Source organism: Cucumis melo, chromosome 1, assembly GCF_025177605.1.
Source record: "Cucumis melo cultivar AY chromosome 1, USDA_Cmelo_AY_1.0, whole genome shotgun sequence".
Taxonomy (NCBI): Eukaryota; Viridiplantae; Streptophyta; class Magnoliopsida; order Cucurbitales; family Cucurbitaceae; genus Cucumis; species Cucumis melo.
This window is the reverse complement of record NC_066857.1, coordinates 35058002-35163546: the sequence shown is the minus strand read 5'-3', so window position 1 is coordinate 35163546 and position 105545 is coordinate 35058002. Positions and strand designations below refer to the sequence as shown.

The 105545-nt window shown below is 32.2% G+C and overlaps 15 protein-coding genes and 1 non-coding gene across 28 annotated transcripts in view; 9 read left to right on the top strand and 7 right to left on the bottom strand.

The window, feature by feature from the left end:
- Positions 1-431: 431 nt before the first annotated feature.
- Positions 432-3560, top strand: LOC103499831 (probable receptor-like protein kinase At1g80640). Its single transcript, XM_008462947.3, has 10 exons — positions 432-818; positions 1318-1488; positions 1595-1845; positions 1938-2070; positions 2183-2246; positions 2336-2432; positions 2526-2625; positions 2750-2868; positions 2956-3045; positions 3127-3560. The coding sequence occupies exons 1-10, from the start codon at positions 638-640 to the stop codon at positions 3286-3288; spliced, it is 1368 nt and encodes a 455-aa protein (XP_008461169.2). The 5' UTR covers positions 432-637; the 3' UTR covers positions 3289-3560.
- A 140-nt stretch (positions 3561-3700) lies between these two features.
- Positions 3701-3772, bottom strand: TRNAQ-UUG (transfer RNA glutamine (anticodon UUG)). The gene has a single exon. It is a non-coding gene; the product is annotated as a tRNA-Gln (tRNA).
- Positions 3773-9980: 6208 nt separating this feature from the next.
- LOC103499832 (ethylene-responsive transcription factor ERF003-like) lies at positions 9981-11336 on the bottom strand. Its single transcript, XM_008462948.3, has 2 exons — positions 11054-11336; positions 9981-10761 (listed from the first exon to the last, which is right to left on the bottom strand). The coding sequence occupies exons 1-2, from the start codon at positions 11134-11136 to the stop codon at positions 10248-10250; spliced, it is 597 nt and encodes a 198-aa protein (XP_008461170.2). The 5' UTR covers positions 11137-11336; the 3' UTR covers positions 9981-10247.
- Positions 11337-22521: 11185 nt separating this feature from the next.
- Positions 22522-25307, bottom strand: LOC103499833 (deSI-like protein At4g17486). 3 transcript variants are annotated; one of them, XR_539923.3, is made up of 4 exons: positions 24880-25212; positions 23980-24267; positions 23022-23435; positions 22522-22782 (listed from the first exon to the last, which is right to left on the bottom strand). XR_539923.3 is itself a non-coding variant. In XM_051088624.1 (4 exons), the coding sequence occupies exons 1-4, from the start codon at positions 25016-25018 to the stop codon at positions 23406-23408; spliced, it is 348 nt and encodes a 115-aa protein (XP_050944581.1). In that variant the 5' UTR covers positions 25019-25220; the 3' UTR covers positions 22820-23405. The 3 variants fall into 3 exon arrangements, 2 of the variants coding, with proteins under 2 accessions (XP_050944581.1, XP_008461171.2); XM_051088624.1 differs by lacking the exon at positions 22522-22782 and having other exon boundaries at positions 22820-23435; positions 23980-24021; positions 24131-24267; positions 24880-25220; XM_008462949.3 differs by lacking the exon at positions 22522-22782 and having other exon boundaries at positions 22820-23435; positions 24880-25307.
- A 1525-nt stretch (positions 25308-26832) lies between these two features.
- LOC103499834 (uncharacterized protein At2g39795, mitochondrial) lies at positions 26833-29055 on the top strand. Its single transcript, XM_008462950.3, has 3 exons — positions 26833-27175; positions 28200-28528; positions 28717-29055. The coding sequence occupies exons 1-3, from the start codon at positions 26915-26917 to the stop codon at positions 28877-28879; spliced, it is 753 nt and encodes a 250-aa protein (XP_008461172.2). The 5' UTR covers positions 26833-26914; the 3' UTR covers positions 28880-29055.
- A 1183-nt stretch (positions 29056-30238) lies between these two features.
- LOC103500023 (zinc finger protein 1) lies at positions 30239-30940 on the bottom strand. The gene has a single exon (XM_008463206.2). It carries the CDS (start codon positions 30938-30940, stop codon positions 30239-30241), a length of 702 nt encoding a protein of 233 aa, XP_008461428.2.
- A 1643-nt stretch (positions 30941-32583) lies between these two features.
- On the top strand, positions 32584-34683 carry LOC103499835 (40S ribosomal protein S12). 2 transcript variants are annotated; one of them, XM_008462952.3, is made up of 5 exons: positions 32584-32734; positions 33043-33098; positions 33621-33909; positions 34203-34268; positions 34370-34683. In XM_008462952.3, the coding sequence occupies exons 2-5, from the start codon at positions 33091-33093 to the stop codon at positions 34427-34429; spliced, it is 423 nt and encodes a 140-aa protein (XP_008461174.1). In that variant the 5' UTR covers positions 32584-32734; positions 33043-33090; the 3' UTR covers positions 34430-34683. The 2 variants fall into 2 exon arrangements, with proteins under 2 accessions (XP_008461174.1, XP_050944573.1); XM_051088616.1 differs by lacking the exon at positions 32584-32734 and adding an exon at positions 32793-32939.
- Positions 34684-35587: 904 nt separating this feature from the next.
- On the top strand, positions 35588-46678 carry LOC103499836 (sister chromatid cohesion protein PDS5 homolog D-like). 8 transcript variants are annotated; one of them, XM_051088606.1, is made up of 15 exons: positions 35602-36225; positions 36661-36712; positions 37054-37257; positions 37346-37527; positions 40270-40396; positions 40518-40697; positions 41558-41608; positions 41710-43263; positions 43423-43521; positions 43878-43951; positions 45055-45106; positions 45489-45575; positions 45675-45718; positions 46035-46106; positions 46189-46678. In XM_051088606.1, exons 3-15 carry the CDS (start codon positions 37102-37104, stop codon positions 46418-46420), a joined length of 2910 nt encoding a protein of 969 aa, XP_050944563.1. In that variant the 5' UTR covers positions 35602-36225; positions 36661-36712; positions 37054-37101; the 3' UTR covers positions 46421-46678. The 8 variants fall into 8 exon arrangements, 4 of the variants coding, with proteins under 4 accessions (XP_050944558.1, XP_050944563.1, XP_050944556.1 ...); XM_051088601.1 differs by lacking the exon at positions 36661-36712 and having other exon boundaries at positions 35592-36225; positions 46030-46106; XM_051088599.1 differs by lacking the exon at positions 36661-36712 and having other exon boundaries at positions 35603-36225.
- Positions 46679-51786: 5108 nt separating this feature from the next.
- On the top strand, positions 51787-56761 carry LOC103499837 (cinnamoyl-CoA reductase 1-like). The gene is made up of 5 exons (XM_008462956.3): positions 51787-52036; positions 52172-52326; positions 53873-54058; positions 54175-54527; positions 56439-56761. The coding sequence occupies exons 1-5, from the start codon at positions 51904-51906 to the stop codon at positions 56626-56628; spliced, it is 1017 nt and encodes a 338-aa protein (XP_008461178.1). The 5' UTR covers positions 51787-51903; the 3' UTR covers positions 56629-56761.
- Positions 56762-58384: 1623 nt separating this feature from the next.
- LOC103499838 (uncharacterized) lies at positions 58385-62188 on the bottom strand. Its single transcript, XM_008462957.2, has 5 exons — positions 61258-62188; positions 59979-60036; positions 59793-59876; positions 59545-59686; positions 58385-58972 (listed from the first exon to the last, which is right to left on the bottom strand). Exons 1-5 carry the CDS (start codon positions 61742-61744, stop codon positions 58631-58633), a joined length of 1113 nt encoding a protein of 370 aa, XP_008461179.1. The 5' UTR covers positions 61745-62188; the 3' UTR covers positions 58385-58630.
- Positions 62189-75080: 12892 nt separating this feature from the next.
- Positions 75081-78497, top strand: LOC103499839 (photosynthetic NDH subunit of subcomplex B 1, chloroplastic). Its single transcript, XM_008462958.3, has 6 exons — positions 75081-75779; positions 76637-76827; positions 77321-77578; positions 77725-77830; positions 78005-78090; positions 78209-78497. Exons 1-6 carry the CDS (start codon positions 75192-75194, stop codon positions 78378-78380), a joined length of 1401 nt encoding a protein of 466 aa, XP_008461180.1. The 5' UTR covers positions 75081-75191; the 3' UTR covers positions 78381-78497.
- Positions 78498-79456: 959 nt separating this feature from the next.
- LOC103499841 (protein LPA3) lies at positions 79457-85013 on the top strand. Its single transcript, XM_008462959.3, has 12 exons — positions 79457-79950; positions 80680-80710; positions 81169-81261; positions 81353-81415; positions 82407-82518; positions 83018-83103; positions 83503-83561; positions 83642-83744; positions 83836-83896; positions 84078-84160; positions 84243-84323; positions 84567-85013. The coding sequence occupies exons 1-12, from the start codon at positions 79616-79618 to the stop codon at positions 84624-84626; spliced, it is 1167 nt and encodes a 388-aa protein (XP_008461181.1). The 5' UTR covers positions 79457-79615; the 3' UTR covers positions 84627-85013.
- Positions 85014-91715: 6702 nt separating this feature from the next.
- On the top strand, positions 91716-94454 carry LOC103499842 (putative receptor-like protein kinase At1g80870). Its single transcript, XM_008462960.3, has one exon. It carries the CDS (start codon positions 92146-92148, stop codon positions 94306-94308), a length of 2163 nt encoding a protein of 720 aa, XP_008461182.1. The 5' UTR covers positions 91716-92145; the 3' UTR covers positions 94309-94454.
- A 2139-nt stretch (positions 94455-96593) lies between these two features.
- Positions 96594-99737, bottom strand: LOC103499843 (pentatricopeptide repeat-containing protein At1g80880, mitochondrial). Of its 2 annotated transcripts, XR_539928.3 has the most exons (4): positions 99020-99737; positions 97592-98670; positions 97151-97220; positions 96594-96976 (listed from the first exon to the last, which is right to left on the bottom strand). XR_539928.3 is itself a non-coding variant. In XM_008462961.3 (3 exons), exons 1-2 carry the CDS (start codon positions 99586-99588, stop codon positions 97596-97598), a joined length of 1644 nt encoding a protein of 547 aa, XP_008461183.2. In that variant the 5' UTR covers positions 99589-99737; the 3' UTR covers positions 96594-96976; positions 97592-97595. The 2 variants fall into 2 exon arrangements, 1 of the variants encoding a protein (XP_008461183.2); XM_008462961.3 differs by lacking the exon at positions 97151-97220.
- Positions 99738-99842: 105 nt separating this feature from the next.
- On the top strand, positions 99843-101475 carry LOC103499845 (uncharacterized). Its single transcript, XM_008462963.3, has 2 exons — positions 99843-100152; positions 101194-101475. Exons 1-2 carry the CDS (start codon positions 99993-99995, stop codon positions 101283-101285), a joined length of 252 nt encoding a protein of 83 aa, XP_008461185.1. The 5' UTR covers positions 99843-99992; the 3' UTR covers positions 101286-101475.
- A 2231-nt stretch (positions 101476-103706) lies between these two features.
- LOC103499846 (probable protein phosphatase 2C 60) overlaps positions 103707-105545 on the bottom strand; it is a 5671-nt gene continuing 3832 nt past the window's right edge. For both annotated transcript variants that reach the window (XM_008462964.3, XM_051088576.1), the window contains 5 exons: positions 105378-105501; positions 105210-105286; positions 105002-105054; positions 104210-104264; positions 103707-104042 (listed from right to left, as the gene is read on the bottom strand). In XM_008462964.3, coding sequence (XP_008461186.1) covers positions 103818-104042; positions 104210-104264; positions 105002-105054; positions 105210-105286; positions 105378-105501 — 534 coding nt within the window. In that variant the 3' untranslated portion in view covers positions 103707-103817. The remainder of the gene's footprint in view (positions 104043-104209; positions 104265-105001; positions 105055-105209; positions 105287-105377; positions 105502-105545) is intronic.

Sequence of the window (105545 nt, the reverse complement as noted above, 5' to 3'; positions counted from 1 at the left end):
GAAAAAGGAAGAAAGAACAAAGCAATTTAAACCATTTTATTGAAAATTTCAAAATCATGGGGTGCCCTCAATCAGCAGTAAAAAGAAAATATTTTCTTCAAAATACAGGCAGATTACAAAATTTATTTGTAATTGATAAAAGAGGATTTGTATGGTTTATATTAGCTCTTGGAGATTAGTTTATTATTAGAGAAAAAATAATGAGTAAAACATGTTATAGAAATGTTAAAAGAGTTAGAAATTTTGAGATTTTAAATAACGTAAATACATATATGTTCGAGACATTCCAATAATTTGATTAATAATATGGAAAACATGGATAAAGTTGTCTTTTTTATTGTTTTTTTTTTTTTTTTTTGCCCAATTTTGAATGATTAATAATAATAATAATAATAATAAAAAGGCACTGTCAAAGCTTCGTCCACTCTCCACAACCCCACATATTTAGCAGGTCTCTTCCTTCATGTTCATTTCAAAAATTTTACCCTTTTCCAACAACTGGTTGAAACTTTTGAACCTAAAAATACAAAACCAAAAAAGAAAAAAAAAAAAAAAAAAGAAGGTGTTTTCTTGGTTTGGCTGAAGCAGTGATTTTGTCTGTTGTGTGAGGCAGAGTGAAGTAGAGAAGAGGGTTCAAATGGGAGAGAAATTAGGAGTTTGTGCTATGAATCTTCTTCCCATGTGGGTTTTCTATTCTTTGTTCTCAATAATTGATGCCAGACAACACCTTCCTGGTTTCTCAATTTCTTCCACTGTTTTTGCTTCTCACTCACAACCCATCTCTCTCATTGTAGCCAAAATGGAAGCTCAATCCCCAGGTTTTGTGTTCTCTTCTCTTCTCTCCTCTTTTTTTTTTTCCTCTGTTGCATGTTTCTTTGATTTCATGAATTTCCTCATCTGGGTTTTGTGGGGATTTGACTTTTGCTTTGTGTTCTGTTTGGAATTTTAAATTTGAAATGGCTACTAACTAGAAGAATGTTTATCTCTTTATGTGGGGTTGGGTGTAGGGTGTGAAAATTACTGTTGTTATTTATATGGCATGAGATGAGATGAGATGTTCATGTCTATGAGTTTTCCATTTCAAAATGGGTACTAGAAGAAAAGGTCAAAAATTTCTGGGACAGTTTATGTATCTATCTAGACAAGAGACATGTAGGCTATATTGTGAAGAGGTTTTTAACACCTTTTATTTCTTGCTGGTCCCTAATGTCTTTAAAATACTGGATTTTAATGTCCAATTGTTTTCCCCATTTTGGTGTTTTGTGTTCGTTGTAGCTATATAAATGTGTTGTTCAAGCTCGTTTTGTTATCATACAGGAGTTGCTGAGGTTAAAGTAGTTCACCATCAAGATTTGAACAAGAGAATTCTTATTGCATTGATTATTTCTTCCACTCTTCTTGGAGCTATACTGCTGTTCCTTTTGTGTTTTTGGATATATCGTCGAAAAACGTCGAGCAATGATGATGCAAAGTGTCAAAAGAATTTGGGTACTTTCCTTTCCCATTAGTTTGATTATGCTCTTTTCTTGCTTTATAATCAGCAGGAATTTAAACCAACTTATAATCTTGTTTTCTCTTTGTTGATGATTCGAAGAGGCTTCGAAAGGGACGGCACTAAATCCCATAATATCTAGATTTAACTCTTTGAGGTTGGCTAACTTTAAAGGTTCGGTTTCCACTATCGACTATAAATTGTTGGAAGCAGCCACTGATAATTTCAGCAAAAGCAATGTTTTGGGTGAAGGCGGTTCGGGGCACGTTTACAAAGCTTGCTTCAATGATAAATTGCTGGCAGCTGTGAAGAGAATAGACAATGGAGGACTGGACGCTGAAAGAGAATTCGAGGTAATTAATTGATCAAACGTTGATTACTTGCTTGCTTTTCGTGTTTGTGTTTGTGAATTTCTTCTTGAAGAGCTTAGTTTATAATTTGGCAGAATGAGGTGAACTGGTTGTGTAAAATACGACATCAAAATGTGATCAAACTCTTGGGGCACTGCATTCATGGCGAGACACGGTTTCTCGTTTATGAGATGATGCAGAATGGATCTTTGGAGTCTCAACTGCACGGTATGATTTTCCTTTCTTTTGTGGTGTAAATGAAAATGCGAAGTGTCAAGGGCTGAACATTTTGAAGTCAAATTGACTTAACATTCCAAAAATTTATTGTTTCATCTCTTAGGACCGTCTCACGGATCAGCTTTAACTTGGCATATTCGGATGAAGATTGCTGTTGATGTTGCGAGGTAAATCCATCATTCACATAGATTGCTCTTGCTCTGTATTTTCTCTGTATCAACATTCAACGTAGAATCCCCACTGCTTACATTATTAGAGGCTTGGAATATCTTCATGAGCATCGAAATCCTCCTGTTGTCCATCGGGATTTGAAATCGTCGAATATTCTTCTAGATTCCGACTTTAATGCCAAGGTATATTCTTCACACAACCGGCTTAATTGCCCATTTTAGTTTGTAGCTAAAACTTTGAGAAGGTTTCTCATTCAATCACTTTCCTTGATCCAGCTCTCTGACTTTGGCCTTACTGTCAACTTGGGAGCTCAAAATAAGAACATAAAGCTCTCGGGGACTTTAGGTTACGTCGCCCCAGAATACCTTTTAGACGGTATGCAAGATCCTCTGAAGTTTTGACGTTGCCACCATAATATCTTGAAAGTTTGTTATTCGTTTTGACTTTTGAGTTCCAATTTTCTGATACAAAAACTATTTTCATGGCCATTATTTTCCAGGTAAACTAACAGATAAAAGTGATGTCTATGCATTCGGAGTTGTCCTTTTGGAGCTTTTGACTGGGAAAATGCCTGTCGAGAAGATGGGACCTACTCAATCTCAATCTCTAGTTTCATGGGTAGCTTATATTTTTCTTTCTCCGTCAGTTTTTTCCGTTGCATCAATTGCTATCAGCTTCTTGAACTTTCTCATCCAACCAATGTAGGCAATCCCACAGCTCAGTGATAGATCAAAGCTACCGAAAATTGTCGATCCCGTGATAAGGGACACAATGGATTTGAAGCACCTATACCAAGTTTGTTCATTCCTTTTACTCTTGTTCAATCTGTTGATACTTTTTTCACCCCATTCTTAGCTTCTACTAAAACTCAAACAGGTGGCTGCTGTAGCTGTTTTATGTGTACAATCAGAACCAAGCTATCGACCATTAGTTACCGATGTTTTACATTCCCTCATCCCTCTCGTACCTGTAGAGCTCGGAGGATCTCTAAGAATTACAGAACCTCTGCATCCAAAAGTGCCTCCATCGACCCACTAAATGATTGGAGGAAACTGAATTCATTTGCTTAGTTCAATCACGTAATACACAGGTCGAACGGAAAAGCTTCCATTTCGTGTCGTCGAGATGCAGATTTTGGTGTTACAAGACAGTTCTTTTGTTTTTTTCCCATCTTTTTTGCCATTTGTTTTACTCTGATTAATCTTGATCAGATGGTGTCTTTTGGAGATTTACAAATGAAAAATATGTAATTGAGAGGAGGCAGTTTTCTTGCAATCTTAGCAGCTGTAAGTTAAGAAAAAGAGGGGGGGGGGGGGGGGGGGGAAATGGTATTTTTGAAGTTTGATTATGAGCTTCAACTATTTCTCAAGTTCATATGAAATGAAGTTATTGTTCACACATTGCCAAGTAGAAAAGAACAGAAAATAATAACAACCTTTTTTTAAAAAAAAGGTCCTACCGGGAGTCGAACCCAGGTCGCTGGATTCAAAGTCCAGAGTGCTAACCACTACACCATAGAACCCTCTTTATTTTTAAGAAAGTGAAATTATCGATGACACAATAGCACCAACATTAATACGAAATGACTCAATCATAGAAATTGAGTGAACTTGTATCACAAAGTACGACTCCTCTAATGCCTAAAATGCATTATCGCGTACAACTCTAATGTTTATAATCAATAGTTAGCCTAATGTTAATTTTTATTATAAAAAAAATTTCGATCGAAATGAATAACGCATTAGGGCTTTCATAACGAACAAAATTTTGATATTTGTATGTGATGTTAGGAAAATGTCAGTTTTCACTTATTTTTCAGGATTTAGTCACTTTTTAGGCTATTTTTCAAATGTACTTTACAGTAATTTTTTAGTGTCATATTTGTAAAATGTACTTTATATAGTAATTTCGTAATGATCGCAAAGGGGAATCCCGTCGTGGGCTTAAGTTAATGGGCCTTTTACTACTCGGTTCGGTCCAAATACAAAACTCAAACCCTTTCGGTCCAAAATTTTTATTTTAAACATATAATTCAAAATTTATATTTCGTTAAACAAAATTTTTAAAGAAAAATTATTATAAAAGAAAAAATTGTTGAAAATATTTGTAGTTGATTTTTTTTTTAATAGAAAACAAACATAAAATTTAAATTCATAATAGATCAATTAAAGTTATTTTCAATATTCAAAGACCTATTAGTGAAATTGAAAATTTAAAGGCTTTTAAGTGACTAAATTTGTAATTTCTTAAACAAACTTATGTTTGATGCATTTGTATTATTATTTGAATTTTTATAATATGGAGTTGCTAAACAATTGGGCTCAAACTTTGATATATAAAAATATTAAGAAAGGTATAAACTTGTGAAGCACAATAATATAGGAAAAGCTTCAATTGTGACTAATTTTCTATTCTTTTCACAAACAAAAGCAATCTATTTAGGAATAAATCAAGGGGTAGGATAAGGTAGGGGCAAGTTTAGGTTTTTATACTAATTTTATTTAATATGTGTTTTCATTTCTCCACCTCTAAAAATATTATATATATGTATACACAGATGTGTGGGTCTTTTTTAAAATATGACAAAGAACAAAATATTTACACTATATAGAACAATTTCAAAAATGGAAAAAACCAACAAGCTCATAATAGAGAATACAAAAAATGCACCGTCGACCATGTCGTCAACAATGCGCGTAATAAATTTGGTACATGATCGTTTAGATTTGACTATTGTTTGGTACGTTTAGATTTGGTTATCCAAACCTAAACGGTTTATTTTTTCAATTTTATCATTTAATTTGGTTCAACTATTTTTTTAATTTGGTTACACGATCATTTTTATTTAATTACACGATTATTTAAATTTAGTTACACAATCCTTTAAATTTGGTCATTTAGATTTGGGGGCCCAAATCTAAACGATTTTTTTCTTCAAAATTTGGTATAAGATTGTTTACATGATCGTTTTTTTTTTTTTCAAGATTCTCTGGTATACGATTGTTTAGATTTGGCTAAACGATTTTTTTTTTTTTTAAATCTTTTGTATATGATTGTTTAGATTTGTTTACGCAATCGTTTATTTTTTACACGATCATTTAGATTTGGTTATTCCAATCTAAATGATTTTTTTAAAGATTATTTGTACACAATATTTTGGATTTGGTTACCCTAATCTAAACGATGTAACAAAATAGGAGGAAAAGAAGCAAAAAAAAGAAAGACGACGAAAAGAAATTTCGCAATGAAAAAAAAAAGAAGAAAAAAGACGATAGAAAGACTCCAGATTTAGTTACCCAAATCTAAACGACGTAAATAAAAGAAGAGGAAAAAAAGAAAGACGATGTAAAGAAATCGCAACGAAAAAAAGAAAAAAAGAAAGATGATAGAAAGAAATCACAATGAAATGTGAAAAAAGACGGAAGAGAAAACTTGAAATATTTAAAAAGTAGTTTGTTATATTTATAAAAAAATTATATATATATATATATATATATAATATATATATATATATATGTATATATTTAACATTTATTTGGTTTTTATGATTTAATTACTCGTTTTATATATATATAAAATAACTAAATCTAGTCTCTTGCAAAGAACCCTTTCTTTTATTTTCATCTTTATTTTATACTTTTAAAATGTACTGTTAATCTTGTTTGTTTGCATCATACATGTTTTGATTTGTTTCAACTTACTCTTAGAAAGTGATTACCTCTTAATCTGTGTGTGTCAAGTTCTAACAAACATTTTATAAACAACAAATTTAAAATTGTTAGAGGTTGAGGATATGACTTGAACTTAGTTTTGCCTAGAAATTATATGATAGAAAAAAAATATGAAGGAGATAAAAATACATATTTAAAAAATAATTAATGTTAGAGCAGGAAACTTATCTGCGTTTGTCGTTCATAACAAACCTTTTATGGATTGTTTAAACCTTTTTTTTTTTTTGAGTCGACCTCATTGATGTAGTGTTGGGTTGACTACATTTCGATGATTAATTTAATATAGAGACGACTATAGTTCAACTAAGTATAGAGAATAAAGTTAATTAGAATTATCCTTGGGGTTTATTTACCTCTTCTCTCTTTGAGGTTTATCGAATGGTAGCTATTTATAATATTTTTTCTTTGACGCTCGTTTGTGGTTATGTGTAGATTACAACCATTAAACTTTGCATAGTGTCCAAACCAAAGTTGGATTAGGTTATTTTTCTAATTTGTATTTTTCCTTTGACTTAGGTTAGTCGACACGAAAAACTTGAGAGGTACGGTTTTTATTTTATTTTATTACATACGCATGTTTCTATATGTTGTACTCTCATTGTCTTTCTTGAGTTTGGCCTTCCCATAAGTTTTAAACCTTACATGGGACAACCCTCAACGTACTAAAGATAAAAAGGAAATATACGTACACAAAATTGAATTTATAGAGAAAGAAATGAAGGATGAAGTTAGATATCATATAGATATATTGGATGAGAGAGAGAGATTTGGATAATTGTGTTTTATGGAGAACATGTGGAACAGAAAGAGGAAGAAGGGTTAAAGCCATGTGGTTGTGATGGCTATGTATATTTGGATAACATGGGAGCCCATGTGATGGTATGGCTAAGCACCTTAGAACCAACAAAACTCAACTTAAAACATACTTCTTTCTCCATCACACCCTTTTTCTTTTTCTTTTCTTTAAGTTCATTATTCATTATAATATTCATCTTTACATATTTTGAGATTGACACATAACTACACCAAATTAAAGAAAGAAAGAAAGAAAGAAATATATATATATTTATCAATTTAAAATAATATTTTTTTAAAAAAATAAAAATACTAATATTTTTTCTCCATGATTTAGTTTACTAGGTTATCTTTATTTAGTAAATTAATAAGTTGAATTATATTCTTAAGCCAAATTTAAAAATAAAAGCAAAAATTTTAAATCATTTGTTTTACTTTTTTTAGATATATTAAATAATAAAATAAAACGTAGAAATCGAATAGACCTAATTTTAAAAAACGTAAAAATAAAAAGAATAAATAATTTTTTTAATATCTTTTGGTAGTAGTATATATATATATATATATATATATATATATATATATATATATATATATATATTATAGAAGAACATATTTAAAAATGTTTTGTAGAAAAATAAACATATTGATATAATTATAGAGCAAAGAAGTAGATAAGACAAAATATTTTCAAATTGGCTCCTTTCTCCAAACAGTATGAAAAAGCCTCTTGCTTTTAGATTCATGAATATATTTGAAAAACATTTGGACCCTATTCGATAACAATGGATCATTTTATATATGTGTTTATATATATATAATATAAAATAAAATCTTAGCTAATTTACATTTTAAAAAACTAATATATAAAAACTATGAAAAGAAATATCAATAGAACCAATCGATATGTATACATATGTATATATATATATATATATATATATGTAATATTTTAGAAGTGCTTATCCAAATATTTGATTGAAGATTCCAAATCTAAAACAAACATATTGAAGCCCCCAACAAAATGTCCCAAAATTAAGCTGCTAATTCTTTGATTGAGAATTAATAAAACTATATATTAAAAAAAGACAAAATTAATTCCCTTTTATTATAATTAAGCTGATCACTAAAATTACAATATGATTGTAAACCATCATTACTCCAACTAAATGAGACATCTCCCTCTCTAAAGCTCCATGATTGATTGAGCATATTAAGTAACATGGGCATGCATGCATGCAACAATCCCAATATATACAAATTGAAAGTTAATAATTGAATGAAATTAAAATTAGGGAATAATTAATGAATCTTAGCTTAGGTAGAGAGAGTAATGATTATGTTAAGAGAGAAAGAGAAAGAGAACAATATATATATAGTAATGGGTGTGTGTTGCATAATATTATAATTAATTAAAGTAAATGATAACTATAACATAATCTAAACATATTCATGAGAACAAATATACATTGAAGACAAAAATCACATGTGTTTTTGTTTGTTTGTTTGTTTTTTTTTTTTTTCTTTTTCAAAAGGTTTTATTAAGGAAAAAAAAAACATGTGGGTCCTAAGTTGTTGGAACTTGTTACTCAAGCGTGGGTGACATAACCCTATATGTGCACTCCCCCAATAAAAGCCTCTTTTTTTGTGTTCACTTCAAAAATCAAATTGTTTTGGATATAAAAGAGGTTTAGGTTAAATTTTTGATTCAATATTGGGTTTATATGGCAACTTAGAATCTGGAATTTGAAAGCAAATGTTCAGATGATGAGAGAAATGAGACACTCTTACGTTGTACGAACAAAGATATGTAAAGAGGAAGCTGAAAAAAAGTTAAAACGTTCAAGACCCACTCAAAGAATTACATACATTTTGTCCACGTGGTACTCAGTTACATTCACGATAGATAATCTCTAGTCATACGTTGGACTATATTCATGAAGCTTCACCTATTGAAAAGAAGGATTAAATTTCTCCCGACCATATAGACTAAATCTATAGGTTAAAAAACTTTATTTTGTTATATGCTTTGCTTCCCTCAACCAATCAATTATCTTCTTTTTCATGATTCAATTCCCTTTCATTGATCATTACACAATCTTCTTCAACGATTGTGGTCATGCATCATCGTGCTTTTTGCTTTAAATTTTCTCCAAAAGATTTCATGATTCACGATCTTTTATTTCTAACCAAGACCGAAATTATTTTCACACCCCTAACATTGTAAAAGGCTTGGTTTTGATCAAACTAGTAGAAGTTTAAGAATGACGTTGGTTTGGTGATTCTTAGGTCAAAATGTGAAGCTTTTTTTTTTTTTTTTTCTCTCTTTAGTTGTTTGTTTGAAAGAGAAAGGATAAGCATGGTGGGGGAGAGAGTCAAAAAGTTGGGAATTAAGCTGCTCTCAAAGAACAAGCAAAGCTGTAAAGTTGATTATAAGAAGTGGAAAAAGCAAGAAGGGGAGAGAGAAAAAGAAAACAGACCAAAATATATATGAATATATATATATATATATGTGAGAGAATGTCTTGAAGAGAGAGGTAATGAACATTCAAAAGAAAGGGCTTCATGTTTCCCTATTTACAAATCCCCATGTGTTCATATTTGGCTGCACTCCAATTCCCATTTCTTGGATTCCCCCATTCTAATTAATATTGTCACCCCTTCAATCAAAAGTAATAAAAGGAGGGAAATACCTTCGCAAAACACTAACTTTATCCGATTCGATACAAAAATTTAATTCGGGTGGTAAAATTAAATTTAATATAATATAATCTTATAGAAATATAAAAATATAGAATAATAATAAAGAGTTTGAATCAGTTTGAATAAACCTTCTATATATATATATATATATATAAGCTAAAGGATTTAGATTTGGTGAGAAGATCTCTCTCAACTTGGATTGCCATTCAAAAAACAGACAACAGAACCAAGTTTTCTTTTCATCATGCTTCTTTTATTTATCTCTCCCTCTTTTTGTTTTGTCTTTGTTTTTGTTTTTTTGTCTCTTTCTCTTTTCTTTAATGAAGTATATATATATATTATGTAATATTTTTGTGTATATTTTTTCCCTTTTTCTTTTTCCTTTCTCATGATCCAATGCAGCCACTATCTCAATCAATATGTTTCCCCTAATTTTTTCCCTTTTTGTCTTTTCACTTATAAATTACCAAACTTTAAAATAACCCATTGAAGCTGACATCATATTAAAATTACACATTTCATATGATCCCATATTCATATATATATATATATATATATATATATATATATATATATATTAATTACTACAAAAAGTTTATATAATGTGACAATTAAATATGCATCATATTTCGAGAATATATAATGGGCCGGGGTCTTTTTTAAATTCACTCAATTTCCATAAGATTCTAACCATCTCATATATGTATTGGTAAAATCTAGAGGAAATTTGGAACTGCCCAACATAGAAGAAAAAAACAATGTAGTAATTTATGTAATAATTTCGAATGATCCGAGGTCTAGCAGCTCTTGTATCATTTGTTCTATATGATCATCTTCAAGAGGTTCAAGCTGGCACTGTTGATGATGAATGTTGTTGTTGTTATTATTATTATTATTGTTATTCATCTCCAATTGACCTTTGTCGGAATAGACCCACGTTTCATCTGATGTCCACCGGCTAGTGGTGGCTCCGGTAATGCTCGGTGGAGGTGATCCACCGTATGCAAGGTAGCTCGGCTCGAATCCAGGGTGTTGTTTGTGGACGTGTTGTTTTGCGATTTGGAGTGAAGCTAAATGACATTTATGTAATTTCTCTATCAATGCGGCAGAGAGAAGCTTGGAGGAGGAGGAGGAGGAAAATGACGACGACGACTGTTGGTCGTTCGGATTGTATGGGAAGTTGGTTCGCGCTTTTGGACCGCACATCAACCGTGCTGCCTCGTCATAAGCTCGAGCTGCATCCTCTGCTGTCTCAAACGTTCCTAACCATATTCTCGTCTTCCTGAAAATTCATAAATTATTCACATTAAGTCAATTGATAATCTAAGATGATACCAAACCTAAGCGTTTCGGTTGCTAACATTTTTAACAAGAGCAGAAATGAAAGGAAGTAGGGAACACATGCGTGTAGAATTACGTTTGAATTGGATAGCAAGCAGTTCTAAAGTTTATATTTTTAAAGTAGAAAAAGTATACATTTTTACCATACTTTCTCTATGAAAATTTCAAGCTCGATCTCTACTCGTATAAAACAATATGAGATTAATGAAGAGGAAAAAGAAGAGAATTATTACAATAGAGGGTGGCGAATTTCGGAGACCCAAGAGCCCCAATGTCGTTGGCGAACGCCACGATAGCGTTGTTGTGGTCGAGCCATGGATATATTTCAGTTGTCGTCGGAGAAGAAGAAGAAACTGCAATGGGGGAAGAGGGGGAGATCTGTATATATATGGGTTTTGGTTGAAGAAGAAGAAGAAGAAGAAGAAGAAGAAGAAGAAGCTGCAATGGAGAAGAGGGGGAGATGTGTATATGAATGAGTTTTGGTTGGTGTGATGTGATGAGAGTGGGAAAAATGGAGAAAGTGAGTGATAGGATGAAAGGGAGGGTGAGGAGAAGTATATATAGACAACTTTTCTTTTTTCTCTTTCTCTTTATTTATTTATTTTTTCCCAATTTGGAACCTTTTGTCTCTCAATTTTATTTAAAAATGGGTCCCTCTTATTTTTCCCTCTTCCTTCTTTCCTTTGTTCTTTTTTTTTTTCTTCTTCCATCCTTTTAACCTTTTCATAGGGATGTGATTGAGAAAAATAGTATATATATATATATATATATATATATATATATATATATATGAAGGGCCATGAAAAAAAAATAACAACCTCACTCATAAAAAAAAAATACAATTAACCTAGCGACTTCTTCGTAAGAATGATAGAGAAAATAGACTGTGAAAAAACATCTTTTCAAATCAAAGAAAAAAGAGCAAAGAACAACTAAATAAAAAAATGATGGGAAAATATTATCTAAAAAACTGTCTTCCCAAATTAAAATGTAGCAAAATGTCAAAACAACGATATTAACGGTTTGAATTTCTCAGACACAATTATAATCAAATTTCGATTAGTTAAATTTTTAAAAACTTTTAATATATGCACGAAACCTTCTAAGTAATTAAAAAAAGTTATAAAGTTACAAAAGTTTGCTAAAAAGTTAAGGACGAAATTAACATCTTATAACTCAACTTACACATTTTACAATTAGATTAATTGAAAATACATGTATCGTAAAATATCAAAAGGGATCGATTCACGTAGCTAATTATCATATGACAAAGAGTTTGAAATTCGAGAAATCAATTAGAACATGAAGAATCTATATGAAAACCTTAATTTGTTGTGCGTAGGAATATGGGCAAAGAACTCGACCATGCAAGATGTTTGATATCCAACAGAAACTAACAAAAGGAAACATCATTTTCTCCTAATAAGGAACCCTTTGGTCCCATTGGTTGAACAAATATATATTTCCATGCAATTAATAACATCTTATACATACACACACCCTAATAATGACATTAAATATATGACATAAACTTTGCCATATTGTAACTATCAACTCGGCCTTGTAACTATTAACTATAAATGCATGTAGTAGTAGTCCCCACACCGAATAGTAAACATGTCATGTTCTAACGTTTTGCTTTTGCCACCCCTTTAAGTATCAATAGGTCAATTCGAGTAGATGACTCAGTGGCGATAAAATACACCAATTATATTATTGGAAAGGTCAAAGACTTGATTTTTTATCTTTGTGTTTACTAAACTAAAAGGTAAGAAAAATGAGCATCGAAAGTTTTTTTAATGTCTATGTATAGGGAGGGTTACAACAAAAAATGAACCGATCGATCAAGATATTGGTTGACCTTTCACAAGTTTTTTAAAAATAATACGTGATTGGGGACAAAAAACTTGTATTGATATGTAAATGAGATAATCTTTTAACTTTAAGAAAAAAAATCCTAGACAAGTTAATTAGATGACACTGCCAAATCTATAATCGAGAGCTTGACAAGCTATATTCTTATAAGTCAACAACAACCGCCGGTAAATCAAGTTAAATCTACGACGATAATTCATTCTATTTGACAAATTAAACCATTGAAGAACAAAATGAACAAAACAGAACTACTTTTTTTTTTTTTTAGAGAGATGGATGTTAAATGGGAAATGAAAGAAGGAGAATTAGAGGACATTGGTAACATGGCTCACATCATCTCCATTCTTAAAGGTAGGAAACCTCTCCATATGACATTTCACTATGTCAACCCACATCCCCTCTTTCCATACATTACTTTAATTATTTCAATAATTCCCATTTTCCCACTTCTCTCTCTTTCTCTCTAGTCTTTGGTTGCAATTTTTGACTCATTTATGTACTCTTTTGTATGTCTTGTGTTCTTCCAAATGACCCAAAACACATGTCATTTTTTCATACTTTATGTCTTTCTCAACATTTTAAACCGATCCACTCTTCATAAACTCACACCTTTCAAACCCTTTCCTCTTTCTTTTCCTGTAGTTCCGCCGTTAACATGTCTAAAATAAAGATATTGAAGTTATGTTCGAGTTGACATGTTACTTTACTTTCTCTTTTTTATCCTCGTCGTATTAGAAAGTTCATAATTTTACCTACTTTAGTTTTCTAGCTAATATCACAATTTTGTAAGATAGTCTACCTTTGGATTGTTTTATTAATTAACCAATTCCAACAATATTATCTCTTCTCCTTTTACTATTTCATGGTGAGAGGGACAAAACAAAAAGAGAAAGATATGAGGTTTTTTCTTTGCTTTTGGCCAAATTAAAATAGGGGCCGATTTACGTTGTTTCTTTGTGGCCAAGGGGTTATTGGTGAAGCCATTTTCATGATTACATTTTATTAATTTTGAAACTTGGATATATAATTTGGATTTTTGTCTTATGGGTCCAATTTTTGTATGATTTATATTTAGTTGGTCCCTTGGTAATTTTTAAATTTTACCTTGTGGAAGGAGATATTAATTAATTCATTCATTCATTCATTCACTCTTATTCAACAACAATTATATTAGATAAAAAAAGTCTAATTAGACCAAAAATTGATTGATTATGGCATAGTTAAAAAGTATAAACTTGGTTCATATATTTTTGAAGTCAAAGTTCCAAATTGCTAATGTTACTATATATGTATATTTTGATATCAAATATCAATAAGAATAACAATTCATTTGTCACAATTTTTTTCCCCGGAATAATTGTGTTAATTATTAATGATTTACAACTAATAAAACAAAAATTAAAGAAATTAGATTGGGTGGAATTTTGGAGTTATTAAAACCTAATCTCAAATCAAGTCTTTAATTAAATTGTCACCAAATTAATTAAAATTAAACTCAAACTTTAAAAACTAGTCAAAATTTTGATCTTACTAAAAACGTTTTCTAAAAACAACTTTTGAAATATTTGTTTTCCAAAATAAATAAATTATCTTTTTCTTATTTGAAAAATTCAAAATTTTCAACAAATTTGAACTAAAACGTGTTTTTTCAAATACGATAGAAAAGATTGATTTTTTTTTTTTTTAAATAATTTTCAAATCACGAAACCAAACACACACCTTGGCTTACTAAATCTAATATCCTTTATGAACCAAAAAAGGAGTAAATAGAAAGTTAAAAAAATGGTAGGACCAAATTTGTAAACTAAGGCATTGGAAACTATTACTAGAAAGTTAGAAAACGTGTTGGTGGAGCATAGCATAGGATATTAGACAAAATGGAAATGGGAAGCAATGTGAAATCTTTTCCTTTTATTATTATGATGTTATTTATTCTTGACAAAGGCACATGCATCTCATTGTTAACCATTTAATGTAGCACAACAACCAAATATAGGTCCACCCATGGGACGAACGTCGCATCACAATACGTCAACAATGTATACTACGATAGTAATTTCATTCTCAATTCTCAATTGTTGAGACGTTAATAATTTAATCAATTTTAAATACTTTTTAGTAATTTTAATAAAAGTATAAATTTAGTCGTTGGTAACAATTTAGTCCTTAATACTTTAACCCATGTTGTAAAAAATATTACTCAGATTTTATTAGAATGGCTAAGTTGATATGTTATAAGCATTGACAATTAATTTGTTGTGATTTTTTATTTTATTTTATTTAAGAATTGAATGGTTACATATTTGAAGATAAAATAAAATGTTTCCTTTTATGTTTCCTATCTTTAATTTTTGCTTTTTCACATGTTACGAATTCATCGTTTATTTTTAATATAATACGAGTGGTACTCCTAATGTTGAATGTTTTTGTTGATGATATTGAAATAATATTCTGTTTAGAAAAAATAGAAATAAGTTTGTTTACGAAAAGGTGAATGTTATGAATAATTATAATAAATTTTCAGGCAAAAAAAGGTGGTATATATGTGTTTTTAAAATTTCTAATAGAAAATATTAAGAAATAAATAAGTAATCGAAGTTAAAATTTAAAATCGATTCCTGACGAAAGAAAGGAGGGAAGCAAAAGGCAATGGAGAACCCAGTTTGAGAATAGAAAGAAAAACAAAACTACTAAACGATAAAATTCGTTATAATCGATTTTTCTATAAAATGAAAATTTTCAATTAAACAATTAGAAATACATAAACTAAAATTGAGAAAAGAAAAAAGTGGTGAACAAAACAGAGTGAAAAGTCAATTTCCATCATTCACCATTACCTTTCGTGGATCTCTGCTTTTGTTATACATTCACCATTAATTATATCGACAAAATAATTATTATAATAGTATTCAAAAGTATATTAATTCCATGAAAATCAACTAAACTTAAAAGTTAAACTAATACTAATACACAGATATAATGTTTTAGAATATACTTTTTTTACGATATTTGGAGTAGGGTATTCGAACTAGGAACCTTATAATAATCAATATATACATTCAAATCCCAGTTGAGTTAAGTTTTTATTTTTTAATTAATTTCAAATGAAAATTTAACGAAGGTTAATTAAGATCGGTGTAAGAAAAAAACTCGTACATCAAAGATGGAAGGATTTGAATCACAAATTTCCTAATCTTAATATCTTGTAGGCAGATATATTTGATAAGTTTAATTTAGAGGTAAAAATCTATTTTTTTTTTAATTATTTGAGTTTTCTAAGTATATTATCTTATCCAAGACAATATTTAACGAAAAAAAGTGTATAACAACTAAAATTGAGCTAAACTCAACTTGATTATATATATATATATATATAAAGTTCATGTAACCTACAATCTCTTGAAAGGACACTTAAAGTGTACTTAATATAAAAGAATAATAATAATAAAGTGGAAGGGTTTGGTATGGTCTCAGCATGCTTGTAATTTGAAGAATTAATTATAGTATCAATCAACATCATCCCTATGTCTTTTATTTTATACAATATGGTTTTAAATTGACACATTGTTCAATGTTTAAGATTTAGTTCACACTCAATAGGAGAATTATTCTTAATATCATTTACTAATTACTAATTCCATTATCTATTTGTCATTGCCTTATAATTTATTTAGTAAATTGTCGTTTTTTTTAATGTGACCTAATTTGACTTACATACAAGTGGTGAAATTAATAATATGAAAATATTTTTTTTTCTGAAAATTATTTAATAAATTTCAATAAAAATTAACTTCAAAAAACTAAAAATAAGATTTACTAAAAGTACCAGGATTAGAATGATATTTTTTACTAAAAAATATCGAAAATCGTAAAAGTTTGATTGATTTCTTGGATCAACCACTGCAAAAAAACTAAAAAGAAGTTATCCAATAAAACCATATGAATTTGGAAATTAGGAAACAATGCCTAAAAAGACTTAAAAGTTTGAATAGGATAAGATTAGCAATATCCATATTCTTAGAAGAATATTGCAAAAGAAGAAGAGGGAAAAATATATTCTAATGATTTGATTGACAATTTAAAAATAATAATAGCACGCATTTTAAATTTTCAAAAGTTCAAAGAAAGCAAACACTTTTATATATATATATATATATAATTCTAAAGTTCTTTTCTTTACATATACTCAAACACGTAAGAAAGAAAGAAAGAAGGGAAAAACATAGTTTTCAATTATTATTATTATTTTAAGAAAAATGGGGATTTAGTATTAAATAAAGATTTTAATTGTTTTTAAATTATTCTTTTTGCATGCAGAGCTATGAGTGATAAATGGTAGATTACGTGGGGCCATTCTTAGATCTTAATCATCTTTTGACTTCCAATTCCCTAACCTTTTTTCTTTTTTAAGACTCATAACCTTGACCGTTGCTTTTTATGTACCTATTCTCATTAGCCGCTTGGGCCCAAGCCTGTTTCCTTCTTGGGCTGAGTGGGCTTTCTTAATATCACTTTGCTTTCTAATTTTATTTTATGTAATTTCAATAAATCTTAAATTTATCTTAAATTTGCTTAATTTTTTTTTTCTGTCACAATTTTTATAGAAATTAGCTTCTAAGGGATTAAATATAAATTTTATGAGGAAAAAAAGGTACAAGGACTAAAATTAGATAATTTAAAAAACTAAAAGTTGTCTCTTATCCTTAAAAAAAAAAATCTTCTTTTCAATAATTAAATGGCTCCATTTAACTTTTATTAAGCTTTTTTTTTTTAATTTAGAAAATTTGTGTTGATTAGTAGACTTGTTCATGTTTTGTATTTCCTTTTTGTAAAAAAACAAAAAAGGAAATTAAATTAAAGTTTAGTCAAACATTGAAAGCTAAAAAAGTTGGTCTTATTTGATGATTGTTTTATTTTTAAATTTTTTATAATCAATTACATATACTATTAAGTCTACAATGGCCACCTATTCTATGGATAACCTAAAAAAAAGGGCTACTTCAATTTCAAAATTGTACATAAATAGCAAAATCAATAATTGGAAAACAAAAGTGATAGTAACTTTTGACAGGGTTCAGGTAGAATTTGATTTTGTATTTCCCTCTAAAATTATGTGTATGTGAAAATTTTGTTAATTATTATTCAATATTCTTTTTTTAAAAGAAATAATGATTTGGTGATAATATAAATTGAAAAAAGGTGATGAAAAGCAAATTCTTCCCCAATTAATGGACCCAGAGGATCAAAGAGGATACTTTTTCAATACTAATAATATAGTTTTGACATTACGAACGAAAATAACAAATTTTAGTATACGATAAAGATTTTTGGGATTATAAACAATAAAGAAAGGAAGAAGGATCTTCCAAAAAAAAAACAAAAGATTCCTTATCTCCCCCTATATCTATAATAATTCAACGTTTTCTTAGTTTTTAAATTCGGGACAATTCGGGACAAAAATACCTTTTAGACCACTAAATTTGAACGCTAGTTTTAATTTAGTTCTTGAATTTCAAAACGTTACATTTTACCTAAATTTTGAGTTTAATTATTTGTTTGTTTCAATGAGGTATTCAATACTAATTTAAAATAACTGAGTCTATGTATGACGTGATTTTTTAAATTAATTTTAGTAATAATTACATTAAAAGAAATTGTGAAAACATTAATATTTCTATTATTCTAAGTTAATTAATAGGCATGGTTTTCGATGACTAAAATTGAGTATTAGGTGAAAAAACAAAATCAAGAGAGGAAACATTAAAGCCCTAGAGATTGAATCAAAACAAAATTTAAAATTCAAGGGTAAAAATTTAAATTGTTGTGTTTTAAGACTTAAATAGAAATAAAACTAAGTTTTGGGAAACTTTAAGTAGGAAGGTGTAAAGGATAAAACAGGCTGATTCAGAAGGAAAAGGGCAGAAGTATATGGCAACAAGGAGATGGTGTAAAAGAGGTGTAGATTGCCCAATTATTTGGAAGTTTTAGTGAAATGAGAAACTTTCACGACCCACGAGGGAAAAGCCTTTCCTTTATGCATGCCTAATGTATATAGTTCCAAGACCAAAAGGAAGATATAGAAGACTTAAAAGCAAGAAAACAGCTTGATTTTTTCTTCTTACTTGGCAATTGGTATTGTTGATTCAAGGCTTGACCTTAGTGTGTATGCGCCACACAACAGACTCCGACACTGGACCCTTCAATGATGGAACAAAGAAAAACATCAAATCTGCAAGAATGCCCCAAGAAAAATTAGTGTTCAGATTTGATAGCAATGTTTTGCAGTCTTTGTCCTATAAAGTATAAGCACCATCAGATCAAGCAGTTCCAAGTGGTGGAGATCCGTCAAAGAAAGAACAATAAAATAAGATTTCATACCACTTTTCTGAAATGTAGGGAGATCATAAAAGTAATGTAGTTAACAATATCAAATCAAAGATTGGGGGCTCCTGGCCAACTTGAAATAAATTATACAGCAAAATCCAAACATAACCCCCCCCATCATCCATAATTTTGCTTCATTTATAATCTTCCAAAGGTCGGAATTCAGTCTAGAAATCCTGGTTAGCATAGCTATTTATTGACAAAGCATGGCTATTGCCTATTAGTTCTTGTGTCCAATTACTTGAAGCAAATAAAATGAACAAATTGGAATAATATAAAAAAAAGAAGAATGTTGAAAAGCAAAAAAAGAATAACAAGACATGAAACTATCAGGATTAGGAACAATAATAATGCATCAATAACAACAAAACTCAATGAGCTGGAAAGGCAGCCACACATCTAGTCTGATGATACTCAAAAGGAAGTTCTTATCTTGTTTGTAATTGATAAGAATAATAATTAGATCAACAGGCGTGGCTGAATGTGGGGGATAGTGTGCAGGGAAGTTGATAAAGATGATCAGAATCCGTCCAATTATGGCTTAAATAATTCATAATATCACAACTGTAACTTGAAATTAAAAGCAAATCACTATTATATGATCTCTTCCTCAGCCATGGGGACAGGGAAAGAAATGAAATAGTGTAGTGGCAACGAGGTTGGGCCACATATGATATGAGGAGGAAAAATTTTCAGTGCCTATTGAAACAAGAGAAAAGAGATTTTGGCACTCCATATCCTAACAAGTCTGAGAGTGTGTTTGGATACTCCAAAATTTTACAACTTATAATATTGTCTGCTTTGTGATAAATCACCCGTGCATTCAAAAGCTTCAGTTGATGATCTACTTTAAATTTTATTTATATCAATACTCTTTCCCTCCTCAACAAGTAGGAGTCGATATTGGTTCGGAAGGAAATTGTACTTTGCCGGTTCAAACACCAGACCTACTCCGCTTCTGCTGCCATATTACCAATCAATATTTAAAGTTTTTATGTCAATACTTCAAACTTTGAACTTAAGCTTGCATGGTGTAGTTTTGATTTCTACTTAAAAGACCGAATCAATCATGATATTCTTGTTATAAATTCACGATAGTTTCATTTTTAGCTGATGAGGACTACCAACGAAAGCAGCCACAAAATACGATCAAGAAAGAATTGACGATCTAAACCAATGATCATCATCCATGCAGCTTCTCAAAACTAGTATAAATTAACGATAATTGGATAACAAAATAGCCACGAAATTACAACATTCGGAAACACGAATCTACATTCGCATAGCATGGATTAAAGAAGAACAGAGAGAAAAATGAGTAGCAAAGAAAGGGAGAGAAGGTACCAGTGCAATGGGAAAAGGGATTGGAGAACAATGTAGCTATGGAGTGAAAGCAACAGCAGAATTCGAAAGAGGAGGAAGCAAAAAAGCTTGGCCGCTACTGTTTTCTATTCTTCTCCATCCAAATGAACGGTTGTTCGGCCAAACCGGGCCATTGGAACGTGGGCTTTTCCGAGGCCCACATAGACCACATGGGCCCAGTTTTAATCCAATCCGATTATTATTAGGTTATTCCAACGCAATTTTTAGAATAATTATTAAGTATGGAGCCATATTTTAAAAATATTGCAAATATAGCAAAATCTATCAGTGATACACTTCTATGGTTGATAGACTCTTATGGTTTATCAGTGATAGACCAACATTTGCTACATGGTCTATCGGTGATAGACTTCTATCATGGATAGATTTTGACAGATTTTGCTATATTTGCAATTTTTTTAAAATGTTGCTATATACTTAATTATTTTGAATATAATTACTACATTTGCAACTATCCCTTATTATTATTTTCAAGAGAAAATGGTATATTTTCTTAAATTGATTAAAGAATCATCTTAAAAAATATTGATAAAGTTGATTGGAGAATGACAATAACAATCATTTGTATGTAATAAATAAGATAGATTATGTGGATATGTTTATGAAATATATAAAATTCTTAAATTGCGAAAATATCTCGACGTGGTTGTATTTGTTTTTTGAAGTATTTAATTTTTAAAATAATTTATTTTAAGCTAAATTGAGCTGTTTGGCATTCGTTTTAAATAATCTTTGAAAAACAACCAAATTTTAAAATAAATGTTTGTTTTATATTTAATGAGAAATCCTTCCAAATATCTCATTTTCTTTTTCTATTTTTTCTATTTATTTTTACTATCTACTTTTCATCTAGTTGTTCTTTTTTTTCTTTCTATTTTTAAATACTTTGAATATTTTTTTCAACTTACATGAACGCACATTTAAATATAGAGATTAGCAAATGTTCCTCCCTCAGTCAAATCTATTTCACCTTAATATCTGTGAAAGAAATCACGAGGACGTCAATGAAGAACGTGATCATTCCGTTAGTAAAATAAAAATAAATGAATAACGTAATCGAATTGCACATATTTTTGTCTAGTTCATATTATATTGTCTTGAAAAAATTATTTATCTTATTTATATTTTGTTGATGGAAGTCAATTTTTTTTAATAGTTATGTATTTACATTTCACCATATTTGTACCATTAAAATTGAATTCCTCAACAAAAAAAAAAAAATAAAAGTAACTAAAAAAATAATATTTTCAAGATAACGTACAATCAATTTTAAAATATATTTATGAAAAAAAGATTCAAATTGTGTGTATTTTTTTAAGAAATTAGTTCATAAATATAAACAAAACCAAATATAAATTTGCATATAAACATTTATAAGGAGGTCAAACTAAATACGTGAGTATTTAGATTCTAAATTCATTTTACAATAAAAAAATTTTCAAAAATATATTCTTAAACAAATATTTTTTTCATAGATAATTTAAACCTACCCTTAGTTTTTCTCTAAAATAGGAATGATTTCAAAATCAAAATTTAAATTTAAAAACTAAAAAAATTAAATTGAAAAAACTGGTTTTGGTTTTTTGAAATTGGTTAATGATTAAAATTCTTACCTACGAAATATAAAAACCAAACTAGTCTTCTTTTTTAACTATTGGATAATGGATGGAAGTGTAGTTTAATTAGGCTTATAATATATTGCTTAATAGTTTTATAAAGCACCGAGTCCCTTGTCCAAGCTCTAAATGACCAAAGTAGTTATGTTAGTTTCTTTTTTGACCCCAATGTCTTGAGTAGTGCGTTAATATGTAAACTTTCTAACTCTATTAGTGACCCTAAATCCATAATATCATATTTTTCCTAATAATAAATGTTTTCTTCCTCTATCAAGGGATATGATCACATAAATACCTATATCGATTTTATATTATTTATGTTTTTCTATTCATGGTTGTGACTTATTAATAAACTTATAAATTAATAACATAATTTTTATCATTTTTTTATTTTCAAACGATGGTGTGCGAGAATCAAACAATTAATTTTATCTTACTCACTAAAAAATGTCAAAATATTGTTAGGATGAATTTAGACACGACGAAGAATGTTTAGAGTTTAAATTGACAGGATTATTGTAATGAAATTTTAAATGGTACTACCACCTATATAAATAGATATTTGAACTAAAATAAATAAATAAAAGAGAGAGAGAGAGAGAAAAAAATCAACTTCACACTCACATGTGTTGCTTTGTCTCCCCCACTGATTGTAACTTGTCCAATCATCTTAAGTTTGGTAAACTCCATGATTTCTTCATTCACTTTGACAAGAAGATTTGTGATTACTTAAATTTCAAGTAACAAAAGAGAAGTTACACTTTTATTTAAATTATGAGAATATGAAATGAATTGTGATTTTAAACTTTCACAATAATATTGATTTAACTTTTACAACTTGGAATTGTTTCTTGGGAGCATTCATTCAAAGGTGATGAATGCAAAAAGAAAAAGAAGTAGAAATAATACATGAAAAACAATTAAAAGGGAATTGAAAGCTTACAGATCAATGGCTTCTGATTGGAAATTGATCTTTAAGAAGAAGATAACAGAGGAAGATATGAAAATTGTGATTGTTTCAGCTTCTTTGAGCAGTACTTCCAATGGAAATGATTAAAAAATTCCAAGGAGCTGAGATTCTAATCATGTCTTTCCCTTCATGAAGACGATGACGAAGAATGAGAAAATAATGGAGACGATGGAGGAGGAGCTCGTCTTGTCTGACTTCTCCCTGGGCGAAAGGTAAAGCAAGGAGAAGAAGATGCAGATGAGGAGGAATTAGAACTCGGAATTTTTGTTGATTCACTTGTTAATTCCTTCTTTGTTTCCATGGTTACAACCTTGTCTTCAATTCTTTGGTGGTGTCGGATTCTGGTTGAATTTAAGGTCACCGGTAGAACACAATTGCAAAGAAAACCTGAAAAGGGGAAAAAATCAGCCATTGATCCAAAAATGGGGTGGTACAAAACGAGCAGGCAGTAAAATCAATTCAACGAAACTGCCATAATGTAGCTACCATTGGATGTTGATTCGAAAATTCATATACCTTGATAGTCACAAACATACAAAATGGGGTGGCATGAAACAAGCAACCAGTAAAAACTATTCGATGAGGTTGTGATAATAGGATGTTGATTCGAAAATTTGTATACTCGGATAGTCACTAGATACGAATTCAAAGTACTTTTCAGTTTCTCTTTCATAGAATGGAAAAGAACTTTTTAGATTCTCAGCAAGAAGATGATGAATATGATCTTGCTACTAAAGAATTCCAGATTTACAAGCAAGGAAAGAAACGAACTCCAAAGCTGAATTTGGGATGTGCTCGTATTCATCAGAAACTTATGTTAACGTCTTAAATGAACTTGAAATCAGCACAAATGCACAAAACGAAAAGGAATCTGATATATTAAACAAAGAAGCCACAAATGGATAAAAGAAAGAGGTAGTTTCTTACTTACCAATTCTAGCAAGGCGATTAACCCAATTTGGGATGGAATTCCCTGTGAGTTTAATACAAGCATCATTGCAAAAATGGTTGCAATTTTTAGTGATTAAATTATAAGCATTTCCCTTGTAGATTTGAGCAAGTTCCTCCATTAAAGCTCTCACCTCTGTTGGTTTCATATCTGTTTTGCCTACCAAAATTGTCTTCCTAAATCTAAAACCATCGCATTGCTTCGGCACTCCTTCAAAAATCCCCGTTGTTGAGTACTCGTGAGCTCCGAATGCGTATTCCACACCATGAACTACAATCGAAATCAATAGCTAAAATGTCAAATCGTGTTCGGCAAATTCAAATGAAGGATATGCCAGATTGAGAAATAAAAACTCCGCCGGCACCGACTACGAAATCAACATACTATAAAGAAAATGAGCTGAAAATAGCAGCGAAATCAGAAACGAGTGTTTGGCTGTCGGAAAATTTACTCATCTACCAAACCGGAAAAATGCTCGAAGTTCGATAGCTAATCGGTAGTATAAGTAACAGAAAAAAAATGTGCTCAATCGAGATAAAAACAGGCCATAGAACGAGCTGATAGTGAATCAGTGATAGTTCATGAAGAGGCGTTTAGCGAATCTGAACAATTTTTCTCACAGGCCATGCATCTCTCGATTCACAGTACACAAAATTAACTCACTGAAACCTTCTTCATTTCCAAACACAAACCAAAACAAGTAAAAAATATATTCATATTTCACAAATCGCATCGCATCAACGAATTAACAAGAACACAAAAGGAGAAAAAAAAAACGCAAAAAGCTGCATTAGTGCTTCAGCCAAGAGAAAAAAACAGAAAAACTCACGAAACGCCTTCAGAAACAAAGATCAAACGGAAGCAATTACAACCATTACTAACCTTGAACACCGGAATGGAAAACGCCGAGGCCAAGCCAATAAGCATAGCCATTGATCGCAGTTAGATCATACACATTCAGGTACACCGGCACGGATCCTCCGGTAGTTTTCCCGATTGGTTTCTTAAGCAAAAACACCATTTCTATCTCAATTCATGACCAAGAACTCACAAAAAATTGGAGCAGGGAAAGCGCAGAGTGAAGTAATGGAGATGAGAAAATTTTGAAATTCAAAATCTGTGGAGAAGAATTGAAACTCTTGTTTCTTAGTTTGCAATTCTAACGGGCGTCACCGGCGGCGACTCGTTGTTGGAACACCGTAGATATGATATGGACCGTGGATGAGTCTAGTTTGGTGAGGAAATATGATCAGCCTTGGTTTTGGGCTAAATTACATAAATGCCACTGAAGGATTTCTTAGCTGTCTCCCTTAATTTTCTCGTCTTAGCTTAAGTGTGTATATATATATATATATAGTATAGTTTTATTACTAACATGAATTTCATTTCTATATTTACATGAATTGATTAAATGCTTCTTTTTTGTTTGTTTCAATTAAAAATTTGGTCATGTAGTTTAAGAAAATGTAAAATCTAGTCCTTATTGATAATAGAATATTAAAAATCGGTCTCTATAGTTCGGTAAACTTTTCAAATTAGTTCCAACGGTAAAAAATGTTGAATGTTTTTATCTAATCTTACGGATTAAAGTCGATTTTTTTTTCTAATCATATTAGTTATGTTTGTAATTTAGCCTCTTTTTTTAGAACAATATGTAGGTGGGTATCTAATTTTGTCCTTCAAGAGAGTATGAGACATACAATAAAGTGGTGAATTTTTTAAATCGATTGATCTAGAGGTTAAGTTAGTGGACAAAGGTAAGGTGAAATTTTAAATTTAAAATGTAAAAGAAGACACGATGAGTGAAAATTAATTTAAAAGGTTTATGAAACAATATTGTAAGGGATTGGACACAATACATCTTGGATTGTACTGCTCTAATACTAATACAGTCTCAAAATGTTGATTGACTCAAAAAGTTAAAATTAGTGGATTAAGATAAATTTAACTATGCGTCATCTAACAAAATTGTGAAATATGGAAAATATATAAATAAAAGAACAACAAAATTAAAACAATGCAAAGACATAAATAATATCCAAACCTAGCTTTTTAATGTTTTATGACAGTAGAATAGAAACGTGTTATTGTTACATATCAATCCTAAATTATAAGACGTATTGTAACTCTTATACATTAAAAGTCTGTCGTTTAAAAATATGTTAAGTTTTTATAAGCTGTTTTTTTTACAACTTAAAAAAAATGTCGGTTATAAATCAAAATTATTATAAATATAATTAATTGATCAAAATTTACCTATTCAACCTAAATATAGGTAAATCAATCACGTCCTCTACTAATAGGTCAGATATTTAAAATCTTCTTATTTCATTTACTGTTTTTCAGTATAAGAAAAAACATCTGATCTTCCACCTCAAAACGGAAGATTATGCTAGGTAATTATATCGTTATTTTTTTTTTGAGTACATCGGAAACAAAGAGATTATAACCCAATCGATCTTGTATAGCAAACTATCATTTAATAAAGCCAATAAATATTAAATATTAAAAGATGTGACATTATTTTGTTTTAAATAATAAATATCTACGTCATTCTATATAATTAAATTGAAGGATATTTAACATTTAGGAAATATTTAATTGGATATGTCCCCCATCGACTTTCATATGTTATTTCCATTTTGTTCACTCAAAGTGTTTTTGTAAATAAATAATTAAATCGTAGTCTCTCTCTATTTTAAATTTCATTCATACCCTTCATTTCTTTTAAATTTCAAATTTGGTGGGGCTAGTTTTGACAATAAAACAAAATAAAAGGGCCTTTAAGAAAATCTCCATTTTCTTATTCTTATTTATTTATTTTAAATTTAGACTCGGAGCGTGCGGAGGTGCTTAAACCCTAAACCCCAACGAGCCATTTCCTCTTCGTCTTCCCCAATACGAATTCACCGTAGCAATGGCAAGATTGATTCGACCATTGAGAGAATGCCTTCAGTTTTCTTCTTATTTTTCTTCTTCCTTTCCTTCTCACAAATCACTAATTACTCAATTACACCTTCAAAATCCCATCGTATTCCCACATGAAAACCACTACGTTTTCCGCAAGACAGTACGCCATTACATTGCCGACATGCGTAGATCCGCTTTCGAAGGCAACATTCTCAGACTTCTCCGTAATGAAATTCGATATGAACTTGATCGCTCTCCTCCCAGTCAGGTTTGTTACCCTGTTCTTCTATCTGCCGCGGAGAGGAATATGAATTTTATGAAGCTGTTTACAAAGTTCATTTTAATGTCTGTTGGAGTTTCGTAGTTCTTTAATGTTTGTAATGTGCATTTTTTTTTTATTTGCTTGGATGAGTTTCTTGAGATTTATAATTGCATGTATAGATGGGTTTTGCCCTCGGTCTTTCGTCTTACAACATGCGGACATTTTCACGAACGATTATAAAATTGAGCATCACTGCGTTTTTGTGGGTTGTTCTAACGAGGTTTTCGAGGAGAATGGCTCTGCGCTATCATCATGCTTTACTAGAATTTTTAACATTTCTGGGAATGGAGGTGATTATTGAACAGAACTTGTGGTCTTGTACTTTTATTTGGTTTTGTGGTCGTGAGATTAATATACTTTCACAAGTAACCGTGCAAGTGAATAATGGGCATTTGGGATTACATATTCAAATATCTTTTGTTTTGATGCTTCTTTCAAATTTTAAATCACAACTAAATTTACCATAAACCATCAACTTAAGCTTTTTGGATAATTAGTGATGTAACATGGTTTTGAAGCAAGATGTCTTCTCCTATATTCAAACCTTACCATGTTATTTCTTTATCAGCTAATATTAATCTCCAGTTATTAGGTTTCTACATATTTCAAACCTACAAGTGAGAACTTGAGGAGTGTTGATACAATATAATTTATCACTACCCATCAATTTAAGCTTTTGGATCAACAATCAAACCCCAAAAGCTTTAATTCTAAAATCAGGACAAATTTAATCCTATATCAATACTTTGACACTTTCTCTCGATTGTGAGTTGAAAATTTTCTCCAAGTCCAACAAATATTTATTGATATTAATTTGAGAAAGAAATGATATTACGGGGTTTGCAATAGCATGTTATAACTGTCGAATGGAAAGACTAAGTCGATAGGTTACATTAAATTTAATACATTTTTTTTAAAAAAAATCTCCTAGTTGTGTACTTATAATTAAGAGAGCTCTTCTTGTTTTCAGCCTGTTACAAAATTTGGGGCATTTACTGTTGATGAAAGACCAGGCGAGCAGTGGATCAGATTGGAAAGAGAGTATGGGGATAAAGAGAAAATAAAGATTGAAGCGACCATGTTTGATCAATCTATTCCAGCTTCAAAATCAGGAGGCAGTAGTTCTAGTGAAGATGTGCTTCTTCACATTACCGCTATTGTTCATATAACTAAAGTAGGTGGCAGCGACGTTTTGAGGATTATGTGCTCAGCTTGGCCAGATAGTCTAGAGATTGACAGGCTTTTCTTACGTCGAGGTGAAATTATGCCAGCTCAACCCTATGCAGGTCCCGAATTCAAGTATGGTTTCCAAGGCCCTTCATTATTTTTCCGTCTTCTGATTTTGAGTATGATGAACAGTATTAACAAATTATTACACTTGCATATGATGTCGGTGACATATCATTTTTATTTTAATATTATCTTCTTGCTTCAATTATTAAATCTCAATTCCATCCAGTTTTCTGAGACCATTATATTGTATACAGGGAATTGGATGATGACTTGCAAAACTCACTCTACGAATATCTTGAAGCTAGAGAGGTGGACGATCAACTAGCTGTTTTCTTGCACGAGTATATGAAGAACAAGGATAAAACCGAGTTCATTAGATGGATGGAAACCGTAAAAGCATTCATTGAAATGAAATGAAAATATTGATTATGCAATATTTTCAGCTGAGAATAGTTGTCTGCTGTTGGGGTTATTGGATATCTATTTTTGATATGTGAAATTGACCCTAATGTATTGAACTATCCAGTATACGAAGTAGCATTGTACACAAAATTAAGGAGAATTGAAGTTGGTGTATCTTAAATTGCTTGGCACTTATTGGTTTCCTCGTCATTCCAACTAGCAGCTTGGGGATATATCGCTTAAATGATGATGTGTGAGTCGTGACATCTCATTCCAGTTAGGAGAAGCACTCAAATCCCTTTACTAATTAAAATCATATCTTCATGCAGAAACCACCACCACTTTAGTCTATCACCTACTCATAAATTTGATGGCCTTTATGAATGGACAACCCAACTGATGAGGTAAAAGTTCGTGCCTTCTCAAGTCATTTTCAAGATATTGTGACATTTCCCTGCTTTATTTTGGAAGGCCATGTAATATGAAACTTTAATGATAATGATTGTCCTTTATTACATTTCATTACATTCTCCGAGAATACGGTATTTGCTGACCAATAAAATACCAAGTTATTATTATCGACTGGATCTATACTTTTCTTGTGGATTGATCGACTGAAAACCATCCAAGGTTTGAAATCAAGAAAATGACTTGTCAACAATCTTATAAAGAAAATGATTGATTATTGTGTGTGGGACAATTGGGGATCTTGTGCCATATGAACTTTTTTTATTTCAATAGAGACGAACTGTTTCTTCACCTATTGGTGGGTCTTCATTTTTCATTCAAACACCGTCCCTTTCATGCGCACAAGTGTGTGCAATTGTCTATGTCTAACGTGGAGCAAGAATGAAGTCCATTGACCATTGCTATCATCTTGGCTTACACGTCTACTAATTAAATAGAAAATCTTTTCAAACAAATCCTAAATCTCATTCTTTTAATGATTGTTTGTATTTGTGCTATTGCATTTGATTTAGGTTTGCTGTAATGCAATTGGCCATTCGAAATTTTGGAAATATGTTGGGTTCTTAGTGATCGAAAGAGCGTTATTGAAGTTTTATCCCCATCATGATAACATCCAATATGTAAATAGTAGGTACAGAGACAGTGATGTAGCTTGGTTTCTTTTATTTTGGTACTTAAAATTCATAATGTTCGCTTTAGACTTATGGCAACTATCGACGGTAATTGTTTAACTAATACTTATTGTATTGCTTAAATGGATTTCTCAAATACTACAGGAAAGAGGGATCACTACAGGCCACATATTTTCTAAAAGGACGAAAGCAGGATTTTACACATGTGGTAATCCAAGGAAAATGAAGAAAAGGAGGGGTCAGCAGGCATGGGAGGAAAAGTTGGTTCTTAGAATTACAGCTTCAAAGACAAGTCTAAACAATCTAGCTTGTGCAATTCATTACAAGTACGCTTTGAATCCAATAATGAGTCATTCAACGTCCAACCAGCGCAACTTGTTGCTCCACTAGTTGAAGGCGGTACCGGTGAGGTCCTCGACAGATAATTCTTCTTTGAGGGCCATTGGCCAGCTGCCAGTTGCTCGTAAAGAGACTGCCTGTTCTTAGCCTCAAGCTGAAAAGGATGAAAGGAACCAAAAACAGGTGAATAGGAAAAAGGCTTGTGAATCATTGAACGTGCTTGAATTCCAAGTGATTTCGAGTATTTGCACCCAGTTGAATTGGTAACCATTTTACTGCTTGTTTTAGCCATTTTTCTCTCTCGACTGTGAGCATTTTGGTGGCCACCAAGCGACTGTGAACTAACGAACTTCCGCGGGCAATAATTGCACGAGAAAACTCGAGGCCTAGCGGCTGCTTCTACACCTTCATAAGAACTGCCATTTGGTAAATTATCGGCATCAAAAAAATCAATAAGGTTCGGTTCTTCTTCTTCTTGCGTCAAACCCCCACCCAAATTCGTGTTTGAGAGCCTAAAATCGAGGGAAACAAGTTCAGGGCTTGTGTCTTTTGAATCATTTGGATCTTGCAGCCATGTAAGTTCTTCTGCTAATGAGTTGATGCGGGTAGTTTCTGGACTCGTGGAGGTTTGTGGCATTTGTTAGTATATTTACCTCCTTAGGTGATAATATTTGGCAATTGACACACAAGTATATATAGAGGAAGAGTTTTTAGTTACAGTGTTGAACTGTAGTAATTATAATGTTATGATATGACTTAGAAACTTATTGAAAAGGATTTCAATAATATTTCATGATTACATCCTTTAAGATCTCAGTCTATAGTGTCGGTTCCTTTCATTGTGCTGTTTTTATTCAGGCTTCTTTTTTACAATAACATCGTGTAATAATTCGAATTTGACACTACAACCATGGCAAAATGGTATGGTGACCCATTTTGAAGGCTCAAAATAAAAAATGCTGCACGTTTTTAGAACATGATGTTTTTGACCTCTTACTTACATCATTTTTATACTAAACTATCCATATTTTCTTTCTTCTCTCTTCCTCTATCGTCAACATGTGCATTGTTCTTTGACTACCGTCAAGATTCATTCACCTCCCTCCCATCTTCCTCCTCCATCTTCTATGGACTGTGAGGTGGTGTCTAGATGTGGCGATATTGCAAAACGAGATGAATGTCGGAGAATGAAACAAAGGTGAACGAGGTGGTGGAGAAAAAAAAGGACAGATGAGAGTGTGAGAAAGCGAAGAGAGAGGATAGTGAAACATTTAAAGAATGTGTCAAAGGAGAACGAGATTGACCATTTTTGCTTTACTGTGTGTGAGTTCTGTTTTGGTAATTTCATCCAGTATTGACGTTAACAAATGTTAAAAAAACCTCATTTCGTTTCGTTAGCTTGGGTCATCCGTACGAAACTCCATAAAACAATGGAAAGAACTTCCAACTATCTTTAGTGGTTTTAGAGATCATAAAAAAACAATGATATGTTGGTACGAAGAACAAATTAGTACTTCATTGTATTTGTTTGGTAACAATATTTCAATTATTAACATTGTAATTTAACCAAGATGAAGTGGAACGTGATATTTCTTTCTTCTAGAATCATCAACAAACTAACCATCAGTACATATTGAGAAGCGAATGTTACAAACACTTAAACTAAACAAGTTTTACGCTAACATGAGAATGACTCAAGTTGGCATGTACTTCTCTCCATTAATGTTAGAGTTTCAAAGCTTTGTACCATATATTTATCGTACTTAAGGGTATTGAAGGAACTATTGAAAATTTATTTTCAAGTCCACACACACAGAAGAATGTTACGAACTTACCTGTCTTTTGATAGGCTCAAAGCTGTAGAGTAGTGTCCATTTAATTATATAGCAGGTAAATTTTCAATTTCATGTTTAATGTTCATATTGTGCCATTTTATTGAAAGTTACCTACCATATAGATTTTGAGTATATTTAGGTGTTAAGTAGCACATATTGAAATAAATGCATTTAATGAATATGTCATGATTGTGCTTATAAGAAGAAAAAAATACATATTTATTTACTTCAAAATTTTGAAAATTAACTTATAATTGTCTAAATCTATATAATAAATTGAACCTCCAAATTTATGGTGGCTCTAAATAAAATTAGAATATTTATTTTTTTCTATCCATTTTTATTTGGTTTGTAGTGGCTTCAATTTCCCATTTTAATTTAATTTTGATTGCTTTTGAAGATTCTTTATTTTCTATCTGTTTAAAAAAATCTTAAAATTTTATAGGGCTTAACTCGTGGCCCATAACCCTTCTATATCTAATGGGCCCAAATAAGCAAGCCCATTTATACGATACCAAAAGCTTTCATAAACCCCTAATCTTTTCCACAAACTCCCTCCTCTCAGTTCTGTCGCCGCCGCCATCTCTCAATCTCTGGTAAGCTTCTCTATCTCTCTCTAAATCCCCGGCCAAAATTTCCTGTTCTCTTCCAGCATGTCCATTGTTATCCCCTTCTATTTGCTCAGAAATACGCAGATCGTCTCCCTTCATCCTGCCCTTCCTCAGATTTCCATATGGCAGCTGTTTATTGTGATCTCATACTTGTTTGATTATCATATTCGAAAATCCGAACCGATTAGTGGTTTACTCTATATGTCTTTGTTCTTGATTCAAACTGGTTGTTACAGGTTTCATTATATTTCTTTTATCTAATTATTTAGTTTTTTTTTTTTTTTGTCTTACAGATTTTCGTGCAATAGGAAGGAGGTAGAACTTCTAAATCAAGAAGAAAAATGTCAGCGTGAGTGGTTTATTATAATTGCTAGCTTCCACGTTAATTCCCATTTTTGTGTTGCATCTGAGCGCGATTTTTCCTGAATATCTTATAAATAAATGATGACTTGTTTTGTTTAGAAGTAGAATCTGTTGCTTGCAATCGACTTTTAAGAGTGTTTGGTATTCTTCTGTATGAATAAGAATAGAGTTGGAAATTTGATTTCTGAAGGCGACGAGACAATCAAACTTGATGTCTGTCTTGAGATGTAAATTATATGTTTTGGTCACTGGTTAAATAAAATGTAGAGTTTTAAAGTTCAGTATGTGGTTTATACGTCTGTAATAGTTCTTTGTATGGGACTGAGGGTTGCTGGGGAGTCGAGATTGCTATATTACACGTTCAATAGTGAACTATTATTGAAGTTGAGGCATTTCTTTTTGGTAATGTCATGATATTGAGTCGATGACTATGCAATTGTCTTCCATTGTTGACAGAACCTTAAAGGGGTATTGTATTTCTTTTCTAATTTGGTTTTTTTTTTTGCAGTGATGAAGTTGCTGTTGTGGCTGAGGCTCCTGCCCCAGCTCTAGGTGAGCCGATGGACATCGAGACTGCCCTGCAGATTGTTCTTAGAAAATCATTGGCTCATGGTGGACTTGTTCGAGGTCTTCATGAAAGTGCTAAAGCTATTGAGAAACATGCTGCACAGCTCTGTGTCTTGGGAGAAGACTGCAACCAGCCAGATTATGTTAAACTTGTCAAAGCTCTCTGCGCAGAGCACAATTGTAACTTGATGACAGTCCCAAGTGCAAAAACTCTTGGCGAGTGGTCTGGTGTAAGTGTTCAATCTTATTTAGAGTCAGTTTTTAACATTCATTCTGCAGTAAAATTGTTTCCCAATTGCTCTTTTTCATTATTTAGCTACATGTAAAACATGTTCTGGATTATATTAGGATATAAACAAAACTTATATTTTCAAATGCAGTGGATTTGTTTGATCCTCTTATAAATTGACCTGCTAACACTACCATGATGTATTAGTGTCTGCATTCTACACCATCAGCATCTACATATTTTAATGGGTTCAGGAGAATTCATTTTTTTCCTTCCATATTTGGTCTAATGCAGCTATGCAAGATTGATTCCGAAGGAAAGGCAAGGAAAGTTGTTGGTTGCTCTTGTGTCGTAGTTAAGGTACATATATATGTCCATTCACTTTCGTAGCAAATATTCTGTTCCTCCTCTTTTCATACAACCTCTTTACTTATGTTTTGAATGTGTTTGTTTATCCACAGGACTTTGGGGAAGACCACGAGGCGCTTCACATCGTGCAGAAGCATGTGAGTTCAAGTTGATTACCAAAATGGTGTCTGTTGAGATTACAGTTGTTGGTCTCATTTAGAAAGTTTTTGATCGTTAGTTATGTCTAGATTTGGTGCACTGTTGTTGCTTAAACACTTTTACCTTCACCCTATAATGTGTTTTTCTTTATCGATTGATTGGAAAGACTAGTTTTTATCATCATCTGAGTCCATTGACGTGGAGCTCATTATCATTCCGGCCAACAGAACAATTTATCTATCAAGAGTCTTCTTGCCCATGAGAAAAATGTGGAATTGATACTTATCATCTTCTTTTTTTTTTCCTGATTCCATATCTAGATTTTATTGGTGCATTTTTAAATATATTAAAATAAATTAAAATATTTTCAGTAAAACCTTTTTTCTATCAATGATAAACAATATTGTTGATGGAAGTATATTAGCGTTGATGGAAGTATGTATTAGCGTATGTTTATTATTGATAGGATTTGAAATTTTGTTATATTTTATAAATAGTTTTTCAAATCTGTTATTTTTGATAATTCTCGTTTTGTGTACTCTCTTCCATGTCTAATTTTAGTTCAAAATGAAAATTATACCCTCATTAGGAGGTCATTAGGACTAATTATTATTTGAAAACCGATAGTTTTAAGGGTGATATTTTAGAAGCTTTTGAGAAGTATTTTGAAATGAGAAAAGATTATTTTTAAAGAACTTAGAATAAAATAATTTTGAAGAAATTTATTTTCATTTAAACTTTTTTGTTTGAAAATTGTTGAAGTACACATTGATGGATATTGAGTTGCGATCAAAGTTGGTTTTTTATTTTGTGATTGAGAAATCTTTTTAAGTGGCTTTTCAATCTAATAAGTTATGAAGAGCCGAAAAAGTAAATTGCTATGTTTTTTTACATTAAAGCTGCTTTATATGCTCGTGGATGTTGAAAAAAATTGTTTATGAATTTTATGAATTAAACAATAAAATTTATTTATTTTTTTCATTTCCGATAATAATGGTTTTCTATCAATGTAACCTAATAGAAACAAATAATTGCTTAGTTTGATTTTGGCAATATTGGAAGAGACTAGATAAGAAGACAAACAAATTAGGACATTTTAATTAAACTAATAAATGAAACCAGTGGATGTTATAGCCCTGAGGTTTTCAAGAAAAATGTAAAATCGAACTCATTTCAGTCCGGCAAGAAACATGAACAGTCGATTCAAAACAAATATTTTAAAGAACATGTCTCGAATCTAGAAGCGATTTCAGCATTTGATGCTAAAAAACACGACAAACAAACATTTAAACTGTATAGACATAAAATTAGAACGAAAGTTGTCTCTTTTTCTGAAGATTTTAGTTGTAATTTGAACATGGCCACACTCTAATTCAACTATGGCTTAGTAATCTGCGCCAAAAGAAAACAAAGCCAAAAGGGCGCCAAGGGGAAAGCGAACGAGCAAGAAACGAGGGAAAAAAAGAACTTTTTTTTTTCTTTTTTCTTTTTCAAGGACCAGAAATGGCAAAAACCCACCCACAGTATCGGATTTGAAGCACAAAGAATGAACTAAAATTGATTCAAAGGGCGAAATCCGAAATTTCCCATTTCACTATTTTGCATGCCCAACATCCTTTGAAGAAGGACACATTGCTCTGTGTTTTTTTTTTGGTAAATGACTCTATTTCCTTGCTTGAATTGAGATTTTCCTTCTGGGTTTTTGGATATGAACTTGTCTGAGAAAGAACTCGAGGAGCAACTTAAGGAGATTGGGAGCGAGCTTCTAAAACCCCCTTCTTCCATTGATGCGCTTCTCAAAGCTCTTGATGTAAGAATGCGTTTTCCTCTTTCTTTTACTCTGTACTACTCTTTATATTTCTTGTTGTGCATAATTTCTTTCTGGGGTTTGGTTAATTTGTTAGAATTTTGTGTAGTTTATGGTTTTCCTTCATGATACGAACTGTTTTCTCATATCTATTGCTGGCTTGGTAGGGATTAGGGGTACAAGAGATTACGTTATGTTTTTTTCTTTCATTTGTGCCCATATCAATGCTATGATTTGGACATCTTTTGCAATTTATTTAGGGTTGGACAAGAAGGCATAGGAAATACACGAGTTGGACCTTGTAGAATATCAAAATGAGATAGATATTTAGGACGATAGAAATGTTCCTATTGGGGGAAATCTTGCAAGATATTTATCCCCCTTAGACATTTGTGATATGTGCGGTTTTCCTTCTTATAATGTTTATTTATGACATAGAATGCTGGTCGTTGTGCCTCCAACCATTCTTTGAAGTTTTTGCAGATGAAGGGTAAGTCTAATATACATTTTTGGATGGTGGAAGTTTCCTTTAGCCAACCACAATCGTTGTCCAAAGTTTTCATTGTATTTGGATATGTAGTTGATTTGGTTCTGGTGAACTTAAAATTGTTGTTAGAGAAACCATTTTATTAGCGTTCTTCATTGTTCATAATTATACGTTTGAAGAACCACTCCCCCCCCCCCCCCCCCCCCCCCCTCTTTGTGGAGAACTTTATTTCTTTAAGTATTTCTGTTTCTCTTTGGAGTCATGAGTCTAATAATGTAAATCCTGTCCTATATACTACTCTTTCGTGGTTGTCACAAAAATCCTCTTTTGCAAATTTCATTCAGAAAGCTGAGTGTCTGTTAACTAATGTGGAGCAATCGCCAACGAGATCTATGCGAGACACACTGCTGCCCTTAATGAAGGCATTAATTTCTGATAAGCTTTTGAAGCATTCAGAAGAGGATGTGAAGATAACAGCAACATCCTGCATTACTGAGATTACAAGAATAACAGCACCAGATGCCCCATATGATGATGAGAAAATGAAGGTATGTGTTAAGGTGCTCAAAACTTGAAAGTTATGTTCCAGCGAATTTTTATTAGTTATTCATTATTTTTTTACTTTTACTGGTGCAGGTGATTTTTCAGTTGACTTTGGAAGCATTTAGAAAGTTGTCAAATGTGTCTGGTCGTTGTTATACGAAGGCTTTATCCATTCTTGATGCTGTTGCAAAAGTCCGTTTGTGCTTGGTGATGCTGGATCTGGAGTGTGATAATTTGATTCTTGAAATGTTCCAGAGCTTCCTAAAACTCATTAGGTAACGGTCATCAAAATGGTTGATGTTTAGAATATTATATCACAGTTATCCAAACTTATTCTCTAATTAGTTTCCTGGTAGTTTATAAAACTCTCTTTTCTTGCTCTGTTAACTTTTTGGGAATTTATTACCGGTCAAAACTTTTACTCTCAAGCAAATCTGTCTTAAAAGCTTTCAAAATTGCTTACTCTTTCTTGCTATTATCATTATTTTTTAGGTAAGAACCAACCTTTCATGGAACAAAATATAAATTGGATATCCATGCACGAAAGTATAAAAGAGACCCAAAAACTACTGACTGGAACTCCAATCCAAGTATTAAAAATCTAAGATTATAGTAGTAACTTTCTGAAGCCTGTAGGGAAGCAGTAAACTTCACCACCTCCCAAATCTTATTACCCGTTCTTTCCACCTCTTTAAAAATCTCATTTTTTCTTGAGCCAAACTCCCTACAAACTAAAAAGAAAAATAGTGTGCCACCAAAAGTTACCCTCCTCTTGAAAAGGTGAGCTAGGAGCACGTCCTCAATAATAGCATAACCATCTCAATTTTGAGTTAAGCAAAAATCGAATGTCTCCAACCAAGAACCCCGAAGGAATTGGAAAGACTAGTAGCTTCTCGACAAATGACGCAAATCCTCAATCTAACGACAGCAAAGAATGAACCACTGCAAAAACATTACAAGGAAAGTGTGTCTTTGAACCAAAGTGTTAAGTATCCCATATTCTCATGTAAAACCTACCGTACTAAAAATTGTAACCTTCAAGATGGTGGAGAAAGTGGAGGTGGTTGGGGGGAGGAGGGGATAGACGACAAGTGAAAGGCGGAACAACTTGATAAACCTCTAGAAGAATTGAGAATCCAATTCCTAGAATCCCTTCTCCTTCAAAACACCTAGTGGTTTGAAAAAAGGAATCAAATTGACAACATCTAACACCTCTCTATCAGAAATTTGGCGCTTGAAGCCTAATGATGGAGAGAAGGAATTAGAGATCGGTAATATAGAAGCTACCAAGTGAAACTTCATACATTAACAAAGGAATAAGCAAAGGAACAATTGCTGAAGTGGTTTATCTCTCACCTAGCAATTCTCTGCCCAATTGGCGGTCGTTCCCTCCTCAACGGAACATCTAATATATGAAGTAAAAGATTGGAAGCCAAAGGCGGTCACTTTCAAGAGGTTTTGATTTTTGCCCTTTGGTAACACCATCTGCTCCCACTCAAAAGGGTGTGAGCAATACCAACTCACAATCCATTCGGCTCCATGAAGAATTGCCACAACCATTTAGCCAACAAAGCCTCATTTTGTAATCTTTAAGCTACCAGTCCCCGGGTCTCCCAACTCCATTGGCTTAACTGCTACCTCCCACTTAACCTAATGGGACCTCCTTCCCAGTTCCTCATCAACCCCGTCCCATAAAAAATTTATGCCTCTTTCTAATACAGTTGCACGCAAAAATTGGAATTCTGATGAGGGTTGGGAAATAACTAGGAATCTCACTCAACACTCTTTGTTAAGAGTAATCATTCCCCTTTAGAGAATAAGGACCTTTTACAAGTAGACAATTGTTTTTGGACCTTATCCACAACTAGATTCCAAAACACTTGGCTCCTTGGGGTAATTCGTGATGGAAGCCTGAGATAAGAGGAAGGAAGCTGACACACCTCACAACCTACCAAATAAAACATTAAAGGCCAAATAAAGAACTTCTGCTACTATTAATCTTAAGCCTAGGTTTTACTTCATGAAAAAATAAATAAAAATACCATTAAGTTTCACAGAGGAACTTAACTATTATGAAATCATTAGGCCCTCAACAAATTCCTCCTCCAATCTGCCAATCACTCTGATCCTTTCCATGTTCTCAACTTTCCTTCTCTTGATATCTCCAAAAACCGTAAGAATTGAAAAGTGCCTTTAAGGGCTCATAGTTTCCTCAAAAAGCGGAAACTCTCCCACTCCCCATCAATTCCTGCACCCCACCAGAAGGAAACGGATGCCTTACAGTCAGGGTGGGACAACCATATATTCTTGAACCTAAATGGATTTGTACCCAAGAAATTCTTCTAGAGTTCAGATGAAGAGGTCAATGGTTGGATGTAAATCGGGCCCAAGGCTTGTCGAGGACTGGGAGACGACTCTACCCATCCTATAGGCTGCAAGAATCTGTGTAACTGACGATTTACAACCCATTCTCTCTCGTTCAACTGAACAAACTCTTTCATTTTCTTGTTTGCAATAAGGGATTTCTCTTGCCCTCTATACTTATGATTTGAGATCTTGCCAGCTCTTCTATACAAAACACTGCAAACCAAAGCTATGGGACAGTTTTGAAATGTGTCTAAAACTGAGCTTATGGTGTACTATTTGGGAAGAACTTTTTATGAATATAGACATTACTGACCTCACAAGCATGGGTTGTGTATGGTTGAAGATATTGTAGACTCGACATTTATATTTGTTAAATAATTGCTAGTTCTTAAATTGATGGAATTTGGAAAGTTGGCATTAAATTTTCATTGATGTGTTAACTGAAGATACTTCTTAGGAACTTGATTATCAAAGTTGACGGTATTTTGAGATTAGCAAAGGATTTTCTACAAATATATGAATGTATTGGTGCAGTGATTAAGAGAGGAGTATCATTTTGATTTGTTGCTCTGATCTTCATGCGATAGTTCTGATCTTTTTAAGTTTTATTTTCTTTTTCTAATCTTGATTTATTTTCTCCAAATTCTAAGGTCCAACCATCCAACTGCTGTTTTTTCAGCCATGGAAGCGATTATGACTAATGTGTTAGATGAAAGTGAAGACATCTCGTTAGATCTTCTCCGGCTTATTTTAGCTAGTGTCAGAAAGGAAAATCAGGTACTACTACTTCTACTACTACCACTACTACTGCTTTTAATATCTTGATCTCCCTTATTCTTTATTCCCAACCTTAATTCTTTTTATATTATTACCAATTGATTGATTCCCATTATTATAGGAAGCAGCTTCTATTTCATGGAAACTGGCAGAAAGGGTTATGTCCAACTGTGCTACTAAGGTCCAGCCCTATCTTATGGGTGCAGTTCACTCTCTTGGTGCTTCTTTGGATGACTATGCTCCCATAGTTATGTCTATATGCCGAAATGGAACTGATAACATTGATGCTGGGAATCATTTGGTGAGTTGTGCTGACTAATCCAGAAAGTTGTTTTTTGATTTCGTATGGATCCAAGTTGGTGCTATTTTGAACTGTCATATTCAGATTAATTACATCACTTGTTTTAGAAGCAGACTCTCATTTAACCAAATGAGAATCACCACCCTGAGCTCATCTCTTCTCACTAGAAGTCCGGTCGTGATAGATTTCTTAACCTATTCTTATTCATTTCTTAACCTTGATGAAATATTAAGATTTATCAAAATCTCTGTCAATTGATTCAAGACTGCAATGATAATGATCTAAACATTCTGAAAATGGACTAAAGAAGGCTTTTGGCAGTGACTATCATGACTTCATCTTCGTTTATTTTCATTTGGTAATTAAAAAGGAAACATTGAAATGGTTGTTTAATGAGTAACAATTTTCATCATGGATGCATCGAGTATGCTGCAGTACATCAAACAGCGCCTCCCTCACGTTTCTTTTTAAGAATTTACTTCACTAGGTCTCATAAGTAACCCGATGTCTTAACCTAAGTATATTTGTAAAGCTGAACTTCATTCTTCTTCAGTCTTTGTATTATTTTCCCTTTTCACGTTTTGTTCCCTCTTTATCTGGCTTAGTTAATAACACATCAAACCTCCCTTTTCATTTATTTAAACATGGTATTTTAATACTTTGAGCATCAGTCTCTTTTCATTTCATCAAGAAAAGTTATGTTTTCCTTAAAAAAAAAAGGTATTTTAATAATATGAACTTTGGGTCTCCACACTTCTTTGTGTTTTGGTTTTGAGATGAATTAAAGAAGGCTTGGTAATGAAAGTGGAAAAGTGCATCTTTAGCCATTAATTGGGTTAGCCATTGATTGGATGGTCCAGGAAAATGAAAAGAGCGAAGAGAAGGGAACAAATTCAAATGAGCCAATGCTGGTATGTGCCTGTCCATATGTAATACAAAGTACCCCCCCCCCACTCCATTCGTGGCTTCTGCAGTGAAATATTACAAACTGCTATATATTCTTGCTAAATAGGTGACACTGACGCGTACGCCAGATGCAAGCATTGAAGAAAATCCTCGAACTGATGCTGCTGCTGCTTCAGAATCATTGATATCAAGTGGTACAGTTGCAGCGGGGAATGACGACATACTGAAGGCATCTAAAAATTCACAGAAATGTAGTGAACAGTCAAATATTGCAGAAACCATGATACCTGACAATGTAGAATCTATGAAGGCTGAGGACACATTAGACTCTGTACCAAAGAAACGAGGGAGGAAACCCAACTCCTTAATGAATCCAGATGAAGGCTATGAACATTATTGGATTGGAAAAGGACGGGAAAGGTCCAGACTGTCCAATCACAAAAAATCTAATGACCAAAAAACTAAATTTTCTCCTGTAAGCCTAAGAATAGAAAAGGTTTCTTTGCCAACAAAGGTAGAAAAGGTTTTGTCTGGACATGCTGCAGAGAAACAGATACAATCTGAAGCTGAAGTGGTAAAGGAGAACATGACAAAGATGGAAGAAAATACTCAAGTGAGGTCAAAGAAACCTAAAGTTGGTAAGTCAAGCAAGGATAAAACAATTGCAGTTTCTCCTGTAAGTCCAAGAGTGGAATCATTGCCAACAGAGGAAGAAAAGAAGTCTCCTGGACATGCTGAAGAGAAACATATACAATCTGAAGATGAAGTAGTAAACGAGAATATGAAAAAGATGGAAGAAAAATCTTGGGTGAGGTCAAGGAAATCTAAAGTTGGTAACTCTAGGAAGGATGAAGGCACTAAATTTTCTTCAGTAAGCTCAAAAGTAAAAAAGGCTTCTTTGTCAACAGAGGTACGAAAGGAGTCTTCTGCACATACTGAAGAGAAACGCATACAGGTTGAAGATGAAGTGGTAAATGAGAATATGGAGAAGATAGTAAAGAAAGCTCAGGCAAGGTCAAGGAAATCTACTGTTGGTAAGTCTAGCAAGCTTAAAGCAACTAAATTTTCTTCTGTAAGCCCCAGAGTTCAAAAGGATCCTTCGACAACAGAGGTAGAAAAGGTGTTTTCTGCACATACTGAAGAGAAACCCTTGCAATCGGAAGATGAAGTGGTAAATGAAAATATGGAGAAGATGGTAGAAGAAGCTCAGGCAAGTTCGAGGAAATCTACAGTTGGTAAGTCTAGGAAGGATAAAGTAACTAAATTTTCTTCTATAAGCCCAAAAGTGCAAAGGGATACTTTGACAACAGAGGTAGAAAAAGAGTCTTCTGCACATGCTGAAGAGAAACCTTTACAGTCGGAAGACGAAGTGGTAAATGAGCACATGAAAATGATGGAAGAAAAAACTCAGTCAAGGTCAAAGAAATCTAAAGCTGGTAAGTGTAAGGAGGATAAAGCAATCCATGATCCTAGATGTGTTATTTCAGAGGAGAAAGTCTCTGTTCCCTCTGATTACAAAGAAAAACGGTCAGTGCATTTGGTTATGAAGTTGAGAGTGAAGAGCACCAATGGGGATGGGTCAGTAGTCCAAAAAGATGTTATAGTGAAATCCATTGATACCAATATGGATAAGAATATTCATAAACCATCAACCTGTGAGGTACGACCAAATGTTCTTCCCTACTTTTTCATCATTAAACCAGATGTTGAACTCGAAGTATATATTTACTAGAAACTCTCCATCACTTTCTGTTTCACCACCTAATGGTGTCTCTCCGCATCCTTTCCACCACCTGGTGTCTCTCCACATTCTTATTAGGTAAAGGATTCCAGATCTGCCAAGTTAGATGGTGATGATAGCGTGGAAGAAACTCCACAGGCAGAAGCTACAAGGAGGCATGCCATTGTGGAAAAAGAAGTAAGACTTTTATAATCTGTCTCTGTCTCTGTCTCGTAAATTGACCTGGCTTCCATATCTATTACACTGACATGCTTTGAGGGTACTTCCATGACTACTCTGCTTATTTTCATATGACATCATCACTGAGGTACATGTGAGATTTTGATTGAAGTATCAGTCTTGGAAATTTAATTCATATGCTGTTATTTGGGCTCTGCCATTATATCACATATATTAGTGGATTATACTTTGTAGTATGTTAACTTTAAATGCATACAAAGGAAGTCCTGATTCCTCACTCGGATACATATTCTTTTTTTGTAATACATATTTTTTTGGTTACTGCTAACTTCTTCTGTTTAAGCTCGTTTCAGGTAATGGACATATCAAGTGCTGGAGAGGAACTGGTTGGTAGGAGAATAAAGGTTTGGTGGCCCCTGGACAGGATGTGAGTACTTTATGAACTTGCTGATTGGACATTTTATACATCAGTAACGCTTTATTTATTTATCCATTTCTATCAATTTTGTATATGACTTGCTCTGTTAAAGTAACCAAACTAAACCCTTGAGGTTTTATTACCAACTTAGAAATGGAATGTTTAGGAATAATTACTTGCTTGCTGAGCTGAATGGACACCGAGGACAGGACACCATACTTGTGCTTTACGTGGCAAATTAACAGCATTCCTTAAGATGTCTTGCAATTTCCCATGTTTACAGGAAAATGGTATTATGGTGTCTTTTTCAGTGCTTTATACAGGTGAGAGTCGCCCATGATGGAACACGGTCTAAGACAGTTGACATACTGGAGAAATATAGCAATCAATTAATATCTTCTTCCTCATCTTTCTTTGTGACTAAATTGGCGGCTCTGATATACTTTAGTGGATATAGGAATTGTCGAAACACTCTAACAATGCCTTTAAGCATTATCTTGTCCTTAAGACTTTCCATCAAACAAAAATGTAGCCACTTGGACTACCATTGATCATGGCCTAAAATATCATATAACCAGTGAAGGTGGCATAGCCACATGACATGATCTACTTGTTGAATAGTTCCATTACGTAACTTTAAATTGATGATAAGTAGCAGAAGAACGTTTTTTTTAGCATATACCATAGAGTTTACAATAAACGTAAAATAAAAGAAGAGCACCTGCCTTCTTCTCTGTTTTCCTTTTCCCTCTCCCGTACCAACCTTACAGTGTCTTCTATCACTCTAAAGTAGATTTCTATCAATATGCGAATCCCCAAATTGTTAATAAGTAAAGAAAAGCAAAAAAGGGAATGGACTTTGATAGATGGTTAATGGGAGGGGACGAATGTAAGAGAGAGGCCAGAGAGATAGGAAGAAAGGCTCTCTAAATGTCTGGGTGTTTTCTGTAGCGTTTCTAGTTCTTATGTTCTACAGGAATATCACAAGGATTAGTAGGGCAGAGGCCTTGCACATTAGATGCTACACAATTAAGTTTCTATATAAAAGAAACCTGATCAATTTGAACTTAAAGACTTCCTTTTTTTTCCTTTTATTTTTTTTGGTTTTCCAGGTTTTATGAAGGCGTTGTTCGTAGTTTTGACCCTGTCAAGAAAAAGCACCAGGCAAGATGACCCTATCCTACCCAAAAACCATTTGTTTATTTTCTGAGTGTATGGTTTTGCCAAATTTGTAACCAGTTCATATTATGAACAGCTTCACTTCACATATGACCACGCCTTTGGTTCAGTAACCAGTCATTCCTTCTCTTCTCATAGCCTCAATCCCTTGACCATACTGCTTTCTGCCCCTCCTTTGTTCTTGTAATGATGTCAACTTGGACAAAATCATTCCTTGCTGATGCAGCAATCATTGGATGATACTCAGATGAACTGAACCATCCATTCTGACATATCCTCAATAAAGGCTACCTTCCTTTTCTCTTACATTATTTTTTCTTTTTGTAGTTTCTGATATTTTCCCCCCTTTTCTCTTTTATTTGTCAAGGTGTCATATGATGATGGCGATGAAGAAATATTAAACCTCAAAAAGCAACGATATGAGCTAATTGGTGCTGATCCTCTGCTAGTTGGGGTAGATATCTCCCTTAAACTATTTTAGCATGTTTCTTTGAGTTGTTTCTTGCTATTTTATATTTGATTTCTCCTACTTGTTTTTGTTATGCTGATATAGGGTGAGGAGAAGGATGTCCCAGAAACAGAAGCTTCGTTGGATATGTAAGCTTCTTTCTTACATAACCATAATTTGCTATAAGATAATTCGTTTTTGAGCCTGAAAATTAACTACTTAAGACACCTTCCCGGTTCAATGAGTTGAAACTCCTGGAATCTTTTTTCTACTTTTCTTAACGATTCTGATTAAGTACTGTTCTTGCACATATGGGTTTCTGGTTATTAATTATCTTCCTATCTAAACCACTAATATTATTCATGCACTACATTAAAACAATTCCTTTCCATGCTTACCTATATTTTCTTTTTCCTTCTCTTTTTTTATTGTTGTGACATTAGACTTTGTTTTAATCTAGAGTAGACTGCGAAAGAGGAAAAGGAAAAACATGTCAGAATCAGACAAGGAGGAAAAGACCGATTCTTCAACCAGAAGGTTGCTTGTCAATCGTCTACTTTTTTTCATTTCACATTCTTATTTGGCCTCCACATTCTATCAAATTTTCATGGAATTACAGGATTAGAGCTTCAACCAAGGGGAAATCTGACATTAAATCTGCAAAGTCAAGTGAGAAAGCTGCCGATAGTTCCATGTCCAGGAAGCCTGCTGTCTCCGATGAATCAATGGACGATGCAGGGAGTGTCGATAATAGTACAAAAGGAAATGATAAAAAGCTCATAGACTTGATAAAAAACAGTAGACTAAGGATTAACTTAAAGTCCAAGCAGAATGTAGCAGGCAGGGAATAACACCCCGAGAGACCAAGCAGTACCTCTTGCCACCAAGAAATTAGCGGTTTTAGAGGTACGCAGTTCTCGTACCGTTGTTTTGTCAGTTAGGGAAGACCATAGGCCAGCTTAGTTCCTTTTCTTTTGTGTCTTTGGAAGTAGAGAAGAAAAAGTCTTTCATCTAACCAGTCTTGTAAACAGTAGAGCCATCATATATAAACCTCCCATGTGTAAATCAGTTGCTGAATGATAACAAAAGCAGACAGTTGTTATGTCAAAGCTGCTCTTCCTAACATGTGCACATAATTTATGTTATAACACTAAATCCATTTGACATAGATCAGTCACTCGAACACGATCGGTAGTCTAAAGCCGTTGGAAGCCTACCTTTCTACTCGAGTAATTATTTTCTTTTTCCAAGAAACCAAACTTTCATCGAAAAAAACATCGATAACTGTCATTATCTGTGTTTGGTGAGGTTTTGACTTTCATTACGATGTTGTGTTTGTCAAGACTTTTGAGCATATAGATGTAAGGAAAGATTCAATCTTATTAAATTCATTTACCTAAACATGAACTTTCAACCTAATATCATTTATGATACCCAAAGTAAGCATGGAATTCAAATTTGATAACAAAATTTGGTTTAAATTGCATAATTTTTTGTTTCTCTCGAGGAACAAAACATAAGTTGTTGGCTTACGTTGTTTTGTGGAGCATGTTGAAGTAATATATATACTTCACCAATCCCTTCACTTAAACATTCTCTTTCAAAAGGTTTGATCTTGGGATTTCATTATCAGTTAGGACTGTGAATAGTTTATTCGGGTCGGTTAACGGTCAAAATCAGCGACAACCCGACCTACTGAAAACATTTATATTCAATGGCACCAAACTTTGTTAATTTTATTGGCAAAACTAACCAAATTGTACCAAAGAAAAAACTTAGCAATTTGGTTCATTCAGCTCGATTTAGTTCTTTTTTCTTTTTATCAACCTTGTTTGGAACAAAGTTAATATTAATTTTAAATATTTTTCATCACTTCGAAATTTAAGAAAAAAAACCAAATGTTCTTTCGATCTTCCTTTATTTGTTAAAATAAAACCAACCAAAATTTTAACGATAGATCACCATAAATTAGATACAAATTTAGTCTATTGTTGATAGTTTGATATTTTATTTTATTTGTAGATTTTCATTTTTCATTTAATACAATTTTCTTATTTTTAATTAATCATTATTAATATTTATATTACTATTAACCTTTTAATGTAAGTCAACTAAGAGTTTAATTTAATCAATATTGTTTAAAGTCAAAAGGTTCCATATTTTAAATATCTCCCTTGTACTAAAAAACCTGTTTAATTAGCGAAACTATGGAATTTTCACTTTTCATTTAGGCTATTATGTGTTCAAGTTGTCAACAAACACGACATTAGTCATAGGTATCTATATTTTGTACGTGTAAAAACATGTCTATTATCTCATATATTTACTCCTAGATACATTTATTATGCGTATTCATCAAACAAATTGTATATGATTTATACTGAACGTTAGTATTAAGATGATTATAATTCAACTAACGTAAAATATGTATCATATATTAATATCAATTTTAAAAATGAAACATATAACTTTTAAAGAGGGAATAAACTATAATTTTCAAAAAAATGTAAATTAAGAATAAAGATTCTGTATGGATAATATTTTTGTGAATTACATTTACTTATAATAAGATTTACTATCGGATAATCATTGGAATGTTTTGAATATATTATTTAGTACTTCAAATAATTCAGTACGTGAATCTCGTTATATATATCATCATCTTTACGTTGTTTACGTTTTTTAGTCTAGGGCGTTTAAATTCTTTGACTTTATAGACGACTCTATCATGTACTATAAATTAGTATTTCTAATAAAATAGTTCTTTCTTTACTCTATGGATGTAGCTAACACACGGTTAATAAACCACATAAATCTTTGTATTGTCCTTGAAGAAGTTATGTTTAAGATATCTTTTTACTGCTGACAACACGAGCACACCTCATATGACATCAAATTTATTTTATTGGTCTCGAAGTCTCCTTTCAAATATTGCAATACATATTTTTCACCACCAACTTATTAACTATGAAATTTCAAAACCTATATGTAACAAACATTCATTCATTTTTACTTCGTTGATGCATTTATTTCATTACATAGCAATCGATCTTTCTTATTTAAAAAAATAATGGAATTAAACAATAATGAGTAATTGAGTTCGTTGATATCAAATCAAAAACGTAATAATTCGTTTTTCTTATGCTTTGATAAGTTCATTTTCATCTCTAACAGTGAGCGATTGGTATATAACTGATAGTACATATTTTATGTTAGTTGAATTGAAATCATTTTAATTTTAACAATTCGTTATAGGACGAATATTTTGTTTGATGTATTCATACATAATACATATGTATCTAAGAGTATGTATACAAAATATAAATATATATATATATATATATATATATATATATATATATATATATATATATGAATTAATATCATATTTGTTGACAACATGAACATAAATCGTAGTTTAACTAATCTATTTATATTTTAAAATAATAATAGTAAAAAGAATTCGAATAGTTTCGTCTCTAACTAATTAATCTTCAAATCTTCCTATCAGTAATATTTATTTTTATTGAATTTGAATTATATATTGATATTATTAATGATTAATTAAAAATAAGAAAATTTGTTTTGAATAACAAAACTATTAAAAATATTTACAAATACACTAAGATATCACGGTCTTGCATCTATTAATGATATAGATAGACACAACTGGTAGTTTATCACGATCTATCGTTGATAGATAATAACATTTTACTATATAAATAAATATTTTGGTTCGTTTTGCTCTATTTACAAATAATACTGAAAATCAATTGCAATTTTGAATGAATACCGGCATGCCTTTGAAATGCTAATTATGTTTTGAACTCCTTTTAAATGAAAAAAACTATCTCCACAACCAACACGATCCTTTCAACATACTAATTTATTCTCATTCACAAATTTTTTTTGAGGACGTTCAGAGAAAACCGCCCAACATACAAAATGTTATAAATTAAACACATTTAACTATTGAGTTTCTATGATTGAACCACTAATAAAGCAATAAAAAATGAACCAAAATACTTATCTATATACAGTAAAATGTTAAATAAAGTAAAATAAACCAAAATATCTATCAGTGCATTGATCAATATCGATAAAAATTTACCAGTTCCTATCTACGTCGATAGAATCTGAAATTTTGCTCTATTTTATAAATACTTTTAACAATTTCACAATTTACAATAATTTTCCTATTTAGCTTTCCTCACTCGCACATACTTTTTAAGAAAATACCCGGAAGATTCTCAAACATCAAAATTGTTTTAAATTAAACACATTTAACTATAGAGTTTCTATGATCAAACCACAAAAAACGAAGATACACACACCTTAGTATAGCTAACAACTTTCAATTCTCGAAAACGTTTCTTAATTATGCATTTATACCGTCAAATTTTCTACCATCGATTTACCGATTTCACTCATACAACCCTAAAAACAACCCTATTTTTAATTTTCATTGGTCCTCCCACCTTCCAACATAGATTTACCAAACTTTTCTAACAAATGGCTTCTTGGCCAATTAGGGTCCATTAAATAAAAAAAAAAAAATCAACTCTTATTATTATTATCATTATGTATAATTTTCTTCTCAACCACACCATGAATTTCTCTTTTTCTCTCTTCCTCCTCATCCACCAACTCCATCTTATCAATGTGCTTCACTTTATTGTGGCCCTAACTCAAAGCATTTCCCATCACAACATAAAAACATCCCTTTTTTTTTTTTCCTATCTAATTTCTTTATTCCAAATTTCATTTCCTTAATTGATTTTTCACTCTATCACTCCTAACAAAACTTCATTTTATTTTCTTATAACTCTATTCCAATACTTGCTAATAACTTACCCATCAACTTTATAACTTTAATTAGGTACCGAAAAGTTAGCGATATTTTTCCTAAATTTCAATTTTATGTTAAATAAATTTTAATTTAACAATAATTAGCATGCATTTATTCTTTCGTTGGGACGAAATATTCATTATAATCCTTAATTCTAAAATTCCTAGTACTAAAAATATTCCATTTTGTATTTAAATTTTAAAATCATATGACCCTAAATATATTAAAGTTTTTAGTTCTTTCATAAATAAATAATTAAACATTTTTTTATGAAAAATTGTTTTTAAAAAAATAGAATGTTTGAAAAAAACATTTACATTTAGTAGAAAAATAAGTGTAAACCTTTTTTTTTTTTTTTTTAGTGATTTTGCTTCATAGAGTGTAAGTAATTGGTTAAAATTTTTTATTTTTTTTATGTAAATTTGATTATTTTATTAATATATTTAGTGGTCAAATTAAAAAATTAACGAATTAAAATCCACTTGTTCTATGTGTGACATCTCAAGTGGTGTATCCACATGTTTAAATATCTTTATGAAAATAATAATCATAATTACAATTTATTAGCATATTAAAACAATAAAATCAACATGCTTATATATATATATATATGTTTATAAAAATAAAGATCGCAATTCATTACACATTAAAACAATTACATCAAATAAAATCAACATATTTTCTTTTTGACACGACCCAAAGAATTTCTAATACACAAAAAGCTAATCTAAGAATTTTGCAAAAATAAATATATCTTAATTGATATCAAATTATTACTAAAGGTTAATTCTCTATCTCTGGCATCATCAATGAAACAGACAAATGAAATTTAAGATTAAAAAATTGTCAAAAATAAAACATTTGACAAATATTATCAATCATTATTTTAGTAATTTTATTTTATAAAGTGTAAATAGTTTATTAATTTCTTATTTAGAAAAAGAAAACTACTTTAACATACCCAAAAGAAAATTATCAAAACCAAAACCGTTAATTTTCTTAAAAGTAAGAGTAAAAAATGATAAAACTGACAATTATTTACAAAATCAAATGTAATAGATTTTTTTATTATTCATAAATATAATAAATGTGACCGTATATTAATAAATAGAGATTCATAGATACTATCGATATAGTTTACGAGAGTGTTTCGTGATGGACAAATAATGTTTTATTTTATTTATAAATATTTTGATTTAATTTTACTATATTTGAAAATAGTCGAAGGATGACGTGGAGGTAGTGATTTTACGAAACTATTTTTCCCTATAAAAGAAGAATAAGAAATGAAAATTAGAATTACCGGTGTTAGGTGAGCGGTTAAATTGCATCAAACATTTTTCCTTTTTTGTTATAAAATGGGACCAAAGAGTTCAAACTTCAACATTCTTCTTCCTTCCTTTTCAACTTTTTCCTTATTTTCTCTCTGTTCCACCGAACCTTTTCCACTTACTTACACGCATTCTCTCCAATCCAATAACCATCATGCCGGTTGACACTTCTTCATCTCACCCCTCCACCGTATGCGTCACCGGCGCCGGTGGCTTCATTGCCTCTTGGATCGTCAAACTCCTCCTCCAGAAAGGCTATTTCGTAAGAGGAACTCTCAGAAATCCAGGTTAGAGATTTTCTTTTTATTACTTAATTAACCTAATTCGTTATGTATTATTTCCAGTGTGAAATTAATGTCGGAAATTCCTCTCGGTTTTGAGCAGGATTATTAATTACTAGGAGTTTCCTTTTGTTGTTACAGAGGATCCGAAGAACAGGCATTTGAGAGAACTCGAAGGTGCGGGGGAGCGGTTGAGTTTGTATAAAGCGGATCTTCTTGATTTCGAAAGCCTTAAAGCGGCGATCGACGGCTGCGATGGCGTTTTCCATACGGCATCGCCTGTGACTGACGATCCGGTTAGTCATTTGCTCTCCGCCATTTTTCTCGTTCGATTTTATTTTTGGTTTTGCCGGGAAAATTAGAATGTTGGATATAGAAAATGGCAATCCTATCAAAAAGAAGATATATTGCTTTATTTAGTGCATGCGTGGTTTCATTATCATTTGTTGGCCTCGGCCCCACCGCACACCAAATACATCATAATACCCATGACATGACGTGTCTTTTTCCCATTCTCCTCCTGTGTGTTTTGTTTATCATCAAAAAATTTAATTCTACAAATTTCCCCTTTAGCCCACAACTTTAGTATGTTTGTGTGATCACTGCTGCTTAGTACTTCAAATTAATATGTATATGTATCTAAATCGACTTTCAAATATTCACTCTTATTTGTATAACTTTCAATTTATAAAAAAAATTAAATTTTATTTTTATCTATTGACTTTAATAAAGAATTCTACTATCTTCCTTTGGAAAAAATATGTTAACTATGGTAAAAATACCATACATAGAAAATAAATTTAATTTTAAAAATTTATATTTGTTTCCAAAATTTGACTTAAAATTAAGGTGGATGAAAAAAAAAAACACCATTTCAAATTCTTATTTATTATAATTATTATTGGTCTTCAAATATTAACTTTAATTTTTAAAAATATTTTTAAATGGTATATGCTGTGAAGAATTCATAAAATGGTATATACAATGAAAATAGTCGTAAACTTATAATGTATTTGGATTATCTTTTAAAATGTTTAAATTTGGAAAAAGAAAAGAATCATTTTATAAAAGTTCGAGGCGTTTTTCAAGATATTTTTTTAAAAATGAGATTGAAAAATAATATATTTTAAAAAAAAACTTATAACCAAAATTTTAAGAAAATTATGTACATAAATACTTTTAAAAAAATATAACAAAATATGAAAGTCATTTAAAATAATGTTTTTAGAAAAAGGAAAATTTTTCTAAATATAACAAAATATCAAACTATTTATTTATAGCCCGTATAATAAAATTTGAGGTATTGCCGGCGTTGTCGACGGAAACATTCTTGTTATATTAGACGGTGAATCTTTGTGCTGTTTTTGAAATTATTCTTATAAATATTTTACCTCTTTTTTTATATTTTTAAAAAGAATCTTACAAAAAAATTGTTTTCCATAAATAATCTATTAATTTTAGAAAAGGAAAGATTATCAAGTTAAACTTTTTATTTAATATATATGGTATAGTTGAGACGACAATAGAAATGCGAAAAGTTATGGAAGAAGTTAGATCGCATCATCATCAAGCTTACTAATCAAGTCATCTAATTAAACGTTTACTGAAAAAGACAGTTGACTTCATCCCATGAATTACGTTTGTTGGTACACTTCTCTTATCTCATAAAAATTAAAATTTCCATTTTAATTACATAAAATAAAAAAAAAAAAAAAAAAAGAAGAACTTTTTTACATGCATTTGTTTTGTCAATGATTGTTAGATGATTTCCCTCTTTGCGCCATCCTTTGGGTTTGGGAGAGTGACAAGAATGGCGGTTGTGGTTTTCTTTAACTTTTACAGGAGCAAATGGTGGAACCAGCGGTCAACGGCACAAAGAACGTCATAATCGCGGCGGCCGAAGCCAATGTCCATCGCGTGGTGTTCACTTCCTCTATCGGTGCTGTCTACATGGACCCTAACCGTGGTCCAGACGACATCGTAGACGAGTCCTGTTGGAGCGATCTCGAGTTCTGCAAGAACACAAAGGTACAATCTCCTTCAATTTCCTAATAATTAATTATGACTAACTAAAGTGTTCTTAAACACTAATTTCTGATTATTTATGAACTGAGATTTTGCGATTGAATTTGGGGGATTTGCAGAATTGGTATTGTTATGGCAAAGCTGTGGCGGAGCAGGCGGCATGGGAGGTTGCGAAGGAGAAGGGGGTGGATTTGGTGGTGGTGAATCCAGTGCTGGTGCTAGGGCCATTGTTGCAATCCACCATTAACGCGAGCATAATTCATATACTGAAATACTTGACTGGATCGGCCAAGACTTACGCCAATTCCGTTCAGGCATATGTGCATGTGAAGGATGTGGCTCTAGCTCATATCCTTGTGTACGAGACTCCCTCCGCCGCCGGCCGGTACCTGTGCGCCGAGAGTGTGCTTCATAGAGGGGAGGTTGTTGAGATTCTGGCCAAATTGTTCCCGGAATATCCTATTCCTACCAAGTAAGAATTAACCTGAAAGTAAAATCTATACGTTTGATTTGATCCATGAAGAATCTATTTAATTTTATAGGAGTTTTGAAGATGTAACCACCACTCAAAAAGGAAATGGTATGATAGTAAAATGGATAAACTATTTACACCTTATTAAATATAACATCTATGCCACATGATATAGGTATGTCAAAAATTAATCTATTGTTAGAATGTTGTGCAAGTGATGACTTATGGCGAATATATAAGTTGGTGATAATTGACATGTCTTATTTAAAAGAAAATGAATTAAAATAGTATCATTTAGATAAAGATTTGAGGACCCAAATTTAGAAGTGCAACATTGATACGAACTGTAGTCATGCAATGACCTATTATTTCTGCTACCTAGCATCATAACTTTCAAAAAATTCTCTTCTCTTAGATAAAAGAGAAGGTGCGATATAAAAATTGAACTTTCTACCTATCCATTGAGAGTGTTAAGAGTGGATGAATTATGCTCATCCCTATAGGAATAACTAACCCTAAGTTTACTATATGAATATTTGAGTTTTGAATTTATTTGATTCATATAAAATTTAAGAAGAATGCTACACATCTCTAAACGTTCTTTTCTTATATCTACTAAGTTAGAAACTTTTAAAAGTTAATAAAATAAAAAAAAAAATAATATTTTGAAAAGACGTTTGTTTGCTATCTAAAATTTGACTATGCTTCTTTAAAAATAATTTCTCTCTTTTAGAAAATGTAATTTGTCACAGCAAGGAATTCTTACCAAACAATTTATCTATTAAAAAATCAAATTAGAAACTAAATAGTCGATGAACATACTGGGAACTTTTATCTATCGAGACAAAAGTAGGCTGTACTAAAATTGAAGAAACATGGTTCAATAAGGAAAAGTAGAAGAAAAGAACTTTGAATTATGCCTTTGGAATTTTCTAGGGGTTAAGTGAGGTGGTAGTAGGTATACCAACTCTGAATATTTGATCAATGATATAAGCAGCTAACTTTAATTTCTTAAAGAAATTGATGGATCACAAATGGCTCTTTTAACTAACCAATCAAGAATATTGAAATATAATTGTGGTGCTGAAAGGTTCTCACCAACCCCTCCCCTTGTGATCCTTATCACTTATTGTTGGACTGACCGATCCCATTACTACTTTTCCCTCTCTGTTTTCAAAGTCTTTGAGTTAAAGTCTATAGTCTGTTTTGTTATAATTAGTTTATTTCATACGTCTACACCAGCCTTGATTTGAAGACTTTTGGGTATGATACCATCATATTCAAACTCTTTCTATTTCTTCCAAATGTCAAAGTCTTTCATCAACATTATATTTACTTGCCTATTTAAAAAATACTTCAAAATGTTTTTAAATGCTTTTTAGGTGAAGTAACCGTCATGGGTTGAGCTTGTACTAAAATAAGGAGACATAGTTTCAATCCATGGTAATCACCTACTTATGAATGATTTCCTACAAATTTTCTTGATACTCAAGTGTTGTAAGGTCATGCTGGTTGTTCCGTAAGATCAGACTATAAAAAGATGTCTTTTAGGTGAAGTAGAGACACCACGAGTAGTATATTAATGTGTTTGAGAGCGATTTTGAGAATCGTTAAAAGAAATTTCGTTTGGTTTTATACTTTTAGATGCAATTATCATACCATCAAGATTGTTTTCGAGTTATTGAAAACATGTTTTCGAAGTGGTTTTAAACGTTTCAAAAGTGATATTAACTATTTAATAATCACGTTCAAACACACTCTAATAGTAAAATATTTTGGAAGGTTCAAGTAGTTTTTGTGTATTTCTAACGTAAACAAGCTTATACTATGAACCTTAAAATTTAAAGTCCGATTGTGACGTACTTTCACGAGAATATGTTATTCATACATGTGCATTTGTGTTTAATTCAGGTGCTCAGATGAAGTGAACCCAAGGAAGAAAGCATACAAATTCTCAAACAAGAAGCTGAAGGAGTTGGGATTGGAGTTCACTCCAGCAAAGCAGTGTCTATACGACACCGTTAAAAGCCTACAAGAGAAAGGTCATCTCCCAATTCCCACTTCTACTCAACCAGCAGATTCCATTCAAATTCAATCTTGAATCTTAGTTATATAGAAAATGTATGCTTAGAATTTGGGCAACTTATAAATTGAAATAATCTCTTTAATCCTTCAATGTTTGTAATGAGTTGTTCTTATTTTAAACATCATGAATGCAAGTAAGTTCTGCAAAAGCCTCCTGTAAATTGTTATGATCCGTATGTGATTTGATTCTGCAGCAAACTTTCCTTTCATTGATGATCCATAGTGTACACATTTTAGTCCTTTAGCTTGCAAGATCTCCCTTGAAATTGAGACTGTTGGGTTTTCTTGAGTATAAAATTTGAGCATGAGTAAAGGTTTAGACCTATGGCATGTAAGGAGCTTTATTATTCAACGTTATACTGATAAAATTACTTAGTCTCTAAATAAGTTTGTGTTATTTAGGATTCTTTAAGTTTAAATTTTGTGTTTGTCTAATAAGTTTTATTGAACAAAACTTAATTTTATATCCAAACGTTGAACATGTGAGAATCCTATTAGATACAAAAAAAAAAAAAAAAAAAAAAAAAAAAAAAAAAATTGAAAGAGAAAAAAGAAATTAAAATTCCTTGGATTTACTTAACACAAAATTATAAATATATAAGTTTAGAGATTAAATCTATAATTTATTAATCACCTCAAATCATTGTTCACTTTTCATACTTTTCATAGGAAGTGAACTTTAATTTTTTCATTTTTCTTTTCTTTCTTTTTTACCCTTTTTGAGTACAAGAAACTTTAATCATTAAACACATCAGTGTTTCAAAAAAAAAGCAAATTAGAAATAAAAAAAGAAGAAAACGAAATAAGTTTTCATTAAATTTAATTGTTATTAAAAGAGAAAAGTATTTATAAAAGCAGCTTTTAAGTGCCCCTTTAGTTGTCTTCCTAGTTCTTACAAAAGGAGACTCACAACAGTGCTTCCTTTCTTTTTGCTAATAAGAAGTAAAAAGGGAAGTGACAGTAATATATTAAGATTTAGAAAGAAAACAAAAATGATCAACAAACATAATCTACATCAGATTTAGTCCCATAAAACTAATTATTTCTTCTCTCTTTTCGATAGCATTTGAAATTTATAGTTTTCTTTTCTTCCAAAACTCTATGCTGCGAGCCTCTAATTTATTTTTAATAGAGTTTATAGGCTTAATTTTACAAATAAAAACTATCGCTAAAGCTCTTAGCATTTTGACTTTAGTTTGTTTATAAAAATTTGATTTTATTTTTAGTTTTTTTAAATTTTACAAATAAAAAAACTAAAAAAAGATGCACTTTTGAATTTTTTTTAAATGGTTAAAGAATAAAATATTTAACAAAATATTTATATTTTATATAAAAATCAAGTACGATGAATTTTATCTAATTTTGTTTTATGGGATATAAAAAGTTCATCAATTTTTCTATTTTTGAAACCATTTTTTTGGGTTCATTTCTCCTCCCGAAAAACTCCGTTGATTTTAAATTTTGAGCAAGAATTCGAATGTGTTAGAATTTCTGAAATTAAACAAAATCATTTGGAGGTTAAATTTCAAACTTTTATCCAAGAGGGGAAATGAACCCATCAACAAAAAAAAGGCAAAAGGTGCAACTTTTTTTCAAAATAGCAACAAATGAATATCAACAAGAACTCAACGGATTCGAAATCAAAGATTCGATTCCCCATTCCACATGTTGTAAAAAGAAAAAGAAAAGAAAAAAAAAACCAACAAAATGAGAGCTCATGTTAGAAGTAGAAGTGGAACCAACATCATGGTTCTAAATATAAATTCTAAATATAAATAACCAACCACATTGCTTGAAGTAATAGACGACCAACAGAACTCATTCTAGCTGTCTTCTGTATCCAATTCAGTTTATACACAAAATCATTGATAAAATTTACCCCATTGAAAGAAGTGGCGAATGGATCCCATCAAGGAATTTACAAGCCATCATTACAAAAAAGAAAGAAAAGAAAAGAAAAAAGAACTCTGGAAGCTAATTACAATGAGGCAAGGTTCAAAAGCTACCAATGGTTTCTTTTATAGTTCCAAGTTTTTCAAAGCCTCTGGCATTTTCTCATTAGGATTAAGCTTCATTTCACCATCTCTTTCTCCTTTCTCTGCTGTTTGTGTCTCTATACATTCTGTAAACCTAAAGCAACTGATGAGATGGTCATTAGTTAACCCAGCCACCTGCATGAATGTATAGATGACTGTTGGTCCTACGCTTCGAAACCCTCTCTTTACGAGATCCTTGCTTATCACCTCTGCTTTCGATGTCTTATCCGGGACTTGACGTGGGTACCGGAACTGACTGATGATTGGTTTATGGTTCACAAAGTTCCACATGTACACGTTGAAGGAACCAAATTCATCAATTACCTATACCACAATGGAAAGAGGTAAAGATAAAAATTAGAAACTGTTTCGCACGGTAAGTTGAGTTTTGAAGTATGAAGTTAAGCTGTTGGAGTTAAGAAGTCTGTATTTGAAGTAGAGTTGTTTAGGTTGAAGTTAGGAACACTAGAGATAAAGAAGAGAGAGGGAAAGATGAAGCTTCTTGATAAATGTGCAAACTTACATAGCTGTTGAAGTAAGTGAAGATTAGTATCACATCGACTTATAAAGCCAGTGGGCCAAACACCTCTATTAAAGACATTTCTTCTCCTCTCTCTTTCATTGGTTTGTGATTAGACATTATTAACAAGACATATTAAAAACTTAAGAAACCAAACCCAACAATGATCTGCATTAAATGGAAAGGTAAACGATATGACAGGTTATAAATCATTAGATGGGTAGGGGAGCGGAGCGACTGTGTGTTTGCATGCCAGACAAGACAAGAATTGTCAAACAGAGCGCATTCATTCAACATAGGCAACATATTTGTCTGTTTTATGCAATAAAGCAAACTAATATACAATTCGATAGGAGAGGCAAGAGTTGGCATCTACCTTGCACATTTGACGACCATTTTCAATGATAGCTCGAATCTTGAGTTCTGACAGTAAAGAAGTAGCAGCACTTCCAGGAGCAACCATTTTTTTCTCGTTTAATTTCGAAACGACAGTTGGGTCGAAGTCCAAAAAAATTTCCCTTAAGTACACATTAGCATACCATTGAAGTAATTGCTTGAATAAAATGATAACACTACACTCAATGCTAAAAAATAAACATAATAAACTCAGCAGTAAAGTAATACCTAAATAGATGTCTTTTGTTGAGGATGGCAGGCCATGTAAGTTCAGCCAATGCACCCGATAGGCAAAGCAATTCAAACAATTTTCTGCAAGTGGGGGATTTTTTAGCGATTAAAGATAAAGTAAGTGAATGGAATTTGATGCAAATATAGAAATAAAGAAAATATGAAACTCGTAAAGTTACGCACTTGTCATCGTGAACTGGTACTCCCCATTCTTCGTCGTGAAAAGCAGCATAACATGGATCTAGTGAAAAGAGAAAAACAATCATTCTTAGGTCCCCAAACAAAATTGAAAAGATCTTAGAGAGATAGAGCAAAAATTCTCGATTCTGGATGAGTCATGAAATTGGCAACCATAGCCTAAAGGAAGGCGTAAACAATTTTAGTGAAAACCAGCAACATACTGAGTGGTGCACATTACATTCAGCATTTCAATCCCACATTTGCTTAATGAAAAACTAGACATAAAGTCCACGAACAAAGGGTAAAATTTAAAGATGTTGTCCAAGTTTGTGATGAAAGAAAAGCTGGAACAGTCACTAGGATGGAGAAGATAAATTTTTGTGAGGTGGGGGCATTAGGAAATGGAATTATATTAGAGAGAAGAGAGAGTCCAATTTGTAAGCTATAATATGAACCTGCTTGAGGGAAACATGTGAAACGACTCTCATCAATAAGATACTTAGCTATATCATTTCTTTAACTCTGGAGCCCCAGCTAGTCACGAACTTAATTTTGTGAACCATAAAATAACAAATAATCTGCTATCTTAATAAACGAAAGATTTCAAGTTTCGAAAGGTAAAGTGGTCTCGATACTAACAAGATGATCACTTTGAAAAACAAAAATTAAAAGGTAACTTGAGGCCAAACTTGCTAAGGCAGCACACAGTCCAGTAACACATAGCATATAAATCAGCCTTGATTTATTATCTTCAGTTTGAAATTTACCATCACAACTCAAAAAGGATGGAGAAGAAAGAAGTAGAAAAGGCTCACTAGTTGGGGAAATTATGTAGGGGTCGAATCTATTTCCATGGTTGATGGATGAAAAAATGTTTTTCTACATTGTGGCTGTCGATGCTAGATTTCTCCAAGAGTGTACAAGAGCACAGTGAGGAATGAAGAGCCGTATCAGATAGCAAGAGGAAAACCACTAATGAGATGAAAATCAACTACTCAAGATATATGAACCTAGCCAATCAGAACAGCAAATGCTCTGCATGTTGCTTGCTCAAACTTTCGACATCTTATGACTGTAGTCCTTTATAATCATGAAAAGAACACTACTAGAATCCACATTGATATAATGAACTTCAATCCTTCATTTAATAATCAACTTGACAATGCTCATAACTTAGTCGCTGACTAAATGGCAACGCAGACAAGATAAGAACACCATTTTTATCTTAACCCATTTTAGCTAAAAGAAACGAACAGAAAATTTAAACTCAATGTACAAGTACCTGTATTAGGCGTTACCCAAGCACATCGTTTTTTGGACTCTAAGCAACCAACTGTATCCGCCACCACGGCCACACTTTCGACACCAACCTTTTCAACAGCCTTGTCAGCCCCCTTAACCGTACTACATTGCTTCCTTCTCAAATTCGGACCACGCTGTCTCGTACCTCTTGCACTGGACGCCCGACTATTAAACGAATCAGACGACGCATCCGAAGAACACGAGGCATTCATTGACAGATTGAGAATCGCCTGGTGGCGATCCTGTTGCCTTAAAACCGATGGAACTGTAACGCATTGAGGCGGAGACAATGGCACCCTTTTGTCCTTTGATTCAACTTCTTGACGAGGCTTCTCAAGCTTCTTCAATGGCTTCACACCAGGTTTTCTAGTCTCTACAGTTCGCGCTTTGTTCCCAGTAGGCCCAAGAACCGGTCGTGAATCGGAATCCGCCACATTCATAGACCGGATTCTCGGAGGGCCTGACATTTCAGTGAAATTTCTTGTTCTCAATTAAAAAATGCACAAACAAAATCAATAATCACCACAACCACAATTTTGGGTGTCGAAATCAAGCAGGGGTCAGACTAAACCAAAAAAAAAAAAAAAAGAACCCCTTTACTTCATTTGAGCAAAAAAGGTCAAAAGGGGTTTGAAACAGTAGGGTTTGGGAGTGAATGGGAAAGAAGAAGAGGCAGAACCCTAAGTGGGTTTGAAAAATGGAGCGACATTGATGAAGAAAAAAGAGCTCAAAGAGGGAAAAACTTATCTGGAAGAAGATGATGAAAAATTCGCAACGGCCATGATTGTGTTTGAGAGTATGAAAATCAAAAGGGAAAGAAGAGAGAGAAATGGGAAAAATATGAGAAAGTGAGGAGAAATTTTTTTTTGAGGGTTGAGACTCAAAATTTTTTGTTCGACTTTCCTGCTGAAGAAAGCAACGAATCGAGAGAGAGAAGGGTGGGGGTGAGAGAAAGGAAAATGACAGACCAGTCGTGGACTGCCACGTCAGTATCGGTGGGACTGTAGGACGTTGAGCTGGAAAAAAATTATTCAACCCCATCACCCTTTTTATGCAAATTCAAATTTTATTTTAATAGGGACCAAATTGCAAATATCTTTTCAGGTATAACGTACAAAGGACTATGTTTTCAAAAACAAACATGTATAAGGACCGAAATAGATATTTCAAAAAGCTTCAAACATCTTTTGGTTTTTTCTCTTTTTTAATAACTTACATTAACTTTTTTTTTTTATAAATATAGTAATATTTCAAAATCTATCGATGATAACAGACACTGTCGATATCACTCATAAAAGTCTATCGATGAATGGATTCTAAAATTACATCAAATTTGTCGATTATCATAATTTTCTTTTCAAAATATTTGCATATCGAGGAATTCATGTGAGTAATAACTTTCATGTAATAAAAGATGCAGAAGTTCAAAAAGACTACTTTATTATTTTAAAAAAATATTATATTGAACTAACAAGATATTATTTTCAAATTTTATTAAAAGAATATAGATTGAATTCAAATATTTGAAGGTATAAAGACTAAAATAAAATTAACTTCGATATATAAGGACCAAGATGACATTTTTACTCTTTTTATTTTTTATTTTTTTAACAAATATGAAAGCCAACTCCTAAGATGAGAAAATAGAAATATTTATTGAATGAACATAAATTTCTTATTTATATTCAACTATGTAAATTTTAACATTTTAATTAAATGATATATATATATATATCCTAAAATATATAGGGTATGAAGAAGGAAAAAAAAAACAGTACAATTATATATTGCAATAATTTATGCATGATTAAAAGGGCCAAATTTAGAAGATTATTCATATGCTTAATTGCCAAATGAAACAACTTTAATTAAACTATGTTTAGGTTAATGTAAATTTTGAATGGTGTTTTTTTTTATAGCGGCAAAAACTCCGGTTGTTTATTTGTTTATTGTTTTTTACCATCATATTTTTTCAATTATTATATAGAAAGAAATATCTGTTTTTACTTTGAACGGTATAAATACGTCTCTGTACACGAATAATTTCATCAAAGTTTCACTTCAAACATTATAAATATCACAACTTTTTGACATTAATCTTGAAGAACGGTGTATGATCTAAATTTGCCAATATTTAATTTAAGTTCAAAATTGAATACGATGAATCAAAAATCTTACCATTAAAATTTAGGATTTTTTAAAAAAAAAATTAGAATGAGGATACATTTACATAGTTCCATTATAATTTATATTTGACAAGGTTATGAGGATCCATGAAAATTAAAAAATAAATAAATTAAAAAAAAAAAGATTTGTTTTTATTCATAAAATAAGATAAATGCAATGAAATTGATGTAATTGGTATCTTTGAATTCTTTAACCATTCTTAATTATATGTAATTATAACACACAACAATATTATATGATTCCTTAGTACAATATTTTATGTTTTCTTTAGGATTCAATATTTTATGATTTTATTTCCATCATTATGTTATTTATTATTATTTTTATTGTGATGAAACTATAGTTTTATTTATTTATTTATTATGTTACATTATTAGCAAATAGTTTATGATAAGATTGATCATTAAAATTTAAAATTATCTTTTCTACTTAAGAGATAAAAAAAGGTTAGAATATGAAAGTTTTATCTATTTAGTTTAATAATTTAATTTCAAATATTTATGAAATTATATTTTAGGGTGCGTTTGGGGGAAGGGTTGATTTAGGGAAGGGTTAGTGTTAAGATAAAACTAGTGTTAAGTTAAACCTAGTTTTATCATAACCCTTGTTTGGGGGAAGGGTTTAAAAAGGTAGTTTTATGATAATATGTGTTTGGGGGAAGGGTTAGGTGGGAAGAGTTAATGGGGATTTTATGATAAAATGTGTTTGGGGGAAGAGTTAGGTGGGGAGGATTAATGGGGATTTTATGATAAGATGTGTTTGGGGGAAGGGTTAGGTGGGTAGTTTAATGGGAATTTTATGATAAAATGTGTTTGGGGGAAGGGTTAGGTGGGTAGGTTTATGTGGATTTTGTGATAAATTTTATTTGGGAAAATTGTTAAATGGGTTAGGTTAATTAATTTTTTATGTGGTATAATATTTTTAAATTCAATTGTAAATATCATAAAAAAATTATTGCATATTTTTTTACGAAATCCTCGAATCCGTATTATTCTCCTATTTTATTTGTTGTATGTGTAATGTTATTAAATTAATATATACAGTTGGCCAAATTAAAATAAATTTATGAACATATTGTGATAAATTTATTACAGTTAATTTCTTATAAAGATAAAAAAATTATTCAATATTTCTAATGGGCGATAGCGAAGTCATCCAATTTTAAACCTATATAAATAGCCGTTATAACGCTTTTCGAAAATTGTGACTAGTTTCTTTCATTTAAAATAAACATTAGGAATGAAGAAAAGAAGTTCTTGACAATATAAAATGCATAAACCATCGAATACATGATACAGAAAAAAACGTAACGAAATAATAAGCAACACAGGTCACTACAAACAGAAACTATCTCTCTATGTCTCGTAGGAGGACTCTACAGAAGCCCTCCCTTTCATCCTCAGGCATGAGTACGAAACCCCGAAGGTCGTCCATACGAGACAAAAGATGTCTTTGCAATAACGCCCTATCCAAACTCGTAAGTTCTGGCATCTCACGCAATATGCGGAAAAATTCCGTGCGCACGTGGTTGTCATTTGCAAGGTTGCGTGCTGGCCACTCCGCAATCTGCCTGAGTTGCTCGTTTGTTTGGTCGAGCGCCAGATGTATCGCTTCAAGCTCGAAGTCTCGCTGACTTCCCCTCTTCCTCTTCGATCCACTTGATCCGGTCCTACCCTCTGAAGCGCGAGAAGGTCGGGATGCACGTACATCGTTCTGCGAGATGTCAACTCCCTGGCTGTACACGGGCGGGAAGTCCTCGTTTCCATCCCCCATATCAAATCTGTCATATCCGCCACCTGGCTCGTTAGACCCCACGTCCGCGAATGTCTCAGCGAACCGACCGGTCGCCCTATCGCGACCAAATACATATGTAAGCTCGTCGTAATACGGGAATGGTTTGTTCAGGAGTCCTTTCGCTGCAGGATGCGACTGCGGGCAGAAAAAAAAATATGACGTATGAGTACTAATTTAAAAATTGTTTACTAAATGTAAATTGTGAACGTTGTGTGACGTTTAAATTATATTCCATACCCTAACCCAATTATCGAATAATTCCTTCTCCGCAACGATGCATTTCTCTTCATCGTTCCACCCAAAGCCACTGCACGCTGGGCCCCGCATTTCGGCAATGGCCTGGAACGTTCGCTTCAGTGTCTTGATCCTACAATCAATTACAGTTGTTGCTCGTACCTGACATCCAGGTAGTTTCTCTGCCATCATGCGTACCAACTGCGCAAGGTATCCTGGGCGGAATGTACCATTATCTGATTTCCAGCCCCCCATTGACACTAGCTCCATTAAACATTCGACAAGAGTCCCCTCCTCCTCCCTCGTCCAAACATGTCTCGGTGCACGATTTGAGGTTGACATACTGAGAATCAGAAATTAGAAAAAATACATGCAGTACATAAGTAATTTCACCATTAAACTCCAAAGTAAAATAGGCATGATACAAATTATGGCACGCGTACAATACATATGCAACAGGCCATATTAGTTTTTACAGTACATGTTAGACACGATAGAATTGTGACGAAGTCATAAAAAACTTGTTATCTAAATTTGTCTTAGCTAAGCGTTACGGAACTGCCAATCGGTGAACATCGATGCGGCTAGGTTGTCGCGCCACTGAGACCACTCGTTTGTTGTCTCAATGTACTGAATGTCTTCTGAAGCGGTGGTCGTTGCGTACGTGGAGTCCCCCTCGTCCTCATCCTCAACGTCGTCGCAATATGTCATTTCCCTGTTGATCAAATTGTGAAGCAACGCACATGCTAGAATGGTGCGACACTGGACTTGCAGGGGATAATACGACTTTCCACGAAGAATGGCCCAACGACCCTTTAGAACACCGAACGCGCGCTCAATAACATTCCTTGCGGAGGAGTGCTTCATGTTGAAGTACTCTTTTGCATTTGTTGGCGCATTTGCAGCACCACGCCACTCTTGCAAATGGTACCGCTGGCCTCTGTACGGGGCGAGAAACCCCTCCGCGTTTGGATATCTAGCATCGCACAGATAATAATATCCTGTTATTAAATGGTTTGTTTATGAACTTTAAATAGGTAAGTAGGAAGCGACGGTGTTTTATTATAAACATGATATACCCTTTGGCACTTGTAGTCCATTTTCTCGTGAAATCGCATCACGTAGGATCCGCGAGTCTGCTGCAGATCCTTCCCAACCGGCGAGGACATAAACGAAATCCCCTTTCGTGTCACAGACCCCAAGAACGTTTGTGGCAATTTCCCCCTTACGCGTTCTGAAAGTAGGCCGATCTCCTGCGGGGACGTTCACCTTTATGTACGTCCCGTCTAACGCGCCAAGACAGTTCTGCAGGTTGAAAGGAACACAATGAATTAACTGCGATGTACCTAAAGGTCAATTATAGTGAACTTCTAGGATGCCCACCTCGAAACACTTCCAACGTTGATCATTGCAGTTACTTGTTACCGGAACAGGTCTCTTTATCAACTCCTCGTACAGTCGAAGAACAGCCAACAATACGATGTTGAAATGTCGAGATACTGTCTCACCGGAGCGTACAAATTCTCGTTGTATGACGCGGTTCTTCACGTCATGAGCGAGGACATGCAAGAACATTGCTACCATTTCCTCAACATCGACAATTTCAGTTGAAGAAAGACCAGCGACATTTCTAAGTAAATGGCATAGAATTGCGAATGTTCGCCTATCCATCCGCGTGCTTTGCCGACACACAAGATCTGACTCGTGTATCATGCGAAAGTAAGCAAGCTCCCTAATTCTATGGCGTGTATCGGGCGGTGTATGTGGGAGACGCTTATTGTTGTTCATTAATAGCTCCAACGTCAGTAAAATCTGACGTTGGGCCAACGTGAATGCAGTTAGAACTCCAATAAGTGTTTGTTCATCCATTACAATGTATGTAAAGTTCCCTAAAAACATGTACTATTTAAAATTAGTACAATATCGATATATTGTAAAAAGATATGTAAACTTAGTAATATCCCTATTTAGTAAAACTATAAACATAGAACAAAAAAATTAGATTATTTCAACAATTGAAAACCGAACAATAAAGAAGGTTATTTCAACAATTTTTACAATCTATTTTAGTTCTAAAATAAGTATTTTAAAAATAGAAATGAAATTTGTTGGAAAAAAAATTCAACGAAACATAAATAAGGTAAAAATAAAATAAAAAAGTATGTGGTGAAAACATATTAATAACTTTGTGGTTAAAATACAATTTCATACAAATGTGTGAGAATAAAATAACTTTATAAAAAGTTGAAGTTTCATTAGTTTTAAATTAAATATAAAAATTGGTATTAAATGAGGCTTAAGAACATTAGAATCGAGAATGGGAAAAAAGTTTGAAAATCACCAACATTTTTTCTTTCTTTAAAGTCACAATATGCTACATAACCTATTTTCTTTTTTCTTTTTAGGAAAAAACGTATTTTCAATGTATATATTTTTTTTAACCTAATTATTTCACAATATGCTACATAACCTAATTATTTAGAATGTATATGAATTTTTTTATGACTTCTATATTGCTCATAATTACTAATCTCAACATTTGATCTTCAAATATAAATTAACAAAATACAAAATATTTGAAGTGAAATAAATAATATATCATTTATGTTTTTTTATGAAAGAAATAAATACATTTTCGTTGGAGAGTTTTTTTATCTCTATTTTCTCAACCTATGTCCATTTTATAGTTCTTACAACTTGCAAAACTTTTTATAAGGCCACGAACTCTCAATTCTATATACAATAGTTTTTATTACACTTTTTAATTATTTGTTGGTAGAAAAATAAAAGTTATAATTTATGTTTAAAACGGTTTGGAATAAATTACAAAAAAAAAATGTGATTAAACTTTGGAACGTGTGTACTAAATTTTGAAAGCTTCAAACACATTTGTACAAACTTTATTACTATATAGAAAAAAAATTTGTTAAAAAACAGAAAATTAAAAGGATACATTATGTAACAAATTAACCCGAATGTTCTATATACAAAATGTTTATTATAAAATTATACAAAACCGGAAATAAACGAAAAAAAATAAAATACATTATCAAAGCCTACAAACGGCTATTACAAGAGTACCTCTTCAAATAATTTCGAACTTCTTCGTCGCAACGTCCTACATAAGAGAAGAATATGATTATTATTTGTAATTAAAACACAATAAAAAACGTATGAAAAAAAAATTAAATATACATACCTTTTTAGGACGAAAAATTAAACTCCAAATGAAGATTGAATCGGGAAACCGTAAAAATAAGATTGATTTTAATTTAGTAGCCTCAGAGTTTTGATTCCATTCCAAAAAAATGAATGGAATTCCATCATAGTTATAGGAAAATAAATAAAGGACAGAAATGTATAGAAAACATATAGCAAAAACCATAGACTAAAAAGACATGGAAGAGACAACGTACATGGTAACGGTAATGAATACAAAAGATAAGTTACAAGCACATAGAGGGTACAAAAGACACATGGTAACAGTAAAGAAGAAGAGAACTTACAAAATGTAACTTAAAACCACAGAGATGATACAAAGAGGAAGAAGAATGCAGTGAATCAAAAGAGGAAAGGTGCCAATATATAGGGGAAAGATGGGGCAAGTTGATAGGACTTGGAGGGAGGTCAACAAAAATATAAAGACCAAAATAGCAAAGTACAGCCAACTATCAATAAAATACAGGCCCTATCTCTCTGCAACTGACATAAAGCATAGCATAGTCAAAGCCTATATACTGAAACCTATAACAGAAGCATACCCTACAAAAACATGGAAGAGACAACACTGGACAGAAAGGAAGAAGAGACAACACTGGGCAGAAAGAATACAGAGAAGAGTAAAATAAATTTTGTAACAGAACAATAAAACAGAATAGAAGAGTGAAATTAATTTTGTAAGGAAATGTGAAGTCAAATCCATACACTAAAAAGACATGGAAGAGACAATAGTAAAGCAATAAGACATGGCAAAATAATAGAAACAATACATATACAGAACAATAGAAGAATTGAAAATTAATGTAACAAATTTGAAAATGAAACAATTGTACACAGAGAGGTAATACTAAAACAATTGTAAAAAAAAAAAACAACAATTGTAAGAGTATTACACAAATTTGAACTCATCATGGCCGGAATTGCATACATTCATTAAAAAATAACACATAGCTAAAAAATTGAGAACACAGAATACATAGGTAAACAATAGAGAACACAGAATACATAGGTAAACAATAGAGAACACAGAATACATAGGTAAACAATAGAGAACAGACAACACAAAGGTAAACAATAGAGAACAGACAACATAAAGGTAAACAATAGAGAACAGACAACACAAAGGTAAACAATAGAGAACAGACAACAGAAAGGTAAACAATACAGAACAACACAGAAGACATAGGTAACAATACAGAACACATAACACATTGGTAAACAATAGAGAACAATTCAGCAGAAATTATAACTCATCATCGGCTTTAAAAAAAAGTGGATTGAGAACTCCAAACCTCCCTACCAAGCTCCAATGGCTACGTGAAGAATCTGTCCTATTGCCAATCGAAGGACCCGAGAGCATAAACGAACCACGGCGGCAAGAAGGTTTCAAGGAGCCAAAAGCCATGATTCCAAAAAGGAAATCGTGTTCGGAGCCAACGAATTCGTCGGCTTCAACGAACACAGAAGCCCTTTCGGAGTGAGAGAGACGGATGAGAGAGATTTAAAGAGAGATTCGGCGTAACGAAATCCGGTTTCATCGCGAAAACGCAAGGGCAGAATGGATTAAAGGTTGAGGGAGAAGACGAAACCATCGAATGGATTAAAGGATGAAACGGAAAAAACCCTAATCGACCGGACAAAAGATTACGAACAGAAACCATACAAAACTTGAGGGAGAAGACGAAACGAACGAGTGTATTAGAGGATGAAAGGAAAAAAACCAAAATCGACCGGACATTGGATGAACGAACAGAAACCCTAGAAAACATGAGGTAGAAGACGAAACGGTTCGTGGTTTCCATGCGGGAGATGACAGAAAGAAAGAAAAAGGAAAAAATATCGAGGAATAAGGGTTGAGAAGAAGATGAAATCGGTTTCAAGGAAAAATCGAAGACGGATTGCGCTGAAGGACGAAATGAAATCGGTTTGAAGGATAAATCGAAGACGAATTGCGCTGAAGGAGGAAACCGGATTCACGAACACGCGTATCGCCGTTCGAAGGAAGAGTGAAATCGTGTTAAGGAAACCCTAAACGGGGGTTAGGGTTGGGCTAACCCAACCCCACAGCCCAAACCCTAACCCCAAACACCCTCTTAGTGATAAGATTTGAAAAGACTCCATAATCTTTTATCTTCTTCAATTATATATAAAGACCTATCTTCAGTCATTTTCTTACAAACATTTGAATTTCTCACTACTTATTAGGTTCTTTTTCTTTTTTTACTCACTAGATGTGTTTTCTCTTTCTTGGCAAAGAAACGGTTATTTTTACTCATCATGGTAAGCCATAGATATGTGGGCATTTGTAACTCTTCACCAATTAATTAGTATCGTTTATTTAAAAGTCAAACATTTAAACAATATTTATGATAATGTGGTTTCCAGACATTTATGATTATAGGTTTGCGGTTAATTCAAAATTTATTTCAGTATAGATTAAAAGAGAGTATTATTTGTGCCTATTACGATATAAATAAATATAGACAAAAATCTATTTTAGACTATAGTGAAATAGACAGTAGTATATTGCTATATTTGTAAATATATTTTGTTTCTTTTTGTTGATTTGAAAATAATTCTCTAAATAAAATAGTGATTAATTTAAAATAAAGTCATTTTAGAAAGCACTCCAAATTATTTTAACAAATGATTTTGAGAAGGATAATACTTAACTGTATTGTATTATAGGATATGCACCCATCTTTATGCATCTCTTTCTCCTTATTTTAACAAATGATTAAAGTATGAATTTCATAAAACAAATAATTTTTTTTTTATACGCTACAAAATTTAATCAGACAAATTGGTGGAATGGACGAAAATAGGTATACCGAAAGCTACGTTCAAATCACTAAATTAAGTAAAAACCATTTCATTGACTCCCTCCTAATCATAATAAAAACCATACAAAAAAAACCACTAAATTAAGTAAAAAAAAACCAAGGATGCTAAAAATAGATCAAGCGAAAGGAATAGATGGGGGGTATGGTTTGTTTCAAAGGGAAAATATAAATTGAAAACCATTCCCTCGTTCTTTTCACCATTCATTCAAACTAAAATTTAAAGAATTGAAAGGTTAATATCCAAAAAAATCAAAATGGCAAGCAACACCAACAAGATACTTGCTATTTTGATAGCTATGATCATGGTTTGTTCGTTAATGGTAAGCCCAACAAACGCAAACCCCTCTCTTAGCTATGGTGCCATCGGTAAGGATGAAGACGCAAAATGCAGTGATGGTCACTGTAAAACATTAGGAGATCCAGCCAATGGTTATAACAGAGGATGTGAGCCTGAAAACGACTGTAGATCATAACTATCTTGTTCTAAATGATTCACAGTGCATATCCTATCTATTTTTTAATTATGACTATGTTGTAAAACAAGTGTCATTCACTCATATGGTATTGACCTGACATTTCTTTTATTTTAATTTATTACATTTATTAATCAATGGTCTAAGTTATATGTTGTATTTGTTATATCTTCAATTTCTTTTGTGTATGTTTCTATATATTCTTTTCAATATTCCTCCTCTCAACTGGGTAGATAGTAGTTCGATACGATTTTTTTATTAAAAAGTAAAATATGACAAGTTTTTAATTAGTAATTTACCTCCAATTTAATTAATAATTTGGATTTTTTAAACCTAAAATTTAATTAATAATTTTCTTTCAAAAAGTTAAAAAGTAAGGTCCAAGAGGGATAAGCAAATCGAACAAAATGGATTGTGTGGTTTGATTCAGTAAGTGTTTCGGTTTGATTTGTACATGTTGGATTGTTATTATATATAAAATTGATTTTTCGATCCAATTCGATATTTATGTTAAAAACCATGGAAGATCAAACCTAGATATAACCATCTTAATACATAAGCATGAACGACGAGAGTCATTATTAACCTTTATTAACCACACATTAATCTTTGGAGTTGCCTTACAATTACAAGTTACTAATTCATCACATTTTATTTTTTAATATTCTTATAACCTATCAAATATTTTAGCCTCTTCTCAAAAATTTATAAGTTATCAATTTGTAAACCTTTTACATACTACATGACATTGTGGTCGAATTATATAATTAAATTTTTATTATAGAAAATTAGTTTATTTTTTGTTTAAATAGACTCGACTTATATATTTCTAAGACTTTAGATAGATATAGTATTGTATGGACACCACTTTATTTTGACATGAGTAAATCAAACGGTTCTCTTTTTTCTCTCTTCCAACTATCATACCTCTCGTGTTCTTCCTTTTTCTCTAGTGAAAAAGGGTGTGAGAGAACCAAAAGTTCTTTAGTTAATTATGAAGTAAATAATAGTGCGAATAGCTAAGTAAACATCAGAAGAAAAATAACATAGAAAACTTTGATAACCTAGTTCGACGAATACTACCTATGTCTGGAGAGCTTCGTAGCTTAGATAAGAAATATTATTAAGATTCATAATAGTCAATATAAATTAATATAATAAGAAACATTTTTCTTATATATATACGTGACTTCTTTCATATTTCTTATCAACTCGTACGCACTAAGATCATTAGTAGATCTTAATTGATGTCCAGTAAAATCATTAATAGATCTTAATTGATGTACCTTCGAAACATTTCTCTCGAAATAATGCTTTCAAATTGAATGTTCATTAATGCCGAGAACCAACCAAGCATAGACCTTCAATATATAGTCACTCTATCAAATCTTCGAGATCTTTTTAAAAGATATAAATAAAAGATTTTCTTTAAAACATATAGATAAAAGATTTCTGTTTACAAGGAAGATCTTTTATTTTTAAAACAAATATAATTTTAACTTCTTGATTAAATAATTCTTAAATAATAAAAAGAATCGCATATTCCTTATTTACGAGGAAGATATCATCTTTCAAAACAAATATCTTTTTTAACTTTTTTTTTTAGATAATCCTTAAATAATAAAAAGAATTTCGAAAAATTCTTTACTAATATAAAATTGAGTTTGTGTTTAACATAACTCAAAGTTTTTAATTTTACATGTAATATATGCCTATAAAATTTAAGAATTTTAAGGATCACAAAATTAAGAGTTAATTTTTTTTTTTTTTTTGTAAATAGCTTTTAGAGGTCCAAAAATGTAGTTAATATAAATTAAAAGTTTAGAGGAATTGAAAAATAGCAACTTTAATGCCTTTTTTTTTTTATATATATATAGATATTTTTATAAATAAAAATAGGAAAAAAAAACATAAAAATACATTATCTTTTTAACCTTAGTTTTAATATTTTCTATAATCAAACATACTATGATTTCCCCCAAAGCTATAAAAAGTGTAAAACAACCTCATGCAATGTTTGACTACCAAAATAATAATAAAATCACTATTATTTACCCTAACAATGACACACCTATGAAAAATAGTCATATTCATTTCAATTTCATAACCCAACAATCACACTTCATTCATAAATTTTAACAAACCCCTTGCCTCCCCCTAATCAATCTTCAATATTATCTATCTTTTTCTAATCCATCACACCAATTATCAAATCAAATTAAATCCATCAAACTAATTATCAAATCAAATTATCTTACAACGTCAACAATTAATTAAAGTTGTGTTTTTGGGACACTTTTCTAGAGATCCAAGACATATATACACACATACATTTAGTGAGCTTTGCTTAGTAGTAAATGACCTGACATTCTTGATAATGAGGTTTGATCACTCATATCAACAATCGTTTGTACCGAAAATAAAAAGAAAAAGTTTCATGTTTATCTCATGAACTATGATTTTTATGATTATTGAGTCTTTTAGCTTTCCAAATTGTTTAATAGATTTTTCAAAGTTTAATTTTGTATCAAAAAAGTCACAAACATTTTACAAATATCTAGTAGATCATTAAACTTGTCGTTTTTGTGACGATAAATTTTAAAGTATTTTTTTATTTTTATTTTATGTATGATATCTCCTTGACATTTAACATTTTATGAAATTATTTTTTTAAGAAAGATACAATGCGTTAATAGGTGTACTAGTATAAAATTCAACTTTTTTTTTTTTGAAAAGATGTGAATTTCAAATATTTTATAAAATTCGTACTTAGATACAAATTAAAAGAATACTTGGGACATAGAATTAAAGCTTATATATTATTTTAAAATTTTGAATGTGTTATAAAGACAAAAAAAAAATTAAAGATTTTTGAATCAAACCTCTAACTCCAAATAAATTTGGTTTTAATCTCATAATGTAATTGGAACAAATTTAAGATTATGACTAAATTATTGGCCACCAAAATTATAAGGAGCAAGTGGTAATTTTACAAAAGTTTTGGGAGAAATAGTGATATTTAAGAAAAAGGGAAACTTTAGAGGAAGTGGAAAGGCTTATCCAAATCCAAACCTTCCTTCCACACATTTCTGAAGATCAAATTACCTAAACGCTATGGAATTCCAATCCAAATCCCCAAAGAAACTACCTCCCAACACTCATCCATGGCTACTTCTTCTCTACCCACCAAATCCCTTCCCCCATTTTTGCCCACTTCAAGCTTTCCACCTTCTTCTCCTTCGACCCACTTCACTAAACCGCTTTTTCTATCCCCACTACTAATTTCTCTCTCGACTTCTTCAAAACTGCGAATCCCCTGTTCCAAGAAGAATCCATGGTTTGACCCCTTCGACGACGGCGAGGATCCGGAGATGGAGTACGGCTCTCTCTTCTCTGACGGGAAGCAGGAAGAGGACCCTCGGCCGCCGGATAATCCGAACAATCCATATGGGTTCTTGAAATTTCCTCAGGGTTATATGGTGGAAATCGCTTCTCTGGGTCTCAAACTCCGAGGAGATGTGCGGCGGTGCTGCTGCGTGATCTCTGGGGGTGTTTATGAGAACCTTCTCTTCTTTCCGGCGATTCAATTGCTTAAGGATCGGTACCCGGGTGTTCAAATCGATGTGGTGGCTTCGGCGAGGGGTAAACAGACGTATGAATTGAATAAGAATGTGCGATGGTCTAATGTGTATGATCCCGATGATTATTTTCCTGAACCAGCAGAGTATACTGACATGGTTGGAGTGCTCAAGGTCGGTTCATTTTCTCTCAACAATTTACCTTGAATTTGGACAGAACAATATTGCTAGTGATTCTACATGTTTTGATGTATGAAAGGTTTTAAATATTGCGATCCTACGGAGACATCTTCCAAGAAACGGGCTAGACTGACATTTCTAGAGAACAATGGCTAAGGATCATGATGCTTCTACTTGGATATGGAACTTTCATGATGCTCATACTTGATAGATATACTAGTGATTTGGAGATCACTCGAAAAGAATTTAGTGCACATCTTGGCCAACACTCCGATAACTTTCTTTGATTGAGTGGGATGCATTTACACTGTCGTCGTTTTTCCAATTATGAAACATGACTAAGTGATCCTACCGACATTGGCCCTAGTGTTCAAGTGGTTTGGTCAATAGTGGGTCAAGAAATATTGAATGGTGATGTAGGCCGGGGTTTTCAAGATTGAACATTGGCGTGGTAGGAATGGTATTTAGGGTGTAATTAGAATATTAAGAGTATGTTAGTAATTAGTTAGGTTGTTATGATATTTGATTATAAATATAGAGGGAGAGGAAAGGAGAAGCTAGCCAATATCTTGGAGAATCATATGGCTTGAGAGTGATCTCAAGAAGGAAGGGTCAAGTACCTCAAATTACTTGGTTTGTTTTGTAGTTTGGTTATTGTTTATATTCCAATTTATCGGGTTTTATCAAGTTGTTAGGGAAAAACAAAATTTGAATCTATACCAAATCATCAATAGGGTGGTCACATTGAATAATTTTGGAGTTTGTAGGGTTTAAGCTTTATCTTAGTTATGTGAGAATTAGAGAAATTCAGACTGATTTGAGTGGTGTAACTGGTTTCATTGTTGTTGCAGGGCAGGTATTATGACATGGTCTTGTCAACCAAGCTAGCAGGGATTGGGCATGCTGTGTTTTTGTTTATGACAACAGCCAGAGACAGAGTGAGCTACATTTACCCAGATGTGAATGCTGCTGGAGCAGGGCTATTCCTGTCCGAAACATTTAAACCAGAAAGCTCTAATCTTTCTGAGGGAGGGTTCAACATGTGAGAATATTTTATGCTTTTGTTATAAATTTGTACAAAAGTTTTCATATAAGCGTTTGAGCCTAATATTAGTTTGAGATAGCTTTGGGGTGGGAGTTACTTTGTTGATAATCACTCACTGGGATGTTATGCTTATTTTCTAAGCCACAAAAAGGAGGATGCCAAGAATGTATATATGGAATATGTTATATTTCTATAACTTATCAATATAAGCTTTTAGGTTTCGTGTAAGACCATAACTTATTAGTTTAAACTTTTAGATTTAGTAGTTGTTTGTTGTTTTTAAATTCAGAAGAATTTGATCATTTGTCTCTTAGTTAACTCAATCCTCCTATATGATATGAGGAGCAGTTTTTTTCCACTAAATGAGAAAAGTATGGCTTTTATCAGAGGACAATAGTAGTTTTTATTTGAAAACTGATGAAGCAAAGAGAAATATCTAGCTCAAACTTCTACCTTTTTGATGCCTTGAAGGCTGATTTTCATGATTTAGGTATCATCAAATGGTTGACTGGTTAGGGAGGCCATTTCGTAGCGTTCCCAGGCATCCCGTTCCTCCACTTAAAGTTTCGATCGCGAGGAAATTGAAGGAGGTTATAGCAGAAAAATATAAGAAAGCCGGTGTGGAGAAGGGAAAATATATTGTGATTCATGGAATAGAATCAGATTCAAAAGCCTCCATGCAGTCCAAAGGTGATACTGATAGCTTGCTACCCATTCGAGCTTGGGCAGAAATAGCCAATTGTATAAGGTTGGTACCATGTCAATATCTTACTTCATCGGAAAAAAGGTTGAATTATAGGCTTATACAAATGGATTGAAGGAAATAAAAAGTAACTTGTGCTGCTTTTTCTCTCACTATCTTCTGATGATAATGTTTATTGCATCTAAATACAGGGGATTCAAGCCAGTCTTTGTCATTCCACGTGAAAAGGAACGGGAAAATGTAGAGGAGGAGGTGGGCAATAATGCAAGCATCGTATTTATCACGACTCCCGGACAGGTATCCACAATGATCCATCTTTCTCTTTTAGTGTTGATGAGTAAACTCTAAAAGGATAAATACGCAAAACACAAACTTAACTAGGAAATCAAGGAAAAATGAAGAGGGTATGGTTACAAAGGAGTTGACAAAAGTTAAGTGCCTAAACATATCATTCTTAACTGCAATGTGTAGCTAGCTGCTCTGATTAATGACTCGGCCGGTCTAATTGCTACCAACACAGCTGCTGTCCAACTCGCCATTGCTCGTGAAAAACCAAGGTATTGTTCTGTTTCGGCCTCATAGAAACTCAATAATTTGCTCACTGATCTTAAAATCTTCCATCTGCTATGGAAAGAACTTTGCTTGACATGTTATGCGATGCCAATGTGTTTGCAGCATTGCCTTGTTTTGCTCTGAAGAGAAAGCAAAACTATTTGTTCCCGACGCTGAAGCAAAGAGATGCATCACAGTTTCGTCAACAACAGGACGACTAATCGACATCGATATGGGAACAATTAAAAAGGCCATACAGAGTTTTGAAGTGCCTCTAGCCCTTGCCTTTCAGTGACATCATAGATTTTTCTTACCCTATTTGTGCTTATCATCTTGATATTCTTTCATTTTGTTTCACCTATGTTACCATTAGTTGTAAATCAAAGCGTTGGCAATGAAGAGTAATTGTATATGTTGTGCCTGGTTTAGCTGTTTCTTCAGAGTTGTTCTCCTTTTGTTTTCTTCCTAAATGGCTTGTTTTGGAAAACACCAAACTTAAGTTCTGACAAAGATAAGTCAAAATTCATTTGGGCCTCTCAAATCAAATCGGGTCATTCTTACAAAAATCTCCTATTGTTCTCTCCTCCAAAACTAGCTGTTGAATAGTTACATAACATTGCAGATTGCATACATTTTAAACCAATTGGTTAGTGTGTGTATTTATACATTGTTTTCTAAAAGTACAATAACATTATAGAAAAGGTTAAAATGATTATTTTTTGAAAATGATTATTTTTTGAAGAGTTCGTGGACTACAATAGACATTTTGAAAATTTAAGGATCAAAATAGAACCATCGATGAAGTATAACATCAAATAACAAACATTTTGAGAGTTTAAGGGTCAAAATAAAACAATCTTAAAAGTTCAAGAACCAAGACGATGCTTATCTTTTTCTACCATTCTTATCTTACTTCATAAAGATCGAGTTTTTTCCCTCCTTCGATGAGTTTTAAAATTAAAACTAAGTACGATACTTAGGTGCAACCTAAGTTACACTCATCTTTATATAGCCTTTCAATCATATAAAATATTAAACTCTTACCACAAGTTAAAAAAAAAAAAAAAAGACAAATTTGTCATACGACATTAGTGACTAAACACTTATGATGGACACAAAAAAGATAAGTACAACTCAAGATTCACCTAAATATTTTTCTTAAAATAATGTCACGAAAAGCCTACTTGCCCAAGAAAAAGAACACAAGGTGCAAAATTTACTTAGGAGAGAGTAAAAAATGAACAAAATAAAAATTGAACACAAAATAGAGTTGGATTTAAATTTGAACGTATTATAAAATAAACAAAAGAAAATAGTATTTAAAGAAATAGTTATAAATAGAATATTAGAAGTATCTCTCAATCATAATTCGAAGAAGTTGAAGGGGCTAATACGAATATTCAAGAAGATAGAGGACTCGCGGGAAAATCATAAAGTGGTGTCTTCAAGTTCGTTATCGTCTCATCCAAACGACCGGCTCTCTTTTCCCCGGCGACTGAACTTCCACTGACAACTTCAGAGAGCTTAGCCATGCCGATCATGGCGTTTATCTCTTCACCACCCTACATTCCCTCTCTTTCTCGACCGTTTCAGAGCAACTTTCTCTTTTCTCCCATTTCCTCTTCCTTACGGCGTTCTACTCCATCCAGTTTATTTGGCGCTCAAACTTTGGCGGCTTCCGGATTTTGCTTTAGAATACACTGTCGTGACAAAGAACGAGCTGCACCGGTTACTCAGAGCTCCGATCCTAAGGCTGGTGTTCCGATTTATAAGCCCAAAACCTACGAGGTGTTAGTCTCCGATGCTGCGAATTCTCTTGCTTATGCTCTGGAAGATGGAAAGATGCGCTTGGAGATTGATTTCCCGTAATGTTTTATTTTCTCTATGAATATTGATTGGTCTTACTTTTCAGTTCTATTAGGCTCTTTCTTTTGAGAAATGCTGTTCATTCCTTAAATCCGTTACTTAGCAAGTTAGCATCAGAGTTACTACTACCATGCTGTACGTTTGTTTTCGTCTCTTCTAATCCTCATGCCCCAAGTATCATAATCGGTTGGGCTTTTGTTAAGATCATCTAGTGGGTTTAATTTCGGAGCTTCCTTCTTGCGGAGGACCCAATTTAAAATTTGAAACTAAGATTCCAACCGTAGTGTAGTCCGTTTAGGTAAATTGTTCGTGCCATGATCGAGGAGTTCCTTCTCCATCTGCCTTTTAGGGAGAAAAGCAGCTTATTATGGGTTGTTAGGCGTGAGCTTTAGCATGGAATATTTGGGGGAGAGGAGAGGAGAGAAGCAATGTTTTAGAGGTGTGGTCGTTGGAATTTAGTTTCAAAGGCTTTTTGTAATTATTCTTTTAAGTAGAATCTTGTATAGTTGAAACCCTTTTTCGAGATGGGATTTTGCTGACTTGATTTTTTGTAGTAGTAAATTGTTTCTGAACATCTTTGCAGCTTATGAGAAGTAACAATATCCTTTGCTTCAGTGTCGGAATGTGGTTAATTCTCGAATTTATTATCTAGTTCTTCATAGTATAATTTTCATTATTTTCTAATCTTGTTTTTTTTTTTTGTTTTTGGTGGGATTTCCCATATTCAGACCCCTGCCTAGCAACATTTCTTCGTATAAGGTATCTTTCTCCAGCATGTTGTCAATGGAATTTTCTGCTTAGAATGTTTTGTTTTCTCCTTTATTAAAATATTCCTCATATAGGCTTTCCCCCCCCATACATACGGAAACCCGGTCTGTTTTGCAGCTCGTTTTTGTTCTTGATTTTGCATGTACTCAATTAGAATAGGTCATAGGGTCATTTTATAATATTCCTAAGAATTTTATGTTTGTGTGTTTTTCTTGTATGAGCGAGGCATGAACATTAAGACTACTATTCTGTGCGATGAATCCAGTTAAAAAGTTGTGAATAGTAAACCATGAGATATAGGTAAATTAAATGCGCCACCGAGATTTAAAACTTGATGTACTTGAGCATGGATTAGATTCATAACTTTGTTGGTTTAGGTTCTTTTCAATATTCTGGATTGTTGATAGCATATGAATATTTGATTTGAGAAAATTTCTAAATATGTAAAGGGATCTTCAGATGAGTTCATTGATGCAAATATTCAACTGGCCCTGGCTGTTGCAAGGAATCTTCAAGAAAAGAGAGGAACTAGATCTTGCATTGTAAGCAACTATCTATATATACACACACTTATATATTGCAAACCTCTTCTGAATTTTGTGCAGCTGTTAAAAACTCATGTTATAAATTTAGGTGTTTCCAGATAAGCCAGAGAAGCGGAGAGCTTCAGAGTTGTTCAAAACAGCTATTGACTCGGTAACTAGTTAACTTTTCAAACTCCTTTGTTTTGCTTCATTCGTAAGAAGTAAGTATTTTGTTTAGGATAGTAAGAGTACGAAAAGAGAGGGAAGATGCAAACCAAGTGAAAAGATATTTCAGCAGAAACACTTTGGTTGTCATTAATCGGTTAGATAAATAATTCTGGAGGATTTGGTAATAGCACTCCAAGAAAAAGGGCATCTTAAAGATGTGAAAAAAAATTCTATGTACTACATGGAAAATTCTCCTATTTTTCTCAAATCAGTCCTTCTCCTTCCAAAGATATTGGAAAGAGCATCCACCCAAAGGCACAACTGCTTCATTTTAAGGGTGTCTTTCTTTTATAAAAAAATTATATTTGTTCCCACAATGATGCGGCTCTTTTTTAGCTTGTGGCATTGTCCATTAAAAAAAAGGGACAAGTTTAAGGTTTCAGCTTATTTATCACGAGAAGCATAGTGAGTAAATGAAAGATCGAAAGCAACTCAAACAGTGGTTGCAGGTCTTGGAGGTGATCATTGGTTGATCAAACGGCCACTGAACCGACGAGGATCGGTTTAGTAAACGTTTTAGCCGACCTTGACAGTCAATGAGTAAATGTCGGTCAGTTTAACATATTTCGATTTGGAACTTTCCCAAACTAACACCAACCGACTACTCTCACTCTCTGACCAACTGACTTCAATTTGGTCCGTTGGCTCGATTTTTTTGGTCTATCATATTCACCCCTAGCAGGTCTGCATACAGTAAAGATATGCATGAATTCAAGATTGTTCATGCCACTTAGAATGTTTAATATCCAGCATCTTCTCACATATATTTTAGTGTCACATAGTAGTTGAAAAATAAATAAATAATCTGACGACACAATATAATTACTAGTAACAAATGATGTGAGCTAATCGAAGGCATGCTTGTTCACACAATATAAATCTTGGTCTCCTTTTTATATGCTCATTTGACTTCGTTTTTCCCTTTTATCTTTCAGATCGATGGTATAACTGTAAGTTCTCTGGACGATGTTCCTGCTGGACCTGTCACATCTTTCTTCAGATCTGTTAGAAACACCCTTGATTTTGATTTTGAAGACGACAATGCAGGTTGGTTTTAGAGACATGGATCTCACAAGATGTTTTACATTCTTATCCTCCTTTTTTTTTTTCTGTTATTCTGTGCATGTCATGGCCATGTATTTCACTATCAAGTGCGTTTTACAAATATATGTCATTTTACGTGACCCTAACCATTATGGCAACACTGCAACCTACGTTCATAGACTGTAAAAAACTTGATTTAGAAGAAAGAAAATGTCAGGAAATAAAAAGAAGCGCGAGAGGGAGAAAATATTGATGAGATGAAAAAAAGCTATATGAATTATGATAGACCTTAATTCTCATACGAGAAAGCTATTTATAAACTTAAAACTGCCTCTTCCAATGTATTTCACTTCACTTTTGTGGATATAAGCATGTTTCTTCTTCCTCAGCTGGTTTGGATTTGTCATATTGTAATCATCTTTTATTTCTTTACCTGCTTCTTTCCAGAACCAACATTCTCATTTAATGATTTCTCACTCTTTGCAATCCATCTGATTTGCAGGTCGTTGGACATCTAGTGACCCTCCATCTTTGTATATATTCATTAATTGTAGCACGCGTGAACTTGGTTTGATAGAGAAGTATGTGGTATGATGTCCATGCTAATTGCAAGATAGCAGTTTTTGAACCTTTGGCATACCTTGATTAGCTTCTGATTAGAAGTTTTCATGATTCCTTCTCTAATTGGTCACGTTACACTAATTTCCGTTTTTCAGTACAAATTATATTTTTTTCTTAAAAACGTATTCCTCCCATCGATTATGATTCAGCTGTCTACAAAATACTGATATTTTAGATGCTTTGATGTGAGTTTATAATTATTACCATTATATAAGCGACCTTTTTCATTGTGGGATCGATGGTTATAGAATGTCTTTTCCAAACTTACTGAGCACGAGCTGAGTAAGATATATTAATGACTTTCTAAGTGACATTTTTTCACACAATAGGTAATTTGTTTAGTTAACGTCAGTTTGGGATTTGCAGGAAACTTTTGCTTCGTCAATCCCCACCCTGTTGTTTAATCTAGAACTTGAAACCTTGCGGTAATGGACCTCTTCATCCATATACGATAGATACTTGGTTCATATATGCAACTATTGATCAAAAGTTTGTAAACTTACAGTGCGGACTTGGGCTTACTGGGATTTCCCCCCAAAGATTTGCATTATCGATTTCTCTCTCAGTTTATCCCAGTGTTCTACATTCGAATCAGAGAGTATTCTAAGGTTTTGGATCTCATCTTGGAATCCTTTCTAATTATATTGACATTGACTAAATTCTCTTTTTCTGGTTCTCTTTGTGGGGAGGGATACCAAGACAGTAGCAGTAGCACCTTATATCGTTAATTACAGTGGAGCATTGTTTCGTCAATACCCCGGTGCGTCTACTGTTATCTTGAACTTGGCGTTGGAGATTTTTTGTTCTTTTTTTAATTCTCTTGATATCTTTCTCAGTCCAAATTGGTTCACCACCCACTTAAGTTTTGCTGTCTGAGTTTTAGATTCATATGCTTTTTCACATCAATCTGCTGTTTCTATTCATCTTCATAATACTTTCAGGACCTTGGCAAGTGATGCTGAAACAATCTGATAATTCTTATGCCTGCGTTGCAGAGAGTGAAACAAGGTTCACCCTTGGTGAAGTATGTTAAACTAAAGTACTTGAACTTTTAGCTGTTTTATCATTTGTCTGGTGTTTTGGACTAACTGTTGCTCGTAATTTAGACCAAAGATGAACTACTGAGGGTCCTTGGACTACAGGAGGAGCAAGGAAGCTCACTAGAATTTCTCCGCAGGGGCTACAAGGTTCTCCCTTTATATTTGTGATTCTGTTTTACATTTTTCCTTCTATATTTATTGCTACTTTTTCTTGGACTATTAATTCTTATTTGCTTCCGCACCAACCTACCAGAAATTTGAAGAGAAATCTGCTTCATATTTTGCTGCCTACGTTTTTTATTCAGTGAAATGATCCTTTATGAAGCTAACACTTCAAATTTGCTTCTATAAAATTATGGGATACTGTTGAAATCTAGTCTTCTTTTGTAGGCTGCCACTTGGTGGGAAGAAGATGTTGATTCTGAAGTATCTTCCGCATGGCGTAGTTGAGCAGTACGAGTGTCGCAATTATTTCCTCCTCACATTTTCATGGCCACAACATCGACGACATTGGACTCCCATTTCAAACGGATGGCTTCTTTCTTAAAGACTCTCATGGCTCTCTTAGAACGGTTACTGCAGGGAAATTGTATCAGCTCTTTCAACCCACCAACTTCAGAAGATTGACACAGACTTCAATCCAACTCATTCACCTCTGGAGTTCGAGGTGAAGTAGTCTTGTACATTTTATAAGTCCCAATAAATTACGATGTGTTGTTCATCCTTGATTCCGAGTTTCGTTTTCCTTTTTTCACTCATGTTCCTTCAAAAAGTATAAATCAGGCATCTCACATGATTTGATCATTGTCTAGAATGAAGTTTAACTATTTCCATGCATTATGTGGTTCATAGATTCACTGATTGCACCCTTTCATTATCTTTTGTAATATAAAAACGAAAATATTATCGAGTTCCTCCTCCATTCGTTGTTTAGCTCCTCCATTCGTTGTTTAGGGAAAATAAAGCTTTCTTTGAAAAGTCTATGTGTGTTGTTTGTCGTCGGTATCCGGGAGAGAGAAACAATAAAACTTTTAAGAATTAGAGAGGTACATCTAGTTGATGTGCGATGTTTAGGAGTGGAAAAGATTCGTTTAAATTGGATTTGATGGCAAAATCGAACCGAACCGAAATTTGGTTTTGGTATTCTTACAAATATTAAAAAACAATTCCGTTCGATTCGATTTGATTTCAAATTTAGTTTTATTTTTTTAGATTAAAAGAGTTTCGATTTTAATTTTCTCTAAAAACATATATATATATATAGTAATTAAAAATGGTTCATTTCAGTTTCAAATTCCATTTTCAAATGTAAAACCGAACTGAATTAATTCGGTTTCAAAAATTCTTTAAATTGAGCCGAACTACATTTTTCAGTTTTATTGAGTTTTTGGTTTGTTTTTAAGAAAACAGTCTGGTTTTTACAGTTTGAAAGACTATCCCTTGTTTGGCTTTTCTTTAATCTTCGACAATATATCTATATCTATATATGTATGTATATAGATAATATTAAATATGTCTAGTTGTAGTTGGTTATTTATTGTTTATTAATAAGAATAACAGTAATAAAATAAATACAAATATAACCATCAACTAGACTATGATGTTATATATAATCAATTGACTAATACAGTTATATAACTAATTAATTCAATGATAATCTTAAATATATGATTTAAAAATTAGGTGAGACTCAAAACACAAAAAAAGAAAAGAAAAGGACACATTAAAAATATAATGCTGTTGTTGTTGTCGTCTCTTCGCTCAAGTGAGGCTCCAAACTTCAGCTGTAAACCATATTTTGAACAAGAACTCTATTAAACATAAATACATTTATTTGACTCACCCAATAATTGATTAATAGTCTACAACATATACTAATTGATCCAAACAAACCATTAATCAAAATCAATTATTAATTTTTTTTTTATTAAGTATCAACGTACACATGACTAAATTAGTGACTATGTTTTGAATAATAATGAAACTATAGTTTGATGATGGGGCCATAGTTTAGGTGAATCACATCTATCAAATATCATATTACTCTTTGGGTAACATTTCTTTTCTTCTTCTGTCACGGACCAACCACGATCACTGTCACCTACAGTTTCACAAAATTTTATTGGTCTGTTACCCATACTTCTCTTACCTTACCTCACCTCAACCATTCTTTTCTATTTTACAAAATCCAATACATAACTAATTAAACAGTCTTACTTACTTAGACCACCAAATCATATGCTTAATACATATTGTTAATACATCATATAATAAAGTTTAATGATTTTAAATACCAATCATAACAAAACATATTGAAACCAAAAAAAAAAAAAAGTGTAGAATCAAACAAATAATTATGCCTAAATTTTGGGGAAAAATCTCAATTATATTCCCCTTGATGGGATGCTCTTGGGAGACATTAGTTAATGGGTTCACTTTAATCTTTCACTTTCATCCTTCCATAATTGAAAAATGGGTTATGATTGAGAGACTATAATATATATATATATATATATATATATATATATATATATATATATTCTTTTCACTATTATTATTACATTATATATTAAAATTATTTCCCCCACATGATTGTAATATGGTATATATAATTAATGGTTGGTCCAATTGCACAAACATGTCACATTTTATTTGGCCTTCTCTTATCAAAACCAATATATGTCCTTCTTCACTTGATTTATATGTCCACATTTGGCATAGGTTATTAGATGTTTTTATGTTCAATGATGGAAAATATAAATTCCCACAACCTTAAAAAGAACAAAATATAAAGATCCCACCATATTTGAAGCTATTTTCTTAACTTTTTCTTATTGTATTAAAGGTAGAATACAACTTTTTTTTAGTATCAATGGGGTGGGAGATTTGAACCTAGAACCTCTAAGTTCTCGACATATATTGTGTTAGTTGAGCTAAGCTGTTGTACGGATGAATATGATAGATCGAAAAACTGAGCCAACCGATCAAAATGACCAACTGTTGTCAGTCGGAGATAAGGAGAGGTTCAGTTGGTGTTGGTTTGAAAAAATCCAAACTGACAAAATATTTAAAAATTTTGAAAAGTTTAAATCGACCTAAACCGATCACCTGACTGACCAATAGTCAGTTTGTACTTCTTTATGATAGGGACCGCTTTGAACTTTTACTAAATTGACTATAATCTGTTTAGTGTTGGTTTGATAAAAAAAAAACCGAATCCGACCGATCAAGGCTCATCTCTAGCTACTTTGATACTTTTTTTTTTCTTTTTATCCAAAAGTGGAGTTAGAATTATATTTCTATAAGCGAAAGAAAAAGAAACAAGCTATAACCCTTCTTTACAATGAATCCCAAGAGACGAAAAAGAAAAACGTGCATGATCATAAGTTACTTTTTTCTTTTCTTTTCCAACGCCTTCTTTAATCCATCTTTACCTTTTGTTGCTTACTAAATATTTCTATCCATACTTATATCTAACTCTCAGAGAGGTACGGTTATATGTCGAAAGTTTATATCGACTCTTGACACTATTTTTCACCTACAAAAATGTTTTCTTTATTTTGTTTTTTCCTTATTGGTAATATTTTTAAAAAAACCAAGCTAAAATTTGAAAATTAAAAATGTCTTTACCTTTCAAATTTGACTAACAATTCGAATGTTCTTCGAAAAATGTGAAACCTATAGTAAAAATCTAGGAGAATCATCACCAAAAGGGGACACTTCTTTTTTGTTCTATTTGGTAGCCATTCATTTATATATATATATATATATATATATATATATATATATATATATATATATATATATATATAAAGAGATTTATAATAAAACTCAAAGGATAAGAAAATGAGAAGGGGGAGGTAGGGGTGGTAACATGTTATTTCTGAGTTGGTTGAGCAGAGGCATGTTCTATTGTTCACTACCAACAAAGCACACATCACATACCAAATAATCCATTTCTATAATTATTCTTTTTCTTTTTCTTTCTTTGTTTATCTAAAAAATAAAAATAAAACTAAAAACATTTTATTTGTTTTTGAATATTCATTCATATAATTTTACATTATACCATTCTTCTTCCCCTCATTTATTCCCTAAATTAAGGAATATTCCTTCTGCTCTCCACCAATCACTCCCTTCTTATTCCCACCATTACTTCATTTTTACTTTATACTCCTTTTTTTAAAAAAAATTAAAAAAAAAAACCTAAATAATTAACTTTCAATATTTACATTTTTTACTTTTAAATTTTTTTTATAGATTAGATTTACCAATTACTTTGTAAGTTATCAATAAAAATCATATTCTTCTTTTATCTCTATTTTCTAAACTCTGCTTCTTACGTTTATCTTTAACACTGTATCTCAAACACAAATTTATTTGAGGCATTTGTAAAAATAGAAAAAAAAAATTATGATAAGAAGATTAATGTCACTATATTTTTCAAATTGCAAAAGTAGGAAATTTAAAAGTAGATGGTCCTCTAATTGTTCTTTGATAGTCGTTCTGATATCATTAATTACTTGTCGTATTTGTCATATTCGCAATATCCAAAAAAGAGTTGTTATGAGTTGATTTTTTTTTTCTAAATTTTTTTTATCATTTGATGCAATTTTCCAATTTTAGAGATGAATTAAACAAACCCTGAATTTTCGAAAACTAAGAGCAAAAAAACTTATCAAAATATTTTCAAAACTTTCAAATTCACTAAAGCCTTCCCATGAAATGACTTTTGAGAGTGTAAATTGGAAGTTGGGTGCTTTTTATATATAACCATATGATTAAAGAATTCTAGATTGTTAAAAGCAACACCAACCTTTATCTCTCAATTTTGACCCAAAAATTAGAATAAAAAGTATGAAATCCTTTGTGGACTTCTTAAAGAAACTTTTATTTAAAGTAAAAAATTTTACATTTATCACTTTTTTTTTAAATACAAAATAGAAACAAAAAATTTAATATCAATAATTTTGAAAATATTAAATCAACAAATATGAGACCAACAAATTAAATAAGAGAAGTTTTTACTATTGAGAAGTTATAATTTAAACTTACAACTCTTTTTTTTTTTTTTAGCAATCAAAGGTTAAAATTCATAATTAAAATACTCTTAAGAACTTAAATATACCCACAAATTGGCTTTTAATTTACCTCTAACAAAATTGACTTTTTAAATAGTTCTTCTCTACTAAATTATAATTAATTAGAACATTACTTTCTTATAAATCTAAAAGCTAATGTCTTTTCTTTGTTACCAACTTTTGGAATGAAATTCTAAAAACACATTTTCTAAAAAAAATTATTAGATCTAAGCCTAGCCTACTACTATATATATATATATATATATATATAGCCATAAAACTTCCAAAATATAATTAATATGTGGGGTTTTAAAAGAAATTTAATTATTAACTTATTATTTATATTTTACACCTTGAATTTATCTAATTTTAAAATAAAAATTGATTCAATAGAAATTAATTTAAATTTTATGTCGAATAGCCCTTAAACTTTTAATTTTGTGCCCACGAATTTGTAAATTATATAAAAAAGAGTATTAAATAAAACAAGGATCTCAAGAACAATATAATGTCTAAGGGAAGGACAACAAAGAAGTAAAAAAACGGAGAGTCAATTAAATATTAATAACCCTCGTAAAAGGTCTTTTGTTATTTGAAATATTTTATTAGCAGCTTTATCATTCACAATAATTTTTCTTAATTATGAATGTTCGAGCCAGTTTACGCGCACTTCGATTAGTTTCATAAAACAACCTACCTAACCTTACAACATTAAAAAATAATAATATTTATTTATTACAAATAACCTTTTTTTTTTAAATCTCAATCCTCCTAATTGAAATCTATTCCATTTTAATTCTTATAATAATAGTAATAATAGTATATAATAAATCTTATTATTAAAAAGAGGCATTGAAGAGTTAGAAATTTAAAATATAGCCCTCTTATCATTATTATTTATATATATATATATATAAAGGTCCCCTTGGATATTGTGAATTCCAATTTTAAGTTATTTTTCTGACCTAACCAATCTCTTTTGTTTCCCTTTAACTATTTAAATGTACAATTGCTAAAAGCTTTTTGGCATGTGATAGTGCCACCAAAGTAAAAAATATAAAATAAATAAAATAGCACTAAGGAATCCTAAGTTCCTATGAATCACTCATTTTGATTTCAATTTTTCTTTTCCCTTTTTCTTTTCAATATCATCTATTGTTTTTTCCCCCCATGAATTTTGCATACATTTTATTTTAACCCCTCTAGTGTTATTTTTCTTTTATCTTAATTTAATTTAAATATGATTTTAAGAAGGAAAAAAAAAAAAGACCTTTATTAATTTGATTTGAAGTGTAGTTTAATTGAAATAATAATTTAGTTATATCGAATTGGATTATTAACTAATCTTTTTCGATATAAAAAAATAGCTTCTTTTAGTCTTTGATATTTGGTTTAGTTTTGTAATACATTAGTAAAAAGTAGAAAACAAAGCAAGAAAATTAATGATGTTTGTATATCATATCCATATATATATATATAGTATTATTGAAGATGGGAGATTTGAACCATATACTTAATAATTACTAAAAACGATCGAATGTCAATTGAATTACGTTTGTTTTAATCACATCTATATTGTTATTTAAGAAGAAAAGGTAAGTTTGAATCTTTATCCCGACTCCCTACCCACGAATAGTTTATTATTGTTATTTTTAATATTTATATGATATTTTAAACTAAAAGAATAACTTTCAAAATGTGATACAAGTTTTAAACGGAAAAATTTAACACCTTTTCTCGTTTAATTTTGTATCACATAATTATTTAAAAGTTATTCTTTTAAAAAATCAATGCCCTTCTAAACATATTATTCAAAGAAGTCCTAAAATAGATCATTTTTATCTAAATAGAATAATTATTTTTTAAAAAAAAAAAATACTTAACAACTTTATGAACATCTTTTTAAAAACTCAAAACTAAAAATATTAAAAATTAAAGAAGTAAGAGATTTTTTCAAGAATAATAAATAAATACAAATTATTTACAACAAAATAATCACTAAAAAATAAAAATTCATTACACATGATTTTATCCAAAAGTGTAAATAATTTATTCATTCTATTACTTTTTATAATTTCTCTAAAGTTTTGAATTTTGTTTAAGAGTGATAAAACTGAGATGAATATAGAAAGAAATTTATTTTAAATAATAAAAAATATTTATGAATATCTTAAACTTTCAAGATCTATCAATAATAACCCTCGATAGATATACATAGAAATCTACATGTATTATCGATATTTTGCAATATTTTGGTTTAGTATATGATATGAAAAAAGAAATATAAAAGAAGTAATTTTTTTAAATTGAAAAAAAAAAAGTAAAAACTTTTGAAATAGAATTTAAAAGGAAGTATGAAAAGTTGGAATGAACGTGTGGAACCCAACACCATGATGGCGCGTAAGACAAAGTTTGTGTTTATTTATAATAAAAACTTTATCTTCATCGTCTTCTCCATTCTCCATTCTCCACTGTAATCCATTTCTTCCCTCCATTTTCATTTTCTTTCTCACATTATTGTTCATCATTTATCCCATTTCTTCCTTTTCTATAATATTTAAAATCCCTTTCTCTTTAGTCAAAAGCACATTGGGACCCTCCACCATCGTTCTTCATTTCCTAATCACGGATTCAGTCCATTATTATAATCCCCACCACTACCCACCAAAATTCAACTGTTCGAACTTCACAAATCCCTCTCAACTTTCTTCAACCATCCCTCTTCTCAATTATCCAACTCTACAGCAAAAACCCTTGATCATCACAAACCCATTTCTAGTTCTATGTTACTTACAAATGGAATCAGAACCATGAAATGATGTTATTCTTCATCTTCTCTGTTTCTAATTCACTTTTCTCCGATACCCATTTCCTCAATTTTTTTCAAAATGCCCTCTAGACCCTTTGCTTCCAGTCCCACCACCGCCGTCGCCGGAGATTCCCCGTTGTCGAGAACGAAGGTTGTGTTCTTGGCACTCACCATTTCCGCTTCCGTCGTCATTTTCTTCTCTCTTCTTTATTTTCTCTACCATCTCTATCATTCCTTTGTTCACCGAGCTAAAACCATTCCCTTCGATTCCAGTGCTCCTCTTAAGCTTCAGCGATTCTCTTACAGAGAGCTCAAACGGGCTACAAATCGTTTCGATTCTGCTAATATAATTGGAAAGGGTGGATCGGGAACTGTGTTTAAAGGGATTCTGAGAGATGGAAAATCGATTGCTATTAAACGGTTGGACTCTGTTTCTCTTGAAACAGAGAGGGAATTTCAAAACGAGTTGCAGATTCTTGGTGGGTTGAGATCTCCTTTCTTAGTGACCCTTTTGGGATATTGTGTTGAGAAGAACAAACGTGTTCTTGTTTATGAGTTTATGCCTAATAGAAGCCTTCAGGAATCGCTATTCTCAGATGGGTTTGGTGGATTATGTTGGGAAAGAAGATTTGATATCGTTTTAGATGTTGCTAGAGCTTTGGAATTTCTTCATCTTGGCTGTGATCCACCTGTTATTCATGGAGATATTAAGCCTAGTAATGTGCTTCTTGATATGGATCAACGAGCCAAGATTTCAGACTTTGGATTGTCAAGAATAAAAGTTGAAGGAGAATTTGGTGTTGATTTGTTCAGTCAAGAATTGGGTCGAAGCCAAGAGCTATGGAAGAGTCAAGATTATTCAGGGACTTTAGCTAATGAAACTCCTGCCATTGGAACTCCTGTGGAATCCAACACTGAGGTAGATTTTGCTCTTGCTTTACAAGCATCTTCTTCTTCTAAAAACAGCAAAACGTCTCATAATGTTAAGTGTATGAATCTGAATTCTTTGAGTTATAATGCCAATATTTCCAATGAGGGAGATGGGAAGAAAGGGAAGGAGGTTTCAAGTTTAGATGTTAATGGAGCTGATTGGAGCAATCGTTTTGTTCCTTATGATTATGGGATTGAACATAATAATGACTTGAATTCTGGTGCTGTTTTGAGTGTTGATAATGGAGGGAATAGTGCTAAACAATGGGGGAAAGATTGGTGGTGGAGACAGGACGGAAGCGGCGAGTTATGTAGCAAAGATTATGTTATGGAATGGATAGGAAGCCAGATTTATCCAACAGCTAATCCTGATTGGGATGAAGAAACTAAGACCATACCTGAAAAAGCTAATTGTAACTGTTCTTTTCCATTGGAGAATATGGATGGTGTGAATGGTGACTCGAAAGTACCGGAATTGGGATTCGAAAACCCCTCGAACGAGTTGGAGCCTAAAGAGTCGAAAACTAGGAACAACAAGAAGAAACAGAAGAAGATGCAAGAATGGTGGAAGGAAGAGAATTTTGCTGAGATTAGTAGGAAAAGCAACAAAAAAGCAAAGGGTTTAGAAGCCTCAGCTTGTAGCAAATGGAACAAGAGCCTACAACAACTGCCACATTTCGGTTTAGGGAAGCGGTTTTACTTCCTTCGACGAACGCAGCGCTTGAGACAACAAGACCCGAACCAGACCGAACTCGACAGGGAGTTTAGCTTCAGAAGAGGTTGGAAGAAGAAGAACAACACTCAATCCATAGGGAGTGATATGTGCAGTGGGGATTTATTTAGTAGAGAACTTAGTAGCACAACAAGCATGAGAGGAACACTTTGTTACGTAGCACCAGAATATGGAGGTTGTGGATTCCTAATGGAGAAGGCTGATATATACAGTTTGGGAGTACTAATACTCGTGATTGTATCGGGAAGACGACCATTGCACGTTCTCGCATCGCCAATGAAGCTCGAGAAGGCTAACCTTATAAGTTGGTGTAGGCATTTAGCGCAGTCGGGGAACGTGTTGGAGCTCGTCGACGAGAGGTTGAAAGATGAGTATAACAAGGAACAAGCAAGTTTATGCATAAATTTGGCTTTGATATGTTTGCAAAAGATGCCAGAAATGAGGCCAGAGATTGGAGAAATTGTGAAGATTTTGAAAGGAGAAATGGAAATTCCGCAAATACCATTTGAGTTTTCTCCTTCACCACCTTCAAAATGGTTCAGTAGATCAAGGAGGAAACAAAAACTCAATGCAGAATAGGGTTTTTATTTTTTTTATTTTTGCTCTTGATCTGTTGGAAAAATTTTCAGCTAATCATTTTTAACTAAAACTTTTTTCATTAACAATGTGTTCTCACTGCTGAAAATATGATGTTAAATTATAAAATCTCCGCACACCATTCCTAATATAGGGACTATTTAGGAAGGTTTTATCCAATTATATAAACTAATTTCTAATTATGAACGATAAAATCTAATTGAAGGTGTAAACTGCAAACTATAGTTTTGAAAATTAAACTAAGAAAAAAACTTATACTTATCCGACTAAAAAACTACGTTACTTTTGAGTTTTGATAAAGTTTCCTATTTGGATTTTCAAATTATAATCATCATTTAAATCTGTTGAAAACGAAAGAGTGAAAAATTAATTAAAATCTTATCATATAATGACTTATTTCTATTAGTTAAGAGAGATGATGATAAAGACAATGATCGTTTAATATGGAATTCTAAGTTATCTAAAAGCTATACATTGAGTAGGGAAGTTTTATACTTCTTTATTATGATGTCATATTTTCAATTCCATTTTATTTTATTTCTAGCAAATATCATATAATCTCTAAACTACGATGTTATAACAATTTAGACAACGGAACTTTTACAAAGGTATCAAATTAAATCTCAAGCTTACATGAATATATCAATTTAAATCCTGAGCTTTTGTGAATATATCCAAATAAAACATGACGGATGGTTTATATTAATACATTCATAGAAGTTCGAAGTTTAAATTGATATAATTATTCGTTCATGGTCTAAATTGATACAAACTATATAGTTCAGAGTATAGATTGATATTTTCTCTTTTATTATTTAAGCAAATTTTTATTATAAGATTTTTTTTTTTTTTTTGTATTTAATGTATTCTTCTTGTCATGTTGAAACCTTGTTTGATGACATTGGACATATTCTTACCTACTAAATCTTACTTTGAGCATTTATTATTCAATGTAATAATATTCGAACTTTATTGAACTAAATGTATGGTCACTACCTAAAGTCAAGCTTCTTCAACTAAACGCATAGTTTAACGAACATTTTTTAAAGTATGATCGGGAGATACAATGTTTGAACAATAGTCAATTTTTTTTATTAAAATGATCGATAACTTTTTATTTATCTTTTTTGTTTAGAAAAGAGACTCCTTTTTATATAATTGAAATGAACAAGAATTTAGTTATCATTTATGGAATATATTTTCTAAAGTACATGGCTTTGATTATCTTAAATGAAAAAGTGATTGTAAAGAATTAAAAGGTTGAGAAAAATGGGTCCTTTTTTTTTTCTTTCTTTCTTTCTTTTATATGTTTGAAAATATTTTGTTGATATATCCACATGGGGCAATGGCTTTCCTTTTCAATCCTCAAAAGAAGCAACCACTTTGTGTTAAAGATGAGATATGTTATGTATATACTTCAAGCATTGCCCCAACCACTTTACCATCCTATAATTTAAACCCTAACAACTTTAGTTCCTTTTCTTTTCCTTTAATTTGTTTGAAAAAAGCCTTCCAACAAAAGAGGGAAAGAATTTTCCTTAAAAAAAATGAATTGGATTTTGTGATGTATCACCTTCCATTTGTCCAATGTGAACTTAGACGAGCTAATGTGATCGGTACTTTTAAGTGTGTCTAATAGACCTATGATTTATTCAAAATGTTGTATAATTAGTGAATCTCCTATGTATAGAATCAGAATTTGTGTCCTATAAAATTATAACCTCTCAATTGTTACATAGTACGTTGAATTTTAAAAAATACCGTATTTAGATATAAAATCAAAATTTCCAAAGAGTTCTTTAGATATAAAATTGAACTTTAAAACCTTATTAAACAATTTAAGGTTTAGAGACCAAATTAACACAAATACAAAAGTTGTCAAATAAAATTTTTAACTATGTTATGGTAATATGTGTTTTAGGGGAAGGATTATGATAGTAGTGTTATAATAATATATGTTTGGAGGAAGAGTTGTGATTGTAGTAATTTTAAAAAAAATAATAGAATTTGGAATGAGTTATTTGGGTAAGGTAACGTTGATTGTAGAAGAGGAAAAGATGGAGTTATTTGGGGATTAAGATAACTCTAATACTCATTTATCATAACTCGTGTTTGGTCCAAATTTCCTAATCTTTTTCCCCCTAAAACCCCACCCCAAACAAAATCTTATTGAACAATTTCTTAGTTTTGTACTAAAAAAACACAAATATAGAAGTTGAACTAAACTCATAATTTAATCCTTTCTTTTTTTAACACTCCTTCATTCGTACGATCCAAACAAAAACTTCTCAACTTTAATTTGTACAGACAAGAAATATTCTCTCAATTATCTTTCCCATGAAAAAAAAATCCTCAAAACTCTATCCATGCTTGAAAAGGTTACCCTCCGAGTGAGAATTTACAACCTTTTATAGTGGCCAATTACAACAAATGATGCTACAAAAAGGACAACTGAGAACTAAACTTTCTCGATCATCCAACCGCCAAACAGCCTATACCTTCAAAAGAGGAAAAAGAAAATACAAAAAAAGGAAAAAAGGAAAACGATGTCGTATCTTTTCTCTAGCCCATGCGAGTGTTCTTTTCGAGCTTTGTGCCAAAGTGATGGAAGGAATGCTTTTTCAGCTGCTTCCACAATGAGTTCTTGTTCCTTATCAGACAAAGGATTCAGAAAAAAGACAAACAGTCAACAGTTCAAAGCTCCGAAGAATTCATCCAAAAGCAAGATTGTAAGATCTTATTCAACTTGAACAAGTTCAAATAGTTAAGACGTTATCTTGATGATAAAAAAATCAGAGATTTAAACCTCAGTCTTAAAAAATACCTCCCCATCATTCAATCAGAAATCTAACTTTTATATGGGCTACAAGACTTTTAAGTCATCCTGCATTCAACTGAAAGAGATAAATAATTAATTTGTTAGGACACCGATTCATCCTATTCCCAACAATAAGTTCTCCTTACTTTTATACCAAGGATTTTGTATATTTCTAACTAAAGTGGAATTGTGTTCACATCCCGACGAGATGTAATCGAAAGCCTGAATTGTAATCCTCACATGAATGCACCCATGAACCTCTAATGATTTTTTTACACAAGCATAAAATTATGGATTAAAAGGTGCTGATTGAAAGATTGAGAAAAGAGCATTGAGCAGAATGATCAGATTGATAACTAAGCTCATCTCCTATAGGACCTATACAATACTAGCAGAACATAGAATATGATTCAATTTATTCGAGTAACACGTATACAGATAAATTACCTCTTCAAAGTTCAAATGATGCATCCCTTTTAGATTGTTGTTTATGTGATTTCCACCTCATCGTGCACCCTTTCCTATGAGAAAGGAACTTACCTTTCTTGTTGTGTCTCACTTGCTGCCTTGCTTCGTCAATGCTACCTGAATCTGGTTCCTTCAGGAGCGTTTTAATCTTTGGATGTGCGATGAATCCATGCAATATCATTTCGTCATATAATTCTCTGGCCTTTTTTAAGTGACCACATGTTGCAAGGCCTTGTATCAAGACTGAGTAATGTTCGGAACTCGGAAATACCTTGTACCGCTTCATTTCTACCCACGCATTCAATGCATACTCCGGTTGTTCTAATTCAAATGACTTATTGAACATGATAAGAAAGGTAACCTCTATAGGGCCTAAACCATCCTGTCTCATCCGCTTAAGAAGTTCAAAGCTCATTTTAGAATCTGCAGCCTGAATAAAAGAATGGTAGGTTTCGATCGTCGGAATGATATTGTCTTCAGTCATCATGGTCAGTACATCTTTTGCTTCGTCCAGCTTTCCCGCCTCACATAGAGGACTTATAAGTGAGTTGTATGTAGTAGAGTCTGGCCGCAAGCCGACTTCTTTTATTTTCTCAAGGATTTTGAGAGCTTCATTGAAGCAATTCTCCCGCATCAACGCGTAAGCTAAAGAATTATAGACTTCGAGGCTTGGAATCCAATCCCTTTTCTTCATCTGATCATAGAATCTAAGCGAGTCGAAAAGGTTCCCATTCTTCGAAAAACAGGAAATCATGTGGGTATAAGAAGTTGAATCTGGTAAAATGCAACATTTAGACATTTCTCTCCAAATTCTCTTTGCTTCAAACACATCAACAGTTACATTGCACCATCCGTTGAGAATAATATTGAAGCTTTCTGTTTCCAAAGGGAAAAGCTTCTTGTTTACAAACATAAACTCTTCAGCTTCTTCGATGTTACCATATTTACAGAGAGAATTGAGAAGCGCGTGAAAAGCCTCTTGATCCGGAGTCAATCTGAACTTCTCCATCATGTGGAATGTCTTAATAGCCTTACTTGCCTCATTTGCATATGCATACCTTAAACCAGGAACGTCCTTGTTAGCAGCATACAAATTGAAAAAATTACTATGGATGCAATCTCCCTTCATTTTCTCATTTACTACATAAATCAGTAAGAAACCAATTAACAGAGTGCATTAAAAAAAATCTTTTGATAAACGTATCCTTGTCGTGTCATTCCTAGATTTTTAAAATATGACATCCCGTCGTGTCGTATATTTCTTAGCTTTCTACGTTACTTAGGCATATAAACTAAGCTATCGAATAAAGTCAAAATGCAATACGACTTTGACGATCGTTACAAATGGCATATCAGAATATCAACAATCAAATGTTAGAATAAATGAAGATATGCGAAAAACTTCACCTATCAATCATGACAAGCATCGCTTGCCTCGAATTCAGCAAGGATCCATGCAATTCTCTGATCAAACACCAAGCAGTACTGAATTTCTTATGATTGCCCAACACCCATATCATCAAATTACAAATCTCTTCATCAATAGCTCCCCATTTCTCACCCCATTTGAATGCTAGAAATGACGATTTCCAATCATCCCTCAACACCCAAATTGCCGAGTACACCAAATCCGAATCTGCCTGGACATCAAACTCGTCCAATGCAGCAACAGCCTCCACTTCCGATGGCAGAAGAGCAACCCGTTTGAACAATTCAATGAATCGGGCATTAAACGCGTCACTTTGGCGGTAGTTTTTGAATCTTCCTGTGTCAAACTGAAATTGGTCGCCAACTTTTTGGGAAAAAGATGGAAGAGCTGAGAATTGATGAGCGAAGAGAGAACGCAGACAAAGTGTTTGACGAAATGCCTGAAAGGGGGAATCGCGGATACTTAAACGGTTGAGATAAAGGAGATGATGGAATGGCAATGGATGGATTCTGCAGAGCCTTCTGGCAATAGAAGAAAGACATGCCATGGATTACCATGAAAAACAACTGAAGAGACAGAGAGGGAGCTTGGCTGCGCGGTAAAATTTGAATTACAATACCTTAATACATATTGGGGAAAGCGAAGCTCAAACGCTACATTTGTGTTTATTTATACTTTTTAGTAGTGGCCGTACAAAAGAGGAATGCCTATGTGTATATTTTAAGCTTAAATTATATACCATCCAGTTATCCACTTATGGTAGAATCAAATTTTTTACTTTGAGATTGATATTATATTTTGGAAAAAATTTACTGACCATTTAGTCCAAAGTTTGGGGAGCAAAATCACCGTAACCAAACCCTCCCAAAAGGTTCACCCAAGCATTGAGCAAAACCGGCGGTGGAGAGAACCGGAAGAACACATCTTTTTGAGGGACAATCGGCGGACAAAATGAGCGGCGAGGCCAAAAGCGGGGGAGCGAGCGGTGGAGCAGGTGGTTTCAGATCGAGAATGGAGTACTATTTATACAGTGGCGATAAAAAGCACGTCGCCGCTGGCATCGTCATCTTTGGTATCATCTTCGGCATTCCTTGGGCCCTCATGAATCGAGGTTTTTGTTCTTTCCTTTACCAATTTTTGTTTTTTTTACTCTTATCTCCTATGATTGTTTGTTGCTTTTGAGAGAAATTGATGTGGGAAAACAACTTTTTTTTTCCCGTGATTTGGAGAAGGGAGGGCTTTGAATATTGACGTATCGAGTGCACTAAGAAGATATTGATTCTTGAATGGAGTTCCTTTTTAAACTTATTAGTTTTTCTTGGGGAATTCAGCTAGCTTTTGATTGCAACAGTGGACATTGGGAAGTATGTTCGATTTTCCAATGTGTAATTTAGGGTTTCAGAATATTTGCAGCTTCAATAAGATATGCATATGCTTAGTCTTGTTGGCCTTTGGCACTGGGTGGATTAGGGTTTAGAATTTGTAGGTTCTGCTGGTTGGGTGCTCCTGTGATTTGGGAATGAGAAACGCTAGTCTATCAGGGTAATATCATTGTGGATTTTTATGATACTGATTTTTATTACTTCAAGAACTATTGGAACTGTATCTGATGGGTGTGCTCTAGAACAACATATTTCAGTGATTATGTCTTCATATACAAACACCTTACTCTTAGATTGTTGTCATGGTTGAAACTTGACTTGGTTTAGCTAAACTGAAGTTATTCTTTCTCATAAGATAAGATCATAGGCTCATAAATAGTGCCAACGTGACTACGTAAGCATAACTAAAGTATATATATCAATCAAGTGATTACATGTTCAAACTCACATGTTGAGCTAAAGAAAATGCTCGTAATTAGTAAGTTTAGTAAGAACCACCCAAAATACCTCTTGAAAGTAGTTGTCAAAATATGTAGTTTTGAAAATACTTTTTGAAACATATAGTTCGAAAACTATTTTTCGAAGCAACTTCCAAAGGACCCATACTCATGAAGTAGAAGTAACACTTGGGATGTCAATAGGTGGTGAAACAAGAATCTGTCCCTTTTTCCTCTTTTCCATACAGATTTGAGGCTATATTTTATTTCGATATGAATTTTAGGAGGTTGTAATTCCACATGACTTATCCCTACCTAATTGTTTGCACTCAGGATCAAAACATCAGTCTCACCAAGATTACATGGAAAGAGCTGATAAAGCACGAAGTCAGAGACTCTCTTCAGGTTCATCATCAGCTAAATGATTTTTTTCTTTTTGGCTTTCTTTTGACTAAGGATGTTCTTTCGGGCATTTGATTGGCATAAAATTTTTGTAGTAGCTCCTTCTATATCTTGCATTTCCCCCCTCACTCATGTGACATTAAATTAAGAGAATTTACACCCACCAAGGTACACTTATGGTTATAAAATAAATGACGGATTTTTTTTTTTTTTTTTTTTTTGGGTTTCCTTTTACCTCGCTTTCTATCTTTGATGTATTTTCTTTTTTAATACCCTAGTTTTGATGTTGAAATGCTTCTTGTATTGGGTGTTGATGGTAACGAAATTTATAGAATTATTCATTAGAGATGAAACTTTTTTTCCAGCTACTGAGTATGTATGATTCAGAATCAAGATTTACACTTTTTCTAGCATTATGTTGCATTTTCATCCTTTGTTCGTTTGGTGCAACAAATTGTGAGAATTCATGTTTTTTAATACAACAATTGTGGAATGAAGGATTCTACCTGTAACCCAAGGATGGAAAGGTCATCTCAGTTACATGTGAGATCTCATTTTGGTGCTACATTTTCATCCTTGGTTTCCATGTACCACAAATTTGATCTATAACTCGTCCTCTTACTTCTTTTTTTTTTTTTTTCGTATTAAGATCCGTATCGATGATAGTATTTGCTTGGTCTTAAATTGATTATCTCTACATTTCTATGATTTACAATGGATTGAAAAACCAGAATACTAATGCAATGTATTTTATTGTATTCCGACCTATGTTGAATCATAATAACGTCCTATAAGTGAAGAGGGCAGGGGCCTACGGTAATATGATTGTTGAAATGATTCCAATTTAGACCATACCATACCATGTGTATGTTCTAATCTTGGTGTTTCAACAGTTCTTGTTCTTGTTCATCTTTCTTTTAAAAAATAAATTGTGTTGTTCATATTCTTATGAGAATCGAATGTCATGAACATGCTTCAAATTAATATTGTAGCTCTCTAAAATTTGGAAAAAACTATTAAATCTTAATGAAGTGATCAAATGCTGTTTTGGAGGTTGATTGAACTTGAAATGATACTCTTTCCATATTGATGTTATCTTTGTTCAAATCAAATTCCTTACATATCCAAATCTATTATTCCTGAAAAGCCTTTGAAACATCTTTAGGAAGGAATGTTAGGCAATCGTTCAATAATTCATTAGGAAATGAAATTATTATAAAAAAATCTGTCTTAATTTCACATAAGTCTGTTATTGATTGTAGCATTAAGGCCATTTAGCTGCAATATCGAACTGCTCTATAATTTTAAAATCTTCCCATTAGTTTAGATTCGGTGTTCACCTAACAAGAGTGATAAATTAAATAAAACAAAGAATGTTAAATTTGAAGAAAATTAATTGGAACGTTTACTTCATTTGTTGTAATTACCCCTCTGAGAAGACAAAATTTAAGAACTAAATTTAAGAAACAAGTAGAAAAATTATCAAGTGTAAATATTATGTCCACTTCGTCATTTTTAATAAATTTTCTTAAATTCCTTAGAATTTTCTTAAATTCCTTAGAGAAAACATTTATTTTAAAATGTTAATATTGGTTCAAATGAAAGAAATGACCAAAATAGTGAGATTGAATTTTCATTACTTGAAATAAAACAAATCGTTTTAGAGTGACAGCAAATTAGAAACAATTGTAATACTCAACTCAGCATTTTCATTTCTAACTAGCAAGCCTTAAATTTAATTCAAAGGGTAGAAGATTATAAATTTCAATCGTGCATGACAATCCACAGTGGTAAAGGTGAAATTGTTTATCAATCAAATTAAAAATTCAGTCTATTAAATTTATCATAATTGTAACTAATTGTAACTATTCTCTCTGATGAGTCCTCAATTTTATAGTTCATCTACTTAATTTTAGCACGTTTTAGGTATATTTCTCCTCGATTTGTAATTTTAGCACATTTGAAGTATATTTCTCCTCGATTTGTTACAAACGGTTGACATTGCATATTTCTTAAACAAAATAGTAAAACTTTTAACCAATTTGAAAAACAAAAATAAGTCTTCAAGTTTATCTTGGTTTTTGAAAACAATGACAGAAAGTAAATAACAAAAATTAGATGTGAAGAATTTATTTATTGACTAAATTTTCAAAAACTAAAAACTAATACACAAACGACTAAAACCAAATACAAAACAAAACGCTTACGAAATGGACTTCAGTTTTTTTTTTCTCTTTTGGTTTATGGAAACTGCCTTTTCTCAACGTTTTTCATTTTACCAAATTGTTTACATCATTCATTTGAATTTTAAGAGGGAAAAAAAGGTTGGATTCGAAACTTGACTTTGTAAATTCATACCTTTTTTTTTTTTTTTTTCCAATATAACGAAAGTGATAAGGCCATGAGAAGAAAAAAATAAGTACTGAAATGGAAGTGGTAAGGCATTCACAAAGAGAAATTTACTTTACAAAACAAGTGAACTCTTCAACAAGCAATCGACTAATAGAAAAATAAGTGCATCAATGAGAAAAATTTTAAAATTGTATTTGTACCATCTATTCAGTCTTAGAAGCACCTTCACTCGGATCAGACAACGTTTGATTGAACGATGAAGGCGGCTCCTCAGCAGAAGTAGAAGCAGCATTCACGTTTTCCGGGTTGCTGAAGGGTTTCTTGAACTGAACCAAAATCATAGTCATGTTGTCACATCCTTCACCACCAGCTGTGGGCGCCAAGCATCTGTCAAATACTCTCTCACAAACAACTGAGAGTCTATTTTCCTGCATGTTTAGACAAATCGACATCAAATATAAACTATTGAATATTTACTTTACATCTACAAGTGTTTAAGCCAGCTTGCAATACAAGAACCTCAACTAATTTCTAACCGTATGACCCTTACTATGTAACAACTAGTAACAAAAGTCTGTCTTTGACACAAACATACCGATTTTAGTTGATCTCTGATGTAATCAACCAGTTGTTGGCTGGACATGCAATCCCTATGAAGAGAAAGAGATGGTTAGTGATTTATCATATTGATTTTTTTTCAGTCAATAATATCTAACAATTCCATTATACTCAATGAATAAGCTGCTTCGGGAGAGAACAATTTTTATGTAGTAACACACCACATGAAAGCTCAGAACTACAGTGCTGATTTTTCTTGCATATAATGGTATGGTATGGAAACTTTTTACATTGAAAACAAAAATTAGACTTTATCGATTAAATTGCCATTTCACCTCAATGCAAAAGATAGTGATTGGATATGTGATGGTATATATTATTGCGAAACTGTTGGGGAACTAATAGGAGTTTATGACTTGTAGTATCGTACTAGTAATGGCATAAAGGTAATTCTTTATGGAGTGAGTTGGTGTATTTGGTTTTAAATGGAGGGATGACAATTAACGAAAGGCAGTGATTTAGGGCTTGGATTAGCATAATTAAGAGGGAGGTTCTAAGTGTCTTACACTTGGTTTCTTTTTAAATCCGTGGTTATTCGGGTTAGCTTACGCACACATCAATTAATTTCATGGAACAACCCTCCTGACCCTATAATATTTGGTTGCCAAGAAAACTCGTAAAAAATGAATTCCTAGATATGTAGCTACTATGAATTGAACTCAGTGGCTTCTTTGTCATTGACTGATGCTATGTCTTTTTTTTACCGGCCTATGATGGTTAGCCTCAGAGAGATTATTTTGTCCCTAAAAGCACAAAATTTCAAACTTACCAGATCCCATCACAGGCAATAACAAGAAATTCATCGTCCTCACAAAGCTCAACCTAATTACAAGAAGAACAAATGAGATCCTGAGAAATGAATGAGAGGGTATAAAAAGAAAATGATGAAACCCTTCCAGAATCATTATCATTAAACATGAACAAATGGTGTAAACATATAACACCATGGCTGAAATATTCAAACCATTAACACGTACAGTTGTTATATCTGGATTGGCAGTTACAATCTGCTTTTCTGCGGGCATATTTTTATTCTGCTTAAATTCCATGTCTCCTGTAAATCAGTATTCCAAATCAATAATGGTCAAAAGGAAATTATAAAACTTATATTCCAAATTTAAAACTAAGACTTAGAAAGGGTGTACCTATAGCCCGTGCCAAGTTGAGACTGCCATTGACGCGACCAACTCGGATGAAACCACCAGCTTTCAGAATTCTGTCCTTCTCAACCTCAAGATCAGGCTTGTGATCCTTAGATAGATTATATGCCTGGGAAGAAAATGTTAGGTGGAGCACTGGATGCCCATGCAAAT

What these genes read in the sequence shown, in the direction of transcription:
- LOC103499831 (XM_008462947.3), top strand. Translation starts at nt 638, where the DNA reads ATGGGAGAGAAATTAGGAGTTTGTGCTATGAATCTTCTTCCCATGTGG. An exon ending in TTTGGAGTCTCAACTGCACG is followed by an intron (nt 2,071 to 2,182) that starts GTATGATTTTCC and finishes TTCATCTCTTAG; the next exon opens with GACCGTCTCACGGATCAGCT. An exon ending in CTCAATCTCTAGTTTCATGG is followed by an intron (nt 2,869 to 2,955) that starts GTAGCTTATATT and finishes CAACCAATGTAG; the next exon opens with GCAATCCCACAGCTCAGTGA.
- LOC103499832 (XM_008462948.3), bottom strand. Translation starts at nt 11,136, where the DNA reads ATGGCTCGACCACAACAACGCTATCGTGGCGTTCGCCAACGACATTGG. An exon ending in GAAATTCGCCACCCTCTATT is followed by an intron (nt 10,762 to 11,053) that starts GTAATAATTCTC and finishes ATGAATTTTCAG; the next exon opens with GAAGACGAGAATATGGTTAG.
- LOC103499833 (XM_008462949.3), bottom strand. Translation starts at nt 25,018, where the DNA reads ATGGTGTTTTTGCTTAAGAAACCAATCGGGAAAACTACCGGAGGATCC. An exon ending in TTTCCATTCCGGTGTTCAAG is followed by an intron (nt 24,268 to 24,879) that starts GTTAGTAATGGT and finishes TTTCGATTGTAG; the next exon opens with TTCATGGTGTGGAATACGCA. An exon ending in TAATCGCCTTGCTAGAATTG is followed by an intron (nt 23,436 to 23,979) that starts GTAAGTAAGAAA and finishes TCCCCTTTTCAG; the next exon opens with GTTTTCTTTGCAATTGTGTT.
- LOC103499834 (XM_008462950.3), top strand. Translation starts at nt 26,915, where the DNA reads ATGGCAAGATTGATTCGACCATTGAGAGAATGCCTTCAGTTTTCTTCT. An exon ending in ATCGCTCTCCTCCCAGTCAG is followed by an intron (nt 27,176 to 28,199) that starts GTTTGTTACCCT and finishes TCTTGTTTTCAG; the next exon opens with CCTGTTACAAAATTTGGGGC. An exon ending in TATGCAGGTCCCGAATTCAA is followed by an intron (nt 28,529 to 28,716) that starts GTATGGTTTCCA and finishes TATTGTATACAG; the next exon opens with GGAATTGGATGATGACTTGC.
- LOC103500023 (XM_008463206.2), bottom strand. Translation starts at nt 30,940, where the DNA reads ATGCCACAAACCTCCACGAGTCCAGAAACTACCCGCATCAACTCATTA.
- LOC103499835 (XM_008462952.3), top strand. An exon ending in CTCTTGGCGAGTGGTCTGGT is followed by an intron (nt 33,910 to 34,202) that starts GTAAGTGTTCAA and finishes GGTCTAATGCAG; the next exon opens with CTATGCAAGATTGATTCCGA. An exon ending in GCTCTTGTGTCGTAGTTAAG is followed by an intron (nt 34,269 to 34,369) that starts GTACATATATAT and finishes GTTTATCCACAG; the next exon opens with GACTTTGGGGAAGACCACGA.
- LOC103499836 (XM_051088599.1), top strand. Translation starts at nt 36,124, where the DNA reads ATGAACTTGTCTGAGAAAGAACTCGAGGAGCAACTTAAGGAGATTGGG. An exon ending in AGCTTCCTAAAACTCATTAG is followed by an intron (nt 37,528 to 40,269) that starts GTAACGGTCATC and finishes CCAAATTCTAAG; the next exon opens with GTCCAACCATCCAACTGCTG. An exon ending in CTGTCAAGAAAAAGCACCAG is followed by an intron (nt 45,107 to 45,488) that starts GCAAGATGACCC and finishes TTATTTGTCAAG; the next exon opens with GTGTCATATGATGATGGCGA.
- LOC103499837 (XM_008462956.3), top strand. Translation starts at nt 51,904, where the DNA reads ATGCCGGTTGACACTTCTTCATCTCACCCCTCCACCGTATGCGTCACC. An exon ending in AGGAACTCTCAGAAATCCAG is followed by an intron (nt 52,037 to 52,171) that starts GTTAGAGATTTT and finishes TTGTTGTTACAG; the next exon opens with AGGATCCGAAGAACAGGCAT. An exon ending in CGCCTGTGACTGACGATCCG is followed by an intron (nt 52,327 to 53,872) that starts GTTAGTCATTTG and finishes TAACTTTTACAG; the next exon opens with GAGCAAATGGTGGAACCAGC.
- LOC103499838 (XM_008462957.2), bottom strand. Translation starts at nt 61,744, where the DNA reads ATGTCAGGCCCTCCGAGAATCCGGTCTATGAATGTGGCGGATTCCGAT. An exon ending in TTGGGTAACGCCTAATACAG is followed by an intron (nt 60,037 to 61,257) that starts GTACTTGTACAT and finishes TCTTTTCACTAG; the next exon opens with ATCCATGTTATGCTGCTTTT. An exon ending in GTACCAGTTCACGATGACAA is followed by an intron (nt 59,877 to 59,978) that starts GTGCGTAACTTT and finishes CCCCACTTGCAG; the next exon opens with AAAATTGTTTGAATTGCTTT.
- LOC103499839 (XM_008462958.3), top strand. Translation starts at nt 75,192, where the DNA reads ATGGCTACTTCTTCTCTACCCACCAAATCCCTTCCCCCATTTTTGCCC. An exon ending in ACATGGTTGGAGTGCTCAAG is followed by an intron (nt 75,780 to 76,636) that starts GTCGGTTCATTT and finishes TTGTTGTTGCAG; the next exon opens with GGCAGGTATTATGACATGGT. An exon ending in TTATCACGACTCCCGGACAG is followed by an intron (nt 77,831 to 78,004) that starts GTATCCACAATG and finishes TGCAATGTGTAG; the next exon opens with CTAGCTGCTCTGATTAATGA.
- LOC103499841 (XM_008462959.3), top strand. Translation starts at nt 79,616, where the DNA reads ATGCCGATCATGGCGTTTATCTCTTCACCACCCTACATTCCCTCTCTT. An exon ending in GAGGAACTAGATCTTGCATT is followed by an intron (nt 81,262 to 81,352) that starts GTAAGCAACTAT and finishes TTATAAATTTAG; the next exon opens with GTGTTTCCAGATAAGCCAGA. An exon ending in TCAAAACAGCTATTGACTCG is followed by an intron (nt 81,416 to 82,406) that starts GTAACTAGTTAA and finishes TTTATCTTTCAG; the next exon opens with ATCGATGGTATAACTGTAAG.
- LOC103499842 (XM_008462960.3), top strand. Translation starts at nt 92,146, where the DNA reads ATGCCCTCTAGACCCTTTGCTTCCAGTCCCACCACCGCCGTCGCCGGA.
- LOC103499843 (XM_008462961.3), bottom strand. Translation starts at nt 99,588, where the DNA reads ATGGCATGTCTTTCTTCTATTGCCAGAAGGCTCTGCAGAATCCATCCA. An exon ending in ATGCTTGTCATGATTGATAG is followed by an intron (nt 98,671 to 99,019) that starts GTGAAGTTTTTC and finishes TCCTGGTTTAAG; the next exon opens with GTATGCATATGCAAATGAGG.
- LOC103499845 (XM_008462963.3), top strand. Translation starts at nt 99,993, where the DNA reads ATGAGCGGCGAGGCCAAAAGCGGGGGAGCGAGCGGTGGAGCAGGTGGT. An exon ending in TTGGGCCCTCATGAATCGAG is followed by an intron (nt 100,153 to 101,193) that starts GTTTTTGTTCTT and finishes GTTTGCACTCAG; the next exon opens with GATCAAAACATCAGTCTCAC.